General features: G+C 41.8%; 3 protein-coding genes across 5 annotated transcripts; 2 read left to right on the top strand and 1 right to left on the bottom strand.

Moving 5' to 3' along the window:
• Positions 1–11,349: 11,349 nt before the first annotated feature.
• On the top strand, positions 11,350–50,480 carry MTM1 (myotubularin 1). Of its 2 annotated transcripts, none has more exons than XM_034063974.1 (16): positions 11,350–11,396; positions 13,512–13,667; positions 22,679–22,749; positions 23,737–23,809; positions 25,227–25,321; positions 26,490–26,600; positions 27,498–27,599; positions 34,514–34,597; positions 35,837–35,986; positions 37,613–37,801; positions 39,079–39,264; positions 40,294–40,500; positions 43,911–44,003; positions 44,833–44,946; positions 45,337–45,513; positions 47,760–50,480. In XM_034063974.1, exons 3-16 carry the CDS (start codon positions 22,687–22,689, stop codon positions 47,922–47,924), a joined length of 1,809 nt encoding a protein of 602 aa, XP_033919865.1. In that variant the 5' UTR covers positions 11,350–11,396; positions 13,512–13,667; positions 22,679–22,686; the 3' UTR covers positions 47,925–50,480. The 2 variants fall into 2 exon arrangements, with proteins under 2 accessions (XP_033919865.1, XP_033919864.1); XM_034063973.1 differs by having other exon boundaries at positions 47,757–50,480.
• Positions 50,481–50,958: 478 nt separating this feature from the next.
• Positions 50,959–88,241, top strand: MTMR1 (myotubularin related protein 1). Of its 2 annotated transcripts, XM_034064010.1 has the most exons (15): positions 50,959–51,196; positions 53,814–53,919; positions 60,163–60,238; positions 61,107–61,201; positions 61,395–61,502; positions 61,903–62,004; positions 62,704–62,787; positions 63,423–63,572; positions 64,409–64,597; positions 65,626–65,811; positions 67,968–68,174; positions 68,973–69,065; positions 73,966–74,079; positions 75,467–75,643; positions 86,992–88,241. In XM_034064010.1, the coding sequence occupies exons 1-15, from the start codon at positions 51,072–51,074 to the stop codon at positions 87,154–87,156; spliced, it is 1,977 nt and encodes a 658-aa protein (XP_033919901.1). In that variant the 5' UTR covers positions 50,959–51,071; the 3' UTR covers positions 87,157–88,241. The 2 variants fall into 2 exon arrangements, with proteins under 2 accessions (XP_033919901.1, XP_033919902.1); XM_034064011.1 differs by lacking the exons at positions 50,959–51,196; positions 53,814–53,919 and adding an exon at positions 56,597–56,613.
• Positions 88,242–93,640: 5,399 nt separating this feature from the next.
• Positions 93,641–118,529, bottom strand: CD99L2 (CD99 molecule like 2). Its single transcript, XM_031048281.2, has 11 exons — positions 118,240–118,529; positions 103,460–103,525; positions 102,443–102,481; positions 101,036–101,134; positions 100,411–100,488; positions 99,970–100,062; positions 98,030–98,092; positions 97,098–97,133; positions 96,893–97,012; positions 94,817–94,882; positions 93,641–94,435 (listed from the first exon to the last, which is right to left on the bottom strand). The coding sequence occupies exons 1-11, from the start codon at positions 118,298–118,300 to the stop codon at positions 94,371–94,373; spliced, it is 786 nt and encodes a 261-aa protein (XP_030904141.2). The 5' UTR covers positions 118,301–118,529; the 3' UTR covers positions 93,641–94,370.
• Between the last annotated feature and the right edge of the window lie 8,423 nt (positions 118,530–126,952).

The following is a 126,952-nucleotide window of genomic DNA, read 5'->3' as shown; positions in this document are numbered from 1 at the left end:
TTCAGTTACGCAGGATTTGGGTAACAAACACTGTGGGGGGATGTCTTCAAAAGCCAACAGTTTCCTACAGATTATATGGAAGAGTTTATCTTGTACCTACATTGGGTTACCCACTTGTTTTCACTCTGGTTTCTTTTGTCAAGGTTTTCTGCTGGTAGAGCTTTTCAGCCCTCCATATCCCAGTTCCTCATGTGTCAAGAGGGAATGATGATCCTTCCTTGCCAGAGAGGTGGTGTAAGGAATCAGGACTATATCAAGTTTGGAAGAAGAACAGGCTAAGTATTATTATTACCTTGCTGTCTCTGGTCGTACTTGTAACTGCTGATTCTTGAACATGTCTTTTGGGGAGGTGGCACATAACCAGTATGCTCTGCTTGGGTTGCAGATAAATTGCAATGATAAATTGTCTGTTTTGTTCTGCAAAAAAAATACCTATGTCTGTACATTGCCTTGCCCCTTTCTTCTCTCTGTTTAAAGTGTGAAAATGCCCTAAGTGTGATCCTGCCTTTGCTTTCACGGTCCATATCACCAAGGCAAAGAGTTGGTGAGGGAGTAAGACTACATCTGCATGGTTCTCCCATTGTACTTACTGGACTAGCAGATCATACCACAAGGCGTGTGTAGACTTACACCACAAGCAACATTCTGCTGCCTTGCACACAGTGTAAACCCAGAATAGGTCTCCTGAAGGCAGTGGTGTAGCACAGCATAAACACAAGCATAAGCATTTACACAAGCATAAGCACAAGCAGTATCTGGTGCTGTGGAAATGCAACATGGATTAGGATTTCTATAATGGTTACAAGGAATGAAGTGTCTGACAGCACTTGCTGTTGAAAGCTGTCATTTATTTCCCAAACAAGTGACGTCACCAGACTGCCCTCGTAATTATGGCCATGAAAACAGAGGCAAGGCAGTAGCTTTTTCCTCTTGGATTCTAAAATAGCATCAAATGCCCATAAAGGCTCGAATTTCCAAAGAGCTGAGCTCGCTAAAGGCCTGTCTGAAAGGTCACATAGGTAAGTCGGACTTACTATGGAAAAATTCTCTTTGTGGATTATATTAATCTAAAGCAGCCCATTTTTGACAAAAGTAAAATGGAAAAACACACTCCTATCAGAGAGCATGGAGGGAGCACCTAAGAATAGATGTCTTGGGAGCCTGGAGCAGGCAATTTCCCTGGGAAGCCCAGCCCTGACTTATGCAGAACCTAAGCTCTGTTGCTCAGTGTCTCTGCAGGATTGATTACATGTCTGTCTTAAGAAGCTTTCAACAAAGGAAGCAGCATTGATGTTGAAGCATAAGGTCAAGCTGTCCTCTTGTGTAGGGTGTTGTAAATCAGGAGCTGTGCCACTGCCTGCATCAGGGTAACCCCTGATTTACACCAGCCTGGGAGCAGGAGCCAGAGGCTGGCACCAGCCATGTGTCCTGCCCTGGTGTCCCTGTGCTGTGGGATATGGGCCACAGATGTGTGGGGTGGCCCCAGGAGAGCATCTGTTCCACACTGGCATCTGGTTGCAGGGCAGGCAAGGACAAGGGTCTCTGCCTCCTCTGCTGCTGTGCTCAGGGCAGGTGGTACACACGGACACATGGCCCTGGCACATCTGCCCTGCCATCTATTGAGGCTGAGCTCAGGGTTTGGTGCTTAATGCCAAATTAATGCCTGTTTTACTCGCTATTCCCTGCTGTATACATAGCAGATTTATTTATTGTATTTATTTTGTTTAAAGTCTGGAAGAGAGTGAGGTGCTTTAAAACCAATAAGGGTCTCTCCTGGGTAAGCTAAAACACAAGTACTGGTTGGCAGCTGCAAGAATTACTGAGAACTTAAGACTGGCTGGTCAAGAGGCCTCCTGTGTACAATCCTGCATAAAGCCAGGGAACAGCATCTTATTAAAGCAGCCAGGCTGAAAACAGTAGAGCTGTAGTTAGCTGCAGCCATTTTCTTCACTCACTCAATGGGTTTGTAGCACTTTACAGAACAACTATGCTGGTTTATACACATCTGGATCCATTTCCCGTTACGTGGCAGGTCTGGGACTCGTCTTATACCCTTGGTCTGCCAGAGGCAGCCATTTGCCTAACAAGGGCTTGGACTGTCTGCATTGGGCTGTGTGTGCTGGTGTGTGTTGGTGTTGGGCTGTCTGCATTGGGCTGTGTGTGCTGGGCTGTGTGCCCTCTGTGTAGCCAAGCACGCATGACCATGCACATGGTGGGGACACAGAGCCCAGGTTCTTTGCCCTCCTGAGCTCAGGGAATAGGGATAGTTGGACATTTCTTCTTTTTCTCGAGGTTGGCATGACACTGCTCTGGGTTACATTATGGTTGCCTGTCAATTAAAACAACACACAGCTACAGCAATGATTTGTCACCAAAAGGCCCTTTGCTGCACAGCTGGACCCTGCTGCCAGTCTCACAGGTGTCAGAGCCAGAAACCAGTGAGAAGCTCCTGGGTTTTTTGAATCACATTGGTTTTGTCCTCATCAAGGTTTATGATGCTGCAGTTTAATGTCTGAGATTTAAACAGTTTGGTTGGAGAAGAAAACAGAAAAGCCATTTTAAGCTCTAAGTCAGATTTGCATCAGAAAAGGGACATTTTAATTGTTCTGATGTTGTCTTAATCCCTTTTCAAGGAGCAAAAGGACCCGAGTGTTGACCCTGCTGGGTTCTACATCCTGGAGCTGTGCTGCTTTGACGAATAGCTGGGACAGACAAGACTGGGGCAGTGGCAGGAGGTGAGAAAGGAAAGGAAAGGGAAAGGAAAGGAAAGGAAAGGAAAGGAAAGGAAAGGAAAGGAAAGGAAAGGAAAGGAAAGGAAAGGAAAGGAAAGGAAAGGAAAGGAAAGGAAAGGAAAGGAAAGGAAAGGAAAGGAAAGGAAGGGAAAGGAAACTACCTTTCTTTTGGTGAGACTGGGTTATTTTCACTCCCTGAGGGGAATCTAGCCCAAAGCTATAAAGCTGTGAAATCTCTTTTTTTCTTTGCTGACACAGATCTGTGCTTGACTTCTGACAGCTGCAGAATCATAGAATCATAGAATAGTCGGGGTTGGAAAGGACCGTAAGATCATCAAGGTCCAACCCCCCTGTGGTAGGGACACCTCACACTAAACCATATCACCCAAGGCTCTGTTCAGCCTGGCCTCGAACACCACCAGGGATGGAGCATTCACAGCTTCCCTGGGCAACTCATTTCAGTGCCTTACCACCATCATAGTAAGGAACTTCCTCCTTATATCCAACCTGAACTTCCCCTGTTTAAGTTTGAACATGTTACCCCTTGTCCTATCACTACAGTCCCTAATGAAGATTCCCTTCCCAGCATCCTTCAGATACTGGAAGGCTGCTCTGAGGTCTCCACGCAGCCTTCTCTTCTCCAGGCTGAACAGCCCCAACTTTCTCAGCCTGTCTTCATGCGGGAGGAGCTCCAGTCCCTTGATCATCCTCATGGCCTCCTTTGGACTTTCTCTAATAGCTCCATGTCCTTCCATTGCTTGTGCCAGGCTGTGCCATCCCTCCAACACCTATCAGGATGGCTGAAGTCCCCCATGCGGACAAGGACCTGTGAGCATGAGGCTGCCCCTGTCTATAATGCACTTCATCCATAGAGTCTTTCTGTAACAGATCCCCACAGTAATGTCCCCCATTGCTATTCTCTCTTTGACCCTGCTGACTGTCCCCAGTCAGAGTTCCATACTCTCCAGCCCATCACTGACACAAATGGCTACTCCTGCTCCTCGTCTGCCTGGCCTATCTTTCCTAAAGAGCCTATGACCTTCTATTCCAATACTCCAGTCATAGGAGCCATGCCACCATGTTTCTGTGATACCAATTATATCGTATACCTGTAGACATGCACAAATCTCTAATTCCCTTGTTTATTCCCCATAATACTTGAGACATGCTTTGTTTCAAGTTTACAGACTGCTCCTTGTCAGCCCTGCTGACTTTGTATGGCAGCCAGGAAAGCAGAATTACCTGACAGAGCAGGACCTCTGTTCCTTTCCTCTACCCAGTTATTATTCCTTTTTACCTATTAGCTGGCTACACTATTTGCCTAAGCAGTTCCCATTATCCCCCTCTTTGAGCCTGACAATCCTTAATAAATATCTATGTTTTCCTGTGCCCTTTCAGGATAGTTGATGGTGTCCTCAGCAGCAGGGGACTGTGAGGCACAAAAGGATCAGGACTGGAATCCCAAAGATATTTAAGTGCCTAATGAGGCAGGCAGGCAGACACCAGTGGGGTTTTTCAAGTGCTGTTAAGCAGGACTGGCAGCCGTGTCTCACGGCCAGTGGGCTGTGCATGACTGTCTGTGCACCAGTTTGGGCTTTGTTTCACACATCTGGGAGGATAAGCTGGCTATTTCTGTATGGCTCCTTGTGGGCAAGAAGTGCTGTGAGTCAAGCCTTTGGTGTCTTCATTTTCCAACCTCAACAGCCAGTTGGCTCATTCTGGCCCGGGGAGCATGCAGCCCAGCAGGTAGGCAGTGGAAGACGAGACATTGATTTCACCTGCTTTCTGCACACCTCACCCTGCCAGGGCTCATAGTGACAATGTGAGCAGTTCACCCTTCTTAGCCAATATTCCTGCCAATAAGGTCTTTGCAAGTGCCAGAGCAAGTGGAGTCCTGCTTCTGCTTTCCTTTGTGTGGGGAGGGTTTCCAGCCCAGCAGTGGGCTCATCACTGTAAATCAGAAGCTGCTAGTGTCCCAAGCCGAGCTTGCACCTCAGTTTACCTACCCATAAAATAAAGGTAGTCCATCTTCCACAGAGATAGTTTGATGGGTAATTGGTTAACACTGATAAAGTGCTTTGAGCAGCTAGGCCTGTAAATGTGCCAAGTATTATTATTATTATTAGTCCCATGTCTTTGCTTTGCTGTGTCAACCAGATCAAAGAGCCTCCTGGTACTGCAGCAGCTTCCTGCAGCCCCTGCTCCCCGCATGACACAGGCCATGCAAAGCAGATTAGCTTGCAGCTGGCCTTTTCAGACCCAAAGCAGCAGTTCCTGCTGCCTGCAGTGGGTGACTGATGATCCAAAGAGAAACTTAAACCAAATACTTGTAAATGCTTGGCTGTAACAGGCTGAGTTTTGCTGCTTGAGTGACTGAGAACCCAACCCCTTGTTCAAAAGGGAAATGAGTTTTCCAATGAATTTCAGGCCACGCTCTGAACCTACCTGGAAAATTAGTGTTCTGTTGGTGTTTTGCAATTTGTGTGGACAATTGTACGTTTGTAGTCATTTGCAGCCACTCAGAGACTGAGTTCCTGCTGTTCAGCTACCTGAGTGCTCCAAGAGGCTATCTGCTCTCACAATTTGGCTTAAACGTGTTTCTTGATCATTTTTTCCCCAACCAGTGGAATTGATTTCTTACAGATGTGGCATTTACAGCTGTATTTTTAACTAAGGTATGCTTTTTTGATGGGCTTTAATTTGGTTGGTTGGTTTGTTTGTGGCTTTGGGTTTTTTAATCTCCTCACACACCTATACATTTCCTTTATGTTCTTCACACACATAATGATAACCTGCCGTGTCTGAATGGTTGACAGGAATCCAAGGTTATAAGAGATGAACTGGTGAGTATTTGGGAAGGGACACCCTTTTCCCTGGATGTCTACTCTGTGAAACTTAATTCTTGAGAGTCCTAGTGTAGTTTGAATTTGGTACAATCAATCAACAGCTCAAAATCATCATCTACTGGGGTGAGGGCAGGGTGCCTAGACACAGAAATGCTTCCATCAGGCTCAGCCTCAGAGGAAACTTGTTAGAACTGAGTTGTGAGATTAATACAGCACTCAACAGAGAGGAGCCCAACATTATTTACTAGAAGTAGCAAGAAAGGGCCATTGTGTCCTGGAGTGGTTACCAGTGTGTAAGCCAGAAAACATGCCCACGTTTCCAGCTGCTATGCCAAAAGCTAACACACCAAGCCATGTATAAATCTACCAGCACAGGCACATGCTTTTCCTGCACTCTCTAACTCAGAGGGATATGGAGCCACTTCATCATTTTATCCTCTGTTTCATCTTGCAGACATCTCCATGATCAACTGGTTTAGAAACTCAAATGCCTGACAACTCTTGAGCTTCTTATGCATGGCTAATGTACCCAAGAGTGTAGCAAGACACCATCTGCAACCATGCTTGGCCTGGCGTGAAATCAGACAGGGAAGCTCTTTTCATCTCCTTGCACCTTGAGATCTCATCCCAGAATAATGTTTTCATTTTAATTGTCTGTCAGTAGGTAATTTTATTCCTGGTGTCAGTATCCACAATAAACATGCAGATAGTTTTGCCCCTGGCTGTGGCCATAATAATAGCTGTAGTACCTCTTGTCCACATCCTCAAACTTAAACTGCGAGCTATTCTGGAGGGCAAATATATTCTTTGTGTGCTTTATGCAACACAACAAGGGCCTGGTCTCTAGAAGCTACCATAATACTACTAATAAATAATAACACAGATCAACACAGCCACACAGAGACTTTCTGATTTGGTACATTAACTTCTTATTCTTTTCATGCTGTGAATGTAAGCTGTAGATGGAGATACAAAGTGCTGTGAAGATTACTGTAAGTACTCTGATCTCCTGAACCCTGAATGGAGGTCACAGTTGTATAATAAATTGCATTAAAATATAAATTAAAAGAAATCATGTACAATTTTTCCAGCAAGAATTATTCACAAGAAGCTTTGTAGAAGCAATGACTGCATTAGCCCCAATAAAAGCCATTATTTCTTTCAGGTAGCTGCTTGACTCTTTGCTAATTGTCTGAAGAAACCTGTATCAGCATCTGATGTGATGTTCAGGGCTTCCAAAGCCCTCACTTGGCTCAGTGATTTTGCAGAGCTGAGAGGGGTTTTGTTTCACTCATTAGATCAACTAGAGAAAATCTGCTCCATAATATAATGATTTTCTCCTACTTACCAGAGTGCAAAGATGAGCCAGGCTAGCTGATCGACAGCAGCATGGCTTTTCCAGTCCCACAGGAATGATCCTTGGACACATGGGAGTTAAGAGACAAACATTCATTGACTGCTGCAATGGAGATTCCTGCTAACACCATGAATGCCAGTTGGTTTTAATCCTGCCAATAAATGGCAATTTTCTCTAACAATGGGAAAGAAAATTGCATCTGAAACCGAGTTTCTCCCCTCCCTGCTGTGACATATTTAGGGAAGCTGACTGTGGTGGTGGGTTTTCCTTTCTACTATAAAGAATAATGCCTTAGAATAACAAGATTAGATCCATTTTCCCTATGAAACATAGTTGCAGAAATTTGAATTAAACCAAAATCAATAAAGCATGAGCTTTGGAGAGCCCAGAAGAAACTATATTCTCAGTTCTTCTAGCTATGCACTGGCAGCCTCTGCTGACACAGGCTCGAATCCAACATGAAGCTCATCACCAACACCTGAGAGTGCAAAATTTCTCTAGAATTAATTGGTCAGCTGGGCTTTAGAGAGAGAAATCATAGAATGGTTTGTGTTGCATGGGTAAAGCTGTGATGGATAGTGGTGCCTGGAACAGCTTGCTAACTCATTGGTTGCCTATCCTGCATAAGCAGTCGCTACTGCTGATAGGACAGCAAATACTATCATGGAAATCAAGTGAAAATGTGTACTGATGTAAATAGATGCACATTTCTAAAGAGGAGGGGCTTTCCCAGTGCTGACCTTTCTACATGCTCTCTGCTGTTCCTGTGACCTCAGGATTCTCTGCCGCTCAGCAACCACAGTCTGCTGCCTGGAGCTTGTCCGAGTTCAAAAGCTAACCCCTGTTCATCAGGGATGACAGCTGAGAGGGGCTGTGCTGTGTGTTCAAAATGCACATTCCACTGTGAGTATAAATGCTGGTGGAAATGTCTGCCTTCCTGTCCTGTCAGCTGCCGTGACTCTTGTGCTATAAAACAAAGAGTATTCCTGAGCAGAGTGTGTATCATCTCTGTTTTGACAACCCATCTCTCTTATGCTCATTGGCATAGTTAAAATGGTGCTTAGAATAACTTATATGCTGAATTTTAAGTGATTCAGACACTACTGTAGTTTAAGTTGTACATGCGTGGACCTTGTCAATGGAAGGAGGGTGTCAGGGGGCTTCATCTTACACAGGTTTTTTATGCTGATAAAACTGTTCAATACCAATAGGCTGTGTTTTTACAGGCTATTTTAACTATAACAGCTGCACTGCTGTGGTCTCAGTCGCCCTGAGCCACTAGAGTTCTTTTGGGATTTGAACTGAACCTCAGCCCATCAGAGTGCTTCAGAGCACAGAGCAAAAGCAAAGCAATTAACAGGTATTAGTCTGAAAGATCCTTCTGTTTTATGCGCTCTATTTACACATTTAACAGGTAACTTTCCATTGCAATTTACATTGAAGTATACTGAAGCTTATTCCTTTGTGTGCTATTTAATTTAAGGGGATTTTTTTCTATTTCTCTTAATCTGGAACATTATTCTGAGGCTACTGAAATTAATTCCACTAACAGTTCTGGTAATTCAGTGGCTCTTACTAACTCCCAATTGTTTGTTTCATTTCATCCAAATTCATTCCAGTTCTCTCAAAACCTTTTACAGCAGATATGTGTGTGGGTGTGTATACATATAACTTATGTTCTTAGTCTGCTCTCTTGAAGTCCAGGGCAGTGAGCTTGCTGCACACTCTTCTCACTGTCCTGAGGATCTCGAATTTGACCATCTCATGATCACTGCATCCAAGGCTGCCCTGTAGAGTTACTTTGCCAATGAGCCCTTCCCTGTTGGTGAGCACGAGGTCAAGCATGGAACCTCTCCTTGTCGGCTTCTCTATTACTTGCAGAAGGAAGTTGTCTTCCACACAATCAAGGAGCCTCCTGGATTGCTTGTGCCAGGCCATACTATTGCTCCAACAGATGTCAGGGTGGTTGAAGTCCCCCATGAGAACAAGGACCTGCGAGTGCTATTTGTCTGTAGAGTTCTTCATCCACAGGTTCCTCTTGATCAGGCGGTCTGTAACAGTCAGTGTTTCTGAAATGGCTCCCAAAATACAATTGCTATTTCCAGCCCTCAGGAGTAGCAGGATCCATAAATACAACAAGCCTCTTACATAACTCACCTTATTGCTATTGTGAGTCAAGCAGCAAGGGGCAGATATATTTTTTAGGGTGCTATAGGTGTTTTATTTGGTAACGTGTTACTTGATAAAGAAATGATTAGGCTAATTGAGGGGAAAGGTAGCTAGAAATAGATTAAAGAGATCTTAAAGTACAGCTTAAAAGAATTAAATCTGTCAGTCTTTATTTAGCAGAGACAAAAATAAACATCAAGTTAGCAAACAGAGGACAATAACAGGAAACAGAAGGTGTAAGGGGCACAGTGCTAGAAAAGCCAAAGAATCACTGATATATCTTTTCTAATGTCTAACTCATAGAAGAAAAAAAAAGGTACACATATGAACATACAGACATACCTATGTGTGTATGATGTGCTTAACACTACATTGACTTTGCTATTTAAATGTCAGACAGAACAGCAAAAACTCTTGCAAGGTAGATGCATGTAAAGCATCTTTAACTTGACTTATGGGTTTGGTGTAACATGCAAACGCCCCATCTCCAGTTAATTTTGCCCCTCTACTCGCCAAAATAGCAGGAGAACAAGTTAATATTATAATCAGGTATGGCTATGCTCCCAAATTGCACTCATAATACCTAGGTTCTCCCCAGCATCTCAGTTCCACATGTGTGGTTATTATTTGCATTTACATAGTGCTACAAGACCCTGTTATGGATCAGAATCAATGTAAAGAATGGTCCTTCTCGGAGAGCTTTACAAAGTATGAAATGAGAGAACTGAGGAATACAGGCAGGAGAGGCAGCATGAAGAACTGCGATGCTGTATAGTAGACATTACAGGAAAGACAAGTTTTAAGAAGAGTTCTGAAGAAAAAAATATCAGTAACTCTTAGGCTGTTTATAGGATCCTTATAAATAAAGGCAGTCAAAAGAATGCACTAATGAACCTTGTTAAACGAATTACAAGTGGGCTGTGAAACCTGGCATCGTGATATAGATCTCAGCAGTGAATGGAAATGGCAAATAAGGCGAAGACAGGCTTCCAAGGCCTTCTAAAGTAGAAGACATCTTAGTAGGGATCAACATGATAGAGTAGGCTGAGCCAGCACAGGGATAAAAAGAGAGGAATAACACGGTGGAAATGACAGACAAAGAAAAATGGTCTTTATAGCAGTGTTCTCAATAAGTATGAGCAAAACAAGGTTATATTTTCCAAGGCCAAAGGAAAGGATGTAGAGGTAATTGAGATTTGAGAAGATGGGAGTTTTAGCTATATGGACAGATTTAGATGTAGCCTGAACATAAAGGGCTAGGGAAAGGTCTGAGTCAAAGATGATTACATACAGACAGGTAATAGTGTAATAGATAAAGTAGAGAGCACTTGGGGGAGAAGACTTGACACTATTTTAACTGTACTGAGCTTAAAATGACATTAGGGTTGTCAGTTAGCCAGTTTTTATCCAGATGGTCCAGGGATTGGATGCTGGTGTATTTGTGAGCTGTCTGTGCTGTTCATGACCCATGCACCATACCCTGCAATACAAAAGAACAAGACCAGGCTCAAAAATAGAGACACCGCCTAAATATCACACATATAACTTTAATAATGTATGCCCTTACAAGTCCAATAGCTACCCCATGAATCATCAGCGGGTGACTCAAAGCACGTTTCTTCACTCACATCATTATCTGGTGCCTGACCATGCAGGTGTGGGACCCACAGGGCGGTTGTGGCTATGTGCAGCAGAAGTCACACAGAACAGTCGGAGATGTGCTCCTAGCATCTTTGTGACCCCTCTGGACTTGCCCCCACAGGCCCATGTCCTTCTTGTGTTTGGGGCCTCAGATCTGGATGAGGTGTCTCATGAATGCAGAGCAGGGAGCAGAATCACCCCCTTGACCTCCTGGTCATGCTCCTTTTAGAATCCTAGATTCACCTAGGTTGGAAAGGGCCTTTAGGATCATAAGTCCAACCATTACCCCAGGACTGCCAATTCCACCACTAAACCATGTCACTGAGGGCCTCATCTGCACAGTTGTTGACCACTTCCAGGGATGGTGACTCCACTTCCCTGGGCAGCCTCTTCCAGCGCTTGACACTGGAACACCATTCCAATGTCTTCTGGTGAAGACATTGTTCCCAATACCCAATCCAAGCCTGCCCTGCTGCAGCCCGAAGCCATCACCTCCCATCCCACCGCTTATTCCTTGCCCACCCTGCGCTCGGGCCCACCGGACTACAACTCCCGGCATGCACCGGGGCAGCGCCCCGCGGGGCGGGGCAGGCGCCGGCTGGTCACGTGAGCCCGTGAGGTGGGCCCGAGTGGGGTGTGCTCGGCGTCGCGGTGAGTGTCCGTGGGGCCCGGTTGAACGGCGGAGCTGCCCTGCTCTCGGCCCCGCTCCCTGGACAGGTACCGGGGTCTTCCCCCTGCCCTTCCTCCTGCCCTTCCTCCTGCCCTTCCCCGCCCCTGGGATCCGCTCCTCCCGGCCCCGCTGCCGGTGTGAACGGGCGGGGACTGCTGCGGCCCGGGCCTTTCCTCCGGCCCAGCCCCTCTCCCTCACGACCCCAGCCGCTTGCCTGTTCGCCTCCTGGGGTGCTGGAAGCTGTTGTGGGGGTATCTCCTTGCCGTCCCGAGAGCTTTGGGGACCCATGGGCCATGGGGCACCTGTGCCTGGGAACTCGGGGACAGGGACTCGGACTGAGACTGGAAGGGTGGTAGGATAGAGACTGGGCGGCCCGGAGTTTGTTGCTGTTCCTGACTCGCACCCTGACGTGCTGAATCGGTCTGAAACAAGCTGTTGCTGAAGTGCGTAGCCTGGCGTCATTGCTTCAATAGCGAATTCAAGTTTGCTATTGAAGTTGAACTCTTGGTTTTTACTTTTCCCTAAAAAGACGTTCTCTCCTGTTACGTTATAATATTCCGAATGCTCATTATTCCCTTTCAGGCTTTTAAGTCGCTGCAGTATTCATCTCTTGAGTGGCCTGAATTTTTGTTCTGAAGCATGTGACGTTTTTCAGTGTTCACGGCTAAAAAACTGAAACCTTCTATTTCAGAGCAAACATTTTTAGTTTATTTAAAACAAGAGGTGACTCCTGAAGATGCTAGATGGTTTCTGCCTGCTGTCTTTGTGCTATGGCAGTCAAACCCCATAATTCATACTTGGAGTGATTGATGGTTTGGGGTTTTTATTTTTGTTGGTTGGCTGTTTTTTGTGTTTTTATTCTCCAGGTGTATTTTGTGTAATTAAGAGCATAAGAATTGTGTTAGCTATACTCTTTTCATGGAAACCCCTATTTTTCTTGGTACTATTGAAAGCAAATTCAGTTTTCAAGTTGTGTAGATGCTGAGTAATTTGCAATTGGCCTGTAAACTGACTTGTCACAGCAGGTATTAATCAAAACTATGTTTAAAAAGCCCATGGCTTTGCTGTTTTGGGGCATTATTGTGCTTATTGCTTGCTAGTAGTCATATATTTTTTTATGGTCAACCGATTCTAAAGGGCAAATGTCTCATGAGACAGGATTGGCACTGGGCAAAACCATGACCTCTGTCTTGCTACAGTTTTCTATTTAAGATTAATTTGTGACTTAGGTGGTTACAAAAGTTAGGCTGTACAGTTATTAACAAAGCTGGTAAGTGCAGTGAGCATTAGCACACAACATACAACTTTTGGGGCTGTATGCAGCTGCACTGTGTGGCAAACATCACAAGAGATGTGACACAGAAGTGTGTTCAGTAAAACGTGGGATTTTCCCTTTTTGCACTGTTTATCATCCTATGCTTGGTTAGAAGGAAACTTTCAAAAGATGCACTTGCTGAAGAGATGGGCCTGTGGCATCATTGAGGCTGAGCAAAGTCTAGTGTTAATGTTTTCCTGAGCTGTAGAGTTAGTGTTAACTAACAATAGTTAATTTAGAATGCAAGACTAATTTAATGGGAAGTAACTGTAAATCTTTAATATCCTATGTGTTCTTTTAAAGGAGACAATTTGTGTAAGAACGCGAATTAGGTAAAAGTAAGTTTTGTTTCATGGTCTGTTCCTTCTGACTTTGCCGAGTTACATAGCAGCTTTCATGTGAAAGTCATTCCTGCATGTATTCTGGGAGAAGAAACAAATAAATGGCAGTATTCTTTGGGAAGGGGTGAGAGAGGAAATACTTAACTGTGTGCAGAAAGATGCCTAAATATGTATGGGGAACAGAAGTATGGTTAAAAGTCTGCATACAATTCACACATTAGAAACATTTAAAGCTTTAGAAGAGAAAGTTCAGTCCCAACTACTTGATGCCAAACCTCCTGACAAAAGATAAAACATAAAAAGAACTTGTACTATTTTTTTCCTGCAGAATGTTTTTAGTAGCAACTATTCTGGGGTTTGCTTCCATTCTAAAAAGTAATTTTGATTGAAGTATTCTGGCAGTGCTAACAACATCTTTTTACCTGTTCCATTCCTGTCAGGGGCCAGCTACAGCACAGAAGTCAAATGCTGTTTGAAAGCTGAAGAAATGAGTATGCTGTTGTCCCCTCATCTCACATTGAACTGGGTGTCTCTGTATTTTCTACAACTGAAATGACTTATTAAACCTGGAGGTTTCTGAGCAAGCGAAAACAGAAGTAAGTGTTTTAAAGTAGACTGGGTTATGCTTTTGTGTATGATAGGGTGTTTGTGTCAACAAAAATCTAGGTGATTGGTGCACAACCTCTTTGCTGGATTGTTTGTTATAATGGATGGAAAGGCTGTGTGCTGGAGATGGTGTGACCCATTAATGCATAACATACGCAGGCAGCTATGAAATGCAGAAGTATCATACTTTCTGTGCTCAGCAAGCTACCTGCTTGTTGCTTGAAAGGGAGTGCACCCAAAAGTATGGTACTGCCCCATGAATGATTTAGGCAGGATACTCCCAATCTCCCCTTTCTTAGGGACTGAAGCAAAGAATGGTTTGTGGATGATTTCATCATAGTCACAGAATCATGGAATGGTTTGGGTTGGAAAGGACTTTAAAGATCATCTAGTTCCAACCCATTGTTTTAAACAGAGACAATCTCATAATGGTACTTTCTTAATAGTATTACATGTATTCAGAAAAGCAAATCATGTAGTGAAAGAAGGAACTAAACGCAGCAGATGAAAGAGAATGAGTCTGATGCGCTGGTTTTACATGTTCTCAAAGGGAAGTTGGAGGAAAGCCCAAGCAGGGGATGTAATCTTAACTGTTAGTATCATTTTTTTAATACAGTATGTCATTATATAACATAAAATTTCCATTTTGCTTGTGGAATCATCAGTTAAATCTTTAGCAATAGAACTACAATGGCCTAAGGGGATATCTTTCAAGAAGAATGAGAAAAAGCAACTGAAAGCTTTCTTAATAGAAAACTTTGAAGCTGTATTTACTATCCCATAGGCTTTCCTGTCAACTGCATCAGCTTTTGACAATGTGGGAGGTATGTATTCCCTGCAGGGAATGCAATGTAGAGAAAATAGACTGGGTGGGTTTAGAAAGCCATGGATCAAACTTCAGGCATAGGTTTCCTACAGATGTAATGCTGATTCTAGAGGTAATGTGACAAATGGTTCTAAAACAACTCCACTTGCTTCTGTCATGCTACCTAGCATAGCTAAATTTAACAGCTACTTGCTATACATGGCTATGTGTATAGAGAGAAAGCTACTTCTTTCTTTAAGCCACTTGTGACTGAATTTTCACTTCAGAATTTGGCAACCAGATATTAAGAAAAAGTCAGGGAAAAAAGATAATCATGGCAAGAGAAAGCTATTATGCATAGAATAATACAGAAGCAATAAGTTTGTAAAAGTGGACAGAAATAATTGTTGCCATAAATTACAAGGAATAGACTTCTGACAATTGCTCGAAAACAGGCCTTAGCAAATAATTATATTTATTGTTGCTGAAGTAGGTGCTGCTTTTTCTTGTTACTGTGATATAAAGCATGAGAACCATCTAACAGGTCCATCAATAGATAAATTGCTCAATGTCCATGATGGCATGTGTACTACTATATCATTGCTCTCTCACAAAGAGCTTGTAATTCTCTTAAAAGAAAGCTTGCCAGGATAAAAGCCAGGGATATCACCCTAAGCTACATTCTCAATATAATTTGAGAGGAGGAAGCAAGTGAGCTGATAATTAGAAAAAGTAATGTTACAAACTTATGTTGAGTCTTGTTGGAAGTGGTGATTTTCTTTGAAAATAAGGTGGGAGTCAGATTCCAAGAGGAGACAGTAAAAAGAAAACCCATCCCACCTTCAAACAGAGACAGCTGAAATATCAGGGCAGAACTGAAGTGGGTTGGGTTTTTTACTCCTTCCAGCTTTTTTTTTGTTAAGAAACATATACACAGCAGTGCACAGCATCTAGTGCACTGAGAAAATATTTGCCAAGCTTTTCACAAAGCTACTTGTTGCCACTTGTAGAACTTCATTGTCAGGGTAGTATTTTTTGTTAGTGCAAGGTCTTCCTTCTAATGTCTTCAAAACTGCCTGGTACTGTAAGCCTGTAAAATAGGAATGGGCAGGCAACTGGTCCACTTCTGATTTGTTTGTTGAATTAGCAGCCACTTGACTGTTGTGAACTTTTGTTTGTTTGCACTAGTTCATACTGAGTCCTCTAGGGATGATGGCTTGCCTTTTCAAATACAGGGCACATTAGGGAACAAGAGAATGCTTTGCCTGGGAGAGGAGCCTTTCTGATTCTTCGCAAACAAATTCAGCAGTGGGTATGGAGTTGTACAGCTTGCAGAGAGTTGGCAACTCGAGGGATTCCAGAGTGCTTTCTTCTAAAAGACAGGAAGCTGGGTTGAGAATTGGAGCTAGGGAAACAAGCAGCTCCAGATTGCAGCTTTTTGAGAAGGGATATTTCTTTTGTATGATCCAGGGTTTTTTTTTATAATGCATTACTGATGAATTTGATTAACTGACTTAGAAACTCCAGTGCAGAAAGGCAAATATTAATATACTTTCTACCTGCACATTATCCCATCGATGCTATACTGCTGGCATGCTTTCTCTGTTCTAGCTATGGCTTGAATTGAGAAGCCTTTTGAAGATACTTGAAAACTTATACGGTTTTTCTGGAAAATGTACACTTTGTAAGAACATGTGAATGGGGAATGTCATTTAGACATTAAGGGAGAAGACCCACCAGTCTCATATCAGTAGAATAATGAGTATCACTTGAGGAAAGGTAAGGGCTGCAGACTCCATTATTAAGAGGTTGCAGGTGGAAGGAATTCACACCTTGTAAGTGTCTGTGATGGTAAATTAAAAATAGGAGATTCCATGATCACTGCTTCATGTCGACTCCACTCTGGAATATGTACAGGTAGAAGTTTATGACTTGAATGTGTGAAGGTGGTTTGTTGGTGTACATCATAGTTGATACATTTAACTGTGATGCCTGAATTGCCATAACTCTGAGCCTGGTTTTAATGCCAGTACTGTGTTACTTTTAAATGGTAAAATCTGTTTTTCAGTTAAGTAATCTAAATGTATGAGGTCGGAGAGCATGGGTGAAATCATAATAATGATAGAGAACTGGAGGACCTATTCTATGAAGACAGGCTGAGAGAGCTGGGCTTGCTCAGCCTGGAAAAGAGAAGACTCTGGGGAGACCTTAGAGCAGCTTCTACTACCTAAAGGGGGCCTATAAGAATGCTGGAGAGGGACTTTTTACAAGGGTATGTAGTGATGGGACAAGGGGGAATGGCTTTAAATTGAAAAGAGGGTAGTCTTAGATGAGGTGCAGGGAAGTAGTTCTTACCTGTTAGGGTGGTGACGCACTGGCACAGGTTGCCCAGAGAAGCTGTGACTGCCTGGCAGTGTTCAAGACCGAGCTGGATGGAGCTTGGAGCAACCTGTTCTAGTGGAAGGTGTCCCTGCCCATTGCAGGGGGTTGAAACTGGATGAACTTTAAGGTTCTTTCCAACCCAAACCACTCTGTGATTCCATGATATGGTAATTCTAAAATTTTATTACCCTTTAATGAGATGAGTTGCTACTTTTGGCTTCATTAGATTAAATGCTCATTTACTAGTGTTAAAGTTGCTGATGCTTATGTCAGTGACTCTCTGATATGATAACTTGGATGCTGTTGCTGAATTGACCCCTGGGGACTTCTGTTTTTCCATGTTTTTTTAAGGATTTATGTTCCTTTATGCTTAATATGTGGAGTGAAATGCTTTCCCCTCCCCTTTCGCTCCCTTCATGGTTGCTTTAGCTTAATTTTGCTACTTAAAAATTCCTAGAGCCTTGCCCTGTTCTGTATGTTATTTCTGAAACCCAGTATATTCTGTGTTATCTCTTCTATGCAGTCATGGTGCTGACAGATGTGGTTTTGTTTTTAGGACCTTGTATTTTATGCTTTTATTTTATTAGGGGAAACACAAGGCAGCATATTCATACTGTCTCTGTAGGTTGTTACTCTACCCAATAAAACCCTACAATCTTTGTATGACACCAGCATATCTTGTCATTAGAAACCTGCTGTTTCATTTCTTGCATCTCTGTTTAAATGAAGGTGCCAGAAGCTTTTCTGTGTCCCCACAGTAACCTACCCTTACCTTACAAGCACAGCAAACAGTTGTTTACTAAAATGATACTGGTTTTCTTCCCTTTGAAAGAATTCCTTATTTGGCATCAGGTCTAATGATGAAAATAATACAATTTTCTAATTTAGACTGGCAGATGCCTTGCAGATCTTGAATGAGAGCACTCATCGCTTTCAAGTTTCATATAATTGCCCAATTGTAGCTCTTTTTGGAAGCCTTCTAGTTGTTTTCTGAATTACTATGATAGCAAATGGAGAGGTTTAGTAGATTTTGTACCTGTATTTTTAGGAGAGGCCTTGGAGATGCGCAGACTTCTTTCATTCTTGCACACATCATTTTCTGGAGCAGGTTTATTAGAAGTTTGGCTTTATCCTGTGTCATGGTTATTGATGTGTGACAGAAATTGGAATGCTTCTAGAAAATGTTCTAACTTTTTGTTGCTCATTTTTACTTGATTGATAAATATGATACTTGTAAAAGCATCCAGTTTCCCTTATATTTGCTTAGATATATTTACATACCCACACAATAACTGTTTCAACATATGTCACTAATGTTTTTTCATCATGTTTGCCTCTTAGTATATTCTATGTCTTCTCTGTGTGGTAATTTAATTTCCTCAATGTTTCCAGATTAACAGGGAACATTATTGACTATAGAAAGTTTAAAACTTCATTTTAGGTTAAGTGTTGTCAAAATTGTTGTTGCTCCAAATGATTGATATAGGTACAAATTTGAAAGTGGATTTATGCAAAGTTTTAATCCAGTGACAGAGAGTCAATAATATTAAATATCTGGAAAGTGGTGCTCAGAATTTACTTGATGCTGTTTACTTGATCTCAAATGTTTGTGATAGTAATCCTTTGGCAGGTGCAGATTCCATTGTGTTTGGGAACAAACTAGTTCTTTATATATGTAAAGATTTTAGGTTGACACACACATGGCTTAGTTGTATAACAGTTACAAATTATTTGGTGTGATTCTGGTGTGAAGGACCAGCAAAATGTCAAATTAGCTTTAATTTGTTTCTGGATCATAAACAATGAGAATTAGTTTCACCAGGATGTTATCAGTCTAAACATGGCTTATAAGAGTCTAGGTGGTCTTTCCAAGCGGCACTGCACATGTTCTCTGATCTGTTGGCAGTGAAGAACCTTAAGAGTAGCCTGTCACTTCAGGTTTCTTAACCCTCAAAAGCTTATTTACATGTTTTAAAGTTTGTTTAGATTTTCTGGGTCGGTATGTGCTTGTGTTATTTGTAAAGAACAGATTGGACCCTTGAATTCTTAATACCTGACCTTCAGTGCCTACCCTTTCAAATGTGATTGTGCCTCCATTCCCATGAAACCTAGGAAGCACAAGTATAAATATAATATTTAATGAAAATACAGATCCCAAATAGTTTGTTATTGTAGGATCATTGGAGCCTACATTTCTTGGTAGTGTTACTATATTAAGTCCTGGTAACTTTAGCAAAGTTTTGTTTATTAGTTCAAGTTAAATCCAGTAAAATGGCTTTGTCTCCTTGCTATTATGTGCTCGGGGAAGAATGCTCACTGTTTGTAACTTCAGAACATCAGAAACAAAGTTGTCTGCTTTGTTTTCAATTTGCAGAGTAATTGTGCTTCTGTTCAGCTGCTGACAAGCATGAGGTTTGCATGGTTTTCAGTTGTTGTATAGAAGTGCATATGGGTGATACTGGGAAATAAAAAGTGTTTGCAGTGGAAAACTACTCACCAGATTTTTTCCCTGTGTGGAAGGACTGCTGTGGCTCTGTGATAATGAGAAAGTTGTAGCTATTTTAAGACTACGGTGGAGTGTGGTTTTGAATTGTTCATGGCAATATTACTTTGGGAGATTGCCAGAAGCTGCTGCTGCAGTTTGACAGAGAAAAATATTCTAAAAGGAAATATTTCATGTTAGTTTAAAATGGTTTTGAAATCTTGTTTCCTCTTTTGATACAGAGGAGCCCACTTCTTTAAGGGTGTGTTCTCATTTGGTCAGTAATTTTAAATGAGAGCTTGATTTTCTCTGTTGCTTGCAGATCATAGAAGCATAGAGTAATGCACGTAGGGTGAGACTTCAGAAGGTCTCCCCTTGCTCAAAGCTTTATTGGGTCTTAAAAAATCTAAGGGTGGAATCTGCAACCTCCCTGGGTCTATTTTCACTGCCTCAGAGTGCAAAAAGTGGTTGGAGGGGGATTTCATTTAGTTTTTCCTTAAGCCAAGCTGGAATCTAGCTTGTTTCAGTTGCTGTTGTGTGTTGTCCTCTCATCACTCACCACTTTGAGGACTCTGGCTCTGTCTTCTAGGTAACCACCTTAAAAGTACTGGTGAGAAGCTGTGGGTCCCACTGATGCTGTCTGTTCTTTAGGCTGAGTAACTTCCAGCTCCCTCAGCCTCTCATTATAGGGCAGGTGCTCCAGGTTCTGCTCCTCTTGGTGAGCTTGCTGTCTAGTGGGTGTTCTGTAATGCAGAGTTTAATTACATGACCATAGCTTATTCAGAGAAATCAGGGAAATGTGGGAGGTTATAAATGTGCTTATTTGTATTTGGGTTTTTCATGGGTGATTTAAATTCAAAGCAAAATGGAGGTAGCACAAAAAAACCCCACTAACATAGCAATGTGACTGGCATTAATTTTAGTGAAAATATTTTATGGATTTAAAGGAAAACCATCTGACAGATAACACCTTCAATACATATTTATTAAACTTAATTAGCTCTAAATAAGCCTGATTTGTGTTAGGGAAGTGTTGGAAATGAAAGAGTAGGTGGTTGTAATTCTACAATGAAATACTCTAGAAATTGAAGTAGATGAGTAAATTCATTCTCACTGTCAAGTATGTTTAAAGAAATCAGCCTCATGGGGAATTGAGGGAATGTTACACAAAGTAGATTTCCATACACAAACACACACATGAGGGTCTGCTATAAGAGCTGCCAGGCATCTTGATGTCTGAAATGGCCTGGTGGGGTGACAGCATGGAGGAGAGGTGAGCACTTTCCTGCTGTGCTCTCAGGTTCTACAAAGAGCCATTTTTCTGAGCTTCTGAAAGGGTCTCTGCTTATGAGGTTGGGAAGAGTTACAGTGAGTTGTAGTCAGGAATCAGATGATTATTTCAGGATCTTAACTCACTTTGTGTGCTACAGCTCAGCCAAACCTTAGGGAATGTGCAGTAAGGGAAGAAATAGCTTAGAAAGCAAAGAAAACTTCTAAGACACTTCCATGCCGTTCCCTGTGTGAGCAGCAGAAGTACACTGTGATTGGAAGTAGTATTGAAAGGCATAAGGAATATCCAAACAAGCTTTTGTTCCCCTGAGCTTAGGCAATGGGATGGCGCAAGGTGGGCACCCAGTATCCCTGTGGGTTTGCGTGACCTCTGATGCAGCTCGTCTCTCTGTGGCTTTGCTGATGGAGTAGCTGCGGTTGCAAGATCAATACCTAGAGTGTGCCTGTCCCTACTGTGGTCAGTGTTTCATTTGGCAGTGCAGGTCTATTTAGGGGTGCCACATCTTTTGAAGAAGTCACTCTTCTAAGGCTTGTTTATGCTCACATGACTCTCTTGGTTGGTGCAACCTTAACTTACATTTATGTGAGCTGAAATGAAAACCGCTTTCTATGCTGATATAGAAAAACTGGGGCTGCTGTGCTTTTCACTTTGTCCCATCTGGTATTTCTCACCTAAAGTATGAACAAAAACCATATGGAAAACATTTTGAAACAAGCTTCTCAGTAAATATACTTTTAACCTTTATAAGTCCCTCATTATTAGAAAACTTCTTTGAATTAAAGAAAGTAATCTGAACAAATACTGGATGTTCACAAGTTAACAGCAATGTAAAAAATGTTAAAGCTGCCTTAAGCTTAATAGTATGTGAGGTGCTGCAAGGAAGAAAAACGCTCTCTGAAGATTAGAAGCTTTATTGTCAAAACTCAGGTCATGGTTTTCCAGCTTCTTCACACAAGCACATTCCTGTGTTTTTAGTGTAGCTTCAAAGCATTTGTGATCTGGCAGTTTGTGTTGCTGTTGCTTGTCTGGGGCTGCTGCAGTGTCACTGCGAGCTCACTGTTCTGCAGGAGCACGGGCTGATTTGTCACGGTGCAGAGAGCTTGGTGCAAGCTTACCAGTGTTGAGAGGGGAGTGAAAGTGCTTAATTAAGGCTACAATGTTTCATTTAGGGAATACAAACAAAGGTGGTGTGGTATGTAATCACCTCTTCCCCCCCCCAAACAAACAGTGAGAACTCAAAGTTGTACTTACTTGTACGATGTCACAGTGGTGTGTGACTAGTTAGAAGGAAGTACAATCAATGTGCCACAAAGTTACTGTTCGCAGTAACTTTCACAGTGTCTGTTATAGCGATCCCCTGTGAAATGTCAGGAAATGATTGAGATGATGAATCCTGTATCATGTGATTCTGTCTTTAATCAGTAGCATTTAAAATAGAAATAAAAGCCTTTTCCTTTATCGGAAGGAAACCTCAGGGCTGTTCAGACGAGGAGGGCGGACACTCCCCCTTCTGGTGTGCTGGCTGCAGTTTCAGTTTAGGAAATGGGATTGTTTTTAAATGTAAAAGTACTGTGGAGCGTTTTTCCTTCTATGTACTGATGTACTTGCGATTTCAAGTGCTGTGCCATAATTTTACAGTTTGTTCCTGTTTTCCTAAATGAAAAGTCTTAATACAAATACTCCAAGTAGGATGCATTTCATGATGTGTATCCTGTTGCTTAAAACAAATGCTAATGTCTCTTGACTGAACTAATAATAGTATTCAAACAACGGAATTCCAAAGTACTGCTGGAGTTGAAATAGACTTTGTGATAAGAACCAATCCCAGAGCTAGTAATGGATTTCTTGGTAGATTTGGATGCTTTTAAATAGTGACCTTCAGTTCCAAGGCATTGTGTAGTTTTTAAAATCAAGAGCAACTTGCAGAATGTTCCTGAAGGTTCTTGATGTCTACCTGTGGACCCCCAGAGTCTAAAATCTCTCCTGGGAATGGAACATAGTCCAGGTGGAAGTTTGTCTCCAATTTGTGTTTTCTCATCAGATACCAGTATGGCCTCGTCATCAACACCTAAATATAATTCAAACTCCTTGGAGAATTCCTCAAGTAAAAGGGTGAGTGGAGCTTTTTTCATGTGTTTTATGTCAAAGGTCCCAGAGATCATTATCTTCCATATTTTGGTAGAAAAATGAATATTTGAATTTCTACTTTCTTGAATGTATGCATGTATTTATATTACTAAGATTCTAATGCAGTTAACTGAGTTGATTTAAAACTTTTCATAGTGGTTGTATGAAATACTCTATCACATTATGAGCACCTCCTTAAAATCAGTTCTAATTTACTCTTATCTTTGCTTTCTACACTGAAATATTCTGTGGCATTCTTGAAAGTTTTGGTGCTTTGATGCTGTAGAAAGACTGTCTAGTGCAGTTTGTAAGAAACACCTCCTTATGTTTGCCTGGCTTGTTATAATAATGTCCATCTGTAGTGGGAAATACATTAAAGCGTTCTAAGTCACATTCCTTTCTGCTTTTGATGCTGTTTGGCTGAAGAAAGTGTAACCTGTGTGCAAGAAAATGGAAATGAAGGTTTTATTTAGCTTTTTAAACATTGCTTCAAAAACAAAGATTATTTTCCTGTTAATCATTCTTGAAAACTACTGAACGTGGGAAAGTCACCAGTGAGTAGAGTGTGTGTAATGGTTGTGAATATGCTGCTTACATGATTTCAGTTGATTTGTTCTTCCAGGCCCAGTGTACCTGGAAAATCAAATGCAAAAAAGATTTCAGAGAACTTTCAGTATAGAAATTTAATTCTAGTTTAATATAAATACAATTAACTATTCTTCTAAAAGGAGAAAGGCTAAAACATTCTTATGGTTCAGAGCTGTTCAACCTTCAAATATTTAACAGTTGCAGTTTAGGATAGTGGGGTGTATTCGTGGTATAGTTCAGTCCATCAGTTTCTACTGTGGAAGACCCTGTTTTTCCATGCAGAAATTACCTCTAAGATATTGTTTGGTGGTGGTTGTTTTTAAATCTGGAACTTAAGGGGACTGTAAATAAATGCGATATGCTGTTGTACTTCTCTTTCTTTAGACTCTAAAAGATGGAACTAACTTTGAACAAAATGAAGAAATACCTCGTCTGCCAGGAGAGACTAGAGTTACAGGTATGAAGCTGTATAGCTGCCTAGTGCAGTGTGTGTTCAGGAGTCTGGCATATACATATCTTATGTATAGTGTATATGTATCTTACTGGATTGTTTCATAATTTGGACTTCTTTGGGCTGGGTGTGGGTGTAAGTCTTGCTAAAGTGGCATGCATATTTTTTTTAGTTAATTGTGGCATGGACTTTTTATTAGTAATTACAAATAACTTTTTAAGTCTGAAATCTTTGTTTGCAGACATGGTAGATCCTCTGATACAAAGAAATGGCAAGTCAAGATGTGTCATAACTGTACAGACCAGGTAGCACACCTCTAGTAATGAGAGCCACTCCAAGCTTTCCAAAGTCAAGAGAATTCTACCCACTATATATCAGCATCTTGTGTAGTGAACCTTGGCCCAAACTGACTACCTTAAGCAGAGTCTTATGCATTTGTTAGCCTTTACATATAGTAATGTTGTAGCATAAGGAGGATTGTGTACAGTGGTTCTTTACATGATGGAAGCTCTTCCTGGGATAGAGTCTTCCACTGATGGTCTGTTTAATTTGTGAAGCTTCTCCTTCCCCCCTTCCCAGGATTTGTTAGGTGGGTTTGTAAACAAGATTGGCTGAAGTGAAACAAAAGTGGTGATGCAGAGGAAGCAGTTATATTATTAATGAGGAAAGTTGTGGGGAAGGCACAAGGGAGAGCACGTGGGACTAAGATGAATGCTTGATATGAACCTTATGAAAACTGTGCTTTGGGGCAGCATGCTGGAAAGAGCATGCTTGTTGTGGAAGGCAGATAAAAGGATTGGGCTAAAGAAATGAGTGGATAGGGAGAAACAGGTGGTTTGTAGTGCTTCTCTTAAGTTTAATGGCTTTGCTTCAGTTAAAGCTTCCTTTTTTGAGTAGCATGTGTTAGTACTCATTTTGTTACTGCCCTTGCTGAAACAGTGCTGATGGCCCTCCTGTATTTGATTGCCTCAAATTGAAATATAATGTTTCTCTTCAGGATGGTGAGTTCCCTGAACACTTTAAAGCTGGAACTACTACTTTAATGCAGAATTGGTTACAGAGCACTGAAAGATATAATGGTATCAAAGAATGTATTTGTTCTGTGATAGTGAATAGGTTGGTTTAGTAATCACAGAGAGGACTTAAATCTACTCCCTGTGTGTCCTGCTCTCTCCCACATGGTGCTGAGAAGAACACAAACGTAAATAGGGAAGGCTGCTGGAATGTGCTGATTTAATTTGGACAAGTGTAATATATGAAACTTTCACATTTTAATTCAGGTGCCTGAATTCAGATTTACTGCTTTCTAAATTCATCTGAGTACAGCTCTCTTTTTATTTTACTGCTACTTAACTAATGCTGTCCTTAGCTCCAATTTTTTTCTTCTTTTTGCAATCTCTAAGAAATACTGCATTTCTTACAGACAAGGAAGTTATTTATATGTGTCCATTTAATGGCCCCGTGAAAGGACGAGTGTACATCACAAATTACAGGCTGTACCTAAGAAGTGTGGAAAATGTGAGTAATATGCCACAATTACTTCCGTGGGATGAATTGGCTTTAACCCCCTTCCCTTCACCACCGCTGCCCTTGATGTATTTTGTGACCAGTTCATTTGTTTTAGTTTTGGCACACACATGCTTGTGGAATTGCATGGGAGGCTTTTTACTTGAAGTGGTCTGTAATGTTTGTAATAACCATATCTTAACTGGGTAATGACTAAATAGTAATTGCCTTTGTGCCACTGTGAAATCCATATAAAAATTGAAGTTCTTTAAAGGTAAATGTGTTGTAAAAATATGGGGTTTGCCTGGTAAAATTGCAGTTTAATCACACTGAACTGATACCTTTATCTTTTGCCTATTGGAGCTTTTTTGATAGCTGTTCCCTTCACACTTACTCTGTGATAGATCAAGGGCAGCAACTAATGATGTGCAATAGCTCTTGAAATGCTTATCAGTAAACCAAGGTTTTGATTGTCCTTCCTGTTGGAAAAGAAATAGTTTGATTGGTAGAACCTCACATGGGTGCTGTGAGTAGTAGTGTGTTTGATAAGCAGAGACATGAAAGAATACAATGTGCTTGTTACCTGTTTCATAATTAATTTTTCTTAAATAAGGTATTAGGACTATTGAACTGAGGTCTTTCCAGTTGCAGCTAACTCTACTAGTAATAACTTTTTCATTTTGTTCTACTTTATTCTGCATATTGATCATAGAATCATAGAACAGTCAGGATTGGAAAGGACCTCAAGATCATCTAGTTCCAACCCCCCTGCCATGGGCAGGGACACCTCACACTAAACCATATCAGTCAAGGCTTCATCCAACCTGGTCTTGAACACTGCCAGGTATGGAGCATTCACAGCTCCCTGGGCAACCTGAGCAAGTGGAGGCATTCAGAAGTACGTAGCAAGATACATATTTCAGAGTTTTGCCACCTTTGTTTCCTGCATACTGTATTAGGCATGAAGTCTTTTTGTTGAGTGTTTAATTGGATGATGTTCAGATTGTGAAGTGACTGTACAGACTTCGTAACATGTTGGCTGGGGAGACTCAAATCAAACGCAGAAATGCACTTTTGTGTCCTATATGTATTTAATGTCTGCTTTCTATTCTCGAATGTGTAGGAGCAGTTTGCTTTACTCATCAGATTAATCTTTTCCTTACTTGAACTTTCCTTGCAGGATCCAGTTGTGGTGTTGAATGTTCCATTGGGTGTCATTTCAAGGATTGAAAAAATGGGAGGGGCTTCCAGCAGAGGAGAGAACTCTTATGGATTGGATATAACCTGTAAAGTAAGACTTTCCAATAATTCAGTAGGAAATGCTGGTTCTCACTGCTTAACTATTTATAGCAATTAAAATACAAGTTCCCGACAGCTAAATTTAAAGAGGTCTTTGGAGCTGAAGAGGGAAATACCTATTGTGTAAAGGGCTGTCCTCTGTGTGAGAGGGATTGGACTTCCTTTCTGAATCACTAACTGATGACAGGTTTTGCACAGCAGAAGTGTTGTAGGGCTTTATTCCTGCGTTGCTTCATTATTTCATTTGTTCTGTAAGTAATTTTGTTATAATCCTATGATCTTTTTGAAGAACACCTCTGATGGGGGCTTTGTAAGGTGTAAAGGCAGCGAAAAGCCAAGGAGCTCTCTGCTTCCATAGTAATGCAAAAAAATTATGTCACCATGCAAAAATACAGTCACTGGGGAGTTCCCAGTGGATAATTTGGGATTCTTTGACTCATTAATGGAGTATGTGTACACATTTGATTTGAGTTTTTTTTTAGTTAATGCACAGATTGCTTATTTTTGACATTAGTGATGAGAAAATAGCTGGGGACGATGTAGTCTAGACAGATAATTGGCAAATTTTCATTTTGAAAACATAGAATAATTCCCATCCTGCAAATATTCAATAGCTCAGGAGACTTTTTAGTGAATCAGATACAGTAATTTTTGATGGCTTTGTGACAAAGCAGTGTTTGCATCGCAGAGTGTGGTACTACTTCATTTGTAGAAGTCTTACGCTCTATTTTATTTTATGGGATAAGAAATAAAGCTGAACACTCACAATGGCTTGAGGTGTGTTGCAAGCAGATTCTAAATCATGCTTAGTGAATAATATAGCATTTGTATGTCAGATAAAAATATCTTGCTGCTTTTGTTCACTTAGAAGATAATGCCTTTGTTTTAGGACATGAGAAATTTACGGTTTGCATTAAAACAAGAAGGGCACAGTAGAAGAGATATATTTGAAGTCCTCACAAAACATGCTTTTCCCCAGTCACATAACTTGGTAAGTTACATCATTTATACTATTGAGTTGTTTTAATGCAGGGCTCTTGCCAAGTAACTGTTTGACCCACTAATGGACATTATGGTTACTTAAAAAGCATAACCACGAAATCTGCGTAAACTAAAGAGTTAATGTTTTTATTTTGTACATTTACAACACTTAGATTTACATATGTGTAAAATCGTGTTATATGCTACATGTCAGGTAAACTATTGAATGCTTATGATCCAGATTTATTTCAGGTTAAAAAAGGATCTAACAGAAGGAGTTGAATGACAATGATAACTAACCATTATCTTCTGTTTCTATGCCAAAATCTGTGTATTGTGCTTGGTGTGGATAATTTTGTCAGCTCTTCATTCTTCATTTTGTCTTTTGTAAAATTCAGTTTATGCTTTTATAGGGATGGTTTCATTTAGAATAATTGAGTAACTGTTCACAAAATGTTAGAGGGTTCTGCTATGATTCTTTAAGAGCTTTGTTCAGAGAACTGTTGAGTCTGAGGCTGCAGCAAGAATCTTACTTCCTTCTCTGAAGATACCTGTCAATCAGTGGGCTATACTCTATACACATTTAATTCTTTAAAATCTTTTTTGCAGGAAATCATCATTTTATATGCAAACAATCTGGAATAAAAGCATAAGGAAAATGAAATGCTTTTGGTTATAACATTTTGTAGTGTTAATGGATAGGTCTCAAGAAATGAAACAATTCTACTTTTGAGTAGGTGTGAGGAATTCTACAACAGGCTTCCTTGTGTGTACAAGAAGCAAATACACCACTAACTACTGCTGGCTTTTTTTGCCTCTTGCAATATGAGAGAATGATTGAAAGTGTAACAGGATATATGGACTTTGAAAGGATGATGGAAAAGAGAAAACTATACGTAGAAAAATTATAGGGAAGTTTGTGTCAAGACAGTCTTCTGTTGCAAGTAGGGCTGTAGATAAGGGTATCCCAGGCATGGTCAAGCCTAGTCTTGAATTTTTCCTGTGAGTTAGGTTCTGTCATGTCTCCGGATAGTCTCATCCCATATTTGGTCTCATGGTGAAGAATTCTGGTTTTCCTTACACTGAGGACCAGTATGGATCTGCATGTAGTGCATATGGACAAATTAAGTTGTAACTGACTTAGAAAAGTCCCTTGTGGGTTGGTTTGGGGTTTTTTTTATGGTGTACAATCCAACTACAGGGCTTGAATAACCTGGTAATGACATGTGGACTTGTATGAGGCTTTGTCACCTCAGCCCTGGTGTTCCTGTCTAGCAATGGTTGTGAGTAATGTGTGGAGTAGTGTGCTTCCTGCTTTGTTGTTGCACCTGTTGAGCATATTACAACTCATCATTACATGGCCTGGCCCATTCTGGATGTAACTTGCCAATAGGAGTTAAGTTGAATAAAGAAATGCTCAGTCAAGGCAGAGGTAATTTTGCCTTCAGATTCAGCAAAGCACAAAACTGGTGAAGATAGTGACAACATGAAGAATGGCTGTACTTTATCTTGGCTATGTTTGGAGGAGGGTATAACCATTAGAAATTGGGAGTACTTCGGAGTGAAATAAAGTAAGCCTATGCTGTATTGTGAAGTTGCACCTTCCCTGATATTTGTAATGTCACAAAGTGAATAAACACTTAACTTTAAAATGAGCTAAGCAAGTGTATGATATTTTTGGTGTGTTTTCACCATACTGCAGCAAGCAGTTTAAATTGATCCTGCCAAAGGTGTGTGTTTTTGCCTGGTTGTTCATCCCTGCCTTGGCTTTCCTTGCATGAGTTTGAGGCTCTATGATGAACCAGATAGGGGATTAAAGGGACTAAAGCTAAACAAAGTAAAAAAACCCCAAAACAACCAACCAAACAAAAAGCTTTACCCTGCATTGTTTCCTGTCTTGTCAGCCCAGTGTGAGGATGGAGTTGAGGCATCTGTGGCTGGTTGTGAATGAAGAGTAATGAGGGGACTGCATCTTTCAGTGGCTGGTTTAGAACAAGGTTTCACTGTCTTAATGTGACAGTACGTCTGGGCTGCGCATGCCTGCCTTTTCCTTTGAATGTGTAGTGGAACTATGTATATCATTAGAGCGGATCCTAAGCAAGAGCTTTTAGAGAGGCCTCACTTCTGTTTTCTTCATGTTTTACTGTTCTTTGACAAATAGATGGTAAACGCAGCCCAAATTATTGATGAATGGTTTATTTTTTAAAGTTTGTTTGGGTTTTGTTTTTTATTGAAGCCAACAAAACCAAAGAAACCCCCACCAAATGTTTGTAGTGCCCCACAAAAAATGAGATATATTTAGTCTCTGTAGTTTAGCTTCTGCATAGCAGCTGCTTCATTTCCTGATCTTATCTTGAAACTACACATCATTTTTATAAGATTATTTGCCACCATCATACCTGTGTGATATATGCATTTATTTCTAACCATGAGAGCTCTGTGGGAATGCCAGTTTTGGTGAGACACACTGGTAGTCATGCTGTCTTCAACCTCTCCTGCTCCCAATGTAGGTAGTTACCTGATAATGTGTGAGAGTCAGATTATGCCTGTGTTGTCATTGGATCTATAAAGATAATCTTAGATGGCAGTGAAGTCTGGCATACATTCCTGTCCAATGGAGAACTTGATTTTGCAACAAGCATTTTGATCTGGGGCTTCATTCTGAATGACTTCTGTCAATCTCAGTGAAATAATGGTATAAAGTTACCATATTCACAAATGATCACAAGTTAATTATGTAAATACTATAATGGCTGATCTTAGCTTTCAGGCAAACAAGTGGCTGAGTTGCAGTAATGGCATATTAAAGACAAGGATAATGGTATCTTTAAACACACTGAGAAACTGACAGCCTTTTCTACTGAGTAAAAGCTTAGTGATTTATAATATATGAAAAGCATCAACCAGTAAGTTAGACATAGAAAAAACAATTTTCTTTGCATGCTTGTAAGACCTTGTCGTAGTTCTGCTGCTTTCTTCTTTTGTAATGCATAAGGGTTGAACAAGTATTTAATAAATTGTATATATGTTATATGCTGAAGTAGCATGTGTATTTATCTACTGTGATTCCATAAGTAGAGTAAATATGTAACCATTTGTAAATAGACTCCTTGCCAAACTGTGTTGTCAGATTGCAGCTGCTCTCTGCTTTATCTCACAGAACTACATTGTGTTGTGAGCAACCAGTGTATCGCATACTATTTTTCTGTGCAAAATGATAATGATAAATTGAAAGTCAAAGGCAAGTACTTAATCTGTAGGAAGACTGAAAAAGAGACTGTGTTTTGAAATTGCAGGTTAGCACCTGCATTGTCAAAATCACTGCAAGGAAGTAAACAGAATTATTTGCACAGTGAAGCATAAAAGGCAGCTCACCAAAAACATTGCAAGATTTAAAGCCTTTTTTTAAAGTGAAGCAGTAGCCTTCTGCTTTTAGACTATGGATCTACAATGAAAACCTTACTTCCATTCTATGCAAAGAGGGCATGAATACAGAGGAACCTGTATGCACAAAAAGCTATGCCATATATTTTTTACTAGGGTAGCACCTGAAATATTACCTCAAGTGATATGAGAACAGTATATTGTAAATGGCATAATTTCTTCCCGTAATTTTTCTGTTCTGCTTGCCTGCTGTGCTGTAGAATTGCATTCAGTTTATGTGCACTTTAAGAGGCAAGCTTCATAAGTGTTAAATCAGGACATACAGATACAAACATACTGTGCTTAATCCGTAAGCTTGGGTTATTTAGGGTTAAAGTGGAAATATGTGGGTTATTAGTGCAGATGTGAAGCTTACCTGAACTATAATAAATGCTTCTGGGATCTAAACATGTATTTATCACATTGACAAACCCAGTTATGATGAACAAATCTATTTGGTTTGCCATCAAAATAATAGAAATTCCAACAAATAAATGTTATTCAACAGAAATTATTTTACATTGCTCATATAACTTTTTTCATAAGAAAAATAATGTACAAATGTGTGCTAAATATGGTTTGTACTGACACAAGTAAGAAAATAAATTGTATCCAAGCATATATCTCATGTTTGCTAAAGTGTCAGTTTCTCAGTATTAAAATGGGGTTGCTCATTAAACTGCAGTTAAACTGTGGTTTGAAATTACAACTGTGAAAGGAGTATAAATGTATGTGGAGTTTTAAATGCACATTCAGCTACTCCGACTTCTTCTGTATCATGTTGGACTGCGTAGAAGGATACAAATTTTACTTGCATCTACCAAAGGCCCTTGGGGATGCTGGGGCAGGATTCAGATCTTTAATCTCTTCTGTACAATGAGTAAGGCTTCTAGTAGTAACCACACTAACTGTACAGTCTGTACCCAGTGGGCACATAGAACTGTGTGTAATTTGTTTGTTATAATTCAGTCAACTCTTGCAGGAGAGAAGTAATTTTTAGTCTTCAGGTTTTTATATACTGCTCACTTTTAACTACTGTTCTTGTTGGGGTATACTTGAAGAGCTTTCTATGAATTGCTTGTACAAAAATCTAAGTCCAAGTTTTGTTCCATATGCCTTTGCATTCATTGTAGTGTCCTGTTATTTGCTAGGTTGCAGATTTTTGCTGAGTTGATCATACTACCAATGTTGGGTTTGTTTTTTCCCTTGAGCAATATAGGAAGAATTTGAAGAATGAAGACATTCACTACCATGAATGTCAACAGAAGTGATGAAGCTTAATTGTGAGCTTTAATAGCTGTGGGTTGTATGGCTGAAAGCTTTGGCAGCAGATGTGGTAAAGCTGCCGTAGCAAAGTGAAACATGCTCTACATAGTAGGAAATTATTCTTTCAGAAAGAATTTTGTTATTCCCTCTTCATGTCTAGTGAATTTATCCCCGTTTTTTAGGAAGGTGAAAACACACTTTTCTGTCTGCATTCTTGTGGGCTATTTTGTGGGTTACATGAACAGCATACCCGCTGCTTGTTTCTTTCTAGTTTGGAGCAGCACCCTCTTTATCAGTAAAATCTCCTATGAAACTACAATGTAATAAACTCATATTGCTTTAACTGGGTAGTTTTTAAGTTCTCACATGGGATTTGCAGCAAGTGGCAACTTAAATAATATATTCCTACCTTTGAGACATCTTTTAAATGATCTGTTAGGATTCCTGTGTTCCTGTTTTCTACTGTTAGAAGATTTTCCTTAGTCTCTGATTCATTGGTGAATTCTTAGCATAGTTGCTCCTCAGAATATGGCAAATTCCTTTGAGGAGGAGCGGGTGGTTTTTGTGTGTAGCTGTTTATTCATAGTTCAGCAAATCACATCTACTGCTTTAGAGAGTGGTATTTCTCTTTTGCTGTATTCCTAGTTTGCAATGAAAACAACCTTTTTCAGGTTGGTGTTTTTTTAATTGAACTTTTGATACTTGCATGTACTTCTGATGGCTTATTCTTTTTTCTGATACAGTTTATGTCCACCTCTTTTCCTTTCTTGATCTCTCCATCCATCCCACTTGATAGTAGGGGTTTTTTAGGCAAAAGAATCAGTAATGCTTCCTTATGCTGAAGTCCTACTACTTTAAAAATGGTGAAGAGGTTCAGAAAACACAACTTGGGAATCATGGTTCACTTCTGCAAACTTGCCAGTGAATGTACTTGCTCTAAAATACTGATTTTAATTTAAAAACCCAGTTTCTAGAAACTAGTGGGATAAAGTATATTGTGTGAGCAGTGACATCCTGTTAAAATGCTTGTTGATCTGAAACACATGAGGGGGAAAACCCCTTCTTCTGGAGGGATTCAGTTTTGTGTTTCCATTAGAGCTGTTTACTGTTTAAAACCCATTGTACCATATTAGGCTAAACATAATTGCCTTGAGCCCCTAAAGTCTGCCTGCATAAGTTCTAAAGAAACCTCTGAGCATGTGGTGCACTTGGGAAGCATTGCCTTAACTCAGTAGATGTAACCATGGCACCTTAGAAACATGGTTATTGGGCATTTTCTTGCTTGTCAAGTTTTCTGCATTTCTGCTTAGCTCAGAAAATGATTGCCTTTGAAAATGATGTATATTTGGTATGTTAAGTTTTACCCTCCAGTTTCTTTTAATGTCTTTGAGCAGCTAGGAGACTTCCAGCTTTTTTGTTACAAATGAGCTGTGATGGACTCTGGAATGCTCTCTGCTCTGGCTGCTGTTGCTTAATTAGCTCAGGACAACACATTCTCTTCTGTGTTCTGTAACAACTTAGTTTCATGCTCTAGTTGGCATCTGAAGAATTTGTAAGGCACCAAAATCCATTTTCTCAATGAATGCGATTCTCAAAATAAACATTTCTGCTTTCATCACACACTGTAAAAGCAAACCAAGGAAGAACTGGGGTTAGTTAGGTAATAGAGCTCACTTGGAACTGGTTGAAAGCAGAAGGAAGCTAAAAGGTATGAGGAATTTCTTGGCATCCTGGGTGAGGATGCTGAGGCTTGAGAGTAAGCAATAAAGCAAGAGAAAAGTAGATAGTGTAACCTGTTAACATGTTTTTGTATCACTTTTGGTGGCAACTTTTTAATTTTTATGGAATTTTATGGTAAACTGGATTTCTCTTAGGAAGGATCAGTTGGGAAGGGAATGCAGAAAGAAGACTCCTTCCTAATGGCAGTGAATAGGAATTAAAGTATTTTTATGCTTTCAGTTTAGCATCTAATACTTTATGTAGTAATTGCAGATGTAGCTATTGTCACTTCTTGTGTCAACTGTTGTCACATTTTCATTATTTCGTTGCAGATCTGTATTGTTCTTGCTCTTTGCTTTACACTGTTACACATACCTGATTTAAATGGAGAGAACAGGGCTGGCAGGGAAGTGTTTTGTGGCAGGCATTAGGTTATACCTAATGATGATGACGAGCCCTCATATTTGCCACTTCCAGTCACAGCTTGGTGTAATAAGTTTCCTTTACATCCTACAGCTTTTCTTTGCATTTGTGAATGAAGAAAAGTTTTCTGAAAATGGATGGATGGTGTACAGGCCGATGTCTGAATACAGGAGACAGGTGAGTTACCGAAGTTGCTGTTTCTTGGTGCTTTCCCATCTGACAACTGACACAGAGGAATTATTGTTTGTACATTTCTCTTATGAGTTCCTTTATGGGGGGAGCTGAGAATGGGAGAAGATGGAAATACAACAAAGAAAACTAAAACACTGGAACCTTTAAAAAGAAAACAAATTAGAATGTCACAGGAAGGTAGTCCTTGCTCTTTGAAGGAAGTTATTGATACCTCTTACAATGTGCCACTGTTAAATGGGCAGGGGACAGGGAGAATGTGCCAAATATGTAACTACAGTGTCCTAAATATAGGTTTGATTTGGTCTGCCCCTTCCTGAAGTGAAGGGAGGGGAGCAGATTATTCTAGAAACAGCATTGCTTACAGAAGTTATCTATGTGGCTATCTATATTCTACCTTGCTCTTTAGGTGATTTCAGAAACATGTCAATGAAAGAGGATGATATATTTAATTTTAAAATGTCATTTAGATGACTTATTTTTGCTTTAAATATTACTTTTTCTTTTAAGCAAACAATAAGGACTACCTTAGATGTTGTTTTCCCTCCATAGTTTTCTGGTTTAACATTTAGATGTCTAAGATTCAAGAAAGATAAAATACAAACATCCACATGTGCATGAACCCCACTGTGCCTGTGTAGAGGAGTTATCAGTCTTTCTCAGTTTCCTGGCTCCTGTTTATGAAATGCCTTAGTGAGCAGACTGCAGCTAAAAGTTCTTGTTTCTCCATAAGTAAGCTACCCTGAATCTTACTTCTAACCTAAAGCTACTATCAGGCTACAGAGAAGAACGGCTGAGGTGAGACTTCTTCCCCCTGTCTTCTCAGAACCATAGTTTCTTTTCCGCAAAGGAAAATGGAAAGGCAGAGCTTTGAGGGAGGAGAGAAGGTGATTCTCTTTCCTCAATCCCACAGTTAAAGACATACTTCTGCTAGTTTTAATCACTGTTTTGAAACTTATTGCAAGAATAGATTTGTGTGTGTAATAAGAATAGAATTCAGTATGTAAGAGCATGAGAGTTATTTAAAGCTGTGAATCCATCAGCAATGAGCTGTTTTGTGTGGTTTTATAATCTTTTTTTCTTCTATTGTTTTGCAACAGTGCTATAGTTTAATTAAATTGGTAGGTTGTTGCCACCGTGTGGCCATAACGTCATGTAAAATTCAAGAGCAGAGTTATCATTTCTACAGCCAAAAGTACATTGAAAAAACTTTGTGTTATGTTTTAGGGGCTGCCTAATGATCGGTGGAGAGTAAGTTTCATTAATGAACATTACGGGCTGTGTGACACGTACCCATCACTCTTGGTAGTGCCATATAATGCAACAGATGATGATCTCAAGAAAGTGGCCGCCTTTAGGTCTCGAAATAGAATCCCGGTGAGTATTATGAGATGAAAGCTCCTTTGCAGTGTATCTAGTTATAAGTATGCATCCAAACAATATTTTGCTGAACACAACAGAGGATGCTTTTTTTGGACATGGTTACAGCAAAAGAGTTTTGATTGGCTGGTGGTTTTTGCTGTTTGAAGCCAGTGTCTTGGCCAAGCCAGAGTTCTGTTTTCCCCCTGCAACAATCACCCATTCCAACTTAGTTGGTTTTAACTTGACTTTTCTATGCTAGCATTGCAGATTCCCTTTTCTTAATGAAGTATGAGCCTCAGACTGCCATCTGTACTAGCTTATTGGATGCGTGTAAATTGTGATCGCAACTGTTTTCCTCCTGTAAGCAAACCACATGGCATTTAAATATAGTTCCAATGGTCAGTCCTAAAATAAGCTCTCATGCATAGTCTGTGGAGTGAATTTTTGGGCTTTTTAGGCCTTTAAACTGGGATGTGCAATTTAAGGTAAACCTATTTGATATTTTGGGTATATTTCTGCAACTAAAATTCTTTGAGGTGAGAGAATTTTTATGTATCGGCTCATTACAGCACTACAGAAAGTACTCATTTCTGTCATAATACAATCTGTTTTAACTAGTATCTCCATTTGGCAAACCCAGAAGAGGTGCTAGGTTCTCAGCCAGTATCAGAAAGCTGCCTTGAATCTCAGTTTCAAACAGATGCAAAACTTAATATAATACATATTAATTAGATATGGGATTCACTAGTCACTGACTAGTGAATCCCATAGAATAGGCTAGGCCTATAATTGTACATTTACTATATATGCACACATGTGTATGTATAATATAAAATGTATATAAAATATGTTTTATATATAGAGTGCATAAGTTCTTATAACTGGGCTGTGTGTTCTTGGTCATCTAAAAATTCATGACAGGGCTTTCGTGTGCCTGTACCAGTGAGAGTCATATACTTGGTAATAGTAATTTTATTCTTGTCAGGAAATAACCAGTCATGCTCACCCACCCACACACTGACAGGTCTCATGTCTGGGTATTTCCCTGGGCAGCTCACTACTACTTGCTTCTGGTAAGTGTCCCCTGGCTCACAAAACCAAGAAAGGCAGCATGTGCTTTGCTCCAGAGCCTCCTCTTTGTAAAGGGGACTGAGGAACAAAATGTGCTTAAAAGAGAAGGTTAAACATTCAGGATACTGCAGAAAGGTTCAGCTTTCCTTCTTTGTCTAAAAATAAGGCAAAGTTCTACAACAACTGGAACATCTTGGTCATAGTTTCTACAATGAGTTCATTCTTAATTGTTGATTAGTTTCAGCAGACATTGCTGTGTTTGTTTCCAGTTTGCTTTTCAGATTTATTTGTGTAGCCTAAAACTTGTAGGAAAATACTAAAATACACTGGATTACATAGGTTAATATAATTCCAGTAAGATTTAAATGTGCAAAAGAATGAACTCTTTTATTATTATTACATTTTATGAGCCTAAAGTGGAAGCAGTTGACATGTCTGGGGATTATCTTTTGAAGAAATAAAGTAATTGTCAATTTTCATGCTGTCTATTTTAAAGAATAAATTAGGCTTTAAAGTTATTAGAAGAAATACATTTTATTAAAAATTACTGTGGTTTTGGTATATGAATAGGTTCTGTCATGGATTCATCCAGAGACTCAAGCTGTTATAATGCGCTGCAGTCAACCCCTGGTTGGAATGAGTGGCAAGCGGAATAAAGATGATGAAAGATACCTTGATATCATCAGGGAGGCCAATGGGCAAATCTCAAAACTGACCATCTACGATGCTAGGCCCAATGTCAATGCTGTTGCAAACAAGGTAAACAGATGCTTAATAGTTGTATTTGTGAAGGAAGGTGGGGAGAAGACTGAGTTTGAAGTTTTCTGTGAGGAGGTTTTTGGGAACATTAGTAATATTAATATAGGTAAATTTACATAATCAAATATATATTTGCATAATCAAATACTACGGCTCAAGGCCATGAAAGACCTGGCAGCTCTGAGAATACCTCAGCACCTGAGGAAGGACATAGAGAGCACAGAATATACTATGCTACTATACAGAAATGTAGGTGATACTAATGGGGAAAGGCTATACTGTACTTCGGGTTATTGTCTGATGTGTAGCTGGTGGCATAATGGCTTATAAAGGCAAAATTTATGTATCACAATTCATGGCATGATGAGTTTTTGCTATCTGCAGGAAATGCTGTGATTTTGCAGCTCTCTGAGGCTGAGGGATCTGGGATTGTTTAGCTTGGAGAAAAAGAGGTTCGGGGAGACCTTATTGATCTCGACAACTAAGTGAAAGGAGGATGGAGTGAGAGGGGGTTTGATTGGTTCTTCCAAGTAACAAGTGATAGGACAAGAGGAAACTGCCAGGGGAGGTTTAGATTGGATATTAGGAAGGATTATCATGCATTGGAACAGGCTGTCTAGGGCAGTGGTTGAGTCACTATCCCTGGAGAGATGTAAAAGCTGTGTAAATGTGGCCATTAGTGACATGGTTTAGTGGTGGACTTGGCAGTGCTGGCTTAACAGTTGGACTCGATGATCTTAAAGGTCTTTTCCAGTCTAAATGATTCTATGATCTTGCCTTTGGAAAAACTCATCAGTGGCACTGTGTCCTAAAATAGGGTGGGTTTCTGCTTACTTCTGTGACAAGGTACTTCCTTTGCTGTGGTGCTGATTAAATGCTTTGAGAGAGTAGCAGTAGAACAGACTTTTACTTATGTGGCTTTTTAATTTCGTAACATCTAAATACATGTTTAGCCTTTAGCAGTAAAATTTAATGTTAGAAATGTAACTTTAAACTTTAATGTTATTATGAACTTACTTCTTAGAGGCAGAATCAAAGATTCTTGAACTTAGTTCTTAAATGAAATGTAGCTTATTCTGCACTGGTAAATCTGAGATTCTGCTCTCATTGAATTAGTGGTGTAAAAAAAACCAGACAAATCCTTTGAATTTTTCCCTAATTATTAAAAAACAAAAAAATGAGCAATTTTATCCCCTGGAAGTAATGATCTGTTATGTGTTGAGTAATTGTTGTTTTGTGTGCTATACTAAAGTTCATTTTACAAATGTTGTTTGTAGGCAACTGGGGGAGGATATGAAAGTGAAGATGCATATCCCAATGCAGAACTTTTCTTCTTGGACATTCATAATATTCATGTCATGCGGGAATCATTGAAGAAGTTGAAGGACATTGTTTATCCTCATGTGGAAGAAACACACTGGTTGTCAAGTCTGGAATCAACCCATTGGTTAGAACATATAAAGGTAACTTTTTACTGTTTGTTTGAAATAACGTTTGTCTAAATCTGTTGTATCAGACTTGTTTTCTTTGTTAGACTTTGCTATAGTCCTGATATGAAACACATCAAACTACTTGGACTGCAAACCCAGCGTCACTGAGTGGTTTTTTACCAACTAGTCTTAGAGTATGTTATAAGATCTCATTACTAAGCAGCAGTAGGTAAAGTTAACATTTATTGTCTACTTCAAGTCAAATGTCAGTCTTTAATAGAGGAATGCATTGTTACTCTGATTATGTATTATGTGTGTGATAACTGACTTATTTTGATCTCTAGCAGAGAAGGACTTACAGGTAAGTGTCAGTGTGAAGGGTTAGTAATTGCTTTAGTTGTGAGTATGTATGTGGCTGTTCTTTGTGAATTATGGTTTTGTACATAGATCTTGTAAATGTAAACTTCGTAATTTCCATCTTGTAGCACAAATAAAATGCTTAAACTGGTAACTCACCTGTGTTCTTACCAGTTGTCCTTTGAACCTTTTGCCTCAAGTACAGCTCTGCAAAAGAACTGAGTATTATGTAATGAATTCTACTTAATAAATTCTTAATTTGGTTCGTATTTGGAAAATAAACGTATTAAAATGATACAAATCCTTTTTCCAACAACTGAGATGTTTCAGTCATTAAGTTAAAAGGAGACAAATGAAAATGAAAATTTTTAGAATATATCCTATGGTAAATCCTCTCTTTCTTCAAAGAGCAGCTTATGTTCTTCAGTTTATCCAGGTTACTGGTTTCTGTTCTATTTATTAAGAATTTGCTTTGAGATGAATTAGATCTTACAACGGATTAGGGAACCAATCTGTCTGTCTATTTTTATACAAGAAATTTACTTGATCTCCTAGCAAATTCTCTTCCGATTAGTACAGCATGCTCTTTAGGTCTTTTAATTGAAACACTAACAATTTAGGTACTGGGTAGGTACGAAGAAATCAGTTTATTTTTGTTAGAATGGTAATACTGATACGTGGTTGATGTCTGTTCCTCTTTACCAGCTTGTCTTGACAGGAGCTATTCAAGTGGCAGACAAGGTATCCTCAGGAAGGAGCTCTGTGTTGGTTCACTGCAGCGATGGCTGGGACCGGACAGCCCAGCTAACATCACTGGCCATGCTGATGCTCGATAGCTACTACAGAACAATTGAAGGCTTTGAAGTTCTGGTGCAGAAAGAGTGGATAAGCTTTGGACACAAATTTGCATCGGTAAGAATTAGAAGATAATTGCCAAGAATGCAACATTAACATTCTGAAAAGCTTTTAATGTTAAACTACTCCTTGTGCTAATGTTTGATAATACTTTTCATTACTTTAGAATTCTGATTTAAAACATTTTTAGGTAGATCTGAGCAGAGGTTTTGTTTTTAGACCTGTTTGGTTAATACTTTTTCGCTATTCTTCCTCCGAGAGCTTGTATTTTGTCTATTGCAGCCTTTTTAAAAGCACAGAATTGCTAGGGTCATATGTGGTTTTTGAGCAAAGAAAATGAGAAGGCACAAAAATTATGTCTTCCCAACTTTTCAGAAGAAGATCAAATAAGGCTGGGACATGAGGCTTCTCCCTCACTCTCCTTTTGGACTATTTTGAATCTTGTGAGAGGCAGATGCATCTGGCCAGTGCCTTTGAAGTGATATTTTAGTACTTCTTCCCAAATGCTCTAAACTTGTCATAATAGGTCTCAGAAGGCTGTCACTGGTAATGCTGGCTCTAGCTCTGAGTTGCTCTCTGAATGCTTAGAAGGTTAAGTAGAAATTGTCCATAGCAAGTCCTTAATATCCTACCCACGTGTAATTCAAAGTCATGGGTGTTTGTGTTAGGAAACTTTCCAGTCCAAACTTAGTGAGATTCTGTTAAATTTGGCAGCTAACCATTTAACAAGGATATCTGTGTGAAGAACATCTATGGAGAGGAAATCTATAGAGAAGCAGAATAGGTTGCCAGGGAGAGTGTGGTGGGATATGTAAGCACACAACAGAAGTTGGGAGCTTTGCAAGACTCTTCCTTGTTGATGCTAAGCCTTGTAATTAACACCAAGAAGTTTCCACACCTTCAGTAGAAGTCATTTGCACAGTTTGTTCCTACTGGAATATACTAAAGATATTATTTAATACTGCTAAAACTGGGAAAATTGGCAATCTGAAAAAATAAAGAAATGGACAAATATGTCCATGTATGTATTTCATGCCCACTTTATGTTTGCAAGAGTGTCTCAGTAAGTTGGAAATTCATGTGTAGCTACTCAGCATGAATCACTGCATGGCTTAAGTGCACTTGTAGGCTGTGGCAGGCCTTGATCTGACATTGTAAAGATGCTTTGAGGCATTTTGATTGTTGAGAGTGATAGCTGCAGTAGTCCATTTTTTTGCATGATTACCTGTAGTCTTCAGATAGTGATGTGTGACATGAACTTTTGAAGTATTCTATGTTGGTATAAAACACTGACTTTTCATTCTCTTATTGTGTATTTTAAATGTTACAGTCATGATACAGACAAAATCAGCTTTTGTAACTAGGAGATTTGTAACCTAGCGCATGTGTTACGGTTTAGTACAAAGCTTAAAAAGACATGTGTCCTTCAACCATGATGCATAAATTCAGATCATCTATGGTTCTTTTCATTAAACCATTAATTTTGCTTTGAGTAATCAAAGGAGCTTGTTATCATTCTTTCCGCCTTTAAAAAAGATGAGGCAGGACTTTTGCACACCTTCCAGATGACCAGCTCAGTCCACTGGTTCATCTCTGACAATGCAGCAGCAATAAGTGTGATTTAAATAGCATGCCTTTGCTTAAACTGCTGTTTAATTCTGACTTGCTCACTCAAGTAATAATCCTTGGGAATGGTTGAAGGCCCTCTCCCTTAGCCATCTGCTGTTTTCTAGGTGTACTGTATATTTTGATTTGATGGGTTGTTTGGCATGTAGTGAAAGTAGTCCTTCTCTGGAGTTTCTGTAGAAGTAGTGGAGTCACCATCCCTGCAAGTGTTTAAAAGATGTGTAGATGCGGCACTTGGTGACATGGTTAGTGATGGACTTGGAAGTGCTGGGTTAATGGGTGGACTCAATGATCTTAAGTGTCTTTTCCAGCTTAAACAATTCTTTGATAAAAATGGATAATGGAAGCAGACAATATTGTGATCATGCACATGCAGTAGTTTAGTTTGGTGAGAGGATTGGGCACTTCCGTGCGTTTGGCACTTCCTGAACCTTATCTCTGGATTGTTGTTATGCCTTCCCTCAATCAGGGAGTTGAAGAATAGGTGTTTCTTATATTGTCTGGGTTACAGCAAGTTTCATGTTTTCATGAACATAACGAATAATTAAATAATAGATTACTTAATAGTTCCTCTCTGTAATTTTTATCTAATGAAGTGCACAGTAAGTTTCCTTGTTGAAAAGGAATTCCCTACCCCAGCTTTTCTATGCATAGTGAACTTAATGCACTATCCAGATGATGGAATTGCTTGCTATGTGGAAAGTCATTCTTATAATGCATTCTAGTGTAAGAAATACGAGACAAACATAATTATAGATGGAGAATACTCAGACATACTAAAACTGCTAATTATAGTGGAAGTGGAGGGACTTTCAGTCCTTACTTACTTCAGATATACTGAACACATGTATGGCTCTGTTAACAGATACCATGGATTTTAAAACCAGGAAAACTGGAGAGGAGGGAGGCCAATTTGTTTGTTTTCCCTATGGTGCTTTTTCTAGTCATTTGCTATTGCTGACTGAGTTCAGCTATTACCAGTCCCTCATCCCCTTCTATTTCCTGCTGTTCAGTTCTATTATTCTAAACTATCTTGCAAGTCCTTGCACAGAGTAGCCTACTGATTGTATTTGTCACATCCTTAAGACATTAAGCTTGCTATCTTGCAGGCAGATAGACAATATCTTAGTTCAACATACATGATCATCTTTCATCCCCTCCAGGTAAGTACATTCAAGCGGGATTATAGAGCAAACGGTATCTCTTCTCTGAATCTCTTACCTGTTCTCAGCTATCAAATGTGAAAAAGCTTTTAACAAACCTACTTTTTGTCTGTAGGGAGAATTCCTTTGTTACTTTGGACTCCTCACAAAAGGTGGCTCATCCAAGCTTTGAAAATGTTGCATTATTTCTTTGTCAAGACCATTAACGTTAACTTTGAGCTCTTTCATGTTTTACCTCAGGGTGATTCTTTAGGTTCTGAGGCAGGGGAAGAGAAGAACCTGTGTGGATAGTGTGATCTAGGTTCTCTGGTGACTTAGATTACAAAAAATAGTATATAACTTGGATTTTGACAAACTTACTACATAAATACAGTTTGAAACAAGGCTTGTCTCCTTGCAAAGTAATGGATGCTTTCACAGTTCTGCTTGTCCAGTAACTAGGAGGTTTTTATAATGGAACCAATTATTCCTTTGGAATATTTCTCAGGCACCTTTGGAACAGCTTTGCAGTATTTCTGTACATCTGAATCTCTCCTTGGTGCAGTGACTAATTTTGAAATCATAAGAACAAGTTGTTCTATTACAGAAGCATTAATATTTTACTGCAAAATAAGAAACGATATCTGGCCATAAAACAGACTGTTTTGGTTAACGGGAGACTGTATTGCTTCATTTCAGAGAATAGGCCACGGTGACAAAAATCACGCTGATGCAGACAGATCACCTATCTTTCTCCAGTTCATTGATTGTGTGTGGCAGGTGTCTAAACAGGTATGTGTTGTTCTTCAGAAGGTAACATCATTAAGAGATTGCTGAATTAAAAACCTAGAGTTTTGTTTAAACAGAAGTATTTGCAGAGGACAGCATACCCCTCTGCTCTGATGCTGTAGCCAAAAAGCGTGTGTTTACTTTTAAACCATACCATCTCTCTAATGTAGTTCCAAAAGTGGTGTACAAGCTGTAGTTTTGTTGCATAATCCAGCATTGGCTACACGTGGAAGGCTGCTGTGTCTTGTATCTGGGCTTCTCAGAAACACATGGAGAGATGTGACCCAGCAAAATGCTTTTACCAGAATTGCATCCAGCTATCTCAGTAGGGTCTGTGTTTCACTTCACCATGTTTGTAAAGCTGTGCCTTGGAACACAAGAACAAATGTGCTTTTATCAAAGCTTGGGAGCTGTTGAGTGCTGTGATTTAAACATTGCATTTTCAATAAGTAAGGAAACAAAACAGCAAATTTAGTCTGTTTATGTCAAGAATTAGAAATAGCCCTTATTTTCCTGATTGGTGCACTATGCATATCTTATTCTTTTGTGATAGTAAAAATGAAACTGTAACCATTCTGTATTTTATTACTTTTAGAAATTAAAGGCAGTTAGAAAGTTTTGAGAAGAGTTATTTTCATTGACTAGTTTGAGAAAGTTGAACACCTCATGTCATCTGTACATTTACTCTGTTATAAACCATATGGAAATACTGCCTTAAAAAGTATTTGTAGATGTAGTCAGGCTTCTAAATGCCACTTTTAGCCTCTTAAGGCATGTGCGTTCCTCCCTGCTTTTACAATGTAAAGAACAAATTTGTCTTTTCTGGTTTTAGTTTCCTACAGCCTTTGAATTCAATGAGCAGTTCTTGATTACAATCCTGGATCACTTGTACAGCTGCCGGTTTGGTACTTTCTTGTATAATAGTGAGTCTTCTAGAGAAAAAGAGGTTAGTCTTTTTCTGTCTAAAAAGCCATGTTAGTTAGAAGCATATGCTTGTGTATTTTTTACTGTTGTCTTGACTCTAGATGATCACAGACAGTTTTGGTTGTGTTGTATTTGGTTGTATTCCTTGTATGACAGTGGTTTTGAGCTGCCTTTCTCATTATAGATAGTTACATGGTAAATTCTCTGGGTTTGGTAACTTAAATACTACATAGTTACTAAAAGACTTCTCAAACACTGGGCTTGGAATGTTTCTAATACAGTAACCTATTAGTATAGTAACTTACAATAACTTATGCTTGTAAATAAATCAGAAGTGTATTGATTTTAGAATGTAACCGTGGCTTCTGTGATGGATTTTGTGTAAATATTTACTGTTCTTATTTCATTTTAGAAAGTGACTGAGAAAACCTTGTCATTATGGTCTTTGATAAACAGTGAAAAATCTAAGTACACCAATCCTTTCTATACTAAAGAGCTAAATCGAGCGCTCTATCCGGTAGCCAGTATGCGTCACTTGGAGCTCTGGGTTAATTACTACATCAGGTGGAACCCAAGAATTCGGCAACAAGTAAGTAAATTCTCTCCAATGCACAAAATGCTTTTAGACTTTGGAAATAGGGTTTTGTGTCATAACTGACTTGTAGAATAGTCTGTAATCTGTTCAGGTTTTTATTGTGTTTTTAAAGATGAAGAAAAAGGTGAAAATGATTATTTCACAAGTCATTCTCAAGCTCCTTCTAGGCCTTTCTCTTGGGGACTGGGCTTGGGAAGCATATTTTAAGGGCATTTGATGATCCTAAAGGGTGAATGACAGCCCTTAGAAATAGGGCTTACTGATCCCTGAACAGTTGAGTATTAGCATCACAAACAGATGCATTTGCTTAAATCTTTGTCCTTTTTCCTCAGCCTATGAAGTATTCAACAAACTCAGATGACCTATTCTGTCCTTTCTCTGTTATCTGTATTGATGGCTTATGGCAAGATATTTTTTATGTAACTTTAATGACCCAACATTGTTTACACTGTGTAACAGTTGGATAAAAGCTGTTATTGAAAATGATACAAATGGATCAGATCAGAAGCCCAGGAAGGCTTTTATGAAATTACACATAGTTCAGTTCTGTGCTTTTAATGTTTAATATATGGATATTCAATGTTTGTTACAAACTTGCTAGAAATTTCAGCCATGTGGCACATTGTGTATAGAGATCTATTTGTCTTTCATAACAGGCTGTGGAGTTTTGAGTAGGAGAAAATAGAGGAGCAAATTCTTTGACAGAAGCAGTCTTCACAATGCAGCCCCTGGAATGAATCAGGAGTTTTCAAGCAGTGCACTTCCTTTTCTGCAGCTGATCTCCTGCATTATTTACAACAGGAGGCTGCAAGAAAGGCAGACAATTTGCTGTGTTTTCTTACAAGTACGCTGCCAGCTTTGAAGTTTTAGTTTGAAGCTTTTGTTGCTTGCTGTGAAAAACTAGGGCATTTTGCAAAAGGTGAACCCAAAGATTTATTTTGGAAAGTGAAGGGTTATAGGGCAAGCAGATTAGCTGTAAATCTAGTTAAAAATTCACATTGCCATCATTCAGGAAAGATATTCTTTTTCTTTTTGTCAGGAATTTCATATTAGAAATGCAAACCCGTGGGATAATCTTCTATGTTACTACTACTGGTCCCACATTTTCACCACTTTTATATGCAAAATGCAATTGTATTTTCTGCACATGAAATTTATGCTTCATCTTGACTTAAGCAACTGAATAGCTCACATGTGGTCTGAATCAGGTCTTTTTATGACCTTTCTTAGTGCCATTACTTAGAAGCATGTTCTGCATCAGACATAGACTTCAGCCTGATAAAGAGTCTAATCTGCCACTAGCCACATCATTAACCCTACATCTCTAATCATCTTAGTAACTACATTCAGTCATTGATCCAACTTCCACAGTTGCCCTCTCTGTTAGGGGTGCATAGGGAGTGGTGTGTTTCAGAGTCTTGCTTCAGCCTGTCTTGAATTGGTGAGGCATTTACATTTGCTTCTGGAACTGTGCTGCTAGTAGCTTTTAATTATAGGCAGTTAACTGTGAAACAGGGGCAACATTTTGACAGGTATATACAGCTGAGGAGAACTTTCAGTTCTCTATCTGCATTTCCCATTTGTTTTGTTACAGTCTGAAAAAGGAAGCAGTTAAAATTCTCTTTCAAGTGAGCAGTCTCCTGAAACTGGGGCAGTTGACTTTAAACACATTCAAGCTTGCTTAAGGAATTCATTATTTTTTGCATTTATTTCACTTGTTTTACACAAAGTTGCAAATTTGCTATTAAAAACTGCAGGAAATGTCATCAGTAAGGGAAGTTTAATCTGAAGATATGGATTCCATCTTAATCTGATTAGTGCAGCTAAAATAGTCTGTTTAACACTATGTTTAAGGAAGATGGTGAGACATTTGATCTCTGGAATCTAAAACTTTCTAATAAGTCAAGAAGAGCAAAACTTCCAACAAGATAGTCACACTTATCTTCCTCACAATGTTAGATATTAAGAAAATAAAATCCATATGCTCCAGGAAGTGCTGGCTGGTTTTATTGAGGTGGCAAGTACTGTTTTGTGTCAAGATGTTTGGATGAGAACAAGTGAAAGGCAGAGGGCTCTTGCATTATAGATATAAACATTTCTGTTTAGCTACAACTTGTTACATATGTTGGAAATTACAAATACAGAGTAATGCCAGGAAAGGCACAAATACTGCAGCAGCCTAACTGCGTAGAAATAGTGGGACTGAAGTGACAAGACTAATACAGATTTCTTTCTAGCAGCCAAATCCAGTGGATCAGCGATACATGGAGCTTCTTGCATTACGGGATGATTATATAAGGAGACTTGAAGAACAACAGATCACAAATAATTCCAAGATATCCAATTCATCAGCCTCATCGTCATCTCCCTCACAAATGGTGTCCCAACTACAAACACATTTTTGAAGGAAATGTTGGCTTTTTCCTGTGCTGTCCTAGCAAGCAGTGCTTAACGTAGGTCTATAGCGTGAAGAGGAAGATTTTAATGCCTTACATTAGACTTTCCTAACAAAGTATTTTAGGCTGTCTTCACTTGAGGACAACTTCAAAGCAAACAAAACCAACTTCAGATATGTGCCTTTCAGAACCTGTGGACTGGGAACATTATTAATCAGCTTCTAGTTATGGAGGGCTTCAAGAATTATTTTGGATCGTCTGGTGCGATTGAAATGAATTTGATTGGTTTCATTAAGAATGTTTTAATTTATTACACTGTAGGTCATCTAAGGAAATTCATGCTCAGTCTTGCATCTCATGAATAAACCATTAATGGCAATAGGAATATCCACATCAGGGAAAATTAGGTATTGTGTATTCCTTTTAGGAATACCTTTGTGGAGTTCATGAGAGAAAAATAAATTCTATTGTCAGATTTCAGAGAGAAGTGTTGAAATTTTCTGGTTACCTGAAAGTTGCAGATTTTCCTTTTTTGAAATAAAAATATGGAAGGGATTTCACTGAAATGCTTCTAATGAAGAAGTTCAGATAACTCAGTAGATAGTAAAATAAAAGAGAATCTATTTTTTATAAAAAATAACCAATTTTCAAATTACAGTTGTACTGGATTCTGAGAAGTCCTGTTTGGCTTAACTGTTCAGCACTAAATTATCACTGTTGGCAATATTGCTTCTTTGGATTAATACAGAGTAAAATGGTTCTAAAGAAGGTTTATATCATTAAAAACAGACCCCAGTGACCTTGCTTAAATATCCAGCAATAGCCATAGTATAAATGTTTGTCTTCTAAAAGTAAATGTGCCTGTTTAAAGGAGCTTTTATACCAAAGTAGGCAAAATTTTTCAGTTATAAATACTGTTGAAAACTTGTGCATTTATAGCTTACTAATTTAACTTTTGTTCAACAGACATATTAAGTATTTAAGGGACTTCAGTATACAAGAGTGGCATATATACATTAAACCTTGCAGTAAATTCTAGTTTCAAGCCTTCATTTCAAAGGCTTCTTGTAAACCTTTAATTTGTTCCTTTCAGGTATTTTTAAAATGGTTTCAAAAGTAGAACAAACCTTGCTGCTTGATATTTAATTAATATTTTGCATATTCTCAGAAGCTTAATGATATTCAGGCAGTCCAGGAAATACTGCAATTCCCAATTTGTAGGGGACTCTAATACTGTTTTTTAAAGGAGATGTTTTGATGCTTGAGGCTTCTGTCATTGTAAATTATTGTACATGTGGTGAGTTTTGATCTGCAAGATATAATAGGATTATATATAAATTAAGTTCTGTGTAATTATATATTATATAGTTTATTAGAAAGTCTGAAAGTTTATAAAGTGTAAATATTTTGCATATGAGAACTAAATTTAAAGCTAGTTGCATAAGATAAGCTGAAGTTTAGAGGACATTGAATATTTTTAGAATGATATTTTTTCAAAGGAATTAAAGTATACCGCCTCTTGATTAAATTCAGTAGATACACTGAGTTGCACTATTGTTTTCAGGGAAGCTCAGAGCATACACCATGCAAGTTCTAAATATGCACGATTTATGACTTATTTTTGTCCTCTAAATTTCATTCTGTTAGTGTTCTTCACTGTGTGTTTCCAAAATAACAATGTTGTCCCAAAATCTTGACTTGATAAAGTAAATGAGATGCATTATATCAGATAAATGAAGAAGGATACTCAGTTGTTCATGATACATTTACATTTTGAAAGCTATGCATACTCTGGTATATTTGCCTTCTATTTACTCATGGTTTATAAAAAAAGCTATTTTTATTAGAATATCTGAAGTTTCTGTATTTGAGTTTAACGTACTGGGGACATCTCTGACCAGTGTGGAGAAGTTCAGAAAATCTACTTGTTTTACTGTGTAAACACTACATGTTAACCTACTGCATTTGGGAGAGTCTAATATGGAAAGGATCTTTTTGCACTTATTACATATATACCATTCTTCATATTACTGCTTCATTCGATTTTCAGTCTTTGAAGCTCTCTAACAGGTCTGTGTGGGCTTGGATTTTTTTGTTTATTTTCCCCAAGTTAACAGATAAGATACATGTTTTAATTCTGTTTTTTACATGGCAATGGTAGGCAAATGTAGGTGTGTTTTTAATACAGTGCTTTCTGGAAAATACTAGTTCTGAGTGTCAGCATACCAACTGATCTGTGTTAACAGGAAGTTCTTCTTCCCCTTGTGTGCACGATCTGGGCTGTCACTGTGCATGTTGGGCATTGCCTAGTGCCTCCATCCCTTTGGACCATCCATCCCCTGCAGCCGACAGACAGCAAGCCTGGGGCAGTGAATGAGGGAGCTCCATGTGCCTTTTCTGGAGGGGTAAAAGAGCAGGGATGTAAACATCAGCTCTCAGTGCTTCATGTCCCATATGAAATGTCCATCTCAGAATGCTGGTTTGGATTCTTCCTTTCTGTGTTTGTACTTCCACAGACCTGAGAAGATAAATGTTATAAATAACTGAAGCCCACCACACAAACCAGGTTCTGTGTTGGATGCCTTCTTTATTTCCGCCCTCCCCCAGCATTACTGTTCTGGGTATCCCTTAGAACTAACCTGTGTACTACCTCCTTTTGATGTATTTTCCTAACGCTGCACTGAGTTCAGTTGTTGCCTGGCAGTGAGGATGTTGTCCTGCTTGAGGAAGCAGTGTCTCATCCCTGACCAGCATTCTCCCTTGGTGATCGTCAAGGAGCCGGCTGTGACTTGTGAAGCCTTTGGGGCTTTGAGGGGGAGAGTTCCAACACCCGTCTGCCATGTACGTGTGTGAGCAGCAATAAACATGTCAGTTTCAACCCTTACGCCTCTGACAGGCAGTTTTCCACGCCATGCCTCCCATGTCCATGCCTGCCCGGGCTAGAGCCGGAGGGGCCCAGCCGCCCTCCCCTCAGCCCCGGCCCGCCCTCACGGCGGCGCGGAGGCCTGTGGGTAAGCCCGGCCGCCAGGTGACAGCTCCCGGCTGCCGGCGGGGCCCGAGCGGGCCGGGCTGAGGCACCAGGGCCGGGCCGGGCGGTGGAGCGGGGCCGGGACCGAGGAGGGGCGGCAGCCCCTTCATCCCGGCGGGGCCGGAAGCATGGAGCGGGCGGCGGCGGCTGCTGGGCCGGCGGTGGAGGGCGGCGTGAACCGGAGAGCGGTGCGGGCGGCGAGCGCGGCGGCAGGGGCAGGGTCCCGGCAGCCCAGCACGGAGGCTCTGGACAGGTGAGCGCAGCCGGCGGCGGAAGGAGGCTCCGCTACCCGTACTTAGTGCGGGGCTCCGCGGCCTGCGCTCCGCGGACGGCGCCCCTCGGCCCCCGGCCATGGCGCGGGCGCTCCCTGCCTCTCCGTGCACCGAAGCCGGCCTGGAAACGAGCGTGGAGCCGGGGGGACTTCAATCTGGGAGCTCACTGCAGTGCCCGCGGGCTGACGGTGCATTGTCCCCGGCGGGGAACCGGCCCTCGTCAAAGTTTCCTGCTCGCTGTTGTGTGTTTTGCATCATTATCGTCAGCGATGGTTCGGCGGAGGCCGGGGCTGCAGGGCGGAGCTCGGGCCGGATGGTTTGGGGCAGTGCGTAGCTTCTTCCCGACCCCAAGTGGGGCTGTTCTCAGCCTTTAAGCGTTTATTCACGGTTCTGTTATTCATTCATTCCCCCTGCAGCGGTGTAACTGACTTACCGTAGGTGCGTGTGCTGCCGCCGGTGCAGGCGCTCCGGTTTCACACAGGGCTGGACCTGGCCAGGTGTTGTCACATCTGCCTGTGCACTCCGGCAGGGTACCTCTTTCCTTTAGAAGGTTCCAGCTGGAGGCAGACTACAGAGCTGGGTTCAGAAATCCTTAAACAAGGAGTGGAAACTAGCGAAAGCTTCACCCAGATGGAAAATAAAGAAAAATCAGTGTATTTAAGAATCACTGCCCAGTTGCAGTCTCCATATTCCCTCTATATTAGGAGAAATCTGGAATTTTACATTGTTTTAGTGAAGGTAGAAATCAAATGTCCATTTTCTGTCACTGAAACTCGCAATTCTGTGTTTCTTAATAATGCACATTCCTATCATAGTTTCCTTGTTTCTTCTCCTCATCTTGTTCTACTCTGGAAAAGTTATAGTGTCCACTTTTCATACAATATACTTATTTGGCAGTGTGGTTGTTCCAGGCTGTGCTGATGTGCATGACCTCAGGTGAGACAGAATGAAAAGACATGCTGCTATTTGTCCCGCTTGACAGATGGTGATAAGTCACAGCTATGATTGGCATCCTGAGGTTCACTGATGCATCCTCAGACACTGATTGTAGGAGATGGAGTTGCCTTGACATTGTTTCCGCCTGCTGTTGTCTTTGTTGATGTAGTGATACCCAATGAAGATAAGCCATAGAAAAATAAATCCTTTTCTTAATTAACAAGTAAATGCGTATTTGGAAACAAACTTAGGCAAACCCTGGGAAGATGTACTAGAAATTAAGGGATGTGAGAGAAGGAGAAATGGATGGGATCAGAAAAGGTATATTCCAGAGTTAGCTCATTACAAAACTGCAGTGAAAAGTTTCCTTAAGTGAATCTGGATTCAGGTTTAGCCCTAACCTGACAGCTGCCTTCATTGTTCAAGCAGGAATACGGTACATGTGTTTTTGTTGCAAAACCACATTTTGTGATCTAGTACTCTGTAGAATCTTGCAAGTGGAGAGAAAGCTACAAAAATGTATCAGTTCTGAAAGAGCTTTCATGTCAGTTTCACCTTGTATCTACCTATACCAGCAGAGTCAATGTGTGAAAAGACTTCTTGGTAAGGTGAATTGGTCATCTTATGTGAGTATCCTGCTCTCTTATTGTCCAGGTCATCTTCACTTGTTTGGTGCTAAGTATGCGCTGACTTTGGTGTCACTGGATACTCATAGAATCCAAAGCTGGTTTATGAATGAATTCTAAAAATGAATTAACATTTTCTTTCTGTATTTGACTTCCAAATATGCATTAATATCGAAGAGCCCAGCTGAGCTGTTTGAAGAACTGGCACTTAGCTAAGCTATGGCAGCCCTGGCACACAGGGAACAGTTCCCTCTGGCATCCCCAGTTTTCCATCAGATACTGGTGTCTCTTGGCGCAGACCTAGCGCACTTCAAAGTGGCTGGCAATAAACTGTAGTTGCTTCTTGCTCTCAATACTATGTTATTTATGAGCAGCACTAGTTCAGGAGACTGTTCTCAAGACCATCATCCTGGGTTTAGTGCTGTTCTGATGCTTTGTCCCTAAAGGGTTCTTACTGCAGAATTCCTTACTGTGACATGGGAAGGCCTGTCCAAATATTATTCAGAGATTATTTTACGAATAGGAAAGAAATGCCTAACTCGAAGTTACACATGAGAAAACATGTGTTTTCTACATTTAATATTGATATAGAACACAACACTAGCTTAGTGGAAATTTTTAAATACTAGCATGGAGTCATTTAATTTTGAGCATTTACTGAATAAGCAGGAAATCATACGAAGGAAAGTGTAAGGAGTTTCCTATTCACCAAATTCAGTCAATGGATGGCTTTGAGAAAAAAAAAGTGTGAATGATGACAAAAATTACACTGGGTATGAGAACCAACATTTTAGAAGTTCCTAGGACCCTATCCTTGCTTTTAACCTACTGGCAGCTCGACATCTATGATAAAATCTAGTAAAATTCTCTTCCCTGATTTGATCAAACAGTTGCATTCTGCCTGTAAAGCAAGCTAATTTTCATGATGTTTGTGATTATTTATGCTCTTGTTTTCTGGATGTGCTCAGTTGCTTTGCTGTTCTCAATATACGTTTTGAATTACTGCTAACTAATTTGAAACATTCTGGTTTTGCAGCCCAACTGGATCCCATGTGGAATGGTGTAAACAGCTGATAGCTGCGACCATTTCTAGTCAGATTTCAGGGTCTGTCCCATCAGAAGGCATGTCCAGGGACTACAGGGTAAGTGACTTGAGGAATGCATTGATTTGTTTAAGAGAAAAGAATGAATGATCAGGAAAGTCTTTGCTACCTTGATTATCAGGTGGTAAGTACTTAAGCTATCACTGAATGTTTCAGAACTAGAAACATCTCATTATGTGTAGGAGTCTTGAATCTGCTTTGTGTTTTCCTCTGTATTTAGAATAGTGGCATTGAAGTCTGCAGAATAAAAATTAAGAGAGGTGAAAGGAAAATTACAAGCCAATGTTCTGAATAAAATGCCAAAAGTGAGTTGTCTTTTCTTTTGATTACTACATTTAATAAAAAAATAGTAAATTTATAGTTACAGGTTTGAAGGTTTTTCTAATGTGTGTCATTCAGAGTACAGAATTGAGCTTTACAGATTTCACAATAAAGAATGCAGATGTCTTTGTTACCATGTAAAGGACAGAAATTACTATTATTTTTCACTGGGTTTCACCAGAGAAAATTTAACACCAAACAGACAAACAAAAAATCACCTTTTCCATTCCCTCCCAGCAACATTTTTATCACTAAGGTAATGATTGCACAGTATGGTTTACCTGTTAGGTTCTATTACACTTTTTTACCCCATTTCTTTCATGTTCATTTGCTGTTTCCTATATGTAGCCAGCCAGCTGAACTATCAGGAGTGGAGCATATGCAGTTTTCCTTCTCTTACAAACTGACATAAGTCAGCTTTGTTTCAAGTCTCTTTCAGAAACCCAGCCTTCAGCTATCTACATCCCTTTTTCTTTCCAGATTTGAAACACTTTCATGGCCTTTATTTAAAATGGCCAAGTGAAGATTTTTATCTTTTTTGTTGTTTGTTTTTAATTAGTTTTTAAACTATTTCCTAACAAGCTTTGTGATTTATAAGTCTGTTGTCCAGAACCAGTGTATTTTAGATTCTGTGACAGCAGGTCAGATTCAGCCCAGGCCTGAAGATGAATCCGCAGAATGTTTTTGGCTGTAGCCTACTTAAAAATTCACCTTCACAGAGTTTCACCCTATTGGCACAGTCAGCAGTTTATGCTTATAAGAAAGTGTAGCTCTTCCATGCTATGGCAGCTGAATTGCAAATGCTTACTTTGGGTCAAGGCTAACATCTTTGATGAAACATTGTAGGAAGCCTTGCATAACAGCTGTCGATGTTGTATTTGCCCTGTAGATCAAGGATTTCATTGTAGTAAAATCCAAGTATGTAGGCTTGGTGTTCAGTTTATCTCTGAGTTAGAACACATTCTTCTGGTATAAAGAGCACTTTTGAATTCTAAGTAACATCCTTCTCTATACCAAAGTCATCTTGGGTGTTATTTAAGAGGAATAAGACTTTCAAGACCTAATTAAATTCTACATCATTCTCTTTCATAAAATGAAAGGAAAAAAACCAAGCCTGGTGGTATTCGGTGTTTTGTGTATAAACTGTATTTGGCATCATTACATTGCAGTGATTTGGAATCCCATATTTGTGTATAACATGATGGAATTACCTTTAGTTACATTCAGGCCTAGTATCTTGTGAAGTGGTGTCTATGCTTTAGGAGAAGGTTTCCTTTGCACTTAGCTTCTGCAGGAGTTCAGTGGTATGATTAGTTGCTTAGTCAGTACCACTGGCAGGCTGGGTTTATTCATTATTAATGTGGAATTCATGTGTAAAAAGATAATGCCCACTTATAACTCAGTTTTCCTTTGAGACGTCTTTCTCTTTTGATGTACACTGATCAGTTTTCTGGGTCTTCATTACCTTTGCCTACCTTGAATTGCTGCATTTAGAGACTCTTACAACAACGCGGAACATTCAGGTAGGGCCAGATGCGTGTGTGTGTTTCTCAAACTGGTTCAGGCAGTTCTGTTGCTTTCTGCTGGATTTACCAGGAACTCACTGCTTTATTCTTTCTTTCATCTCTTTTTTAATGTTTGAATCTATATGTTTCCAAAAATAGGCAAATACATCAATTCTTATATCTAATGGTGTTACGCATGTTACTTTGTTTAACCTGCCTTACCAGAATGTAATTTAGGGGAGGGTGAAGATGCAAGCAAAGGGGCTGCAAATGAAGTGGTCAAAACTGGAGAGCACCAAGCAAGCTCTTGCTTGCTAAACCCTTCAGCAGCATGATTTTGCTGAGCTCTGCTGTGTATGTCTTCTCTGACATACTCTCTGCCTGGAGAGTATTCTTGAATGAAGGGTTCATGTAAATGAAAATGACTTAGATTATAGTAGCTGAGCACAGACACCTTCAGAAATAAGTTGAGAAGAGCTGAGGCTTCCTTGTTTTGCCATTTGAATCTAAAGGATTGTACTTGTACTTGCTTGTACTTCAAGGTTGTTATTGCAGGCTCATTGTCTTCCACCTAGAAGGATTACCAGGCTCTTTCTTCTCTTCACAATAGCACATTGTAACTGGATAAAATGGTGATTAGTAATGAACATTTCAAAAGAGCTTGGCATTTGTTGCATCACTAAAATGAAGTGGCAAGGTTGTTTTTAGACCAAAGCAATTTGCAAATGCAAGCTACTAGATCTGTTTCATTCTTTCAAAATCCAGCTATAATTAAAATGCTTGGAAGTAGGGTTCTTCTGAAAATCTGATGAACTTAGATGATATATTTAACAAATCAAATATGTGTGATTTGTTGGATAACCTTTTATATTTTAACTAACAGGTATACAGGAGGCCTGTTATACGGGTAAGATTACCTTTGGCTAACAGTAAAACGGCCTCCTACCTGTTTGTCTTTTGTGCTGTGTGAGATCTTGGTGTGTCAAGCATTCTTCTTTACTTCATTCATGGTTTTTATGAACCAGTCAGACCATTTTGCTATGCAGTGCAACAGCTTCTTTGCCATAGAAATGCTTTATATACATTACAATGTTTTCATGAGCAATAAAAGTCAATGTGTAAGAGAGCAGTATTTTTAAATGATGTTTTGAATGTGCAACACTAACTTCAGTTTTATTACATTAATGTTGTCAAAATGGATGCTTGCAGCTGAGGCTTACATGCTTCGGACTACAGAGTGCTGTATTAGCAGCTCTAACATGTTATCTATGCTAAAGAATATTAGTGGTAAAAGCATTATGTCTTTGTCTATCATATTTAAATAAGATACCAATTCTTGCTTGCCTTTGTACCTGTTTTGCTTTAATTGTTACCACCCTTGTAATACAATCAAAAGTTAAGTTTGAACTTAGACACCTGTGCAATGACTTGCATCTTTTTAATAATTTTGAGACTGGGTCTTGCCTATTGTTCACTGGAGAGAGAAAAAGGGCATGCCTTGTTTTCTTGTCCTTCTCTCTTAGTAACATTTATGGAGTGAGAAATGATCTGGATAGTGTTCTGACATTGTTCATGAAATGTGTCTAACACATATTCAAACAAAGACCTCTTGTTCCGTCTCAACCCAAGAGATGAAGTCTGAATGATGTCTTTTTCTCATCTGTTGTTTACATATTTGAAAATGATGTGTTTAGTGCAATCATACAAACATACAAGTTGATTATTTTTATATATCAATAATTGGTCTGGGTTGAGTAACAAAAATTGATTGTTTTAATTGTTTTTTCATAGTTCTTTGTAAAGGCTTTTGTCTTTGAAGGGTCTGCTGTGCTTCTTTATCTTTCATTTATTTAAAACCTTTTGGTGTAGTTGCTGGTTGTCTTTCTGGTTTTCTTCCAGAGATCACAATATCTGCTTTGGTTTAACTTCAGAAACAATGTTTTTATGGTCTGAAATTTAAGTAATTTCTATGGAACACTATTGCACCAAAGCATTAATGTTAGGAGTTCTTTATAATTTTAAAAGATTTTTTAGTTAATTTCTAAACTCTTGTAGAGTTCAAATGATGTGAAGATACCTGAAGGCCTTCCTTCAAATGTTCCTTTTTTTAAGGTTCTGTAGAAAGAAAACTTGACTTTAGCAAACCTTTGTAAATTTAGACTGAGGCTGGTTTTGCAGTCTATCAAGTGAGAAGTTCTTTGTAGCTGAACTGGGAATAATAGACTATCATGAGCACAACTTCTCTCCAGTTAATAAAGAAAGAAGACACAAGACCAATTTTGGCTGAATATATTAAACCAATTCTTTCATATGACCCTATGACATTTGTGCTTCTCTCTGGAGTACACAAGGACCTTAAGTTTATTAAAGAGATTTAATTAATGTTCAGGATTTCCGGACAACATAATGCAAAATTAACACAAAAATGTGAATTGTTTTGCATACTTTGCTATGAAGAATAATTTTGGGTAAAATTCCCAGATTTTCAGCAACAACCCAGAAGTTGCTGGAAGTATATGTGAGACCACGAAACTGGAAGTTCAATTAAAACATGTTTTACACAGTGGAGAATTTTCTAACTTGTTGAGATACTTCTATTTGATGTCAACCTATATTTTCCTTAAAAGATTGCATGAGTCTTCCCCTAATGCTATGATTGCAAGCTGTACTCGATTTCTTCTATTGATAAGCATGTGGCATACTTTGAATTCATTTTCTTCGCTATGAGGTTGTTTGTCTTAAAAGGACAGTACATACTTTTATGTTCTTACCTACCAGCACTGACTCTTATGTGAAAAAGGGAGTGTATTTTTCTTTTTGTGCTGTGCCAAATAACATCTAAAGGATAATGCTAACAGCTTGGATTCCTTTCTGTGGAAAGCAGTTTGTGCCAGGAGTAGAAGATTTTGAATAGCTAAACTGGAGTTAAAGTATATGCTGTCTTTTTAAGGAAAGTGAAAAAAGGAAAAAAGCAAAGAAAAGATTCCATCCTTTCACCTATTGTCTGCATGTTTTTTCCTGTTACTTCTCTCTTGCCCTACTGCTGCCTCATGCAATGCAGGAGATTCAGGATGGACACAATGGCTATCATTCTGAAGCAGAACCTGATCAGGTGGCGAGTTTTACTCATCTTTCATTCATTAACTGTGTAGCAAGGTACTATATATTAGTACTTGTAGATCACATAGAAATCTGTTTCATGCAGGAGAATCCATAGAAAGCATTTAGTATGCTAACTGGTTACATGCTAGGTAGGGGTTTTGTGTAATGTCAAGCAGTCTAAGATGTAATACTGCACGTAAACCCCTACCTGACAGATCGCATTCATCCCTCTAAATCTGCAGGTATTGGCTGATTCTCTAAATGTCATCTCTCATGATAGGTGCTGAATATAAAATTTTGTTAGTTTAGAAGAAAATCTAAAGCCAGACATCAACTTAAACATCTTTAGAAATCATTTATTAGTGAGGACTTTGGGTAGTTTGCTTGGAGACAGACAGATTCTACGAATTACTTGAATGTGAATCTGACCTGTGGTATAAGAGAAGAGTTATTAACATAGTCCATTATATTTATTCTCACTTCAGGATGTAAAATTTGAAGCCTTAATATGTCACCATGTTGACCTGAGAGAGATCACTTTCTCACATGGTCCTTAAAAGTCCCGTAAACCCTTTGTTTCTTAATTAAGATCTTTAGTACGTTGTAAATCTGAGCTGCCAATGAAGGACCCAGAGGTTCAGTCCTGTATCATCCAGGAATGAAGCAATTTACCTAAATGAAAATGTATGGAACTAGCTCTTATTTTAAAATTGCTAATTGTTCTTCTGTATTTCATTATTACTTCATTCTTTAAGCTGACCTTCTGGATCCAAAATTCCTATAATGGACCTCTTCCTTAACCTGTGGCACTCTCAATAGAGTATCTATTGAAGCCGAGCATCATGGAGGGCTTCTGACTTACTCCTATGAAAAATACAAAGTTAGAATATTAAATAAAGCTTCTGCCATAAAATTCTCTCAGATGAAAATACTCAATATTAAAAACAGAAAAAAAAAATAGTATGAGCTTTGAAATGTTCTCAAGTAGATAAAATACCCCAAATAATACCTGCATTTAGCAAAAGACTAACAACTTCATTATAAATTTGGGCTGATCTCATCGTTCATGTTTTTGTATGCTATGTGTATCTAGCATGTGAAACTACTTGTTGCATAAATGCTTCATTACTAATATGTAACTAACATGTATGCCTGTGTAATAGTTATAATAGCAAGTGTCGTGTTTGTGGTTTTGGTTTTTTACTATGGTACCATTTAATACAGTTGTGCCTTGTAAAAAAAGACACACTTGGTGTGTTCCAGTAATCTGGTAGTAAAAGCACTTTGTATCAAAATGTATCGATGTAGTACAGATGGGAAGTGAGATTTACTCATGGTTTTGGGTTTCTGCCAGGCACTGCGGGATGGAAACAAACTAGCACAGATGGAAGAGGCTCCACTTTTTCCTGGGGAATCAATCAAAGTTATTGGTAAGCATACTACTGAGTACTACACTGAATACTGTTAAATCACTAGTTTATTTAAAACCAGAATATTGTTTCCTTTTGACTTTTGATGTTTAAATTTAATGCCACTTTAGATTAGCTGATTTGGTGTGGATTTCTTTTGTATTTCAAATCCAAATGTAGGAAGGAAAAATCAGTTCCAGAGGATGGCTTGCTCCATGTAGATAAATCAGCTTTTTCAAGGGTTAGTTTGTTCCATGTGTGTGTATGGGGTTGTATTTTTGCCCGGGGATGCCAAGGATACTTCATAGATTCAAAAGCTTCAAAACTGTGATAGCAAAGAAGATGAAGCTATAGAAAACTTAGTTTCTGGTTCTCAATGAGATTTATTTCACTTTGACCTGTGACAGCAGACTGTGTTAGCAGTACAGTACTTGGCTGGAAAAGAATACTATCTCTTTCAAATAAAAGTGAACATGAAGATACAGGGCTATAATTGAATTAGGTGGAAGTCAGTTGTGTGTGGATGAGGGTTGGATGGTCTGAGGTGACTGTGAGTGCTTTACACCTCAGAGCAGGGACCAGAGCCACCCAAAGCTAAGAATACCAGCATGGTGCTTTATTACCTACATGCCTTTACTGCAGCCCATGCTAGCTAAGCCCTGCCCCAATTCCTGAGCAGCCATGGGACTGAGGGATTTGAGTGTTTTCATCATTGAGCTAAAGACAGCTCTCAGTCCTGACAGCATCTGAAGAGCAGGCTTTACTATAGAGGTCAAGCATCAAAATCTTACAGAACTGCTAAAATCTTGCTATTTTTAAATGGAAATAGACTTTTATGGAAGAAATGCCCCCAATAGTAAAACAAAGCTTTAATTGATCTGTTTTCCAGCTAAAGATGTTATGTATATCTGTCCGTTTATGGGAGCAGTCAGTGGTACTCTAACAGTGACGGACTTCAGAATGCATATCAAAAGTGTTGAAAGGGTAAGAAGACTTCACTATTTATCTGCATATTGTTTCACACAGGACTGTTGCTGAGGTAGATTTCAGAAAGTGTTAAGTTTGGTGTAAGTGAATGCGTTAAATGGGAATTGTAATTGACTCTGAAGAAACATATGTGAACAACATTAGTTTGTGTTCCTCCTATTGTGTAACAAAATTGCTTTACGAATTTCAGGATCCACCTTTTGTTGTTGATGTTCCCCTTGGAGTCATAAGTAGAGTTGAAAAAATTGGAGTACAGAGCCATGGAGACAACTCGTGTGGTATAGAAATAGTTTGCAAGGTATGGCATGGTAGGGATTTATTCATATTAAAGCATTTTCATCTCATTTTCCTGTAAGAGGAATCTGCATGCACATGTTCTATTTTTCTGACTGTTCAGTTCCCTGTATTTGAACCCTGCTTCATTTAGATAATATATTTCAATTCCTCTTATGACACTTGCAGTCTTAAATACTTCTGCCTTTTGTCTCAAGAGTGAATTCAAAGGAAAAGTGGCTATTTTTATATCTAGCTACTCCAATTATGATCCTTGGCATCTGATACAAATACAGAATTCTGTTCTAATGTGGATTAGATGATGTCAGTGTCTTAGTGCTACATATGCCTTTTTTTCAACCAAATTTCTTATAACTGCCTTTGTTTTTTTCATAGACTAAAATAGTGTAACTTATTTTTGACAGGATATGAGAAATTTGCGGCTGGCCTATAAACAGGAAGAGCAGAACAGATTAGAGATCTTTGAAAACCTTGTAACACGTGCGTTTCCTGTTTCTAATGGGCTGGTAAGTCTTAAGATGTAGAGCAGGCTGTCACTGGCCATCATTTTTTGGAAGATATAGGTGGGGAAATACAAAGGGCTGTATAACAACAATAGAAATGCTGATTCATAAAATCTGTTACAGAGCACCAAGCTACTCTGTCCCTGTTTCCTTGTTACATTAATTCTTAGAACAGTATGTTGTGTCCTGCTAGCAGTGAAGTTAGTTAACTTGTACATAACTGTTGAAATCTGCATTTGCCTAATGTTGCTGATTAAAAATATATATGTATTGACTCTTATTTTCTGCAGCAGATAATTCAGTCTGGAAGTTCTGTTGAAAATAACAAATAAGTGCAATTAGTTTTGTTGTTAGCTGCAAAATGCTATTTCATTTGCTTGTGTGGGTATGGAACTAATTGAGAGGTAGGAGACCAAGGTCCTCATCCTGGCTTTGCCATTGATGTGTTGTATGATCATAACTTCAGGTCTCTGTATTTCCTATCTTGATTTTGTCAATTATATGGTGTGTACTTGAAGGAGGAAATGGTGTTTCATTTTTTTTTCTAGCAGTGTTGTCCAGCCTCGACTGAAGGTTTCATATGTGCTGTTAAAGTGTTTTGGAAGTGTTACATTTGAAACATTTGAAGGTTCACTCTTTTGGAGCTTACTGTGCATACAACCCATCAGAGAGTAATTTATGCCTTTGCTTTCTTATCTGCAGCCTCTTTTTGCATTCAGCTATAAAGAAAAGTTTGCTGTTAATGGCTGGAAAGTGTACGATCCAATTGTGGAATATAAGAGGCAGGTAAGTTACAGAAGTACTTAGTGTATTATTTTTTCTCCATCTCCCCCAGACACATTTAAACAAGATAAAATAATAGAAATGCAAAGTTTTCAACTCTGTTTACATACACACACTATCTAGATCCCCTGTTTAGATAATGAAATGCAAGTGACACTGAGAGTGTTGAGTGCCTGCTTCAGTTGGTGGAAGTAACATGTGCCGAGTACCTGAGCAGATTGGTCTATCTTAACGTGCATTCTTAAATCCACATTTTCCAAGTGCTTTTTCTAGAAAATATAGACTTTATAAAAACCTGCATTTGAATAAGCATCAAACAGAAGAATAACTGTTGTTTGTCATTGTGGATCTACAGTTTGATTCTTGCAAAAGTATTTTTGTTTCACTATATGGTCACTTTTTACCTGAGCATGCCACCCCTTTAGTTGCTTATTTCACTATCAGTTTTACAGCTAATAAATAAGGAAGACTTTTGGTGTTTTGGTTCAATCAGGAGACCTAATTTTAACTTATTTAAAAGAAAAATGTGGTTACACTTCTTTTTAAAAAAGTATGCAGCCTGTACAAATATTCATTGCCCCAAATTCATGTGTGAAGATCTAACCTGAAAAATACAAAAGTGTTTTGCTTTCATACAGGGCTTGCCCAATGAGAGTTGGAAAATATCCAAAATTAACAGCACCTATGAGCTTTGTGATACGTATCCTGCTATTCTTGTTGTGCCAACCAGTGTAAAGGATGATGACCTCTCAAAAGTGGCAGCGTTTAGAGCAAAAGGCAGAGTTCCAGTAAGTGAAACTTGTACAAGGAGGTATAATTACCCTACAGATTTGTAGCTTTTAAGAAATTATTGGAGTTCTTTTAAGGCTTTTTTTTATTATTATTTTTCATAACAGTGGGTTGGCTTCCTTCCTGAAGCAGTGAGGGAGGGAGCAAAGAAAGAAGAATTAGGGATTAGGCTTGATGGGTTTATAACTGAAGAGAACAACTACAGTGTTGACATGTGAGTCTGATTGCTTGGTTATTGTGCCATATAATACACTTTTGTTTGGAGTTAACGCTTCTAAGCTACAGTGGGATCTGGTGCTAATTCACATGTTAGCTTGTGTTCTGATTTGGTGTGGAATATGTTACTGTCATAGCAGTTTTATTGACAATAGACAAGTTTTGCAGGTAGCATAGGAACACCTTTAAATACATTAAATAGTGACAGTTTTCATGCTATAGATCTGCTTACCAAGGTAGTGTACAGGTCTGTAGACTTCCACACAGAAGATGTTTTTTGTCTTCCATTGTTTTTAGAGGGGTTTTCTTGTTTGTCTTATATCCCTTTGGTTGGTTGGTTGTTTTTTGTTCATTTTTCTAATTAGTAAGATGCAGCACAGGCTTATTTTTTATTAGAAATAAAAGCTAAGATGTTTAGAATCACTTTGCATTTCAAGCTGAGATCTGGGATGAGCAGTGCTCGTGTGCCGTCTGTATGGTTTTGCATCAGCTTGTCCTTAAATTTGCATTTGTTGTTTTTCTAGGAAGTAACATGCAGGCAGTATAATTGTCTAATTGCACTCTGATCTACTGCTCTTATAGTAGTTTAGTAAACTAAAATCATTTCCTTTTCTTCCAGGTGCTATCCTGGATTCATCCTGAGAGCCAAGCAACAATAACACGATGCAGTCAGCCATCGGTCGGCCCAAATGATAAGCGTTGCAAAGAAGATGAAAAGTATTTGCAGACAATAATGGATGCCAATGCTCAGTCACATAAACTGATCATCTTTGATGCCAGACAAAATAGCGTTGCAGACACAAACAAGGTAAGTTTCTATCATAACATTAGTAGTTCTGTCTCTAATACAAGGCTAAAGATTGAGTAAGAGATGAGAATGAGGAGAGCTTGATGTTGAAAAGGGTTGAAAAAGGTTCTCTAAAGAGGGCATGGAACGGAAGGCAAGCTGCTTGTAGAATTTTGGAAGGGCTGGCAGGAACTGAAAGCAGCCTGAAGACATAGCTAAGAAATGATGTGGCAGAGCCTAGAAAAGACCAAAGGTTTCAGTAGTAGCAGTTATTTTTCTCCTTCCTAGTAGCTGGTGCAGTGCTGTTTATTCCACTTTAGCCTGAGAACAACACTGACAACACACTGGTTTTAGTTGTTGCTAAGTAACAATTACTCCAGTCAAGGACTTTTCAGTCTCATGCTCTGCCAGTGAGGAGGGGTGTGGGAAGCAGACAGGACAGCTGACCCAAACTAGCCAAAGGGGTATTCCATACCACAGCATGTCATGCCCAGTATATAAGCTGGGGGGAGTTACCGTGAAGGCCCAGATCGCTTCTCGGGTCAGGCTGGGTATCAGTCAGCAGGTGGTGAGCAATTGTATTGTGTATCACTTATGATGCATTTATTGTTTTCTTTTCCTTTTCTCCTTGTTATTTCCCTTATCATTATTATTATTGGTGGTAGCAGTAGTAGTTTTGTGTTATACCTTAGTTACTGGACCATTCTTATCTCAACCCATGGGTTTTACATTCTTTTGATTCTCCTCCCTACCCCTCTGGAAACGGATGGGGAGTGAGTGAGTGGCTGCATGGCTCTGAGTTACTGGCTGGGCTTAAACCATGACAATGGATGTATTATCATATGTAGCCTCTTACTATTAGAATTTCTTTCATCTAAAAGAAATAGTCTAGTGCTTCTTGGAAAAACAAAAGCCAACAATATGTTTTTATTATGCTAAACTAATTGTGTCTCAGGAAATCCTGAAACCTGCCCAGAATAACTCTTAACCTTATGCTGAAATCCCGTACGTGTTCTTTTCTTCGTCTGTTTTTCCTTTTTGAATGACAGGCTAAAGGTGGAGGATATGAAAGTGAAAGTGCCTATCCAAATGCAGAGCTGGTCTTTCTGGAAATTCATAACATACATGTGATGAGAGAATCCCTGCGTAAACTTAAAGAAATAGTTTATCCTACTATTGATGAGACTCGATGGTTATCAAATGTGGACTCCACACATTGGCTGGAATATATAAGGGTAAAATCTGATATGAAAAATCAGTTGTGTTTTTAAAGGAAGTTTTTAACTTGCATTTCTGAAAATATTAATAGAATAATGTCTAGATTTAAGCACATTGCTTTCATTGGGGTAATCATCTTAAAACCCCTTAATTTTTAAATCAGCATTCCATAATAACTTCGTGTTTTGTGTATTGGTAGGTAATGAGTTAATCCCTGATAGCACAGTATTCTATTTAGTGTTGGACAATGTTTTATTTTCTTGAGAGGGAATGTTTGTGAACAGTCCAGGGTTATCCCTGCTTTTTGGAAGAATGCCCTGGGAACTTCAGATTCTATTTGAACAACTGCCAAAAGGCCTTGATTGTAAATCCTGCAGTCTTTCTCATCCTTCCCTCCTTCAATGCAATGTTGGTGTTCCTGTGCGGGGCACCTACATGTTCATGGCCTGTTTATAGTCAGCACTCTACTGGCTTATAATCTGCTCTATTATTTAACATAATATTAACATAAATCACTACCATACTCAGTTTTACACTCTATTTCACTGACCTCTGAAATATTTCATTATCACGTCCACTCTGCTGTTTATGATGAATATGGATGAGTGGAATTTCTTTTATCAGCAACTTGCTCAAATGTCACTCATGCAAAACATGTTTGGGATAGTTCATTAGTTTTACTCTTCTATTAACTAGTGCTTGCTATCTGCTGCAGGAGAACCAATAGAGGGAGCAGATGCTAAATTAAGAATTAAACAAATTTAGTGATCTTTTGGGACAGTTTAATGTTTTTATTCTCTTAAAGTTGGACTATTTCATATAGCTTTGGGAATCTTGAGTGTCTGGAAACCTTTTCTGATCAGCCTGGCATTTAATGAGATAATCTGTTTTTAAAAGTGGAGTTGTTTGGGCTGGTGGTCACCTTTGAAATCATTGAAGTCATTGACTTCAGTGGGGTCCTTGGGCTTGGACCTGTCTGAAGTGGACCCTTCATGCCATTGTTGCACAGATGACAATAGCATGACAATTTTAAATTTAATTTAAATTATTTTCAAGAGTTGATACATACATAACATTCTTTATGGATGTGTCCCTTACGTGATACTTAACATTTGTCTCTTGACAGCACAAACTATGGCCTGATTTCTTACAAGATGCCACTACTGTGTTGGCAGTGCTGATAGTATCTCCCTGTGCTTTTATCCAAGAGTCATTTGTCTGCCTTCTCTTTGCCAGGCTGAACAGCCCCAGCTTTCTCAGCCTGTCCTCATATGGGAGATGCTCCAGCCCCTGATCATCCTTGAGTCCCTCCTCTGGGCTTGTTCCAACAGTTCCATGTCCTTTTTATTTCGAGAACACCAGAACTGCACACAATACTCCAAGTGAGGTCTTACAAGAGCAGAGTAGAGGGGCAGGATCACCTCCTTCGACCTGCTGGTCACACTCCTTTTGATGCAGCCCAGGATACAGTTGCTTTCTGGGTTGTGAGCACGCACTGAAGCCGGCTCAATGTTAAGTTACTCACTTGGAGTATTGTGTACAGTTCTGGTGTCCTCAACATAAAAAGGACATGGAACTGTTGGAACAAGTCCAGAGGAGGCCATGAAGATGAACAGGGGACTGGAGCACCTTCTGTATGAGGACAGGCTGAGAAAGCTGGGGCTGTTCAGCCTGGCCAAGAGAAGGCTGCTTCCAGGGGTGTCTGGGTTCGTTTGGATTGTGTTTTGATTTAGATTACCTGGATGGCTTGTCCCTTTTTCTAAAGGCAGTAGTTGAAAACTGAAAGCTGAGGAATAAAGAGTGCTTGATTACTGTAATAATGAACTTTGGAAACACTGATCCTTCAGCCTTTAGAACAGGTTACAGTGTTTGTGTCTGTTCATCATGCTACAGAATTTTAGATTAAATTTAGAGGAGATTATTTTGCTATGTGCTACTGGTAATGGAGGCTGGTTAGAACCTTCTCTTGGATAAGAGGGTGCACACAGGTTTTGTATCCCTTGGATTATGCCTACCACCATTCAGAAATCTCTGATTTAAAGCAATGTCATCCAGATGATTATGTAATTAACAAGAAACTTTAATATATATTAACCTTAAGAGTATAAAATTATAACTTTTCGGGGGGTAGATTCTTGGTTTGTATTTAATGCTTGGTTTCTGTTTGTTTAAGATGCTTCTTGCTGGGGCAGTAAGAATTGCAGATAAAATCGAGTCTGGTAAAACATCTGTAGTGGTACATTGCAGCGATGGCTGGGATCGAACTGCACAGCTCACAGCACTAGCTATGCTTATGCTGGACAGCTATTACAGAACTATCAAGGGGTTTGAAGTTCTCATAGAGAAAGAATGGATAAGTTTTGGCCACCGATTTGCAATGGTAAGCTGAAAGATTTTGCATGGAGTTTATCACTTTCAGAGCTTGTATTTTGAGTAGCATGTTTTCTCATAGTACTCTTAGTACATTTTAGTTATCTCTTGTGTCCTTCTTTTAACGGTGTTTATGTCAGAGAATTATGACCTGTTTTTAACAGGAAATCTCTGTGTGAGATAATATAAAGTAAATAAGAATGAAGTGGCTTGAACATAATGGTTAGAAAAATCACATGGCTTTTTTGTAAGGAAGGGAGACTGTAACACATTGCTTCATCTTTAACAATCTCATGAATGGAGAAACAAGGAAAACAATTAAGGTGTCTAGAAGGTAACATTGGTGGAGTCATTACCCTAATTTAAGGTTGAAGTGTAATTTAACACATGGGCTAGAAGGGAATTGGGACATAAATTATTATGATGTTTTGTGGGCTCTGACTCTGAGATGGTTTAAGGAGAAATGATATGTAGTTATGGCAGGTGGATATGGAATAGTTTTGTTTCTACCTACCAGTTTGATCCCACTCGTAGAGATAAATGATTGTGCAGTAAAAGAGGGGAAACAACTGGCACAGCTTTGTTGACCAAGTGTAATTCCAGCCCTGTTCAACAGCAAAGGAATATACATATGAATATTGGAATGTGTTTTCAGTAGTTGAAAAATATGGGTTAGTATTATGGAATTTTATATGCAGTTTGTCTTGTTCCACCACTGGAACATATTTAAGAGTTTCTGAGCTTTTAAGTGTTGGGTCAGTACTATAAATATACTAGACTGAGATTAAAAGTTTGATTTGACTTTCAGCGAGTAGGACATGGAGATGATGATCATGCTGATGCAGACCGATCTCCCATTTTTCTTCAGTTCATTGACTGTGTCTGGCAAATGACAAAGCAGGTAAGATGCTTCCAAGTATATTTCTAAGAGGTCTCAGACTTTATCTTGGGGACATAATGCATTTAGGAGAACACATTCCTTTGCAGAGCAGTAGCAAGTTTTGCTGAAGTTGGTTGTGCCATGACTGCACCGTGCACACATATGGAAACTTTTGTTCAGTTTCCTCCACAATGAAGTGGAGTAGAAATATTGATTTAAAACCAAAATGCTAGCAATCCTTTTTTGCTTAAAATAGGCTTTCAAAGGATTTTCTGATTACGTAAATGAGGGTTATTGAGGAAGTAAATTATTTGCATTGCATATTTACTGCGGTAGTGTACATGTTCATATGGATTTATGTTGTCCTCAAGAAACAGCAAAAATCCAGGCTGATTGTGAACTGAGGAGAGGAAAGGGTTCTTCTGTGTGTGTCAAATGTGAAACATAAGTTAATGTTGGCTTCATTATGCATACAGGACAGCCTTTTTAAGGTACAAGCCTATTCTCAGATAAATTTTATTACTTCCAGCACTGCTGTTAGCTCTGGTTCAGGGGAGATCTTGGAAATTACTGATATTTGAGATATTAAATGTTAAAAATCTCATTTTTTTCTGAGTATGTTACATTATAACATGCCTTTAGCTTTCATTTTCCTTACTTGCACCTGCATGACCATAAACCTACAATTTTTCTGAGCTTTCATACTACTATTCCTTAATGGGGTTACTGAAATAGGTTGTCCACATGAAGGCTTTATTTCCAATTAAATAGAAGTGCTTGACTCCTCTTTTTGTTTTTTTAACTGCTTGAAGCCTAACATGGATCTATGCTATTATGGTAAAAGCAATTATACTGAAGTCTGCATAGTATGTGATTTGTTTTGAAGAGAGAAGATTAACTGTCTGTTTCCATATGATTCTAGGGCTCCCAGGTCTCTTAGCTTAGTCTCCTTGTTCTGAACTTGGTTCTTAAAACCTTACATCATAGTTTCCAAAACTTGTATTCAAAACAGTCATCATCAGTGCTCTGTGAAAGTTCCCTGCTGTAATACTGGGCCCTTGTTCAGAGTCCCTTGAAAACTATTGCTTTCTTTGTATCTGTATTTCAGCGTTAATGTGCTGCTTAGTATAGCTGCAGAAAGTAAATGAGAAATTCTGCCCTTCTCAAAGGAAGGCTAATAGCAATAGCAAAAAGAAGCAGTTCTAAACACCTGGCAGGAGCAAAAGTCCTCTGGGGAGATCCTTAACTGAGAGCAGCCTCTTCTATTTTTGTGATCACCCTTGCTGCCTCCTATTTCTTGCTATAAACAAGTTCCCTCTACTTAAAAAACCCCAACAGACAGGGGGCAGAGAGGAATCTGTGAAGCATTTTGCCAATACCACAGCTGCTCGAAACCTACATCCAGAAACTGCTCTGAAAGATGTGAATGGCAACGGCATTGTGAAATCATTGTTGTTACAGCAGGGTGGGGAAAAAAGGAAAATGGCATTCTTGGAGAGTTCTTGCCCACTTATTTTTATCTTTTAGTAGACTTTTAACACCTAGAGAATAGATGTGAATATCGTGATTACCTTGACATAGACCTATGAAGTTCTATAAGGTTCTGTTTTATCCTTGTGTAGATCATTGACTTGTAAACCAGTGCTAGTTTCATACTTTAGAAACCATGATAAACATATGTGAAATATTCCAAAGCTCAAAAAAGTGTTAATGACTGCAGCAGAGTGTCAGGGCTGGGGTCTGGGCTTGAGCTCAAAGCAAGCAAAACTTAGGTTCTGAGAACTACATTCTTAAAACAGTCAGTGCAGTGAGAGAATCTCTTAACTTCCCACTAAGATACACATTCCCACATAGCTTCAGACAATGAAACTTAATACTTGACAGCCTTATATCTTCCCTTGTTTTTTATGGTCTTCATGACACACCATTACAGTATTGAGAACTGTAGAGGAGTACAATGATATCAGATTTTAATAAAAAACACATGGTGAAGTCATTTCTCTGTTAGTAAATTCTGATGATTTTGAATAGCAGATATCAAATGATCTGGTGCAATACTGATGCCCTGTTAAAAATAAACAAGGCTGTACAATTTGCATGTCCTATTGCAGCTCAATTAGCAGCTTTCTGCCTTTCATGCACAGTACCCACACAGGAGGAAGGTTTGTTTAAAGCTGGTTAAAAGTTGCATCCTGTTTGTTACTGGATGTCATCCTTTGCCAGAGATGCGTTTTCACTTGTTTCAGTGGTGTATCCTGTTATGATTCAGCTGACCCAATTCAGTCCAATTCCACAATCATAAGAGCTATTTGCAAAGTGTTTCGACTTTAAATGTTACTGTAGTAAAGAATGAGTTCATTGATTAAAAAGCATTTTTCTGAATCAGATGCCACTTGGCATCATCAGACTTCTTGAATAAGAGAGTTCTTCTTTTGAATACCTCCTTCACAAAAACCCCCAACAACTCCAGCAGCATCAAGTGGGAGATTTTAATGACCCATGTGTTCTCTCACAATTAGTGGATTTGACAAGAAGTTTATTTTCATTTGGGGAGTTTTTCCACCTGAATCTTCAAACAGATGCTAATAGGATTGGAACTACAGAGGAAAGCATTTTTAGGTCAGTGATTTTTCAGCAGTGGTAATAGAAGCTTTACAGTCTTAATACATCAGCTCCAACAGTAGAACTCTTGTATCCAAAGACAGGGTTTCAATAAGTGCTATCACTTATTAATAAATTAGTTGGAGTGCAACCACTGATGTATGGAATTTTGAATATGCTTCACTGGATTGGAATAGCAGCCATGTCAGCATCCATCTGATTAGTATGGACCCGTCACAACACAGAACCCTAATGTGACAAGGCTCATTAAGTGCTTTCAGCTAAAAAGAGTCCCTTTAGGAGAGGCTTTTGTCTTCAAAGGTGTTTCCAAATATTATTCTCATCCTTTGCAAATTGTTGCTCTCTGTATCTGATTGCTGCTTTGGGCTGGACACAGAGATTGAGGTCTGAAACACACTGAGTTTTCCCCTAAGTTCAGCACATCCACTTATCAAGTTCTGTTGATACCTATTTAAAATCATAGCTGCGTTATCAACATCACTGTATTGTGATTGAGTTTAGGCATGATTGCCTAGAGAGAAGGAAGTGCTGTAAGTGATGATGTGAATTTTTGAAGTGATTTTGAACATGACTGAAAAAGAATGGATAATCTTAAGTTCCTGGATGTTTTATGAAAACAAATGGCTAGATGATTGAAAACAAACCAGTGATCTGAGAGAGAAGCCCCAGTGTGAGCATGCTGTGCTGCCGAACAGTATGGCCAGTGGAAGGAAAGCTCCCATTCATTCATTTTGTAAGCCATGATATTGATAATTTCCCTAGTCACAATTTTCAGATGAAAGTTGGCATATCTTGTCAGGTCTTGGAAAGAGAACGTCTTTGCAGTGTTTGACTTAAATCAAATGTTCTTTTGAAAGAACATTGCTTAAAACTTAGATCTTTCTGGGTTTAATCCAAGCACACCCATTGTGTGTTACTCAGTTCTTTGCTTTCACCATGAATAAACATTGCCCTTTGTTAAATCACAGATGACACTGAAGAGGAGTTTCTAGATCAGCTAGTTCATCCGCAGTCCCAGTTGCTGTGTTATTCTCCTAGCTATACCTGCCTTTGTTCCTTTTTTATTTAAAGTAGCTCTTGAATCACTCTGCCACAGTGTTCAGTGTTCTTCAGTGGCACATTACAGAAACCAGTCCTCTGCTTCCTTCAGATCTCAAATACCGACTTGAGATTACTCCACATAGCAGGAAATTCTTCCTTCTGAATCTGTAACTTTGCATTTTAGACTTCTGTAAAGATTTAGTCTTTTAGTGGGAATGAACAAAATTTGCTTCATTTGTCCTGAAAATTAGCCTCTGATAACATTCTGTCATGGTAATGAAAGAAATGCTACTTCTTAAGTTTTCCTTTAGTCTTCTAATTTTGTTTTCCCTCCTGAATGTTTATCATTCTGTGTCTGTGCTTGCAACCCTTGTCATACTGAACACAAAGTTATTTTGGCACATCAAGCAGTTGCCATATGCAGTCCTATCGTAAAATCTGATTGAAGTAAGACCTTTTCCATCTGAATAGCTAGCAGCCAGTGCAGTTTGTATTCATCCCTTCCTTTATGATTTTAGAGTACTACAGATTAAGATGTATTTTTAACTTTTTGATTGTTTTCAAATTTCTAACTCTTTTTCCTAGAATTAGTTTTTCCTTTGGTGGTGAATAAAGTGCCTAGTGGTGCTCTGTGGAATAACAGTGCTTTCCTTTCACATCTATAGGATTTACTTTCCAATAGAAAAGAAGAGAGATTAAAGGCTTATTGTACATAGCTGACGGTAAACTCAAGGGGTGAAATGAAGAAAAGTAACTTACTTGGATAGAACGTTAAAGAAACATGTTAAATATATGTTAAGGACATTGTACGTGCAATAGACTTTATTATCCAATTCATTGCATGTTAGAATAGGAAATAAGACTCTTAAAAGTCATCATTCTCCCTGCTCCCTTGATTTCTTGTCCTGTAACAAGAGACATAAAGCGTTGTTGAAGACAGTTTGAGGTGGCTTAGAACAGAATACTGTTTGAGCTCCTTAAATGGATTGCTTTGTGTCACCAGTTTTACATTAGGTAATGTTCTTATGTTTGTATTCTGGTGTACTTGGATAATGAATGTAAGGCTTGTCTCTGAGGAGTATTTATAAAGAAGTATGTAGGTAAAATGTATATTGCAGTGGGAGTTACTGAATTTGCTGAGTTTCACTAAATAAATAATAAAACCAAACAACCTTATCTGCTTATTTCTTATGTCTGAGTTTCTTTTGCTGCTGCTTAAAATGAAATTTAAAGTAATTTTTCCCATTCTTTATTTCAGTTCCCAGCAGCCTTTGAATTCAACGAGTTATTTTTGATCACCATTTTGGATCACCTTTACAGTTGTCTCTTTGGGACTTTCTTATGCAATTGTGAAAAAGAGAGATTAAAAGAGGTAAATAGTGAGTGTAATGCGCATTCTTAATCTGCTGATTTTAGATGCAAATGCTTAGAATACATGACCTAAGAACATCTGTACTGTGGTATTGATACATTTGTCACATAGTCTTAAAAGACAATGTGGATATGAAATTTCATAGTATGAGAAATATATGCTGCATGCCGTGCTATTAAAATTTCTTTAGTTATTACATGTTCAGAGGGTTGAGGGATTCAGAAGGTTCTCTGTCAGATTTCTAGCCAACATACACACTTTTAAATGATCATTATCAAATTCTATTAACATTTCTTTCACTGTTTCCAAAGGAACTCCTATGGATGACTTTGCAGGTCACTTTAGGATATGATTAGATGGAATGTATGGTTGAAGACTACAGAAATTTACAATACCCCAATGAGTGAAGATAATGAAATCTCAAACTCAGTGAAATATTTTGAGTTTGAAAACAAAATAATTAAAAAGTTAGTTAATATTCCACATACACTTTTGCTTACTTTGGGCTTTTTTTTAGTTTTAATACTTCATATTTTTTAAAGCAAGGAACAGTTTGTTGTCATATTTAGTTTGCTATTTTTTCTGGTTTGTCTCTACTGCTTCTATATGGAAAAAGTTGCATGTAAATGCCACAAGATGGAGCTGAATAACATGTTGTCAGCAAATGCAAGATTTTCATGCAGCTTTCTTTCATAAATGGTCAGATGCAATTCTCAATAAAGAAATGCAATTTAAGACACAGTGGTAGTAGAAACGCGTGATTTACGACACTGAAGGAGTGTAAAATTGCAGAACAAATCTGATACAAGTTCAGATTTCCAGTCTCTGATCTAACCATGATTATGCTGATTACATTTAGAATAACGCAACTTTCAGAAGTGAAAATAAAGGTAAAATAGGCATTTTAAAGCATAATATCAATTGACAGGAGCAAATAGTACGAGAGAGAGAGAACTGAATAGTTTTTTTCACAGATGTTGTTTAAATCTACGTATATCAACTCATTTTCTGCTCAAAGTTAATTTAATTTTACTTTGGGTTTTTAGTTGGTGAGTGTGTAACCATATGTTTAAGTAGCTGTAACCATTGCTGTAAATTCTGAGCAGTACGGATTTGTTTTGCTCAACTAGACCTTCGTGTCTCTGAAACTAATATGCCTGAGTCTCCTTTCTCAGTTAGACTTGGACCAGATTAAGTGCTGAAATGTTTTCCCAAAGTTTTAAAGCTGTTCAGTAATCAGCTGCTGGAAGTGTTCTCAGAGTGCTTATGATTTTCTAGTAGATAAGGGAAATTTCACAGACACAGATGCTGTTCTGTAGATGCTAATCTTGTATTTTAAGAGTTTGCAATCCATATAATTAGTTTTATCCTTTTTTTTTTCAATCAGGAGGTAAGCACAAAGACTGTCTCGTTGTGGTCCTATATAAACAGCCAGTTAGATGAGTTCACAAATCCTTTCTATGTGAACTATGAAAACCATGTCCTGTATCCTGTTGCTAGTCTGAACCATTTGGAACTGTGGGTGAACTACTACGTCAGATGGAACCCAAGGATGCGGCCTCAGGTATGAGTTTTCACATGACTCTTAATCAAGAGCACAGAAATGAAACAACTCTCTATATATTATTTGTCATAGTGTGGAATGCAGCATTTCATTTCAGAAGTGCTCATCTCTTGTACATATTTCAGCTTGGTAGGAAAAAGGGAGATGTTTCTGAAGAAGACGAAGCATGTGTTCAAACCTGGTAAAATGATGTTTTCAGTGAGGGAGTTACAGTATCACTTTATTGGCTTTTGACAGGTAACAGATTAACAATCCTTGTTGTTAGAAGATGTAACACTTCTGTAATTCTTTCTAACATTTTTTAATACTTTTATTGCCTGAACCTTCTGGTAGAGGTTAGTGTACCTTTGTTTTTAATCATGTTTTCCCTTTACCAACAATGATATAAAGTATAGCAGCAGTTTCTGAAAGAACTGCACTACACACCAGCTCAGTTCCTAGGCTCTCTAAACTTAGTATCCCATAGATGCTTGTTTTCCATTGACCTTTGTGGTTTCAAACTGGCATGCTAAAGATTAAACACTCTGTGCACATGCTCCTTTATTCATCCTAGCATTTGTTCTTATAAATAATGTCTGCTATTCAGATAAATCTCTAAATCTCATCAAATACTCCATATGCTGTCATGCCTAGAAGTCTGAAGAAAGAACATTAAGTTTGTGTCACAACCATAATGTATCTGAGGGTGTTACACCATCTCTTTATTAAGGTAACATTCCAAGGTATCCCCAAGCATATTATGATAAATTACCTGTATTAAGTTACTGCTCGAAAGCTGCTGTCGTCTTCTAGCAGTTAGAATGAGACATGAGTTTCAAATTTATTAGATGCTCACGGGTCAGAGGCTGTTGTAAAACATGATGGTCAGAGGTAAGTTTCAAGGACAGTACACTGTTAGATACACCAGGTATCTAAGAAATACTTTTTAAGGTCCTGGAAGAGTCAGAATTGCTTGCTTTCTCACTGAGATGTGTCCTCTGAGCTGCTTTGTTTCCCTTAGTGGTTCTGTTTTGTTTGATGACCTGTGACTGTTGGATACCTGTTAGGTGGTAGCATGAGGTAAAACTTGAAAGGCGGTGTATTTTAATCTTTATGGGCTTAATGTAAACTTGTTAACTGGCTGTTGTTGTTGGTTTGGTTTTTTGTTTAGCAAAATACCATCTTTCCCTTTGGCTGTTTGCTGAAAAAACATTTGTGAGGTGGTTTATACAGGTTTTGGTATAATCAACCTGCAGCAGTGTCAGTTTATTACTTGTATTTAATTGAGATCTATAGGCTCTGAAAGTGAGCCAGCTTTATAAACACACATGAAAAGACATGGGGGTGAGAAAGAGATGATATAGAGATATCTGAACTATCATCTACTTATAGGCAAGCCCTACTCACTGCCTCTCTGTTAGAGAGCGCTCTGCCCACTTCTTTTAGAGTGCTCTGCAGTCACTCCAGTGTGTGTGGTTCATTGATCTTCCTTGGCCTTTGAGAACAGATTCCTCAGATCAGCAGGCTGAAGGCAGCAAAACCTGATGATCCTGATAACTGTCCTAACTTTACTACCACCTTACTAACACAACTGGTTTGTCTTCTTAGTTTTACCACTTTAGCTTTGTCTTATGAAGATACATCATGCCTTTTCTTTTGGCTCTGGCCTGAATTTTTTATATTTGTGACATATATATGGAATATAAGGCTCTGTCCAGCATGGCCTTGAACACTGCCAGGGATGGAGCATTCACAACTTCCTGGGCAACCCATTCCAGTGCCTCACCACCCTTGCAGTAAAGAACTTCCTCCTTATATCCAATCTAAACTTTCCCTGTTTAAGTTTTAACCCATTAACCCTTGTCCTATCACTGCAGTCCCTAATGAAGAGTCCCTCCCCAGCATCCCTGTAGGCCCCTTCAGATACTGGAAGGCTGCTATGAGGTCTCCACGCAGCCTTCTCTTCTCCAGGCTGAACAGCCCCAACTTTCTCAGCCTGTCTTCATATGGGAGGAGCTCCAGTCCCTGATCATCCTCGTGACCTCCTCTGGACTTGTTCTAACAGCTCCATGTCCTTTTTATGTTGAGGACACCAGAACTGCACACAATACTCCAGGGACGTCTCACAAGAGCAGAATAGAGGGGCAGGATCACCTCCTTTGACCTCCTGGTCATGCTCCTTTTGATGCAGCCCAGGATATGGTTGGCTTTCCCAATATACAGTATACTAAGTTCCCTTTCTTCTATACTTGCTTTGTCTAGTTTCACACCATGATAACTGATTCAGTAACATTCAGACCCATTCAGTAGCAGAAAAAAAGACAATGACCATTGTGATGCCCAGCAGGTCTTCACTTATCTCCTGTGGAAAAAAAAATCTTAATCAGTGGATTTATTAAAAGAAAGGGCATTTCTGCCTACTGATAAAAGGTGTTTTTGTCGAATACCTTTTAATGTGGTTCTTTTGGTTTTCAACTGTAATAAGAGAAAATGAAATATTTCACGTGAATGAAGAGCTCTCTGATGAGCAGCAGTTCAAGGCAAACTCACATGCTGTTTTATCAGCTGCAAAAACATCTTCAGGAGACTAAGAAATGTTTGTTGTTTTCTATGAGCTCACCAAAAAGGAGAAATGCCCAACAGATAGATTTAAGGGAAGATGAATAGTAGTCCTTTAATGTAGTCAGGGTGGTTGTTTGATACCCCTTTTCAACCAAGTTTGTGTTGTGGGAGAGGAAACTCAAGAGCAGAAAGTCAGGTTTTGACATGAGGCAACGTTTTAGTTTTCTAATGTTAATGGTCTGAGAGAAGTTCCCATCTATGGCAGTGTTCAACGCCAGGTGGGATAGGGCTTTGAGCAATCTGGTCTAATGGAAGGTGTCCCTGCTCCTGGCAGGGGGTTAGAACTAGATGATTTTAAGGTCCCTTCCAACACAAACCATCATAAGATTCTATGATTCTAAATCAGTCATTGCACTTCATTGACTTTGCTTATTGGAAATGAGCATACATCACCTTTTTTTTTTACTTGAAAATTACTGAATACTAACTGGATATAACCATGTACTTTTGCACCATTGTACTCGCTCTTCGATATCTGTGTCTCATCAGACCTTTAACAGTACAGTAAGGTCTGAGTATATTCTTCACTGCACATACAGACTTTAGACCTGTGTTTTGGAAGATTGCTTATAACGATAGATTTTCAGTTCTATCCAAGTTCTGTGGAAGGCTGATTTAGTGGGTTTGGTGGTCTTTATTTGCATCAAGAACCCCACTTTAGGATTACAGCTGTATTGTGATAGATCCTGTGCAATTAGGTGACACAAAAGGTTCAAAGTCAAGTGCCTTGAGAAGTGAACACCATAGAAAATTTGAAATGTGAACATCTTTTGTAGATTCTCCTTTTGCTAAACTCCTCTTCAACAAGGTCATTCTAATTAAGTGAAATGTTACTTGGTTTCCATTTGGAGGTTTTACATCATTATTGACTTCTTGTCCCAAGAAAATGAGATAGCTTTTAGTCCTGTCTTGTTTGAGTTCATTGATTGAGAAGGTATTTTTTCCCCCAGATTTGCCCTTTCCTTAGGTTGGAGAAATGCGTGACATGTGGAATATAAGCTCTTTCATTCTGTCATACAGAGATGTGTGTTTTGTGGGTACCTGCTACTGGGCTTACAGATGACCCTACTAGCCTAGAGTAGATAAGATAGTTGGATGTTTTGAATTATTTCAGTTGATAGCATGTATTTCTCTTTCCTTTTCCATACATCATTCAGAAGTCTTTTTTACACTAGTTTCAGGAGTTCTGGCTGCCAGATGTCAGTTAGTTATCTGCTTGGGCAGATGTCAGCTGAACTCCGATGTCAATAACATTAAATACAGTATATTTAAAAGAACAAATAAGATCCAAGCATCAGTGGAAAACTTGTTGACAATAATCTGGAAAGCAGAGTTACTGAGGTGCTTTATCCTGCATGTAACAGAATATGACCTGGCATGTGAGGTGTTAGTATTATTTGTACCTGCCTTCAGTCATGTTGCCCAGCAGTTTCCTCTCTGAGCATTTTGGCACAGGTTGTAATATGTTGAAAGTCTAAGTCAAGATTTCCAGTGTCTGATTTACTGCAAGTAACTTACATCTGCAGATAAAACTCTCAGCATTCAGTAGATATAGAATAAACTGACTGCTTGTCCTGTGTGCTGAAAGAATCTGGCTACTTAAGAAAGAAAGAGAAAAGAAAAAGGTTAGTGTCCTGTAGTGAGCACAGCATCAGAACATACACAGAAAGGAAAAAACAGTACTGTACAAATGACCTTCATTTTGGGGAGTTTCTGACATATTTTGAAGAGCAAGCACTAAAAGCATTGCTCTGATCTATCACATTTCTAAATCTAAATGGGCTGTGAGTTGCAATGGCATCAGCTTGTACCATGTTGAGTTTCCTGAGTCTGGATATCTATGCAGATGTCCCTCGTACTTCTACATAAGTGTGGAAGTATTGATTATCATTGAAAACTGCTGCTGTCATCATTTGAGGTTGCCTTTTGCTATGATTATACTGTTGACTACTTTCTAAAAGCAAGTCTGTCAGAGTTGCAGCTCTTTATGAAGATGAACAGAAATCTCAAGTGAAAGATACTGTTGTCTTTCCAATGCAGAGAGGAGGGTTTTGAACAACCAGCAGTCTTAAGTCAAGCAATGAATTTAAAGTAACCATTTTCCTCTACAGCTCAGATAAAGTGTACTTGCTGAACAAGACAAAATGCATTGAACAATTTTCATGTGAATGACTGTCCTTGAGCTTGTACAGTAATACACAGTAGATAGCCATCCAATTAAGATTTGGTGGTACTGTGAGTAGCTATTATAATTTCTTTTATACCTGTCCTTTTGTTGACAAATTTTGCTATCCAACAGCACTCCAGGATCCTGAAGGATTACTTGGGAATCAGAACCTGAAACTCAATACTGAAAGTGAACTGTAGCAATTCTGTGAAGAGGAAGGTTTGAGTTTTGTAGGAAATGAAGCTGTCTTGTGTCTGGATGTTTTTATATGTGTTGTAGCATGTATACTGTGTGGCATAGTTGTAGTTTCTGTCTGGGTAAAATTAAGAAAGCAACTTTATCTTTCCTCAAGTGCTCACCCAGCAGGAGTACTTTACTGTAACTGTGGTGTGATCTGAGAGTTACAGTTCTGCACCAGGTTCTGCTTTCAATGTGGATAATTCAGTTTAAAAAATGGTTTCGTATCAATGGCATTTTAAGCAATAAGGAAAGTTTCTTTAGCAGTGTTCTAAGTATTTTTTCAGTTCATTACAGGCAGTTAATATCTTTTCTTTAAAATGTAGGAAAAGTATCTGCTTTTGAATGGAACCTACAATTAGATCTATCTGAGTAAAGAGCATTACTTGGCTCACTCAATTTTGCAGCGGTTGCTGGTTTTTACTGATTGGAGGTGGGATTTCAAATACTGTAAGTATTACTAACAATGAGAGAATCAACCACAACAAGGCATAATGGAATAAAAATAGGGATTTGAATGGGAAGGGACTACAAAACTTGTTGAGAGCTTAAACCAAACAAAAAGATGCTGGAATTCCAAACTACTGGGATAAGTCTGTAAAGCTTACGTTTAGTACTAAAGCTGTTGCTCGGGACAGGTAAAAGGACTAAGGACATGGGGTTTGGGTAAGTGGCTGGAAAAAGTTGATTATGAGTTAGGGAGAGGAACAACATGCATCTCAGTCATAATCTGCTTAGTTCCCAAGTCACTATTACAGTAGCAATAAAAAAACAAACCTAACACTGAAAAGTCTTCTTGAAGTGTTGCAGGTAAATGCTTCTCCAGCTTTTATAGGGCCAGCTTTTTTGTTAATTCCTGGATTCCAAGGTCAGATTTCCCAAGGATCTGGGGCTTTCCCCCCACTGCTTAACCCACCAAAATCTGTTAAAATGTAGTACATTTACCATTCTGTTTCTACTTTATTTTTACTACCATGTTTTGTAGTAAAGCAGAAATTAAATTTATTGTTTCTTCAGTAAATTAAGGTGATAGTTTAAATAAGTTGTGAAAAACATTCTGAGGACCTAATGGGTAATTTTCCAGCCCAACAAAACCACAGATGCACTGCCAGGTTGGGTTTCATCTACATAAGCTCATCTTGTGCAGCAGAAGTAGGGCTTTGCTTTCCCCTCGAGTATGGACAGAAGTGATGGGGACCTGGTGGTAGTGGCTGGGAGTTGCCTAGCAGCATTACTGTGGCAACACACTGGGAAGCTGGTGTGACACAGGGAAGGATGCACACTCTTCTGAAAACCTGGTATTGATTACAGTGAAGTAGAGCAGAAAAAATAACATGAATGCGACTGAGTGGTGGGTTCAGAGTCCTCTTTTGAGCTTCCACTCCTAATGGGAGACAGCAGGATGAGAGAGTAGAAAACAGTACATCTGCTGTCAGGCTCCCAACAAATTCATCTCAGTCAAACCAATTATATGATTTCTCAATGAGACTGTAATAAAAGCTTGCCATGGAGACACTACTTGTGCTGTGCAAGCCTACACTTCTAGGGTTAAGGTGGTAACAAGATCTTTTAATAAACATTCTTCTCCAAACTCTTGTTCCTTACAGAATCTGTCACTCTCCCACTTCCTTTCAATCTAAACAGTAGCAAAATAATGGAGAGCCTCGTTCACAGCAAGCCATTACAGGTGTTATTGTGAAGGTTGTTGGACCCATTTCCTTATGAAGAAGGCTTTGAGAGAGGAATCACAAGCTGAAATATAATGGTGTGAGGTAACAAAAATGGAGATAGTTATCTGTAAGAACACGCACAGGATGGTACAAGGGAACACTGGCAGCAACAGGTCTGCCCAGGAAAAACTCTCTAAGAGACGTAAAAATAAGCTAAACTTCTTTCTTACAAGTGTTATAATGGGTTTTGTTACAGAATCAATTAAAGATGCTTCATTCTCTTTATTCATCTTCCTCCTTCCAAGATGGAAGGAGGCTTTCAGAAAGATGCAGAATTCCAGTTCTGTTTGGTTCTCTTAACAGTCTCGTTAAAATATAAGTGAATGAAAAATATACATGACTTGAGATTGAGGCTCAGTTTGGGGCATTTTCCACCTTTTCCCCCCTTGCACTGCTCTTGGTCTTTTCATTCTACATTTGGGTTTGCAGCTTTGTTTAAAAGATGGAAGTTCCAGTAGCAGGATTGAAGACATCTGGGGGAAAGCAGAGCCCCTCATGGCAGGCTGCTTTTTGGGCCTTTTTATGAGAACTGTAGTATTTTTTTATGTCTTTCAGCTGTCTATACCACCTTTTTTCTCACCCCGTGAGTATGTGGTTTTAACATGAGCGTTTATCACTAATAAATCAGGTAGTATCAGCTGCCTGAAAATACTCTGAAAGTGCTAAACTCTAGGCTCAATTTGACATGTTATTGAACAAAATTAAAGGCTGTATTGGAAGCTTAATGTGTGAAAACTGGTTTTGGAATCTCACTGCTTTGCGTTGATGTGCATCTCTCTGTATGATGCTTTGGTAAAGAGCAAGCAGCAAGAATCTTTTCCTGGGAAAGACTTGACATTAGAAAACCATTCATGCTTACACTGCCATATGACATGGCATGATGATGTTTATGTAGAACTGTCTTACAGTTCATATCTAATAAGCATTCATTAAAAGGGGGGCAACATTTTAAAGGTGACCTTTTTTCTTTGCCCATTATAAGACCCTACTCTGCCTTGCTTACAGCTTTTCTGGACTCTGCCACTGGGTTGCCCAGGGAGGTTGTGAATGCTCCATCCCTGGCAGTGTTCAAGGCCAGGTTGGATGAAGCCTTGGGTGATATGGTTTAGTGTGAGGTGTCCCTGCCCATGGCAGGGGGGGTGGAACTGGATGATCTTGAGGTCCTTTCCAACCCTAACTATTCTATGATTCTATATTGACTTATGAAGTATGTATGATTGACTGAATTGTTTTGTAAAACTTCATCCAAAAAGGCTCAGTTGCTCATGAGAATGTGGCTAAAAAAGTGTTTTCCCATATGAAAATATTGGTCCTGTAAACTTCTTTTGTTGGGGTAAGGGCTGTTTTTCTGTAAGTATTCCATCTCTAGGGCAAACATAAGATTATATGAAGAGAGATTGTGTTTCAGAAATGTGCCTGCTCATATCCTGGAAGAAATTCATCCAATTTGGAGGTCTGATGCTGCAACAATCTCAGTGAATTCTCAAGGACTGAGAATAAATGAGAATTAAAGGATTAAGAGGCGGATTTGATACAGAGTCTATGAGAGAGTTGTGACTAACTGGGAATAGGATTTAGGAGTGAATGGAGCTCCCAGTTTAGAGATCTTTGCTTTCTATTCAACCAATGGAACACAATCTGGGAAAGCAGGCTGGGGTGGGCATGGTTGCAGACAAAGAAAGGATTGTTTCATGGGTGAGGGAGCAGGATGCTCCTCTGGAAGTGAAGTTTCTCTCTGCCTTTGCCATAGGATTCCTCTGTTGTAAGGGGCATCACCTGGAGCAGTGTGGTCACTGTGGGTGTGCTCCTTGTTTACTGGGTGTCCTGCTTGATACCCACAAAGCTGAATTGCAGAATTCTTAAGTCCTCTGTTAAACCAGTTTAAGATCCAAGGTATGCTTGCACCAGATCCTTGTTTGTAGAAGTGGAGTGTTAGTACTCCCATCCCTCATTAGGGTGCTGCAGAAATACATTTGTTTCTCGACACGAGATGAAAGTGCAGAAAAGGAAACTTTAGCATTTTATGTTCAGAAGAATAAATAAAGGATGGGGTCAGACACCGCAAAGACAGCTAAAAATTGCATAACTGCTCATGAATTGAGTAGCATGAAACTGTGCACTGAATAAATGAGCAATGCAAGAGGGAAGCTAATATTTTAATGTTTCCTTAACCAACAGTTTTATACAGATGTGCAGGATGGCTGACTTGAGTTTGGAGAAGCAATCTTAACTCTGACACATCCTAATCTATTGACAGCATAATTTTGCAGTCTTAAAGTTGTAAGGTTTTTGTGACTTGAATATATACAGACTTTTAAAATATCATTATTGTTATTTAGCTGATTTATTTAAAGACAATCCTGTTCTTTGAGATGGATGTGTGGGCGCAATAGCGCTTGCGGCGAAGTTTGAGGACATGTCTTACTGAATTGGGTTCTGGGGGAATGCAGAACAAGGACTGAGATGTGCAGCCACACTTTTCCTCCTTGGAGCACCTTACTCAGCATGTCAAGTGCTGCAATGGCTTTTTTGTAGTGTATCCCAAAAGGATTTGTAGTAGGTTCCCCAAAAGCCGTTTGTATGGAACTGCTTTTTATGAGTGTTTGAGCATTGTGCAGAGGAACACACCAAGGTTGTCTAAGAGGAATTGGCCTGTTATGCTGAATCGTGATTGAGCTGTGCAGAAATCAGATGTACAAATCTCCCGTGACCCAGGGCTTGTGTGACTAATGATACCAGTGTAAATCACTCTGTTACAGACCCAAGTGTCTCAGGAAGATGTCTTCATAAAGAAAAGCTCTGAAATAGGAGTGTATGAGGAAGGGATCTTTTATTTAAGGAAAGAAAAAACATAGAGGGGGTGCTAATTCCAGAAAGCCATGATGTTCATTGAAACCTGAATTTTCCATAGTGTGCGTTACACTATCTTGGACAAACTTCATCACCAGACTCGGTTTTGCCATTTTTTAGGAGTACGTTTTCTGTCGACCACCTCAGAAAAGATGAGATTGGCTCTCTGGAGGGTGTGCTTTGTGTTTGGTTAGTGAAGGAGGCTGTTGCCTCTGTTAAAGAGTTTCTATGGTAGATGCAGGAGGAGATCGCAAGAAGGTAAAGAATTCCTTGCATAGTGAAGGCAGGACTCCGGGGTCGTTGGGAGCTTGGTGGTGTGCACTGATTGTTCTGCTGAAGACTCAAAACGTTACACTTTTAGAACTGCTGTAGGTAACATGCTGAATGAATTGATGACAGCCAGAGTGCAAGAGCAGCACTTTTTGAATACACTGAAGTTTTTACACAAAGAAGTATGTGGCCAGAGAAACGTTGACCTAAACCAGATTGTTTGTTACTTTTTATTCTTTTAAGTTAGAACTAAAGTTAGAAATGAAATTGTATTTTCATGTTTCAGAAACACAAATGTTAAGTTTTGAAAAATGCCAAAATCAAACGCATGGATTTTTGATGCAGTTTGTTTAGAAAGCCAGAATTCACAAAAAGGTAAATTGTGACTCAGTTGTGTGTTAATGGCAAGAAGAGAAACCCCTTCTGGCTTTTGATACCTCTTTTTCACATAGAACCACGTGAAAATGGCATGCTCAGGTGTGCCTCCCAGCCCTGTAATCACTCTTAAGCAGTAGGAAGTAATTGTGGGTGAACACAGTTCCCTGGAGCCTGGCATTTCAGAAGCCCAGAGTATAAATTCCAACGTCTAGCAATCCATACATATCCCATTGCTCCGTTTCCCCATGACTGTCTCGTCAGTCTAATTAAATTCTTTTCCCATGACACCCTTTCCAAAAGCTATAAAAAATTAGAGCTTATACAGGATAAAATAAATTAAAAGCAATTTACATTCAAACTTTTTGGCTTTTCTGTGGCATTTGGAAGAATGGGGGGAGTCTCTCTCTACTTGCCTGAGATAACAGATCAAGCTGCAAAAACCAGTGTGGCTTGCATCTTCCTTTGGCCATGTTATAGTTGAATGTCCCAGATAAAAAATGCCTAGAACTCTGATCCAGAGTGGTGCACCTCTCTTGATTTTGGGGTACTGTCAGAAGCAGAACTTGTACAACCCACTTCTATAAAGGGTTTGTTGGAGTTTGACTCCGGGAGGTCCATCACAAGCACAATTCACTTGGCTGCTGCACTTTTCTCACTGGCAAGCTGGAAGGGGTCAGACTCTTGGAAAGATGCCTGGTTAGAAGAGTAACAAGATGCTCCATATGGAGCCAGCTTTGTTAACTCTACTCTCTGTACATAATAAGTTCCGTCCCAACAGGCGGGGAAACAGTTCACGGGAAAGACACATGAAGTTCAGCTGGAAAGTGGTATTGACAAAGGATAGGGGTACGTTTATTGGAATATGTTTTGTATACAATCAAACCCATTTGCAAACAGTGTTTTATATAGGCCTCTTGCCAATTATTCCTTAGAAAGGGGCAGTTTGCAGAAATGTTTCATTTCAAATGAGTGAAGAAACAGTCCCTAAATACTGGTATATTGAAGTTCACAGCTGCTGGATTCCTTATGTTACTGAGGGAAACAGTGGAAGGATTGCTTGAGAAGGTAACTTACTATGACAGTCAAAATAAGCCTTTTGTTTCTTTACCCTACAGGTCCCAATCCATCAGAATCTGAAAGAGCTCCTTGCCATCCGGACAGAGCTTCAAAAGAAGGTTGAAGATTTGCAGCGGGAAGCTGCCACCCGATCCCTTTCTTCCTCCTCTGATAGAGGCTCATCTCCTTCACATTCAGCCACACCAGTGCACACCTCTGTGTAACAAAAGCTATGTGAAAGCATTTGTGTCAGGTAACACAGAGAGGAGGGTGAATGCTTTTCCCATCACAAAAGGACTGTGAGTGACTTGTAATTGCTATGATCTACATGCCTTACTCTGTGTCTGGTATTACCATGATGAGGCCAAAAAGAGCTTCAATAGATGTGATGTATTTTCTTGTTGGCAGTTCCCACATGTGTTTTGACGTTCTAGCTAAATCATCAATTGTGAAATGAAACTTTGTTTTGAGCAATTAACAATTTAACCATCCTAAAAAGGAACCCATCTGCCAAGCAGACAAGAAATGCCTCTCACACTGCCTCGAGTACCATGCCTGGTTGAGGGAATCAGATGAAATGCCACATGATGCTTACACAGAACACAGAACGTTTTCCTGAATGGGAGCTCCTTATTTCACTCAGTAAAAAGAATTGTTCCTTGCTAGAGCAATTTATTTTTTTTAGGTAATTAATGCACTTGGAAATTGATTTTAAGATAAATGTTTTCCTATGTAGTCATTTGACTAAATATGCCATTAAAAGTGGATGGAGTTAGGCCAGATTTATCAAGTGCACCACACTGACATGTATGATGTAATATATTTAGTAAAGCATGTATTTTAGGTTTTTTAATGCCTTTTGTACAAGTTGAAATAAAGTCTCTTGACTGTTTAGCTTATTGTTCAGTTTCAGCCTCCTGAGCGAGGGGTGAACTTATTCATATCAAGGTCTTGTACAGAGTAAAGAACTGTTTTCTAGCAAATGGTGGTATCTGGGGCTGGAATGACACCCAGCTGTGTAAATTGTATAGTCTGTATAGCTCCACCTTTTGTTAAGTGTGTTTTGATGTTTTGTTTTACAGCGTACACACAAAATGCAAGGCTGTGTGCATTCAAACACATGTGTATGTGATTGTTTAACATATGCATACCCCGTGGTTTTAAGCTGTACGTTCAGGAAATGGATCCTACCTGTCCAAACTCTTTTGAAGCCCTTAACTTGTAATGACTTTGTTTGACAAAGTTTTTAAACAATATGATCTTCATTGGTTTTCTTGAAATAAAGCCTCTTGGCTTTTTGTTTTTTAAATTGCTGCTAGCAGTTGTTTCTGGAAAGTGAATAATTTGTGGGTTTGTATAAAATGCACATTCTCAACTTTCTGTCGTCTCCCCCCCAAAATTACTATCAGCAAGATTTGATTACAGTAGCATCCATCCTTTTAAGAACTTATTCAGTGGCCTTCTTGGAAGGTCCAGAGATGGTGCAGGCTGAAAGCTTTCCCTGGACTGTTTTCTTTGCTGCCTTTCATAAAGATCTGGCACTCAGATACTTACGCACTTAGACACTGCAGCTCTGCTTTGTGGCTCCAGCTTGTATTGCTCCAACTTCTGCTGGTGGGAGTTAAGCACTGTTCACAAGAGCCAATTGATTCTATGTGCTGGTTGTGGTTTTACTGTCTCTGAGTATTTGTTTATTACTGTACATTTGTTCTTAATATGCCATGGTGCTTCTCTGGTTCTCCGCGTTCTCCGCATTAACTGTGTGTAGCACATAGTTAATGAGTAAGGTGAGCCACTGAGCACTTCTGCAGCTTCAACCAGAAAGGCTCATGTGATGCATCCAGTCTTACAAATTTACTGTGCAGTGCAGGGTATTTCAATATGTCCTTTTTATTATAGTGAATATAATAGATACCTACAAGAGCAAAGTTTAGGAATGCTTGCAATATTGCATCTCTTAATCAACCTCAGGCTTTTTATAAGTAGATGAAAGATATTTCCCTGTAAAAACGGCTCTGCTGAACAGTGTGCCAGCAGTGAATTTTACATTGCCAAAATATGTTGAGCTGGTATCGAATTAAACTGTTCCATATTTTGGATTTCCTTGACATTTTAACTGTATATTAAAGCAAAGCACATTATCTCTCAAATGCAGTGCTAAAGAAAATCTTTTGAAGTTTTTCTCTTTACTCGTGCTAATAATCACAACATTTCCTCTATAATTATTGTTGAAGTGATGACTGGATTAGCTTGAGCAGTCTGGAATGCTTGAAGCTTAAATTCCTAGATCTAAAACCCTGGAATGCAGTTTTGCATTGAACACTACCAGTCATTTCAACTGACTGGCTGTTTATGCACAATGTTCAACATAGCTCAGTGTGCTGCCTCTGACCTGCACTGGGGAAAGGGTCCTGCTGTTGTATGTGTAAGCACAGTGGATGTTTTGTACATACTTAGCATGCACATTTCCACAGGTGTTGTATAGCTCATACATGTTAGTTAAAGCATAGTTTTCCATTGAAGAGGTGACTGTCTTTGTACTCAGCTTCCCAATAATCAGACTTTTTCCTATTGATTTAACAACTAATCCCATCATTATTTTTTAATAAGGCAGTATTGAACTAGTGCAGAAAGAGCAGAATCCTGTTCTCCGGCTGTTGTACCTTAGGCAGAACCATTTACTTGTGATTCAAAGTCTGGATCTTCTTTTGCTTCACTCTTTGGTTTTGACTGTGCTGAGCATAAAGGGAATGTGTAAAGAAGCAGGCAGTTAAATTTGACCTGTAGGATTTTCTTATTGTGAATGACATGCGAGAGTGGGAACAACCTGAATCCAGTGTCCCAGAATAGGATGAAGCCTTGGTAATCAACTGAAACCTTTTTTGCTTGTAAAGTTAGTTAAGTGAATGATCAGCATCAGACACTTTGCCATTTTAGTCTTTTTTCAAGGCTGAATTACACTTTTTCGGTCACTATAGATTAAAGTATTTTTGTTGTTGCTCCATTAGAATGGAAGGCAGCTTTTAAAGCTGGTGAACACTCCTGTCTGCTTGGTTCTGTTCCCTTGCACAGGCAGCTTTCCTCTCAAGGAGTTTTAAGCAAGAAATGTTGGATTTTTCTTATTTTCTGAGAAAAAATGTAGTAATTCATAGGCTTTATGTGGCAACACAGAGAATGCTGGTTCTTTACAAAGTGGGAGATAGAAAATCAATGCCATTTTGCCCCGCAGCAGAGGACAAAGTAAAATGGGCAGTTTGAAGTGTATTCCCCAGGTTAAGCAGTTCTGTTGGAAAGGAATGTCCATTTGCTGCGAGATCCCATCTGCTGAACTAAGTGGGTGTTATATTAGAGATCTTTTGACTGCCAGATGGTGTGCAGTTGGGAAGAAAGAGTTTTATTTCTACAAGAAGTATGAGTCAGAACTAGCTGGTTTGAAATATAAACCACCTTTCTGGGCTGCCAGACCAAGCACTGCATCATTGTGCAATGGTTAAAAGCTTTGTTTGCACTGCATGGGATGTGAAAACCCAAAGAAAACTGCAGGGAAAGGACCAAAAACAGCCATGCTGGGCATGGCCAGGGACAGAGGGACCTAGAGTCGAATTGCTGAATGACCTGAGGACAGTGTGTGTGTGTGCAAATACTTAACTTTTACCATTAAAGTTTTCATAATGATAATTGTTTTCTCACAAAGACCAGTTTGGTTTGGTTTTTCTTTTTAGATGAAGTTTTTAGTGTAGGTGATGTCTCACAGAATCACAGACTGCTTTGGGTTGGAAGGGACCTTAAAGACCATCCAGTTCCATGGGCAGGGACACCTTCCACTAGACCACGTTGCTCCAAGCCCCATCCAGCCTGGCACAATATAATAAGGATACAGGCTGCCATTTGCAGTTTACTTCCAACATGAAAAGAAACCCCCACAAAATAATCAAGTCTAAAATGTCTTACATGTCCACTTGCTTTATTTGGTGCTTTCCAATGGTAGTCAAATTCTGGTTTTTACTCCCCTGATCCTTACATGCTCATTAGCAAAATGAATTTTGCTTTCTTACAGCATAACAATCAACCTTCATTTGGTATAGATCACTTCTGCATCAGCAAACAGGACGCCTTGCTTTTAAGTAAGGGCTCAAAAGAAAAGATGCTCTGGTTTCACAATACCATGTTGCTGAACTTCCTTTGTTCCTGAACCTCTTTTGTTGCAGAAGCAGCTTTTTAAAGCCTCAGCCTGACGACTTATCTTACTTCCTCAGAATCTGAAATGGTATCATGGTCTAATTCTGGTTTTGTTACAACTGAGTAGTTCAGAATGACAATATGGCACTTGTAAGGGTTCATTAGTGGGGTTGCATGAAAAGGACTTGAGTTTATAGTGCCAAAACAATCTGATATTCATTCAAAGTCAGCATTCTCAACTGAAGTATCTAAACCCAAGTAATATAGTACTGCAAAACCTCCAATGAGGTAACTGCTACAGTATTGCCAAAGGAAAATGCAAGGAAGTGACAGAATAACCAGGAAAAGAGTTAAATTCTTTCAATTCTCCCTTTTCTCTGTAATTCAGAAAACTTTCCTGAATCATTTTATTGCTACTTAAAAATAGCTTTAGTTAAGCTGAAGTGAGATGGTAAGAAAAGAGCTCACAGGACAGGTAGTACATAAACTCTTGGGATAGCTGGATATGTAAGGTTTGGACTCACGAAAAAACAACCAAAATCCAACCAACAAACCACTTTTCCAGTTTCATGGCCTTTTTTAACAAAGGATGAGGAAGTTCCTATCATGTATACAGAACCTAAGGGCAGGACTTGCAAAAATTCCATATCCAGATTTAGAAAGGGTACCAGTTAAGCAGAAGTAGTTAGAGAGGTCAGTGCTTGGTCACTTATTTCCCACCTGGGATCACTACTAGGGAAATACATGGGAATCCTCTGTTGTTATAATGCTTATAATACAGACAATGTGTTTTCAAACACCCTGTATCTCAGTGACTGACAGTTCACATGGAGACAGACCGCAATAAAAACCAGCGTGAGCCTTTGCTAACACTTGGCATGTTAAGACTTTGACTTTCCTCTGGTTCTGAAGACTGAGTTTAATTTCTTTACTGCAGGATTTGTCAATATTTTCCTATTTAAAATCCCAGAGAAAGAGACCTGGAATTCTGCTACTGTGATCTTGTGCTTTATGGTTTTCCGCATACCTAGAAATCACACAAAGGTGTATGTATACATAGAAAAGGCCTTGGCAAAAGGAGCAGCTTCATAGCTCTAAAATCTGTTGGGTTTGTTTTGGGTTTTTTTTCCAGTGAAACAGCTTTTTATTAGGCTACTTTCTTTCTTCTCTCAAGTGCAGTATTTGTGAATTGGACACATGCTGCTCCAATGTCCTAGTATTCTAGAGCTTCCAAAGGGATGGGTGGGTGCTATATTCTGTAAGGAATGTTGGACACTCCATTGCACTGCCCACTAGACAAACAGGGAGGGCACAGTAACAGAAATGCAATAAACCCAATGATCTGCATGTACAGGACAACACATTGGTCATCTACAAAAGGAGAAAGGAAGTTACAGTCACTTGCTCTAACCTAGGAGAACTGTTCTGAGTGATCCTCAAAGCCAAGTTGTGACACTTCATCTACAGTAACATTCTAAAAACCTTTTCCATGCTACAGTTGTCAAATGTGCCTGGCTAAGAAAGAACAACAGGCGATGGTGCTTGGGAATGGTGATGCACAAACAGCTGTGTGGCTTCATCGGCATCAGCTCCTGCACATGATCCCAGTCATCCATGAAGATCCTCTGGGGGTAAGCAAACATGGGGCGCATCTCATTCCTATTTCCTCTGCTTGCACTCCCTGAGCAGGCCATTGTGAACCACACTCATAAAACAAAGCAGCCATAGTTCACAGCAGTGCTGTTGTAGCCCAAGTGTTCTGAATACAGGAGACACCACAACACTAGAACTGTCTCCCTTATAAAACACTGCAGTTGTTCTGCTAGAGCTCGTGTAAGGCTTTAAAAACACAAGTGTTAAAAAGAGCAGAATTGTGCAGCTATTGCAAAATACTTAACCATGTTACTAGGCAATTTCCCCCAAACAGGGCTGTCAGGCAGCAGTGCTCCCAGGCTGATCCGCCTCCTGCCAAGGCCTCTCTAAGTATGTCATGTCTACCTGAAAGCTGTGAATTTCTACATCAAACCGGAAGGCTTTTGGTTTAATACACATTCACAAAGTATGGGGCTGGCAGAACAGTACAAAACGCACACATTTCAGGTTTATATATAAATAGTAAGTACCTCTGACACTACATACAGTGAATTTGTCTTCACTTGAAGCATGCTTTTTAAACAATCATTGCTTTGGATAAATGTGTGGAGAAGTGGCAGTATCCACATTTTAGCAGGGCAAGGGGAAGGATCAGAAACACAAATTCCTGCAAGATAGCAAAGGTCTTGGTATTGGTTCCACGTTGTGTGAGCACTCAGATGGGGCTGGAGTGCTCTTGGCAGCCCAGTGTTCTGCTGAGCACTGCTCACAACCCAGTGCTTCCCCGAGAGCTGCAGGAGCCCCATGCAGGATGGTGATGGAGGGAGCACCCATCCTTTCAGGAGATTCTGCCTTTTCTAAGGGTGACACAACACTTTAGATCCCTTTTCTGCTTTGGGTGCCACAGAGTGCTCTCATGCACACATTTTCCATTTTGGTGACAACATAGACATATCACACAGGCAAACTATATTGCTTGGCACCTTCAGCTCCATCCAGATCTCTAACATAGTCAAGTATTCCAATGGTATTTGCTGTAAGTAAGCACTGCACTCACTGCTGTATTTGTGACTTGGTGTGAAAATCAGTTCCTTTTATTTGGTTAGAAGCCCAGTGCTGGGTGGTGGACAGCATCCTCCACTCCTGGCTTGGGAGCTCAGCCCAAGGACCCCACCTGAGGACCTACCCATAGGCACTTCATTTTTAGGTGTAGCTATACTAAGGACCACAGTGCCCTCAGGAAATGTGCAGCTGGAAGTGACATACCCATAGCTGATAGCAGAATTTGGCTGGAGGTGCTTTACAAAGACTTTGACTCGTTTCCTTTGGACTGTAATTCACAGGCACTTTGCTGGCCTCCCAGCTGCAAGCTCCTTGGAAAAGACCTTGTCCATTTAGAATTGGCCACTGCTGAAGAGCCTTCTGTTGGTTTGCATTCACCTGCACATCAACCCTACCATTTACTTTGATGTAAACATGTACTTCTTTACAAAAATACAAACACACACAACCGCTCTAACCCTACAGCCTAGAGCAAGAAGAAGCCAGTTCAAGCCTAAGTACACATTAAATAGCTTTGGAGTCAAATTAAATAGAATGCTAAATTACAAGCATGTAAGGTCTCAGTTTGCTGCCGACTGATTCTTTCCTAGCCCTGGGTCATGCTTCACATCTTCGCACTGTCTTGTCTCGGTGGTTCTGCTGACTGCTTTTCCAGGACTGAATACTTGACTGGGGAAAAAGAGAAAGTCATGAATACAATAGCACATGATGGGACCCGAGCACAAGCAATTGGTGCTCAATACTGGTTGGGTGTATGCGACAATTGATAAGCCTTTGCAGTAGCCTTGAATATGATTTTCTTGTATGAGACACTCTCGATGGCTGAAACCACATGTTATTAACTGCCATCATCTGTAGCATGAGCTCTCTAGTTTGACCACAGCTTTGCTTTGTGGGCAATAAAGGGGGAAAACCAAGAAGCTGCAGCATCTCCTAAGTGGTGTTTGCATCACAGTGACATGGTACAGCACAAGAGACTTCCTTACAGTCCCTCAGTAAAGCTGCCTTTGGGGGCAGATGCAGACAGGGTAAGGAATGCAACGTTCTCACCTTGGGGTTCCTCACTTACGACAGCTTCCATGTTTTCACCTTTCACATACTCCGAGTTAAGTCCCTCTGAGAAGTAATAATAAGGAAAGTGAGATGGGAGGGTAGAAAGTGACAATGATTTGCTTTGATGCCTTAAATACCCTGGTAATGGGCCTACCTGCTGTAAAAGCAAACACGTCTTTTTGCAACCTCCTCTGCATTAACAGCAGTATGGAAATACCAGCAAACCACCAACAGTGCTGAGAGAGCATTGCTGGATTATAGTGACCAGAGAAGCTTGCCTAGAAGGCACAGCCTCTAGCAGCACAGGGGAAGGGGCAGCACCGCTCACCATGGCCCATCTCAGAGGTGCAGACTGAGCTAAGGCTGTCCTGGCTGTGCCATGGGCAGTGTTGGGAATGCTGCATCTCAACAGGGATGGATGAGGGAAGGGCAGGCAGCTGTGCTGGTTGCCAAAGGAGGATGAGGTATCCATACTGCATCCAGGCAATGTGCACTGTTCAGGTATCTAAACTTGTTTACACGTCTAAATACAGCATAAAGTGTGGCAGGGACCTGCTATGCCTCATCCCAGGGTTTGATGGGGCTCATCTGTACTGACAGTTGCCAGGGCTAAATCAGTGCAATGGGAGCCCTCATGTAGCAATGGGGCAGCAATTTTAGATAGAAACTGGCTAAAACAAACCCCATAAACCCTCATTCCAGCACTGACACTGCAGCTGCTGAGCCGTGGAGGAGAGGAGCTCCAACAGCTCCCATCCTGCCTGGGCATGCAGTGGGACACAGGAGGCTGAGCCCTAGCCCAGGGCATGGCTCACGAGTGAGAGAAGAAAGGGGGATGAAGAACATGATGTGCATGTCCTGTAGAGGAGCCAGCAAACACTCATCAGAACAAACTGAGAACCAAGACATGGTGCCAAAGCCTCACTCCAGCTGATGGGTGGGTAAGGAAAGAGCCGAGTCCATTCCTCACAGCATCAGGAGGGTGGTCATTATACACCAGCACTGCTTCCCACCACCACCGACCCCCCAAGACATGTGTTCTGCTGGGATAACACCAAATGCAATTTATGTTTTTCAATAAAAAGCCACTTTTGCAGTGGCTGACGGCTCTCAGATTCCTGTCATGCATTGCAGTGCATCTAAGGCCTGACATTAGCCCAGCATGCCATGTCTGATGGCTTAAATTAATCCCCCTTTATAATTAACTTTAATTTCCTGCTGCCTTTCTGGGGCTTTGTGTCTCTCAGCTTCCCCCTCATCAAAGCCTTTACTCTTTTTTCTATTATTATTATTTATTCTTGCCAAAATACCATTTAAGTGTGGGGAACAGACAAGGGTGTTTCATTCCATCACATTCAGTTGACTTTTCCTGCTGATCTAATTTACCAAAATGCTCCTGTTTGTTTCAGGCACAACTGGGAAAATAGCACAGAAACCTCCAACCCTGAACACCCTTCCCCTGAGTGAAGGAGACTCCAGCTGTTTGCAACCACCCCATGAGGGGCTGCAGGACCCCCCCACTGCCAACCCAGTGCTGCAGGGTGATGCTGCTGGACACCTCCTGCAACCTGATGGTGCTTTGTGGCAATGGGAATGCTGCTTCATCTGCACTTAATTGCAGTGATTGCTGCACACCTGCAGCAGGGTGGGCTGGGCTCTACCACCCAGGGCTGTTGTAGCTGCAGATGGTTGTTGTGCTTCCTCTGCTGCCTCTACCCGGTGAGTTTTTGCCTCTTGCTGACATTCTGGAGGGGAGGGAAGGTTTTGGGTTGTTTGTGTTGGGCTGATGTGGGTTTTACTCGTGTTTATCCTGTTTGGTGTTGCTGGTTTTATCTTTGGCTGTGACTGTCTGTGAGAGGCTCTGCAATGGGGCCTAGGGCTGCTGCTGCTGGTGGGTTCCTGCCCTGCTGGGTGAGGGGTTTCAGTGACCCATGGCTGGGGTTTTGGTCTGCTACTGCATGCCTGACACCCCACTCCTGTCTCCAGGCTGGAAAGTGGTAGCAGGGCTCAGGGGGCAAATAGGGATGTGCTTGCTCTGTGCCCCTGAGGTGCTTGGTGTGGGATGGGACTTACGTTGGATGCTGAAGCAGAACTTCTTCTGCTGGTAGGAGATGTAGCTGGTGACAGCCCCAACAAGTGCCATGGCCAGGCCACTGGCAATGCCAGCAATTGTCCCTGTATCCGTCATTGTGCCTGTGGGGTGCAGAGAGAGTGGGGTGCTGTGTGGTGGGGGCACACACCCCCCATCCCACAGCCCCACTGCTATGGTGGTACCTACTTCCATTGTTGTCGTCGTCAGTTTTGCCTCTGCTACCTGCAAGAGAGAGAAACCCATGAGAGCCCCTTGCTCCCCCCATCATGCTGGGCATCCTGGGGCACATATCCCTGTGGGCACAGTCTCTCTGCTGACCCAAACCTCTGCAGATCATCCTTGCCTCTCAGAGGGGTCTAAACCTGCTCTTATCCTGCTGTGAGTGCTGGGGGGAGACCCCTCTGTGAGCACACAGTGAACCTCACCTGCACCCCATCACCTCTGCTGCTATCAGCATAGAGAACAAATGAAATGCTGCCAGTTACACAGCAGACTTGTGCCGTGACAGGAGGTTATTGGCTATGCTCCATAATGTCAGGGAATCCTCAGGCTTGAAGTCTGTTTTAACATCACCTTCCCTGGAGAAACAGAGCTGGAAGGAGCAGCTGCTCCTGCAGGAAGCTGCAGTCCTCACCCAGTCACTTTAGATCCTGAATTTATGGAAGCAGGTCAGCATTGTATTAATGCCTCTGATGTGGTTCGTCCTTGGCACAGGGATTCATTAATGTTGATTGGGTTTGTGGTTTTCATCTCTTTACTTGACGGCATTTAATATTTAATGCTGTGGATCCTCGCAAATGCACGGGCTTAACAATTGTTGCTGGTTCCCCTCCTTGCTCCAGCTATTGGTGGTCGCATGGTAGAAGGCAAATGCAGGCTCATGCCCACAGCACAGGGGTGAGCATCTGCTCTCCAGCTGATAGTGGAGGTGCAGAGCCTCTCTGGCATCACACATAAACACCTCCCACTGCTGGCACAAGGACCACAGAGGCCAAAACCACTGTGTTCCCCTGGCCCCATGGCTCAGACCCCCTTTCCCCACTGCTCTGTGCTTCCTAGGAGGTTGGTTACTGCTGCTTACAGCTGCAAGCAGAGAACACGTGTAGGTCAGTGCTTACCTTTCTTCTTGTCCGGGCTGTAGCCACCATCCACAACACTGGCCAGGTCATCGTCTGAAAACCCTTTAAAGATAACAGGAGCAAACAGCGGTTGGTGCTGAATGCAGTCCTGGCAGGGGTATGGGGAGCTCACCCCTCACCCTGCACAGAGCCAGACTCACCCAGCAGAACTCCAAAGCCGCCATCCTGGGGAGGTGAATGCAGCCAAAGCTGCCTAGGAAACAGCGTAACAGGAAGGAAGAATAGCACATGGCTTGCTTGGGATGAGAGGGATCCCAAAACCTGAGTGCTTTGGAATGGACAGGGCCTGGGAACAGGATTTTGGGGGGTTCTGGGCAGAGGTCACCCTCAAGCACCCTGCACCGAGGATGGGAATGGTTCCCCTCCGGGTAGGCAGAGGCTGCTCTGTTCCTTCTACTGTTGTCTCTATAACTGGTTGTTCCAAAGAGCTGTGGGGGCTTTCTGTGCAGCAGGGCCCAGAGCAGGCGCCTGCACACCCATTTCAACCAGTGGCACCCAGTCTGCTGACTGCTCCATCCCTAGCAAGAACAGGGACAGGTCAATAAACAGTTCCACTCCTCTTGGGATACCAGATGTTAACAAAAGGTTCAACCCTGAATTATGTTAAGCTTATAAAAGAGATAATCCTGACTTTAAGTCTAGTTTGAAAGAAATACCCCTGAATCAAAGTTTGAATACTGGTTTGTTATTTTAACTGAAATGAGTGATGCATTTATGAGTTCTTTAGCTGTTCTGGCTGCTCAGCCTTGGTTGGCAATGGAGGGAGGAAGAAGCAGTTGGTGTGTGCAGTGGCCACTCTGCTTCTGGTGGGCCAGCCTGGCCCAGGGTCCTGCAAGCAGGGAGCTGACTTCCCCCCTTTCCAGTTGCTCCAGTGGAAGAACTAAGCAGTAGCACATCTTGGTACAGGTGAAAATGTTACCTTGGACCCAGTTGTAGTGGGAGTCCTTGAATGGTTTGGGTTGAAAGAGACACTAAAGCTCACCCAGTTCCAACCTCCTGCCATGGGTACGGACACCTTTCACTAGACCAGACTGCCAAAAGCCCTGTTCATCCTAGCCATGCTTAACTCACACAGCATAGGTGCATAGGAACATGGCCTGGGAATCAGCAGCTGAATGAGTGGTGCTGTTGAACCCCTTGGCTCAGTCCCAGAGGGGCACAACAAGGTGCATGATGAGAGTAGAGACCCAATGTTAAGCCAGCAAACCTTCTCTGATGCGGTGCCTGTTGAGGGGTTAGCTTTGCCTTGGTGCCTGGAAGAGGCTGCCTTATTCACCAGCTTACACAGAAACAGATTTATGGGCTTAGTAATGAGTGTAAAGAGGAAAACCAACCCTGACTATGCAGTCCCAGGCAGTCCAGGGTGCAGTGATGCCGGGGAACGCGTGTGCTGGTTTGTGACCCATGCCACGTTCCAGTGGTTCAACACCTCACAGGAGTCTGAAACCTCAACAAGCCCAGAATATCAAAGTGCAGACAAGTCACCCAGTTAATTCAATCCCATAAAATACCTGACTATTAATTACGCATGTGAGCAGGGTATATGGCCATCTCGACATCAATAAACTAGCCTTGCAAAGTCTGGTTTCCAGCTCAAGTGCTCAAGGGAACAATCCTCGTAGACAAATGATTCATTCATCAGAGTATGCCTGTAGCGTGTGTTATGCCAGGACTTAAGCCTGCTCTAGGTTTATGTTTTGGCAATGACTACGAACCCCAACAGCACATGTCCTTGGTTAAAGAGCTGCCAGGTACAGGACGAGGGGAACTTAACACAATCACCACAATTTAATGGGTCAGAAGAGGCGCTGGGAAAGAAACCTGCAGACAGGCAACAGGTCATTAGGCAGAGCCCCTTTCTGCCCAGGATGGCAGAGGCAGGGGCTCCCTCTGCTCTGGAGGAAGGGAAGTGAACGTACCTTCACCTGGCCTTATGTCCGGCCTCCCAGTATCCTTCCGATCGTTCTTATCATCAAGGGCATCAGCCAAGTCAAAATCATTAGGATTCTTTGCTAGAAAACAACACGTGGGTTAACACTGCTGGCCATAGGCTGGGTTGTTCTGCAATTAATTAATCATAGAATCCTAGACTGGTTAGGGCTGGAAAGAACACTAAAGATCATCTTGTTCCAGCCCATGGACAGGGACACCTTCCACTAGACCAGATTGCTCCAAGGCCCATCCAACTTGGCCTTGAACACTGGCAGGGATAGGGCAGCCACAGCTTCTCTGGGCACCCTGTGCCAGTGCCTCATAGAAATGCTCAGCTTTGCCAGGGAAAAGCACTGATGAATCGTGGCACATCCAGCACCAGCAGCGGAGCTGGGGTGGAGCCACAGGGCTGGGGTGCTCATACTCACCTGGGTTATGTTTGGGGGGGGACCTAGTAGTTTTTGGCTGCTTGGTTGTGGTGCGGATGACATCCCAAACGCTGTTGTCTGAAGGGAGTTGGGGGGAAAAGAGACCAAAATGACATTACTCTCTGAAACATGCATCCGGACAAGTGCTGGGAGGGGAACACCCTCCCTGCAGAGAGATAAGGGCTGTGCTGCAGTGGTTGGTTCTGTGCTCTGAGCCCTACACGGCTTCAGCTGACACCAGGGACCCCACTGCCTGTTGGTGCCTGGGAATGCTCAAACTCTCAATGTGAGTGGTGGGTTATGTGCCAGCCGGGATTGAACTTGGGAAGTGGACAAGCAGGGCTGCCAGAAAACCCTCCCCAAACATGTGCCACTGGGATTCATGCTACAACCCGCTCATCAGAGCTCTGCCAGTGTGAAGCCAGTCGCACACCAACCCTACCATGGCATGCAGGAGCAGGACCAGGCACCACCATAAAGATGCTTATGGATGTGTGTACAGATGTTCTACTTCATTGATGAAATTGGTGAGTGAAAACACTCCCTGCAGAGTGTTTTCCCACATCCAGACCCCCAAGCCGAGCACACATGCACCCTCCATAGGGCACAGGATGCTCCGCAGTACCTGGCTTTCCTGGCCTGGGGAAGGGCTTTGGAGTCGGCTTGGCTGGTTTGGTGGTAGTCTCCGGAATGGTGTCAAAGTAATCAGCCAAATCAAAGCCTCCTGCAGGAGAAAAGGGATTGTTAAAACACCCATCGCTTGTGGAACGGTGAGAGGCTTCCAGCAGTGACCCCTGCATGGCAGCTCTGCAGCTGCTATTGCATGAGTGCTGGAGGCCACAAGTACCTGTGCCAGTGTGGAGCTGAAAAGGGCATCAAGCTGCTCAATCACAACCACATTGCAGAGCCTTCAGATCAGGCTGGACATGGTTCAACTCCTCCTCCCTGAGCTGTGGTTCCTGCCCACCCCAAGGCTGAACAACCCCTAAATAACACTCTTGGGGCATCTTCTGGTGCAGATGAGAAGCTGCTGTGGGCATCGAGCTAGTGGCTGGGCCCTGCTCTGCTCCCTGTGAGTGACTCTGGGCTGAATGGAGCACAGGAACACACTGCAGGAGCCCTTGGTGCCATCACTCATCCAAAAAGCACTCCCCAGGGAAGAATTAACTTGCCTGGATGAAACCTTAGCCTCAGTGTACATCCATGTCCCAGGGAGAGTCTATTGGATCAAACAGCCAGGCTGAGATCCAAACCCTGCTGTGCTGCACGTGCTTCTTGGCTCTTGTCTCTTCTTGTCCCTAGCAAAGACCATGGTGGCCAAGGAGCTGGACAGTTGGATTTGCTTACATCTGTGCCAAGATGCTGATGCAGGGGTGAGCAGATTCACTTCCGAGCACTCCCCTGCTGCAGGTTATTTCAGGCTCCCCAGCAGGGTTGAGCAACCCTCAGCTCTTGTGACCGTGCTATATTTAAGTAGGTATATTTGGCCACAGCTGCACCAGAGGAGCTGCCAGCAGTGAAACTTGGGTGTACTTAAGGAGCTTCCTCAGCCAGGGAGGCTGTGGGGCTGGCCGGTCTGCACATCTGGTGGGCATAGAGAGATGTTCTTTCCCTGGGTGGGCTTTTCTATGGAGACTGGAGTAAAGAAAAGGAAGGAAAATATCCTCTGGGCTCCCTTCTGGAAGGAAAGCTAGCAACTGCCATTCAGCCAGAAACAAAAGCCCTTGTGTAGCTGAGCTGTGATTTGTGCCTTTTCCATTATGATACTGCAAACTGTGCAAAATGCAGCTTTGGCCATGAATGCTCCACTGCCACTCACCTTCAGCATGGACAGAGATATCAATACTGCATTTACTCTGACCCTGCAGCATGTATGTACACCAGCGCCAGCCTTCATATGGGCGAGTGAAGGTGCCCCAAGGCAGCAGCAGCCACACATGGGCAGCCTGCAGTGGGGCTCACATGATTCAACCCCCCCTGGGAAGCAAACCCCACACTGTGCTGAAATGATACACACACAAGAAGGTCTCACCTGGATCACCTGCCGGCTTCCTGGGGCCCATGGGAGTCGCTGTGACAAACCAGAGGAAAACAGTTATGGACATCACTGAAAACACATCACTTCTGGTTGAGAACCAAGGGCTGACATTCTGCCATGAGCTTTGAGCTGAGCATCACCAGTCTGTGCTTGTGAAGTCAAGAGTCCAGAGCCCCAGAGCCCTGCAGGACTGAGCCCAGAGCTCTGCAGGACACAGCTGCCTCTGTGCAGGCCAGCATCCTGCCAAGCCAAAAGCAGGGAGCTGTGATAAGCTGCTCCCAGTTAAGCCTCATGGAGGCAGCAGCAAGGACACACACTGTACTAAGAGTCAGCTGCCAGGGTTCTGCTGTCTCCTGCCCGGTCAGTCAGTTTAATGGCAGATGATTTCCAGCCCTGTGTTATGAATAGGAGGTTCCCTGTCAGCTAGAGGAGTTTTGATGGTACCCTGATGCTCGCATCCCAGCGCCCCTGGCTGCTCCTGGCCTAAACCAAACTACAGTCAGCCTTTAGAGGGAGGGATCATTTGATTTATTTCACCCCCTGTAAAGGACTACCTATTAATAGTGACGACCATTGCCAAGTATATGAATGAATAATAAGCAAGAGTCGTGGCTGCTCTATTCCCATTAACTTCCATTTGCGCCTCTGAATACTGGAGTGTTTCTGCTGGGCTTGTTTTCCAGTGTGCTGATACTGTGAGATGCGACCCGACCCCAGACCCTTCATCGACATGTTCAGTGTCACTGCTATGTCAAATCACTGCCATGCCTCTGTGTTTTGCTCATGGCAATCAGAAAGTGAAGGGCACATAGTCAGCAACCAGCTTCTCCAGGCCCATCCCCAGTCCTACCTGTTGGCAAGCCCAGATGGACACTGCATCTCCTCAGGCAGAGAAGCTGAGCTAGCCTGTATCCTCCATGACCCTCGCACCAGCACCAGACCCCAAAGAACAAACTGCATCCATGAACATCTGTTTTTTCCTCTTTAAGACAATAAATAAGTGTGACTTACGTCGCTTGGTGGTGTGGTCATACAGGGCATCTTCTAGGTCAAAGCCATCTCCAAAGTCCGCATGACCTGGAGACAAAGAATCAGCTGTGGTTGTACTTGGTCCGCACAAAGCAAACTGCCTCTAAATACAGCATGGTTAGATTCATTTGCTCAAATTGCTTTAGTTTTGTGCTGTTCTTTTCCAAGCCTGACCCATCATCAGCGATGAGGAAGACATCAACCTCCTCCGAATGCTGTGACTGTTAAATTGCAGAGCAGTCATCTCTGGATTTTCCATTTGTCTGCCCTAATGGATGCAGTATGAAAACACACGCTATGCTTACATTTGTCAAGGAGAGCCTACCAATTCATCTCTGGGGCTGCCACTCATCTGCGGCTGTGCTCACGATTATGTGTTTGCTAAACACCATGAAAACATTGGGACAGCGCAGACAAACCGGGTGAGAAACAAAGAAGCCCTCTGCACCTCTTCTTCACCAACATCAAAGGCTGTGCATGACAATGTGCTGCTGGCTGCCGAGCACAACTTAGCATTTCAGAGACCGCCCGCATCACTCTGCATGGTAATGCAAACCAGGCCCAAACCCCCATCCCAGGGATACACCTGACAGGGACAGACAGGGGGTTTGTGGATGCCTCATCACAACTCCAGCCACTTTATAGTATCTCAGGGATAACTCGGCACTCTTCTGTGTTCTCTTGCGACAGGGCCAGCTAATCCTTCCTCTTGCTGTCCTTTTTATACGTGGTGTTAATTACTGTTGACTTACCCTAGTTCTGAATGTATTTGTCTTGATAAATTCATGCTTTTACATCTCAGAGCATGCTGAGTAATTAATATCCTTTGGGTTTGCTAAGTACTGCAGCACTGCAAGAGAACATTAAAATGGCTTTCCTCTTATTCCTACTGCTAAATGGATTTAGCCATTGCCACCTGAGCTCCAGCGTGCTTCATGAATAAATTGAAAGCTTTAGTGACAAGGACAATAACAACAGGAAGGCACCAGTCCATCAGAAAGCAGGTATCAGTGTTTTGGTGAAAAACCTGAACTGAGAGTGGTCACTCAGTACTGCAACACCTCCAGCTGGGTTTCACTCACACATCACACCTCGTTTCAGTCGCTGTCTATTCAGATGTACGCTCAGCAAACCTGAAGGCAAGTTAAATGGCTGGAAAGTTGCTATGGGCTTCTCTCCCCTGGCAAAGCACTTGCTGCTGGAGGTAAGTAACAAACACATGTCCCACCCAGGGGGCCGTGTTTCTCATTGAGATGAAGGATGCCAATGGTTCCACTGTGGACAGGCAAAACCACCCACAAAACACAACTGCCCAGCTTCAGTGCTTGGATGGGTGCTGCTAAATCACTCCACATCCCTTCTGAGACCCCACAAGCTCATTACTGCTGTGGCCAACTGTCCCAAGCTTGCTACTCTGTCCATTTCTTGCAGGCTCCCTTTCCCAGCATGGATTTTCAGGACCAGCAGGGCTTTGTCATTCTTGTCTTTCTATTGTAAACTGCTCAAAAACAGGTGGAATAGGAGAACTGTGGTGTGTCTCTGGCAGGATGAACAGCACTACAAACCCCATTGGGGAATGGGGAAATGTCACTAGGTTTGGTTTCAGTTCCCTCTGCCTCTGCAGCAGGCAGGGCAAGCTGGCAGGAGAGATGCAGTGGCAGCACCATGACTCGCATTGGTATGCCAGGAGCCATCCCCTCCCTCTCCCCTTGCTCCCTCTGCTCTCTATGATTAGATGTTAAGGGTGCTGATTTGCTGCATGCTGAGTCCTGATGCTAGCGCATCACTTTTGATGTGTGAGCTCAAACACCAAGTGAGGGCAAGTGGGTGCTCATGGCAGTGCATGGAGACACCCCCCTGGTGGGGACACAGGCCCTGCAGGGAATGTGAGTACCCCAGGAAATGGGCTCCCCCCAGCCTGGCTTTGGGGGCTCATGGGATGCACTGGCTGGGTTGGTGACAGCTCCCTCGGCATCTCTCCATGCAGGACAACAGGAGTGTGCCCTTCCAGAATCACTCTCCACAGAGCCAGCTGGCACATGAGTGGGTCCAGGGGGATGAAAGACCCTCAGGACCCTCCATCCTCAGGGGACTGATGTAAAACAGCCATTGCCAACACGTCCCAGCTGCAACCGCATCCCAAAGGAATCTCATCCTGCTTGCACGCAGCCTATGTGAAGGTTAGGAGAACTGTTGACATGCTGGATCACCCTGGACAACCTTTCCTAGGAGCTGCAGTGCTTGGCACAGCCTGTTTCCCAGGGCTTTCCAACCGCTACCCATAGCAAACTGAGATCCTGTTGCAGGGCAATGTAAACCCAGGAATCCCCTAGGCACTGGTGAGGATTAGTAATAGATTGCCAGTTAATTGAAGCTGACAACAACTTTATTTCATACAAAGGGTGTTATAGAGACATATTACACCTTTTATGGATCAATAACAGTGCTGTTGTCAAAGGCACGCAAACTTGCCTGCTCGCTCCGACAGATAAGAGCTGAATGCTCTCCTCTTTATCCTTTTATTCAGTTATTAAGCAGTAACAAACCCAGCACTTCACAGAGAGATGCCTAAAACCCAACCAGCCCTTTGCACACATGTTTACCCTGCAAATGCAGGTTTTTGGGAGGCAGCACTGCATGCCCCGAGTTCCACCTCCACTGCAGGATGTACCCACGCTGCCTGCAACCTGTTACAGGGCTATAAACCCACCAATACACAAACCCTCTGGTTGTTTGGTGTTGGGGGAGCAGCTTGGGATCTTCACCAGGGTTCATGACTAGGCTAGTTTGGGTTTTCTTCACCCTCCCCATTTCAGTGGGGCTGAAAGAACTGTCCTCTCTGGCTGCTGGGAGAAAACACACATCCTCAGGGGCAGCTGGAAGGCAATTCAAGCCCTGGGTGCCAGCTGGCCAAGGGCACTGGAACATCTGCAGGTCTATGGCAGGGGGGAAATGGTCAAATGAGATGTATTTGCCATATTCTCTGTTATGTGACAATCAAACTGAGCTGAGACATTTCATGGTGCCTAGCAGGAATCCCCAACACCCGAACAGGGAGTGGGGGGGTACCCACCGGCAGCTGAGCTGGATGGAGACTATAAAATGAGGTGAGAGTTATGGCCAAGCTAGTTCCCTTGCCTCTCCCCGACTCCCCTCACCTTGCTGGGGGTATTTTTAATCAGAGCTAGCTGCTCTTTGAAGGTAGAAGGGTTTTGTGCCCTTAATGTATTCGCTCCTCATTATTTTCTGTAGCAAGCAGCTCAAACATGCAATTGTACTCATCAGCTTTTCAGCTTTTACAATTATATATGTATTCTAATTAAGCCCTACTGTTTGACAAAGCTTGAATTACAGTATCATAATTCACACCCAGTGTATTGCTAGGCCGTCTGCAGCACTCAGAGCAAGGTGTATTCCATTTTTAGAGCCAGCCCACAGATCTCTTTGTGCAATATATATGTGTTTAGCTTCCCTGGGAATTGAGAGCCCGCAATGGGATGAGATTGACAGCCCAGGAGATTCCGGGAGAATGCAAAGCAGGTACAAGGGCAGCGGAAAGTAAGTCTGCAATGGATGGAGCAATGGGAGCAATGCAGAGGGCAGGAGAGCAGGAGGAAAGAGTGTGCTGAGGGTCACAGGCATCAGGGTCTCCCCAGCAACCAACCTGGGTGTTTTGGCTCTGAGCTATGGTGTTGGCACACACAGGTGGTTCCCTGTGCAGGACACCCACAGCTGCACTGGCACCACTGGGTGCCAGGGATGGGTGCAGAGCCATCTTGCGCTGCTGGTGGTGCATCCTTGCAGTGGCATTAAATGCTCTCTCAGCAGAGATACAGCCCCAAAGGTCTGTGAGGAGCAACTGGTTGCTCCTCTACAGGTGAGGTTTCTTCTGCCTCTGGCTGCACCGGGGACCTCTGGCACACACAATGGCACACTGCCCTTGGCCAGAGCAGCAATCCGGGTCAGCACAGACCAGAGCTTCAGACACAGCAGTACTTTCCAACACCACTGCCTGGGTGCTGGCTCACATTGCTTGCAAATCTTGAGCTCTTGCTGACCACACAGGACCAAAGCACAGTCCTATGTGTGTAAGGACAGCAGAGCAATTCAGAGCTGTGGCATTGCAGACAGCCTCTGGGAGCAGCTCTGGCCAGCCAGGGGGGTTAGGACAGCTTCATGCAGCTGTGTTCTCTCCAGATGTGCCCAGACTGAACACAGACCTCCTCTGGAGTCAGTTCTGCCTTGAAAAGCAGCTTCTGAACTGTCTCCATCTCCTTTGCCACTGTCAGGGAAGACGAGGAGATGCCCCTGCACAAGCATCTCCATCCGCAGCCCGCTGGGGCAAGGGAAGGCAAGGGTGAAACTCAGCCCTCTGCACCCACCACAGCAGTGGGACGATGTGGGACACTGGGGGTACATCACCCCATCCCAGGGCATGGCCAGGCGACAGTGGTGGGACACAGTCCCTGGCTGGGATGGCCCCTGCTCCTAGCAGGGAACACAAGGTAACTAATGCTGTGGTTCCCAGTGAAACATTGTGATTTTCAGAAGTACTAATCAAAATCATTCTTGATTATGGCAAAAACAACCTCTGCTGAATCTTTTTTTTAATGCAGTTAACAAGGGTATATGATAATTCCAAGCAATCTTGCTCTTGAGATTAAAGGAAAGCCTGCCAGGAAGCACATGAATAAAGCTTTAAGATGAGAATTTGCATAATGAAGACTTTCTCTTTGTGAAGGGACTAATGGTGGTTATGTTTGAAACCTATTAACAGAAATGCCTAAAAGCCTCTGCTAAAGCCACTGCGCTGCCATTATGACCCATGCAAGCTCACACACTGCTGGATCCCTGCTGGGAATATCAGCTCCACAACACCCCAGTATGCCCTTGCCTTGGTGAGCCATGCCAGATGGGGCAGGATGGGCAAGTGCAGGGCAACACACCTTGTGTTCTAAGCCACAAGCAGTTGTGTGTTTCAGTGCTGGATCAGAAGCAGATGACTGCTGCCATCCGATCTGAAGGCTTACAAGGAGTTATCTGAATTGCTCAGCAGCAGCAGGATATGCTCAGCACCCAGCAACAGGGATGGAGGTGGCGAGGAAAACACGACCTCCAAAACCAGCCTGCATCAGGTGGGCTCCAGGCTCCTTCAGCACTGGAACAGCAAGGTCATGGTGAGCAGAAAGCAAGCCCTAGCTGGCACTGGACTATAGAGGAGCATCCCATCTGCTGCCATCTCACACAGCCTTGCTCACTTCTCCACAGCAAGGTTTAACACGTGGAGGGAAGTGCCCTCATCGTCTCTTTCCCAGCATCTGCATTGGGCAACCAGCTCACAGAGGGAAGCCTGCATGGACACTGAGGTGAAAGGACACGTCTTTTCCTCCTCACTTCTGGCATGGGAGAAGAGCCTTTAATCCAGACCTGTCTGCAGGAGGATGAGTGACTGATTGATTGATTGATTGATTGACTGACTGACTGATTCTTCAGGTGGCTCTTCCCCCAGCCCTGTCCTTCTTAGAGCAATGGCAGCTTCACCATCAAATCCATCAGCCTTCACTGCCAAACCCAGCCAGCTCCCACAGGGACAGACAGCACCCTCAAATCCAGGGGCATTTCTTCATGCTAAACTGTCATCCCAACCTTCTCCTTCCTCCCAGAGTTTCTCTTTCCCCTGCTCTCAGTCTCACAACTCAAACCACTGTGATTACTGTGTTTCATTAAAACAATGAGCTGAGAAGGGCTATTAGAGCAGCTCGGTTGCTGCCAGCTGATTCTGCTTCTCCAACAGGGACCAGCTTGGAGGTTGCAGGAACATGGCAAAGAGAGTGTTCTCCACACGCCTGGGAACTGAGATGCAAAGGGGACAATTTGCTGTCAGAGGGAAACAAAGTGTTTCCACACATTCCACTGCTGTCAGTGTTGGTGCATCACCGTGACAAGGCTGTGAGCAGGACGGGGCTGCAGGCACCAGCTGGCCCCAGGATGCTGCATCTCTGCTAGGGACAACCTAATGCTGGGGGGTGATGTACTGAGTGCCCGGGGTAGATGTGTACAGCCGCACAACAGCTGTTCAGGAGGGGATGCACAGACTAGGGCTGCATGTGAGATGGTGCTACCAGAGCTGGGAGAGGCTTCACGTTAGGGTTTCCTATGGGATGTCTTGGACCAGCCACTGCACACTGGGCCTGCCCCATCTCTGGCTCCACAGCACCGTTCTCTCCCTGTCCCTACATGAAACAAACACTTCACCAGGTCTTCTTCCAGCCCAGTATGGTCAGAAGGCAGGTAGCCCTGTTCTGGCAATACAAGATGGCAATCAAAATGGTTTTCAATATCAGCACTCAAAGCTTTCAAGGCTTCCAAGGCCCTCTGACATCTCTGAGCAGGTGATTCTAAGCAACTTTAACAAGATAATCATTCTTTGAGTTTTGTGTCAAAGAAGACTTTGATGCAGGATTGGCAAAGCCTGCTTTCAATTAGTCCCAGATCAATCGCATCAGGAGCAAAAGGCTGTTTTGAGCACAAGTATCTAAAGCTCCTCCACAAAGTGGAATGCCTGAGCCAATCTGTACCCATAATGAGGGTGGGATGATGCCCAGCTTTCTGTGCCTGCGTTGGGTACAGGGACATTGCAGCAGTGGGCTAATGTTGGCAGGGGGAGCTCAGCCTGTCCCAGCCCTCCTAGCTCTGCCACTGAGCTCTGGGAAAATGCCACAGGTAACCCTCAATTCAAAGATGCATTTGATGGGAACAGGAGTTATTTCTTCTCTTCACTCTTTTGCTGTTTCTTTGGTTTGTTTGGGTTTGTGGTTTTTTTGCTGTTTGTTTTGGGTTTTTTTAAGGTAGAACAATTTATTATACCTAAAGGATGAAACGATGTGAATAGCATCATTCTTATATTCCAAGAGTCCAACTACTTTGCAAGTGGCAGAGTGGAAATTAGTACTGACCCTACTGCAGAGGTTAGGCAATAGTTAAAGATGACTTTCTCAGGTCACAGAAGAACCAACAGTGTGATTCAGGACTCAGGTTTGTCCCCCCCTAGATGCACTGTGCAGGGGTCCACTGGAGAGCTGGATTACTGCTCCTGCAGCAAGGTAAGGAGAGACACTTGGGCGCTGTGATTCTGGTCCTGAGCTCCTCACAGTGGAGGGCAAATGGGCATGGCCCAGTGCAATGATGCTGAGATCAGCCCTGCCAGGGAAAAGCAGGCTGGGAACAGGAGGCAGGATCTGATCTGAGACCACTTTGTGGGCAACCCTGGCAAAACCTTTGTCCAGGAGCACTGCCCAGCCCCACCAGGCATAAGGTGGGAAACATGGACCCCTATACTCATCATTCCTCATGAAGGGCAGGAAGCACAGCAAGTACCTTTTCCTGTGGCTCTTTCACATTTTCCTGCATGCTGTCCACCAGAAACATTTCGAGGCACATTCACATTAGCCACTTGATTTCTGCTTACACGTTAAATCATGACTGTGAATTTGCCTAGGGCCAAAGATGCCTGTTTATCAACCAGACAACAAATTGTGACATGAAAGTGTCTTGTTCATAAGCCAGCACAGAACAGCTGATAACAAAGACAGTGATGCAGAAGCCCAAAGAAAACTGAAGTGGGAGATTAAATGCTTATCACCTGATTCCTGATGGAAAGAGACTGCTCTCATCAGATAAAGATTGAGAGAAGATGCTGTAGTTAAAAGTAGGTAAATAGGGAATTACACGGTAAAAGTGCTGGTTCATCACTAGGGATGTGCTATTCCTGTTGTGCTGTGCTATTTAAAATCAGAGCAGTAGTGGAAATGAAGACTTGGGTGATGCTGACAGATGGAGCGAGGCCCTGGGAGAGCATGGGGGCTCCTGCTGAAGGCATTTGTCTGCCCCAACACAGCCTGCACTGCAGGGCTCCTGCCTGGCTGCTGCTGCTGCAGTGCCTGAGCTGCCTGCACCCCTTCCCACAGCACCTCACCCTGCAAACACAGGGGAGGTGTTTAGGATCCAGCCTCTACTGCTTTGGGTGAGGGGGATCCCTGGAGCATCACAGACCTGAAGGAGCTGCCAGCATGAGGAGACAACAGGGTGGGGGCTGCAGTGTCTGCAGATAGGTGAGCAGGTGGGGCAGGATCTGGTGCTGATTTTTAACCATCAGCTATAAGACCATTCCTCCAGGCTCACCCATAGCAAGGAAAGCTGTATCCCATCCCTCAGCCTTGTGCTCTGCTTCATTGTCAATAAGGTGGGTTTGGCTTTTTGCTTTCATAGAGGAGTTGGACAACTGGAGGTTTGGGAAGCTGAGTCTGGAGTGTGCATCCAGCTGCTGTTGCTGCCTGAGCCCAGCACAAGCTGTGTCTGCAACTGTGGAGGCAAATCCAGGACCTGCATCTAACCGGTGAGCACCAACTGAGTATCCATCACCTCCCAGCAGTGTTAGTAGGAGGGAAAAGCAGAGTCCTCTGTTAAGCAGGTGGGAAAGGTCTGCTGAATACTTCTGCAGGGGAAAAACTGTTGCTGTTAAATGTCAATTTACGAGGAGAAACTGAAAGATTTGTTAGACAATTTTATGGTTTGGGTTTTGTGTTTCTATAGATGCAATTATTTTGTTATTATAATTTACAATGTCATCTTTTAGAGTCATTAAAGACAACTGCTTAACCCTGACATAAAACACTTCCCTAGGTGAAGGAGGTGCACAGCAAATACTTTTGCCTCCATTTACCAGGGGAACAGCTGCCTTATCATCAGAGCACCATTTGCTAGTGATGTGGCATGAACTAATTTGAAACATAAAAATAGGAGCTCATTGAGCTCAAAGACAAATCCACCAGCAGGTCCCTTGCTCCCTCTGGTCTTACTTGTGGAGGAAATAGTACCAACATACACAAAGCAAACTGTCTGTAAACTGTTACTGAATTCAAGTGTTGTGGCTTTGAGATTTCCTCTGCAGAAGTATCTAAATCATTCGCTCAGTTAAGAGCATCATTACAAAAGAGAAAGAAGGAACATACCTTTTATTCAAACATACATTTAACCTCCCTTAAAAGTCTGTTGTTTTCTGCATGAGGCTAAAGAAATGGATTGGGATCCGTCTGTATTTTGAAAACACACAGGCTCAAAGCTCAGTCCTGTCCTGTGGATTCAGGGAAATAACGAATTCTGCTTTCCTGGCAAATAATTACACACAAGCTGCATGGCATCCACTCAGTGTCTCTTGACAGTGCGTGAGACAGTCTGTCACCAGCAGCAATAGCTGATGCCCAGCGAGCAGGGCCAGGCTGAATGCCCAGCCCAGCTGAAGCATCTGGGTTACAAACCAGCTTGCTTCTGGGCCAGAGAGCAAGGGCTTGCCTGGGGAGAGGGGATGTTCAGGGCAGGCTTGCACTAGATGGAAGCATCGCTCTGAAGGGTTTAGCTTTGGGGGCTGTAAGCTTTTCAGCCTGGTGTTGCATTGGCATCAGGCTACACGGGGATTTCTCTGGCCGAAAGAGCTTCCAGAGTGGGAAAATGTGTTGGGCAAGGGTCACATTTTGCCAGTTCTTGGTCTTTCTACCTCTTAATGCCATGAGAGCATACCCTGGGGTGCACTCGGGATCTATAGTAGGAAATAGGCAAATCTGAGAGGAATGCTATGTACTGAGTGGCAGGATGGGACCTGGGGAGGCTTTTTCTCCAGATGCGGTAGGCAGGGTCTGGCATTAGGTTTGCACAGGTCATACTGTCTGGAAAGATGCCCCAAGTCCTGCACTAGCAGGGACACCTGAATGGAGGTGGCTGATCATCAGGGAGATGTGTGCTCCAGCTAGCTGCTTGCTTTCATCTCATATAGGTCATATAGGGATCTGACTTTGAGACTTTTCCGTAAGCTCCTACCCCTAAAAGCTCATATTTGTCAGCAGATGTTGCTTTAACATCACATGTTAATGTGCTGTTCACTAATGTACCTTTTGCAGCACAAGCACCTCCTTTGCTGGAGGCTGGAAACCTCTTCTTGTTCTGCCTCCCACCCTTCTAGAGCCAGCACTGCAGTTACCCCTGAACATCCCACCAAGATTATGTCCTTCAGTGTGATTCTTCCAACTTTCACACATTCTTTCTATCCAGATTTCTGTGTGTGGGCAAAGAAAGCATCTCAAAGGGCATGCAAAATGCTGAGCAGTTCCCTTCTCCCAGCACTCAGTTTGCTAGAGACAGCCCTGTATTAGCCTGTGAGCCTTCCAACAGCAGAATGATGCTGTTCATGGCATCCCTCCTCCCTGTCTGAGCTGCCACCCCCAGAATCTTGTCAATGCCTCTGGGTTTGCTTTCTTTGGCTTTTCTACAAGCGTACAGTGTGCCAGCACTGAATCCCTACAGCAGACCTGGCCCACTCCTTCCCATGAGATGCTGTTCATGTTCTTTGATATCTCAGGGAAGATGAACTTGCACTCAGCATCAGCTTTCTGCCTGTAGCCCCAGTACTCCTGCCTCAGTCATTTTCTGTGTTACACAAGGTTGGAAAGCAATGAAAAAGAACCTTGGGAGTGACTACAAGACAGTTTTGTAAGTATGCATTAGCATTAACTTTATTCACATCACAACAGTAGGTTTCAGAAGATCAAAACCTGACCCTGTGTGGCTCCACTGAAGTCCCTGCAAGCATACAGAAAGCATTTGCCTCGCTTTGTGGTGGTGAACAGGCTCATGTTGTCACTCTGTTTCCTTCTCAAAAGCATCATTCACTCAGCAAACGCATTCTCGTGCCCACATCCCAAATCACAGCTTGTGACTACAGCATCTGGATCACTAACTTTGAAGTTCTCTTTTCACAACTAGTCCCTTCCTGTTCTGCGTTTTCATACGCCGCATTCATCTCCTCCCGTTTTCCTCTATTTGAGTTCTTCTACCAATTGAGTTCTGTCAATCAGATGACAAAGGAATTATTGCAGAGGTTTTTCTCTCTGCCATTAGTGTTAAGTAGTTTATTAAACATACATTTTATTTATAGAGTGGTTTCAGATGCCCTGCCTGCTAAAACCTCATCTTCTCCTTTAGTTAACTGTAAAGTCAATGCCCTAAACCTCCAGGAGATATTTTTCCAAGGAGAAACCAATTTGTTTTTAAACTGAGCAGTCCTAAAAGTTTACTCTAGTCAACACTGGAGATCAATAGACTCTTTTGTTTTATATGCTTTAAGGGCTGAAATGGTTGCAACAGATGTAAGGCAAAACTTTCATTTCTATAGGGGGGAACAAGCCCAAGAGTTAGATGGTCATTTCCTAGCACAGATATTACTATGCTGGTAGAAGAACAAGTTACAAAATACAAACAGAAGCATGGAAATTAATTATTTCCAGAGCTCTGTACAGAAATATCTGAGCATGGCACATTTAATTAATGCATATTTGTTCAGAGGTAATTTGTAAGAACACCAATTAAGATTTTCCTGCTTTTTCACAGGCACTAAAGACTCTATAAAGTAAAAAACATTCTCTACATGTATTACTTTGACTTGCTGCTGATACCTAGTAATTATAAATTTAATAACATAATAATGTATTATAACAAAGATGTGTAATGCAGGTAAATGCCTAACCCAGCACTGATATCTCCTTCAGCTTCAACAGCAATGCCAAACCAAGTGTCTGCCTTCCACTCCGAATTCCTGCCTGCAGCTCTCCATGACAAGTGACCTCGCAAGCAATGAGCACAGGAGCAGTGGGTTACCAGGTGCCAGCATCCCCTCTTCTGCCAGCTGCATCCATCACTGCCCTTTGCAACACAGAGCCCGAACACCTGGAACAACATCTGGAAAAGAGCTGGCTCCTTTCTGCTTTCCCTGTGCTGCTGGTTGGGCACCGTTGTGTGGAGACTGCAGAGGAGCCTGCAGTGAGTGGAGCCATCTGTGCAACAGTTATAAATAGCTAATTACACTGTCTAATATTACTTTCATATTTAAGTAATTATTGTAATTGCTGGTGGGATATCATAGTCATGCTCAAGAGAAGAGGTGACCTGTGAGACACTGTCTGTTAAGACACAGGATGACAACATGGAGAGCTGCCCATCACTGGAGATACTGCAACTGTGGAAGATGTGCCCAACTATGCTCATTGCCAGTTTGTAATCATGAAGCTTTTCTTCAAGCTTTTATAATGCAATATAAAGCCTAAAATCTGGATGTGCCCCTTCTGCCTTATTTTGCACAAACATGTGGCTAGCCCTGGATGATTCAAACATAACTGTTTTCTGAAAAGCTATCAACCTGGAAATATAACATCATGGAACATGGTAGCATAGGGAACACTCAGCTCTGGCTGCAGCAAAAGGCAGGGAATTGAGTTTCCTCCACTGCATCAAAATACTCAAAAGGCTTCTGCATGTCACTGTACTGTGGGAATATGCCAGAGTTCAGTGGCACTAGAAAGCATCTTGAGCAATCCCTATTTCCAGCACTGCACCTACAACCATAGAGGTGCTGAGGGCAGAAGGATCACAAGCAGCTCAGAAGTGCAGATGGATGGGGCATGGCTATGTCTGATAGCCCACCAGGCACTGAAGCACACAGTGTACAAAGGGACATACAGGGGGATTTGACCAAAGGGAAACCCAAAACCTCGTGGTGGGGTGTTCCTGCTTTATTGGACAGTCACAACCGAGATGCACACCGTTCCTGTGTCAATGGTGTATCCAGACCTCAGCTTGCAGGAATCAAAGCAATGAATTTGATGTCAAATTTGGTAGCCTGGGTTCTTGGTTGTAACCTCCAAGCTTGCAAGAGACTGGGCTGCCTGCAACCACGGGCAGGGCTGGAAAGACTGTCACCAAAGAAGCCAGGAGAAAAACCAGCAAATAGAGGCAATGAAGAAATATGATTTCTTCTGCTGCTGCATTGAGGAGCTGGTAGAAAGCCTTGTCTCAGAAACCTACTTCCTTTCCTGTGGGCATAGGATGATAGCAGGGAGGCTGCCCTAGTATCTGGAAGGCCTGTTCAGTGCTCAGATGGGCATTGCAAAGATGCTGCAAAACGTCTGTGAGAGACAGAGGGATGAGGAGACATCCAGCACATCTGAAACAGCAGGGGAGGAAGCAGAGGCCATGTGGAAAGGCTGAAGCTGGGCAGCAGTACCTCATCTGCACACGTCCAGTGTCAGCACAAGAACTTGTAAGTGCAGAGCTTGCCTACCTTTATGTAGTTATTTCCATGGAGAGGCAATTTAGAGCAGTTCAGACAGGAGCTGAACATGACGTTGTTCAATTACCTCTGAAGCCTTGTGCTGGCAAGAATGATTTATGAACGTTTCAGTGAAACTCATTGTGATACAAACACAGCCAAGGATGTTTAAGAGCCAGACCCAGTCCAGGGCTCCAAAATGGAACAGAAAAGCATTTTTCTTTGCCCATGTTGCAAACAACACAGAATACAAATGAATCCATTTTTTGCTGACTAATCAGTTTGGGGGTTGTACATTTCCATCTAAAATCAGGACTTTCTGCAGTCTCTTAGCCCAACCTGTCCAACTGATACCCACCAACTAAAAACATAGCAGCTAAGCTGGTAAGCACAAGCAACAGTGCACCATGCTGTCACCCCTCCATGTGCACGAGTAGCTAAATACCTAACGCAAACAGAGACTAATTTCAGGCTGATCCACAGAAAACACGTTCTTTTCTAACAGCAAAAGTGGCTCATGGCCCACTTCACTCTTCATTTGATGCTGATATGTTCTAATAAGTCTGGGTTTGATGGGTGCCTCCTAGCTTATAGCACAGTCTTGGGAAAACTTTCCCAAGACATAATTGCTGTCAATTTTTCTGTACAACCTTTAAGAAGCCTTTTTTTCCCTATTCAAACAGCTTTTTAAACATTATTATTATTATTATTATTATTATTATTAAGAAACAGTTGTGGTAAGCTTTGCACTGATTTTAGCCCTAACCTGACCCCCCAAAATATAAATTCTTGTTTTATTTTTTCCTTATCTTCCCAGTTACTGTTCAGATGGGAGTGATTTCTGGGTTAGACGAGTCTGATCTGCAGAAATAGCACTCGGACTAAAAAGGAGTGAGAATACAACCAAGAAATTTGGGTCATGCAGAGAATCTAATCCAACAGCTCAGTAAGTAGAGGGCAAAACCTAAATCATCCCTCTGAGATGGCTCTATGCCTCCCTCTGTTTCGGATTATCAGACACTGACTGCTCCAGAGCTTTATACCTGCAGCATCGCACATCTTGTTTGAACATCACTGTGACACTTCCTCACACAGAGGCAAACACTGCGTTCTGAGATGCTTTAATCAGCAGTATTGTCATCTAATGCCAGGTTTTAGAGCCATCATACCTGTCAGATACCTGTACCAGGCGCATCATCCCGCAGAGCGGGGGGCAAAGGAAGGGGTTAGTGCCCGGGGATGGCGGAGGCCGGGCCCCGGCGCACAGGCTGGCGTCCGGCCATCTGCTGCGGTGTCGGGGCGCTGCGCAGGGTGCGGCCCGGAGGCGATCCCGGGCGGTGCGCCCTGTGGGGCCCTGCTGGGGGTGCATCTGCCCCATACCCAGGCCTCACCCCTCGGAGGCTGCATGCACCGGGAGTGAACCCAATGGGGGGGGTTGACTGCAGCCTCCGTGGGGTTCCCTCGGGGGGACGGAGCGGGGATCTCCGCCGTGCCTGGGCCGGCCCCTCCGCCGCGATCATGCGTAAGCCTCACCCCGAGGGACACCCCATCCATTCCAATCCCGGCCCGCTCCATCCCAATGCCTCCCCGCGGAGCAATCGGCACCTACCTGCGCCCAGCAGCGCGGCGGAGGCGAGGAGGAGCCCTAGGAGGCGGCTGCTGCCGGCCATGGTGCGGACGGGCTGCGAGCCTGCCTCGGGCTCGGCCGCCTGCTCCGATGGGGCGGAGCGGGTGCTCGGTGCCGCCCCCCGCCCGCAGGGCTGCGCTCCGGTCCCGGCCCCCGAAGAAAGCGATGGGAAGGCTCCGGAAGCGGAGGAGTCACGGCTGGAACTGCGACGACTTCCCGAGTTCCGGCACCGGAGGCTGCTGCGCCCTGCCCACCTCTACCCGTAGCGGCATAAAGGCGTTCCCAAGGCCCCTGCGCGCATCCTTTCGCTGCCCGTGTGAGACGTCTGCCCTGGATCCGGCCCCCGTGTGCTCATCGACGTGGGGAGAGTTCGCGCTGAGGATGCGCAGTGAACTGCGGGGCACGGGGCGCTGCTGCCCGAGGGGGTGGGCTGCAGAAGGGGGGGGCACCCCCGGGGCCGGGGGAGCCGGAGGGGGACAGTAATGGTACCGGGATGGGCCGATGGTGAGGCCGGGAAGCGGCTGTGCAGGGGAGGGAGCTGCTGTGATTTGATGTCAAGTCTTTAACGCGGAGGTTACGGAGGTATAGAAGTGTTAGCTGGAAGCGACCTCTGGAGGTCTCTGGCCTCAACGCCCCCTCGGAGCGGGACCCACGGACAGCAGGTCAGGTCAGCTGTGGCTTTGGTCGGTGTGGGATTGAAACCCTCCAGGGATGGAGATACCCCCATCTCCCTGGGCGACCTGCGGCAGTGGTGCCCCACCGCCTGGTGAAGGAGGTTCTCCTAGGGCCTGTCTGACTCTCCCGCTGACCCTGACCGTTTATTTAGCTGTCACCTCCTGTTGTGACACCTACTACTGCCAAGAAGAACTTGGCTCCATCGTCTTAATAATTGCCCTTAAGTAGCCGTAAGCTGCAATTAGATCTGCAGATTAGATCTCGCCAAAGCAAACAAACTGCCCCTTCTAGTTCACGTGCACCAGGTGCTGAAACCGCTTCTCTACATCTCTTTTTAAATGGGGGAGGGAATTGTTAATGATACATCAATTATCTTTATTTACTGATATTTATGGGTTGTTTCAATACAGAACAGGGGGTGAGGAGGTAGGCTATATTTAGGCCCTAAAGCCTTAGTGAGGACTGAAAGCCTGAAGAAGTGTCTGGGTTGCCCTAGTCCCACCCCACCTCACAGCAGTTCGGATATACTGCTGTCCCTGGCTGCTCCAGCTGAGTGTCAGGGCAGTGTCTCATGTTGGAAGGTGCTTTTTGTCCTTGGTTTGAACATCACCTGAAAAGATGGTGAACAAACAGGACATGGAGGAGTTACAGTCATCTTCAGAAGTGCCTGGGTTGAAGGATGTGCTGGGCTAGCAGGGGCAGCCACTTGCTGCCATGTGAAGGATTGCAGGCTCCACACTCCCAGTGTCTTGCCTTCCACTAACGTTCCAGGGGAAGGTCTCCAAAACCCACACCAGAGTGAGCTTCAGTAAGTTACCATAGTTCAGCATGCTCATATGGTGCTTATGTACTGTGCAACTCTACTGCAGCAACCAGTGGGAGTAACAGGGGACCCAGGTTACAGAGGAGCAAGGTGCAGGTCAGCTGCTATACGAAGCCGTCTGTGCATTTACAGTATTGCCTTTCTTCCTGTTTAAACAAAGAGAAATTGAGGATTACAGTCCAGTTTGAGTCAAACTAAAGGAAAGTAGCAGGACAGCGCTTGTACCTTCCCACTCTGATTCCCCAATAACCTCTTCTGTCAGCTATTTGCATTTCAGTGGCTTTCCAAGCCTCTGGTAATTGTTGGGGGAGGAGGTGGGTAAAAAGGCTATTATATTAGAGTTAGCAAGCCTGAAGGCATGAGGGAGAATCGCAGCAGCTGATGCAACCCGTGACAGTATATTGTTTGCAGTTCTGTGCGAGCCTGGGGTGCACACCAGTGCCTGTGAGTTGATTCATAATTACGAAGAGATGTATGAATGTACCATCTAATTGACAGCAGCAGTGCTGTGCTCCGAAACTGGAGGGGAACAGGGTTCAAACTGGGAATTCATCTGGCTGGACTCCCCCATAACCAAGGTGCCGTCTGTGGCCGGTGGTGCCTTTAAGGGAGTCCGAGACCAAGGCAGCTGGAAAGCCTGGGGACCCGCCAGCAAGTGACTCAGCATCGCCTGACCTGTGCCCAGCAGCCCAGGCTATTCTTGGTTCCGGGTGTGTTTAAGGCAGGCAGCCCAGACTTAAACACTTCCAGTTGCTGTGCAGAGGATGTGCCTGTGCTGAGGCTTGAGCTTCGCACGCGTTATGTTGTCCAGGGCTGTAGTGCTATCTTCTTGTTGGATTGCTTTCCTCCAACCTCAAGGGGGCTATGGCCTTTTCATTTCCTTCTCTTGAGCTAGATTCAACTGTAATCCTTAAATAGCGGAATAAATGGCCATTGGAGGAGCTTTCAGTGGGAAAATATACTTGCTTCCCATTATGTTTTAAGAGGTATCATGCTCAATTCTTCTTGCTGCCGTTGAAAATCTGCTCCCTGGACTTAGCATGCTTTTGCCTATCGGAGCAAAAATATGCTTAAAGGGAAACGCTGATCAGGAAAGGTAATGCTGGGTCACACAAGTCTGGCTTAGAATCCTTTTCTTCCTGAATATTCAAATCATTTAGCAGGATTAGAGCATGTAATCCATTAGATCTCGGAGCCCCTCGAAGGCGCTAATCTATTACCCTTGATAAGTGATGGACACATAAAAAGCATCAATTTAGCTGCTAGTGGAGTGCTCCTGTTTTAAAAGCAGAATGAGCTGTCATGTAGAAATGCATAGCCTTGCCACACAGTTATCTGTGATGGAAAATGAAAATACTATAGGCCATTTAAAATGAGCAGTTTCAGAGGCTGAACTACATTTTCACCTGTGTCCATCTCCTGCCTGAGGTATTGTTGTTTTATGGCCTCGCTTCCAAATATGGTAATCCTTTCTTAAGTAAAAAATTTGCTAATTTGGAGTCTTTTAAATTCCCTTACAAAGCTGGAATATGTCTGATCAGACTTTCTAAATGCTTTGTTTTCTAAAGCCCTGATTAAAGTTGTGATCCAAGTAGTTCCTTAGAAAAGACAAGTCAAGCAGTAGTATGAGATGGCAACACTACAAACAGCCCTAACCCTGTGCAACCCTAGTGGCTCTGTGGTTAAGTATCAGGGATATTCCCAGTCTCTTCCATCACCCTGGAGAAGGAAGCAGCAGTTTCCCTAGGCAATGGGCTATCAGGCCCCCGGGCTGTGGCTCTGGTCCTGCGCCAAAGCTGAGATCCAACAGGTTTTCCTCCTGCAGTGCCAGCAGCTCAGCTGAGCGAAGGACTGGGGCTCAGTTTCCTTCAGCCCATGGTGTTCTGTGGCTGGCTGCAGTGGCTTGCCCAGTGGAAGTCGCAGCTGAGTAGAGCTCCCTGTAAACAGACTTACTCTTGCTTCTCTCTGCCTGCCAAGTGCTGAGTCCTGCTTGTCATAACCATTGTCTCAGAGAGCCTCCAGTCTGGTTCCTCAAGACACTGATGCATTGGGGGATGTTTGTGCTGATTTTAAGTATGTAATTTCTCTGCCTACATCACATGTGCTAATCACATGCTGTAATCAAAAGTGAGGGGCAGGATCCTAATAACAGCACCGCAGTCTCACCCTAAAAGGTCCCTTGTCTGTATGGGGACCATGGGTAAGTGCTTAAAATGGGTCTGAGTGTTCCCTATTGTGTGCTGTGTCTGCCACTGGCACTGCAAACAAGCACAGAACCTTTGCCTTGTGTAAATCAAATGCTTCAGCTGCACTCTTAGAGCAGAAATGTTTGTAGGACTTGGATGGAAATTAACTGGAGAGTGCATTTATTTTTGGCCAGTCCTCTGGGAGCACCTGCCAAGCATTACCTCTCATTTCAAGCCTGGCTGTTCCTGCTGAGGAAGTCTGATGTAGCTTTGAGTCTGGGTCAAGGTGAGCTCTTGGCTCTTCATCAGCTGTCTGTGCTGTTTAAGAGGGAAGGAGGAATGGAAGCTAAGCAGCGGATTGGGTGTGAGGAATGGTGTGCTCCTGCTAGACAGCTCAGCAATGAGAACCAGGACTGCTTGGGTATGGTTTATGTACTGGTTAAATGCACCTGCTGGTCCCCAAGCATCAATGTACAGTTTTAGAATGAAAATGTTGAATCATAAATTAAACTGAGAAAATTAATTCTGGCCTCGTCTATTCCGGGACGATAGCCAATTGCTTAAAACAAGGCTTACCTGCACCTGTCTGAAACCAGAGTACCTGGTACAAGCCATGGTGCCTATGTAAAAGCTCTCTGAGAGTCATTAATGCTGTCGTGTGGACATGCTCAAGTGTTGGTGATGGGGACTTTAGTATTGGGTGGACCAATCTCTCCACTTATCATAGAATCATAGAATAGTTAGGGTTGGAAAGGACCTTAAGATCATCAGGTTCCAACCCCCCTGCCATGGGCAGGGATACCTCACACTAAACCATATCACCCAAGGCTTCATCCAACCTGGCCTTGAGCACTGCCAGGGATGGAGCATTCACCACCTCCCTGGGCAGCCCATTCCAGTGCCTCAGCACCCTAACAGGAAAGAATTTCTTCCTTATATCCAATCTAAACCTCTGCTGTTTAAGTTTCAATCTGTTACCCCTTGTCTTATCACTACAGTCCCTAATGAATAGTCCCTCCCCAGCATCCCTATAGGCCCCCATGGAAGTACAACTGGAATGTGCACAGGGATGTGCTTTGCAGGGCGCCTCTTTTCCTGCTACCCAGCACCATGTCACCAGTACTGTGCTGGTCCAGAGCTGGGCACGGCAGCACTCATGGCCAGAGATGCCGAGGGGTTTATTTACTCAGAATGATCTCAAATGGAAGGTTACTGGGACATTGGGGTCAATCCCCATTTCTCTCAAATGCATTAGAAACTCATGTTTGCTCTCTAAATTCCTGAAAAGCAGCAAAACCTGATGGTTTCTTTTTTATTATTATTATTCTTTTATTTTCCACCAGGGACAGAAATTGCTGGCTGAGAATCCGAGGCCTGAACCCAAAGAAAACATGTCTCAAGAGCAGCGTAACTGCTCTGGCCAAGGTTTTCCTTTCTTCCTCTCTGCCTTACTCCAGCAGTCTGTGGAATCCAAAAGGCAGCTGCAGAGTGTAAGGTGATGTTCAGTGCATCAATGAACGTTTGTAAAAGAGCTTTCCTGCCTTTCCCAGCAGTTAATAACTTTGTTGCACAGAACTTAGGTTTTCAGTAAGACCTGGTGTGTGTTTTTGGCTGACTGAGGACTGGTGAGGAATGTTCTTGGTTAAGTATGGGGAAGAATTGGGGTTTGTTTTTAAGGGCAAAAACCCTCAAATAAGCAAACTTGCTTTCACCAGAATCTCTGTTGCTGAGAGTGTGCAGTATTACCTGCAGCAATAAAACAGTGCAGAAAGCAGCTTTATTCACACTGGGAAGTGTGGGAATTTGAGTGCAGAACAAGTATTATCAGACAAGCAAGGTGTCTGCTTGGGTTTCTTTCCCCTCATATTGGACAGGCCTAATAGATGTGCCTAGGTTAGGATAATGGTGGGGTGGGCACTGGGAAAGAGCTGGTACAACTCAGGGCTGATACTGCTTGGGAGGAAAGTGGTTTTGTTTCCCAATCCTGAATGTCGGCCCTTGGAGGAGAAAGGTGACTCTCTTCTTGGCTTCTGAGCCTGAAGGAGCCTTATAGCACAGCTAAATTGTACATGTCCTTTGGGAAAGGGTTTTGAAGCCAAAAACACTAAAAACCCCAGACTCTTTCATCTAAATACAGTCCTAGGAAATTAGCGTGGTCTCGATCTAATGTGTACTCTGTGTTGTACGATGTTGTCCTTCTTTTGTAAGTACAAATGTGCTTGTTTACTCAGTATTACACCTGCAGTGGAAAAGTTCCATCGGGTACAGCAGAAGTTATGTACAGAAAAGGTAACTAATGCTTATAACATAAGGCTTGGGATTGGTCTTAAGTTATTGTGTGTGGGTTGCTGGGTTCTTTTGTGTGTTTGTGTGTGTGTGGTTTGCTTTGGTTTCGTTTGGGGTTTTTGTTTGGTTTGGGGTTTTTTTGTTGCTTGGTTTGGGGTTTTGGGGGGTTTGGGTTGTTTTGTGCTTGTTTGTTGTTCTGGTTTGGTTAGTTGTTTTTTAACCATGCAATGGAATTTCACAGTGATTTTATATTAAAGTTGTTACAGGTTCAAAAGCTGTGCTCGTGCCTCTGGTACTTTCTTTATGGCTCTGCTGTAAATGTGAGAGAGAGGATAAAACCCCAAGTGTCAGAGATGGACAAGTGCTTCTCAAACCAGTGCACAGTTGTTCCCTTGTTGGGAGCGCTCAGGGTCCCCCCAGGCTGGTAATCTCTGCCAGATGAGCTGCATTCATAGGAATTTGATGTTTTTAACTTAATATTATGGGGGTAATTTTCTTTTATCAACCCCTAAGGATGTATATTAAGTGCTATTACGTATTACTTAAATACAGGAAAAATCTATAGAATTCCAACCTTTTTTCCATGCTTTTTGTTGTACTCTGGTCCTGGCTCCTGGGCTGGTCACTGTACAGAGTATGGGACCTGACCCCTACCGGTGGACCCCATGATAACACGAGTCAACGTGGAAGGGTTCATCCAACTGCCATTAGATGAGGTTATTTGCCTGCAAACCCAGTTGTTCCTACTGCTGATGCCAGAAAGTGGATCTCTAGATATGGCAAAACTCCAGGGCTAGCAAAAAGTGGAGCTGGTGGGTGTTTAACTGCTGACTTAATGAACAGAAAAAGATCTGACACTGTTTTGACGTACGCCTGAAGTGATTGTTTTTTATGCTCTACAGCTTTTTTTTCCCTGTCTTAATTTTAACTCTTTTCCTTTCCCTTTTACCATCACACCCCTTTCCCTTCTCCCTCACCTCCTACATCCTTTAGCATCTCCCTGGTCTGGGGGGGATCTAACAGCCTTGCTTTGTCCAGTTCTGGTCTGTGTTTGAGTGGGCTCTAAGCAGCAGGAACAAGCCTGCTGAGATGCAAAGAGCAAATGCTCTCCAGCAGAGCAGGCTGACACATTGGGCAGACCTCAGCTGCTGGCAGGTGATTGCAGAGTATAAACCCTGCCCATAGTAAAGAACAGAGCAGACTCTGAGCTAGCACAGGCAGAAAGGTTGTTTGTGCAGGGGTGTATTCAAATCCAATGCAGTTCAACTGAAGTTGTGTCCTCCGCTTGTCAGTCCAGGTGTTCGGGGCAGGCATAGAGAAAAACTACCTTTGTGCTAACGATCTTACCATCAAAATAGACTTTTATTGCTAGGCTGTAATGTAACAACCGACTTCCATGCCTAGACAGAATTCCCACTGATGTCAAAGGTTTTATTTCCACTGAGAAATTAGTAAGCGCTGTGGATTTTGGAATATTATCAACATTAAAACAACAGTCTGGACTGTGTTTTCCCTGCTGTTGTCATGTGAAACACTTAGGGGTGACTACAAGTGTAAGTCTCTGTTACTCTTTCATTTTGTTCATTTGATGGCAGAATTGCTGTCTGCTCACTTAATTAATTTCTCCTGCTGCGTTCGGGTCTTTCACACAACACCAGGGAAGAAAATGTCTTTGAGAGTGAGACAATGTGACGTGAACCCGCAGAAGTTGTTAGGGGGGTCTGGGGAGGCGAGAGGTCCTGAAAGGTGTTTTTATTGTCTAATGGTTTTCCTGTAGAACCCAAGTGTGTGTGCCGCTGCAGTCAGCGTCAGAGCAGCTCAATGGGAAGGAGTTTGGTTGACCCACTCAGAAACCCATTATGAAATGTGATAATTCACTGTAAGCAAGTTCATAAGTGATGGCAAAGCTGTTTCTTTCCCATTCAAAGTTCTTGGACCTTTTTACTGCTGGGGTGAGGTTTGTGCTGTTTCCTGCAGTTCTGGGAGCTCAGGCTGCTCTTTGGTCTCCATCATCTTTCCTGCCATGCTCAGGCCATGAGCTGTTCCTCACTGATGATCATTAAGTTCTCATTTCCCCATTTTGAGCCAACTGCAGAAGTGTAAGTATCGTTACTGCTGGTTTACAGGTGAGGGGAAGACGGGTGGGGAGCAATGTGATTTGCCTATAAAGCTCAGCCCAAGGCCATGCTGGGAACTGAGCAGCTTGCACTGATGGGGTGACCTGGAAGAGGTTGGGGAAAGAGACCTCATGTGTTATCACTGCTCCAGGACAGGCTGGGGGACCCCAAAATGCCACCTGGTTGGCTCCACACAGAACAGTAGGTGGGATTCAAGTATCTTTAATCTATTGTGTTGCTGGTGTTCAGCTTGATCTAGTTCAAGATGTCCCTGCTCATTGCAGGGGGGTTGGACTAGATGACCTTTTAAGGTCCCTTCCAGCCCAAACTGTTCTATGAGTGCCTGTGGTCTGCCTTGAGCTGAAGTGCCCAAGCTGTACGCACACAGAGCCCAAGCTGGTGTTGCCAGCTGTTAGGGTCAACACTTGCCATGGTTTTTCCCTTCTTAGCATCTCTCCATGGCCTGGGACAGTGCTTGGCCCCTTGCTGCTGGTTGCATACAGACTATAAAGTGATCTGTGTCATCTGGCATGTCTCTGTGTGTTGTGACTCTGGAAAAGCTCAGTGCTGTGAGCCTACTGTCTTCCAGGTACAAGGTCTACATCTCC

This window comes from Melopsittacus undulatus, chromosome 6 (assembly GCF_012275295.1).
Source record: "Melopsittacus undulatus isolate bMelUnd1 chromosome 6, bMelUnd1.mat.Z, whole genome shotgun sequence".
NCBI classification, from domain to species: domain Eukaryota; kingdom Metazoa; phylum Chordata; class Aves; order Psittaciformes; family Psittaculidae; genus Melopsittacus; species Melopsittacus undulatus.
Note: the sequence above shows the minus strand (reverse complement) of the source record. Positions and strands in the feature narration are given on the sequence as shown.

Coding starts and splice junctions, on each gene's coding strand:
- MTM1 (XM_034063973.1), top strand. CDS start 22,687: ATGGCCTCGTCATCAACACCTAAATATAATTCAAACTCCTTGGAGAAT. Junction 37,802..39,078: donor TCAATGCTGTTGCAAACAAG/GTAAACAGATGC, acceptor TGTTGTTTGTAG/GCAACTGGGGGAGGATATGA. Junction 45,514..47,756: donor ACCCAAGAATTCGGCAACAA/GTAAGTAAATTC, acceptor ATTTCTTTCTAG/CAGCCAAATCCAGTGGATCA.
- MTMR1 (XM_034064010.1), top strand. CDS start 51,072: ATGGAGCGGGCGGCGGCGGCTGCTGGGCCGGCGGTGGAGGGCGGCGTG. Junction 51,197..53,813: donor AGCACGGAGGCTCTGGACAG/GTGAGCGCAGCC, acceptor CTGGTTTTGCAG/CCCAACTGGATCCCATGTGG. Junction 64,598..65,625: donor GCGTTGCAGACACAAACAAG/GTAAGTTTCTAT, acceptor TTTGAATGACAG/GCTAAAGGTGGAGGATATGA.
- CD99L2 (XM_031048281.2), bottom strand. CDS start 118,300: ATGGCCGGCAGCAGCCGCCTCCTAGGGCTCCTCCTCGCCTCCGCCGCG. Junction 94,883..96,892: donor GTTCTGCTTCAGCATCCAAC/GTAAGTCCCATC, acceptor ATTACTTCTCAG/AGGGACTTAACTCGGAGTAT. Junction 94,436..94,816: donor CGTAAGTGAGGAACCCCAAG/GTGAGAACGTTG, acceptor CTTTTTCCCCAG/TCAAGTATTCAGTCCTGGAA.